At 36.9% G+C, this 144,179-nt stretch overlaps 4 long non-coding RNA genes and 1 other non-coding gene across 6 annotated transcripts in view; 2 read left to right on the plus strand and 3 right to left on the minus strand.

Moving 5' to 3' along the window:
• Positions 1-3,282: 3,282 nt before the first annotated feature.
• Positions 3,283-8,756, plus strand: LOC143655138 (uncharacterized). The gene is made up of 4 exons (XR_013162059.1): positions 3,283-3,368; positions 4,577-4,597; positions 5,106-5,184; positions 8,521-8,756. It is a non-coding gene; the product is annotated as an uncharacterized LOC143655138 (long non-coding RNA).
• LOC143656657 (small nucleolar RNA SNORA2/SNORA34 family) lies at positions 3,609-3,745 on the minus strand. Its single transcript, XR_013162563.1, has one exon. It is a non-coding gene; the product is annotated as a small nucleolar RNA SNORA2/SNORA34 family (small nucleolar RNA).
• A 43,740-nt stretch (positions 8,757-52,496) lies between the features above and the next one.
• LOC143655137 (uncharacterized) lies at positions 52,497-84,776 on the minus strand. The gene is made up of 3 exons (XR_013162058.1): positions 84,634-84,776; positions 55,272-55,367; positions 52,497-52,732 (listed from the first exon to the last, which is right to left on the minus strand). It is a non-coding gene; the product is annotated as an uncharacterized LOC143655137 (long non-coding RNA).
• Positions 84,777-142,365: 57,589 nt separating this feature from the next.
• LOC143655140 (uncharacterized) overlaps positions 142,366-144,179 on the plus strand; it is a 13,892-nt gene continuing 12,078 nt past the window's right edge. Inside the window, exons 1-2 of the long non-coding RNA XR_013162062.1 lie at positions 142,366-142,488; positions 143,453-143,563. This is a non-coding gene — a long non-coding RNA (uncharacterized LOC143655140). The remainder of the gene's footprint in view (positions 142,489-143,452; positions 143,564-144,179) is intronic.
• LOC143655139 (uncharacterized) overlaps positions 143,025-144,179 on the minus strand; it is a 17,782-nt gene continuing 16,627 nt past the window's right edge. Inside the window, exon 3 of one of the 2 annotated variants that reach the window (XR_013162061.1) lies at positions 143,025-143,126. This is a non-coding gene — a long non-coding RNA (uncharacterized LOC143655139). The remainder of the gene's footprint in view (positions 143,127-144,179) is intronic. The other variant, XR_013162060.1, reaches the window with a different exon arrangement.

Below are 144,179 nucleotides of genomic sequence, written 5' to 3' on the forward strand. Positions count from 1 at the left end.
TTATTATTAACTAAAGCCCTTCTTTCTTTTATTTTTTCCTAATGTACTCTTTTTCATGTTCCAGGATCCCATCCAGGGTACTATATTATATTCCGTCAGCTTGCTTTCCTAGGCTCCTCCTGACCATAACAGGTTCTCAGATTTTCTTAATTTTCAATGACCTTGACAGTTTTGAGGCATACTGGTCAGGTATTTTGCATAATATCCTTCAGTTGGGATCCATTTGATATTTTTCTTCTGATTAGACCAGATTATGGGATTTGATGAGAAAGACCAGAGTTAAAGTGCCATTGTCCTCATGCTCTATCAAGGGCACATATTAACCTGCGTCCTTGCTGTCACGTTTACCTTTGGTCATCTGGTTGATGAAGAACAGCTGCTGTTCTTCAGCTTCTCCATGTACTCCCTGTACTTTTTTTGTGCCCATTACCTTAACCAAATCAGGACTGTTCGTAGCTTCCTCAGATTTTCTGTCTTAGGTCTTATAATCTTCAATCCCTGTACCAGTTTCCCTCTCTCATATTTTCAAGATTTGATGTAAGTCTTTTTGTCCTTCCTTAGGGTCAAATATTTGTTTGTTATCCACTTGGCGATATGTCGATTGGGGGCTTCTTTTCTTTTGTTTACTATTTTCGTCAACGACTTGGGTTAGCTATGAGATGAAAAACCTTCATTTAAGAGTAATCAGGCCAAGGAGAGTGAAAATGAGTTTTAATGATTACTTTTATATATTCAGAGAACTCTACGACAAAAATAGCTTGATTTCGGGTGCACAGGTGGTTCAGTGGTAGAATGCTCACTTTCCATCCTGGAGACCTGGGTTCCATTCTTGGACCATGCTCCCCTCTCCCCCCAACACACACTAAGAGTAGTATGATTTCAACCTTCAGATATAATGCATGCTCATTGTTTAAAAAATAAGAAAACACAGAAAATTATAGAAAAAAAAGGAAACAAAAATCACCTGTAATTATAAAGAGACAATTATTACTATCAGAGGATTACCTTCAAATTTTTAAACATTTCTATATGTGAATATATTTATCTATGGCTCTACTTATCTTCATTTTTCTTTTGATATCTTGCAGTCATCTTAGTGTATAGCTTTCTATTTTGGTTATTTTACACTCAATATTTTATATGAAGGACTTCCTGCTGTTACTTAGTTTAAAAAAAATTATGAGGATTAATTATAATTTAACCATATTGCTAGTGTTAGGGATTTTAGTTAGAGAATTACTATTTTTCCCTCTCTCAACAATTTTGTGATGATATCTTTGATACATCTTTTAAGTAATATTTGACTACATTTGTAATTCTGTCCTAATTATAGTATCTATGTTAAGCTCATTAGAATTCATATTCTTGGAAGGTGGCTGGTTGTATGTTACCCAATCACAGAATTTACCATCTTCTTTTTTTGAAAACCAAGACAACCAGGCTGGTGTCTCTGAACGGAATGGAATCTAACATATTGTCCTTCCCACTTCTAGTGCAAGAATTTATGATTATGTGATTGTTGGCCACTTATAGATTTTTTTATGGGTTGCAATATTGTATGCACATATATGCAATTGTATGTATGTATTTGTATATATAATAAAGGAATGTAAATTCCTTAAATGTGGATAATACCAACTTAGACTAGGATTCTACAAGATTAATTAAAATTTAAATTCCCTTGATAAATTGGATAAATTATAAGGCTTGATGTTTCAATTGATATCTTCAGTATAACTCACTCAGGAAGAAATAAAAAGCATGGAGCACATTTATTGAGAAAAGTAAGTAGGTAATCTTATTTAATCTTGAATAGAAGCTGGTGTGATTCCTTCAGACAAATTCTATATAAATCTTATTGAATTAAGTCCTAGAATACAAGGAAAAGGAGTCAATAACACATGTTCATCATTTCAAATCAAGCTCTGAAAGGCAGGCATTAAACTATGATGTGATTCTCCCACTACACTTCATGTTGTTTGGGTCTTAACTGCTATTGTGGTGAGATTCGTTTTAATCCTATTATTGATCCAAGAAATTGAGAATTTGGACAGGATCCAGAAGAAATGAGGAAAAAAAATCATTAATAGGTTGACTGGGAACGTCTCTTTTCAATGGGATTATTGAGTTTGGAGCAGGCTGAGGAGAAACAATGTCAGTTTTTGGCTGTGTAGGTGAGACTATGGTATGATTAACTGTGTGTAACTGATATCAGCTTCCACTGAAAAAAAAAGGTAATTTTATGTAACTATGGATTTACTTTGGCCATTGAGAAGATATAGTAGGCTTAGAGACAAAGGCAATTTTTAAAAATCAACTCTAGGATACTTTGTAGCCAGGAGAAGGAAGGCTCACAGCTTGCAAGGCGTGGCACACTGAAATGGGGTGGAATTGCAGAGAAGAATAATGTGCAGACAGGAAGTGATCTCTGACTCTTCCAGGTCACCTGCATTTTAGTTGGCATCACAAATAATGAGGAAACTATCTGCCCTCTAAGTAGTAAGCCTGTCACCAATGAGCCTCACTCCACATTGCTCAGCCCTTTAGTTAGGGGGCTGTTGAATATGGGCCATTGTCCCCTCTGTTATTCTGTGTTGCTAACTGAGCCATCTGCTTCTCATAAGTGTATATTAGCAAGAATTGATTGGAGACTCTTTCCTTTATTTACAAAGATGGCATCTGTGAATTACAGCATAGGGCTTTCAGCTCACGTAGTATAAACACAAAATACGGAAGTCTGTGTATCACACTGATTTAGAAAGAAATTCTACTTTCCTACAGCATAACACGTTACTCCTTTGGAGTATGTTAAGCACTTGGGAGATCTATTTTTGGTCATTGAATCAATAATTCATTATTTGGAAAATTAATAACAAATTATATTACACTATAAATTCGAGTTGATGGGCTACACAGATTGGGAAATTGGGGTAGCTCTATTATTCATCTCTCCTTGGGAATCTAGAATGGAATGCTCTTTGGATAAAAGAATGGTGATACAAATGCAGATTTTCTTAGTTGTCAGGGCCCCACTTGGTCTGGTATTTAGCTCAAGGCAGGCGTAGCACTTCAGGGGATCTCACTGTTCTCTGACTGCAACAGGACACTTCCTCAGAGTCTATTCTTGGACTCGACTTCTGTTATTGTTTCTCCTTCAAATGGTCACTCCCTTAGTCTTCTGGAGTTCCACTGGCACTCGAGCCCATTTCTTTGGTAACCATTGACAGCATCTAGAATAGGAATTCTCTTAGAATTTCCAGGACAATCAGAGGTAACAGAGTAACCGCCAAAGAATTCCTATTTTGCTATTTTGTAATTTATCACATGTGGTTTGTGATATTTTGTTACGGGATATTTAAAATTGGGATGTAAGCATACTGGATTAACTTTCTCCGAATAAGTCCTGAATTAATAGAGAATTGGACTTCTAGGTCTGGGACAACATGTTTTTTGTTTGTTTGTTTTGGATGGAAAATCTTTCTACAGTGTTTAGTGGTGATAACTTTAAGTGCATTATAATTATAATGAAAAAGTCAAAGATCCTTATATTTTAGATTCCCAACTTTTAAATAAGCTACAAATAAATATTAGGTCACATTTGTCAGCAATGATGTTTCTTTCTAATGAATTGACCATAACATTTCCAAAGTTCTGCAGTGGCCAACAGACCATAAGAAGACATTTCTTTAGGCTCCTGCTTGAAACCAACAGCTCCATCAAACTGCTGGCCTTGGTTCAGGGCCAAATGGGGCAATATGTTTTAAAGACTGCTTTTCCACAGTTGTCTCTTGCACTCCATAGATCTTCCAGATAGGTAGGAAAGCTTCACAATATATAGTAAATTAGGAGAGTAACAGGTATTGGGTTAAAACATATCCTAATGACTCACTTACTTGAGGCCACATAATAATTGAGTCATTACTTTTAATAATTTCCCTTGGGAGTCTCTGGGAGTAACCAAATTTAGAATGATGTGCTGTCATACCACTTTTAAGAAACATTTTGTGTGCTTTTTTTTTGTTAATTGGTTAGCAATACCTCAGAGAATGTCATTTTTTTTTATCAATTTCATTGATCATTTTACTTCAAAAACAATGAAAGTGTATTTAAGAATTTCAGATAAGGTCTAAAACAAAAAATATATATTTGGGATTTAGAGCCACCAAGGATTTGTTTTAGGAACAAAACTCTTTCCATGGAGTTACGATGCGTATATTAAATTTGTTTGTCAAGTTACTGAGTTTAAAATATACCAAACTTTTCACAGAGTCTTCCAGACATTTGGTGTCAGAGAAAGCTTCATTTAAAGACAGCCAAATGTTGAAAATGGACACTCTAGTTATTTCCATAACCACCACTTAATGCTTCACTGCATAATTATGCTCAAATTGTTATAGGTTCCCTAGAGGAATTGATTCAGCCTGTACATCTTACTTCTGGATTTATTTCCCAAATTCCTACCAGCCATTGGGGTCTTAGATAATCATCTACTTATTTTATCATCCTCGCCATTGAATCATAACATTTGTGTTTTATTATTAAGGACTAATGGTGTTTTTTTTTTTTTTTTTCACAGAATTTTGGAGTTGCCAAGCAAGTACGTATAATTATTTTCTCTCTTTCCAGGAACTATGTGTGCAATCCAGATAAATTATCAACAGCTACATAGTAATGTTTTTATAACAACTTCATGGTCCAAATGAAAGGATCTGGCTGTAACTGTGATTTACTGAGACTGGTGTTAGAACCCTCACTTCCTTTCATTTACAATTTTTATAAAAAATACCTTGCTAAAATAGCAAATTATAACCTTGAACCATTCTATAATGAGCAGTGGCGTTGTTTATAGGGCAAGACTAAAAAATGATTGCACTGAAGTGCAATTGGATACCTTCTTATTTATGTGAAGTATTTATCACTGCTTAAAATTTGATTTTATCTCTGAGGTCAAGTGAGAAAATTAACCCTTAAAATCTTCTTTGAATCCAGGGCCATTTTGTCATGAAGTAGCTCTGAAACTTCAGGGCTTCTGCATGGTTTTTTTACTTTTTTAATCACCTCACTATGCAAATTGGTACCCAGTAACTCATGTTCTTGCTTCTCAGGGGAAAGGATCTGTGCAGATTTCCCATCTTGCATTCAGGAGTTGTGGCAAAGAATAAAATGAAAGGAAACACTTGAAAGGTCTGTATTCAAAACAGGGTATCTTCAGTTCCATGTCATTCATCCTATTCCAACTTCCCAGTTTTAAGAGCCGGTATTATTGTGAGTGAAGTTGTTGTGTCCAAATTCAGATCTTTCCTCTTAGCATCAGATTTCATTTCTTGTTTCCAACCAGAAATTATAGGAAGATGCATTTCTTTCTTTAGTTTTTAATACATTTTTTTAAATCTAAAAACGAAATGTTTCATTCAGTTATACACATCCTCTGGGCCAACCTCAAGTTGCACCTATTTCTTGACTATTTCATTCATCACTCTAGAATAGCATGCCCCCTTACTAAAATTGTACAATTTTTGTTGTTTTCGTTATGTATTTGAGATCCTGAATACTGGTAGCACTTTACTTTTGTTATCAATTCTTGAAAGTGTATTTGGAAATTGAGCTTTGAAAGTTGACTTTTCTGTTGAAAGGATAAGATGAGATTCTATTCCCAGAGCACCACATACATTACAAAATGGCCAATTATATCTTACTTTTTAGACATAATTCCAATGATATCTTCTCATATTTTCTTGGCTTTTTAATATTTTGTTATTTCCAGGTACAGCTGAACATATAGTTGATAAACTGAGACCCAATAAGCATCTGATTGGGCTGAGTATGCTTATTGGTATTTGCATTTGCTCAATTGCATGAAATATGACTGGTAAAAAACAATTTTACTTCTATTAACACACCAGTTTTGCATTCTTTTGGAAATATATTAGTAGACACCCCAGATGTAAATATTTCATCCTTGACTTATTAAAAATCAAATACAAATATTACTTATAGTTCATACATAATGTTGCTACAACTTTAAGACCTTTAAGCCCATTCATCCCCTCGTGCCCCCCTTTTTTTTGTATGCTGTGTGGTGGGGTCACATTTCATTATTTTTCCATGTGAGTATCTCATTATTGCAGCACCATTTGTTGAATTTTTGTTTGTTTGTTTTTTGGGAAGTACATGGACTGGGACTGGAACCCTGGTCTCCCGCATGGCGGGCGAGAATTCTACCACTGAACTACCCTTGCACTCCCCCACTCTTGTCTTTTGAATATTGTTGTTTAGTATTTTAGTTTGACATGTGTTTAACTAAAAAGACATTACAAGTATATTTTGTATGGTCAATATTCATTCAATGATTCTTTCTCCTCTGCCTTGTTATATTTTCAACTGGGATAAATTTCCATTTGCCTGAAGAATCATTCTTCATTTTCTTAATACATAATTTCTGGCAAGAAAAAGTTTCCCTTAGATTTGCATGTAAAAAATGTGTAATTTTATCCTCATTTTTGAAAAAATATCATTGCATGTAGAAGTTTTAGTTTGCGGTTATTTTCCTTTAGCAATTAGAAATGTTATTCTACTGTTTCTGGCTTTTAGCAAATCTGTCAAGAAAGCTGCTAGTCTTACAGTTGCTGCTTTAAAGGTAATGTGTCTTTTTCCTTTTGCACATTCTGGATTTCCTTTTGCCCTTGATATTCAGTAGCATTACCCTCATGTTCTGAAATGTTTTGTTTGTTTGTTTGTTTTCTGTTTTCCCTCCTTAGAGGTGATTTTTTTCCTCACTGGAGTTATTTGGGTTGAGGTCTTTTATCAGTTTTGGAAAATATTCAACCATTGTATTTTCAAATATTATTTCTGCCCCATTCTCTCTTCTATCTCCTTTTGGAGCTCCAATTATAAGTGTTTTATAGCCATCCAATTATTAGCCTTTGGGATGTGCCCATGTGTCTCTTTTCCTCATACAGTTTCCATTTCACCAATCCTGATGTCTGTAATCTGCTATTAAACTGATGTAATGTGTTTCTTACTTGAAGATAATTTTTAAACTACTCAATTATAGAATATCCATTTGGTTATTTTATAGATTCCAATTTTATATTGAAACTCTCTATCCTTCCATTTATTTTGTGTACCTTCTTTCCATGAACCTACCAACCAACTATGTTGAAGTGCTTGTGTGCTAACCCCAATATTATATCATCTATGGGAACTTTTTGATTGCTGTTGTTATTGTTTCTCTTCTTTTTCTGTGATGTTTCCTGCCTCATTTCATTTGTAATGATTTTTTAAAAAATAGATGCTTGGACTCATGCACTAAAGAGTCTTAGAATATTCTTTGATGTTATATTTCATCAGGGAGAGGGTTCAGTTTCCTGTGTTAAGCAGATAGGGTGAGGGTCTGACCTTCTCAATTAAAGAAGAGATTAAGCTGGGTCAACACGTGGTTGCAGGAAGAGCATGAGGTTTAGAAAGACTCGGTCTAATTATTGTATACTCCTGTTCTAGGCACGTGCCTCATAGGCTTTGTGTTATGAGTCTTTTGAATATCTATCTTCTCAGCCCTGAAAACCTGAAAGAATGCAGCTCAGCCTTTCAGAGTGTCTAGCCAAGCTCTTTAGCCTTCTGCCCCATGAGACATCAAATTTTATTTGAGAGATGGACCACTGATGTGCTTCAGGAAGGCAAAGTACCATAGAGTTTCCGAAAACCTCACTCTCCTTTTAGAAGGCTTGGCCCATCCAACCAGGCTCCACTCAGCACCAGAATTTTGAAGATGTTCTAATGAGTAAACTGGAAGTCCTTCAGCCCTGCATAACTGCTAAAAATTTCCAGATTTCTTTTTCTCATACTGGGCTAAACCCCATTGGAAATCTCTTCTAGGATCTACTCAATTTTATCCAGAAATAGAAGTTTTCATAACTCATTTTTAATCTCAGAAGAGTTTTGGAAGTTCCAACAAATTGTCTGAACATTTAAAGTTGTAACTTTCTTATTCTGGTGGTGTAGAGAGTATTTGTGATAATGAGAAAGGAGTAAAAGAAATATATATGAACTGATAAGATATGATTTCTACACTTGTGGAGGAAAAACTTTTCTTTCTTTCTGTCATGTAAGTAAAATATATAAATCACTAATTCCCTAATGATTCTTCAAGGTTAGAATTTACAATTTTTTTTACTATCAAATAGGATAATTTAGAATAGAATATTCAAGACTTAAGTTTCATGCCAAACTTGGATGATTTAATCAGTGTAATTTTGTTTTTCACCTTTTATCATATTAGTTTCTTTATTTTGGAGAAATAATACCTTAATTTTATGTTCCCTTGTGAAATATCCCACCATTATTTCTTGCTGTAGACCATAAACATAGATTAAATGAAGAAATCCCATACACATTAGACCAAAATTTGTGAAACAGTGGTTTGGGGAACCTGTAAGATATCAAAAAACCAAATTTACTGATATTGTTATTTACAATTGATTAATATGTCATTTTGTATATACTATGCTTCTTTTCTTTCAGATTACAGAATATTAATCACATTCAGGCATTATAGCCATGGTCTGCTGTATGAGAAGGTCTTCCAGACCTACTTAGGTACTGTCTCTACCCGTGACACCCTCCCTGCCCCTCCAAAGAGTAGCTTCAGGACTCTTCAGTGATGCTGGAAAATTTTCCTAGTAGCCCATTTCCTAGCAGCCTGGAAGGAAATAACAAGCAAAAAGGCATATGTCTGCCCCTTATTTTAAATAAAAATATTATAAGAGATGTAAGTAGAGAGATATTTATATATTTTTCTTAAGAAGCTTTCATATTCTCCAACTAAAAGTGTCACAAGGGAAAGAAATTTGGAAATAAAATACGTGGATGATTTTTACAAAGTGATACTGATTTATCATTGAAGTAAATAACACAGCTGACTCAACAACAGCAAAAGAGGACAGGAGGCCTCCCCTCTCTTCCATGTCTGATGCCTATACACATGCTCAGGCCCCAACTGCCGTAGCTAATCCTACTGCAGAAAACACCCAAATTCCCTCATGTGTAATCTGTACCTGGGTCCATCTCTGTGCCCACTTCTGGGTCCATTTTGAATCATTTTGAGTAGGGAGAGTTAGATAATTAATGTTTTCCTATTGCACATGTGGAGGTGGTATAGCACTGGGGTTTATAATACAAGACCTGAAGCCAGGTTGCCTGAGTTTCAAACCTGACTCCATCACCTTGTAGTTGTGTACTCTTGAACAAATTTGCTTATCATAACTCTTTGACCTCAGTTCCTCATCTGTAAAATAGTGATAAAAGTATTAGCCTCAAAGATTGTGATAATTTATTAATTGATATAGGCATAAAATTGGAAAGTAACTGGCAAATATTAGCTATATTAAAATTATAATATTTTACTATGAATAGTGTTTTATAATATGTGCACAATTTATTAAACATCATAGAATATATTATCATTTATACATTTTAGCTTGGCATCCAAGGCTGTCCCATGTATGATATGTGCTTATTCATAGTTGTTAATTATAATAAAATGTCCAATTCAAATTCCAACTCTTCTGAGTAGGAACATAGCTCAGGGTTCACATTTTAGAGACATTCTACCTGCATTGCAATCCTAACTCTAACATTAGTTGTTGTATGCTTTGGGGTTCAATGACCTTATCTACAAAATGATGAAAATAATAACTTTCTTATCATGTTGGTGTGAAGATTAAATATGATTACGACTATCCAGTGACTAGAATCCGATAGGTTCTCAACATTATCAGTACAATTTCATTATCATCATCACTATTTTGTTGTTGTTGTAGTACCTATTTTTAATTTGAGGGCACTGTTTTGCATTCCAATGAGATTATTCTACTACTTTCAAACTCTTTAAATCCTATTCATGTACTTCTCTAATGGCTTTAATATAGCCTGGAATTGTAGCTCTTTGGATATATGATTCATTGCTGACAATTCAACTTTAAGTTGTTTTAAGAAATTTTCTTGACCAGGGATTTTACTTCATTTTCTTCCCCTCTTCCTCCTCCTTCTCCTTCTTCTCCTTCCTTTTCCCATCCCCTTCTCCCATCCCCTTCTCCTTCTTTTTCTTCTTCTCCTCCTCCTTCCTCCTCCTCCTCCTCCTACTTCACCATCATTTGTGGTAGCTGATACATATGAATGAGAAGTGAAATAGTATTTTCTGTATCTGTTAAGAGTGCAAAATATCATAGCATGCAGCACAGAATTTTCAGCACCTGAGTTGATGTGCGGTTTACAGTTTTAGTGTCATAAATATTACTACATTAATTATCCAGGACCAATAAGAGATTTTCAAAGGTTGGCTTAATACTTAAATGATGTATTAATGCAAAATGAACGCCAAATGCCATCATAGCCTATAATAGAAAGGTCAGTTCTGCAGTAGTTCAAATAAAGAACGATAGAGAATTAAATCACCACAAGACACGTAATAATTTAGGTATGACAAAATCAACAGAATATTTGTCATAGTAGGTAATTCGTATCTGGGTTTTGAGTCGAGATTCATTTTCAGCAAAATAATGTAACCCATTAAATTAAGTTTTGTTAATTTTAATTTTATTCATTGTTCTATTTATTAGCTATTTAGAAAATTGTAGGCAAACTAATGAGTATAAGAATATATATTTATTTGTATAGCTTTTACATGTATAAATGTTTAAGTTATGTAATAATGAAATATTTTCACGCTGAGAATTCATGAGACTTGTTTCATTTTAAAAGGAGACTTTAACCTTATTCAAACGTATAGAAGTACCATATGACCCAAGTATTTATGCAGTAGAGCCCTATCTGGGCACAGCTTGTTAGTGCATAGATTTGGATATATATGCTTGCAGAAGCATCACAGCAACATACCAAAGCCCAACATATCAGAGTTAATCTGTGAAGCAGGCATCAATCCAGCTGGTACATTCTATTGCTGTAAGTACTTCACTCTATTTTTAGTAGTAATTTATTTGGCATTCAGATTGAGATCATTCATGGGAATAAAAAGTACAGACTCAAGTCCTGAGCTGCCTAATTCTTTTCCTAAGAGCCACCAGGTAAAGATCCATAATCTTGGGCCCAAGATTATTGGTAATTGCCTGTTTTCTCCCTCCCCTCATTTATATGCACTATCTCGAATAAACGATCACCTCTTTTTACCCCTGTCCCCCAAAATAAGTCTTTTAATAAATTCAATCATCTACCGATTCAAGCATCTTCAGTTCGAAAACAGCTAATTATGCCCTTTCCCATGGGTAAGAAAAATCTTTAAATTTAATTAAAAGACCTTAACTCCTTCACATTAGGGTTCCCTCCGAAAGGAATTTTTATAGGGTGACTCAAAGATCCAGGCTCGCTATTAAAATTGGCAGTAGCTGTTACTTGTTGTTTCTTCTCTAAAACAAATTTGTTGTTGTTGAAGCATATTTTGATCACTTTAATTCCATTGTCTTAATCATGTCTCTCCTTTCACTCTTTTTTTTTTTTTTTTTCACATGGGCAGGCACCAGGAATCAAATGCGGGTCGGGTCCCTGGCAGGGCAGGTGAAAGCTCTGCTACTGAGCCACTGTTGCCCGCCCTGCTTTCAATCTTACAAGCACGGATTAATCAAGAACACTTGCTTGCCAATGAAAAAAATATTTTCTATATTTTGCTCCAAGAAGCACCTTATATGTAGACTACCGTTTCTCACTCAAATTCTCTTTGACATATTGACCAATACATAAGGAAAGGTACCAGAAAAAAGGTCTTAGAAGAGGAAAAGGAAAATGTTAAGCACATCTGAGCCATGTAAGGTTCAAATGTTAGGGATGTTCTGACTTTTATGAGCGAAAACCACAAAATATAATTTTCTAATTCCCCTTTCTCAACTGGAAAAATTTGAATAGAGAGAGCTATCTTTGTTTAATGTCTTCCAGGAAAGCATGAAAGTTAAAGCAAACCATATGTTTTTTTCTTTTTCCTTTGTTTCTGTGAATTTTTCTTGTTTTTCCCTTGACTTAGAAAAAATCTTGTTTTTTATTAAAAATTGGACTTATTGGAAAGAGAAATTCAGATATTCAAAGAAAGGAAGCAATCAGAAAAGAAGCAATTGCATAATATCCTTAGGTGGTTTCCTTCCTCCTACTCATTCTTGCTCCTTCCCTCCTTTTCTCTCTCCATTCCCCACCCCCTTGTTTTTTCTGTCTCCCCTCCTTCCCTTTCTTTTATTCCCTTTCCTCCTCCTTTTCTATTTCCCACACTCTGCTACTGAGCCACCGTTGCCCACCCTGCTTTCACTCTTAAAAGCATGGATTGATCAAGAAAACTTGCTTGCCAATTAAAAAAAATATTTTCTATATTTTGCTCCAAGAAGCACCTTATATGGAGACTACTGTTTCTGACTCAAGTTCTCTTTGACATATTGACCAATACATAAGGAAAGGTACCAGAGAAAAGATCTTAAAAGAGGAAAAGGAAAATGTTAAGCACCACATCAGAGCCTTGTAAGGTTCAGACTTTGGGGATGTTCTGACTTTTATGAGAGAAAGCCACAAAATATATGTGAAAATATTTTCTTTCTTTGTTTTTTTTCTTTGGCCAAATACTTATAGAAGACAATAATGTGGGCACCACATTTACACCACAAGATGCCTCTGACAGGCCAAATAGACATCCATTTCCATTCTCTTCAAATCAGAGTCAGTGAAGGGTAATTAATGATGCTGATTGTTGTTGCTGATTCAACAACTAGGCACTGGGAAGAGGGCGCTCATTAAAAAATTTTGGACAGAAAAATGACATCAGGAAAGTGATCTCTCGGGATGATTTATCTGGCAGTGATGGACAGAAAGAATTGGAGTAGAGTAGGCTTGTTAAAAAATTTTCTATTTCTTAGGCAGAAGGTATTGAGGGCTTTGAATAGGTCAGCACAATGAAAATGGGGAGCACGTCTCACTGACAAGATGTTTAGGAAGGACAATTAAACAATAACAGATTGGGTGTAGAAGAGAAATAGAGGTAAACTAAAGATTACTTATAGCTTTCAAGCCTGAATAACTAAGAAAAATGTAAGTGTCATAAATGGAGGCTTAGTGGGAGGGCAGGAGGGTGAAAAGGGTAAATTCAGTTTTAGACATATTGCTATTCATATTTTGAAACTACTTCTAAGTAGTTTCTAATAGTCAAGTCAACTGGGAAGCTCTTTTTTAAATTTTTTAAATATATTCTTATTGTAAACAACAAATATACAAACATTTTGACATACAAACATTCTTGACATGATGACAATTAATGGCTCAGAATATCTTCACATAGTGGTTCATTCATCACCATGATCAGTTTTTTGAACATTTGCATTTCTCTAACAAAAGAAAGAAAAAAGAAAAAAGTCATACATGCCATATCCTTTACCCCTCTCTCTCATTGACCACTAGTATTATAGTCTACTCAATTTATTTTAACCTTTGTTCCCCATATTATTTACTTATTTCTTATCCATAGTTTTTACTCATCTGTCCATACTGTAGATAAAAGGAGCATCAGACACAATGTTTTCACAATCACACAGTCACATTGCAAAGCTATATCATTATAAAATCATCTTCAAGAAACTTGGCTACTGGAACACAGCTCTACAGTTTAAGGTGCTTTCCTCTAACCACTCTAATGCACTATAAACTAAAAAAGGGGATATCTAAATAATGTGTAAGAATAACTTCTAAGATAACATCTCGACTCTTTTGAAATGTCTCAGCCACTGATACTTTATTTCGTCTCATATCTCTCTTCTCCTTTTGTCTCATATCTCTCTTCTCCCTTTCAGTTGAGAAGGTTTTCTCAGTCCCTTGATGCTGAGTCTCAGCTTATTCTAGGATTTCTGTCCCACATTGCCAGGGAGGTTTATACCCCTGGGAGTCATGTCCTACACAGAGAGGGGGAGGGCAGTGAGTTCACTTACTGGTTGGCTGAGAGAGAGAGAGGCTACATCTGAGCAACAAGAGGTTCTCTGGGGGTGACTCAGGCCTAATTTAAATAGGCTTAGCATATCCTTTGTGGAGATAAGTTTCATAGGAACAAACCCCAAGACTGAGGGCTCAGCCTATTGATTTGGTGGTCCCAACTGCTTGTGAGAATATCAGGAATTCTCCAAATAGGGAAGTTGAATTTTTCTCCATTCCTCCGAGGGGACTTTGCAATTACTTCTTTATTCACTGTTCAAATCACTTTGCGATTTATCGGGGTATCACATTAACCTGGACAAACCAACAAAATCTCATGCCTCATTCAAGGTTCTATGTATTTATGGTGTTCAATTCAACTGTCCATATACATTAAATTAGGAAATACACTAGTCAAAATATAAATTTTGCACTAAATAAACATTTCTTGCTTTAGTCTCATACAGAAGTTGAAATTTTAAAATATGAATGACCATCTATTTTCAACACCCTGCAATACTGACATTCCTTTGTTCTTCCTCATGCAAAAACACTTTTAAATTTGTACATTTAGTCACTATCATTATGCACTCTAGGTATTCCTAAATTATACCACCTCAGTCTTTATTGTCAATCTTTCCTCTGGTTTCATTTGTACCCCCAACCCTTCTCCCTCTATCATTCTCATATTCAGCTTCATTCAGTGTACTTACATTATTGTGCTACAATCAGGTACTGTTGTGCTCTCTGTTTCTGAACTTTTACAATCTGTATCCCTTCAGCACCAATTACCCAATTTGCCCTCTGTTTCTATTTCCTAATAACCTGTGTTCTTATTTGAAATTCTCCAAGTTCATTCATTAATATTAGTTCATATCACTGAGACCATTCAGTTTTTGTCCTTTTGTTTCTGGCTAATTTCACTCAGCATAACATCCTTAACATGGACATCCTTAAGGTCCATCCACATTGTTACATGCTTCATGACTTTATTATGTCTTACAGCTGCATAAGATTCCATTGCACGTATCTACCACAGCTTGTTTAGCCACTCATCTGTTGATGGACATTTTGGCTGTTTCCATCTCTTGGTAGTTGTAAATAATGCTGTTATAAACATTGGTGTGAAAATGTCTGTTTGTGTCATTGCCCTTATGTCCTCTGAATAGATACCTGGCAATGGGATTGCTGGATCATATGGCAATTCTATACTTAGCTTCCTAAGGAACTGCCAAACTGCCTCCCACAGTGGTTGTACCATTTTACATTCCCACCAACAGTGGATAAGTGTGCCTCTTTCTCCACATCCCTTCCAGCACTTGTTGTTTTCTGTTTTTTTGATAATGGCCATTCTAGTGGGTACCAGATGATATCTCATTGTGTTTTGATTTGCATTTCTCTAACATCCAGGGAAGTTGAGCATCTTTTCATGTGCCTTTTAGCCATTTGTATTTCCTCTTCTGAGAAGTGTCTGTTTATGTGTTTTGCCCATTTTTTAAATTGGGTTGCTTGTCTTTTTGTTGTGGAGTTGACCAATCTCTTTATATATTCTGGATACTAGACCGTTATCTGATATATAGTTCCAAATATTATCTCCTGTTGTATAGGCTGCCTTTTTACTTTCTTGACAAAGTTCTTAGATGTACAAAAGTTTTTAATTTTGAGAAGTTCCCATTTATCTGTTTCTTTCTTTGATGCTCATACTTTCAATGTAAGACCTAGGAAACCATCTCCTATTACAAGTTTTATGAGATATTTCTCTACATTTTGTTCTAAAAGTTTTACCATCTTAGCTCTAATGTTTAGGTTTTTGATGCATTTTGAGTTAATTTTTGTATAAGGTGTGGGATATGGATCCTCTTTTATTCTTTTGCATATGAATATCTGGTTCTCCAGGCACCATTTATTGAAGAGACTGCTCTGTTAGGTGAGTTGGCCTTATCAAAGATCAATTGTCCATAGATGAAAGGGTCTATATCTGAACACTCTATTTGATTCCACTGGTCAGTTTATCTATCTTTATGCCAGTAATGTGCTTTTTGACCACTGTAGCTTTGTAATATGCCTTAAAGTCAGGTAGTTTGAGACCTCCAAATTCATTTTTACTTTCTTTTCTTTTGAGAAAAAATATCTTTAGCTATTTGGGGCACTGTGCCCTTCCAAATAAATTTGTTATTTGTTTTTCTATTGCAAAGTATGTTTTTGGGATTTTAATTGGTATTGCATTGAATCTATAAATCAATTTAGGTAGAATTGAAATCTTAACTATATTTAGTTAAGATCCACGAACATGGTATGCCCTTCCATTTATTTAGGTCTTCTGTGATTTCTTTTAGCAGTTTCTTATAGTTTTCTTTGAATAGGTATTTTATATCCTTAGTTAAATTTATTTCTAAATATTTTATTCTTTTGGTTGCAATTATAAATGGATTTTTTTTCTTGATTTCCTACTCAGATTGCTCATTACTTGTGTATAGAAACACTACAGATTTTGAGTGTTGGTCTTATACCCTGCCACTTTGCTGTACTCATTTATTAGCTCTAGTAGTTTTGCTATGGATTTTTCAGGGTTTTCAACATACTATTTTCATACTATTTTCAACCATACTATCTGCAAACAGTGAGAGTTCTACTTCTTTCTGATTTTGATACCTGGTATTTCTTTTGTCTAATTGCTCTGCCTAGAACATCCAATACAATGTTGAATAACAATGGTGACAGTGAATATATTGTCTTGTTCCTGATCTTAGGGGGAAAGCTTTCAGTCTTTCCCCATTGAAGAGATGTTAGTTGTGGGTTTTTCATATAATCCATTTATCGTATTGAGGAAGCTCCATTTTATTCCTATCCTTTGAAGTGTTTTTATCAAGAAAGGATGTTGAAGGGTACAAGGGTAATTCAATGATAGAATTCCCACCTGCCATGTGGGAGACCCAGGTTCAATTCCCAGCCCAGGCACACCCCTAAAAACAAACATGCAAACAAAGAAGAAAATAAGCAAAAAATTCAACAAATGGTGTTGCAATAATGAGATACTCACATGGAAAAAGAATGAAATGTGACCCCAGCCATACAATGTACAAAAAAAAAAAAAAGAAAGAAAGAAGGGATGTTGAATTTTGTCAAGTGCCTTTTCTGTATCAATTGAGATGATCATGTGGTTTTCCTGCTTTGATTTGTTGATGTGTTCTATTACATTAATTTATTTTCTTATGTTGAACCATCCTTGCATACCTGGAATAAATCCCACTTCATCATGGTGTATGATTTTTTTTTTAATGTGCTGCTGGATTTGATTTGCAAGAATTTTGTTGAGGATTTTTGCATCTATATTCATTAGAGAGTTTGGTCTGTCATTTTCTTTTCTTGTAGTATCTTTGTCTGGCTTTGGTATGAGGGTGATATTGATTTCATAGAATGAGTTAGGTAACCTTCCCTCCTCTTCAATTTTTTGAAGAGTTTGAGCAGGATTGGTACTAATTCTTTCTTGAATGCTTGGTAGAACTCACATGTGAAGCCATCTGGTCCTGGACTTTTCTTTTTAGGGAACTTATTGATGCCCAATTCAATTTCTTTGCTTGTAATTGGTTTGTTGAGCTCATCTATTTCTTTTCAAGACAATTTTGGTTGTTCATGCCTTCTAGGAAGTCGTCCATTTCATCTTTGTTGTCTAGTATATTAGCATAAAGTTGCTGTAGTATCCTCTCATTACCTCCTTTATTTCTGCAGGGTTAGTGGTATGCCTCCTCTTCCATTTCTGGTTTTATTTATTTGAATCCTCTTCTTTTTCTTTTTGTCAAATTTGCTAAGGGTCCAACAATTTTATTGATTTTCTCAAAGAAACAACTTCTGGTTTTGTTGATTTTCTTGATTGCTTTCAATTTCATTTGTTTCTGCTTTAATCTTCATTGTTTCTTTCATTTTGCTTGCCTTGGGATTAGTTTGCTGTTCTTTCTCTAGTTCTTCCAAGTGAACACTTAATTCCTTGATTTTTGCTCTTTCTTCTTTTTTGATATAGGTATTTAAGGTAATAAATTTCCCTCTTAGCACTGCCTTTGTTGCATCCCATAAATTTTGATATACCGCATTTTCATTTTTTTTTTCATTTGCCTCAAGTTATTTACTGATTTCTCTTGCAATTTTTTCCTTTACCCACTGGTTGTTTAAGAGTGTGTTGTAGAGCCTCCATATATTTGTTAATTTTCTGGCACTCTGCCTGTTATTGATTTCCGACTTCATTCCTTTATGATCTGAGAAAGTGTTTGGTATGATTTTAATCTTTTTATATTTATTGAGATGCTTCATGACTTAGTATATGGGTCTATCCTTGAGAATGATCCATGAGCACTTGAGAAAAAGGTGCATATTGCTGTTGTGGGATGTAGTGTTCTATAAATGTCCTTTAAGTCTAGTTCACTGATTGTATTATTCAAATTCTCTGTTTCTTTACCGATTCTTTGAATAAATGTTCTATCCATTGATGAGAGCGGGGAGTTGAAGTCTCCGACTATTAATGGTAGAGGTGTCTATTTCTCTTTTCAGTGTTTGTCTCATGTGTTTTGGAGCACTCTGTTTGGTGCATAAGTATTTATGATTGTTATATCTTCTTGTTGAATTGTTCCTTTTATTAATACATAGTGTCCTTCTTTGTCTCCTTTAATTGTTTTACATTTGAAGTCTAATTTGTTAGATGTAGTATAGCTACTCCTGATCTTTTCTGATTATTGTTTGTATGAAATATCTTTTCCCAACCTTTCACTTTCAACCTATGTTCATCTTGGGTCTGAAATGAGTCTCCTGTAGACAGCATATAGGTGGGTAACCGGGAAACTTTGAAGAACGTTGGAGAAATTAAGGAACCAACCACTTCTGTGAGTTGTTTCATAAACTCCCTGAACCTCCTGATACATTATTAATTAATTTACCTACATGGGTCCTACCATTTCATTCCTCAGTCTGGGTGTAATAGGAAAACAATAATTTTAGCAGGAGAAAATGGTATTTATATTATAATTCTGTATCTGTTTTATAAGGCAGGTAGAGCCAGAGCCTGGTAACTGGAGCATACTTTGCAAACTTAGATTTTATTAACTGAAGGCTTGAGGAAGCATATTTGGAGGAGAGAAATTCATGAGTAGGAAATGGTGAGTGCTATAGTGAGGCCAGGAGGAAGACAAGTGCATAGCACTGTGTTCAGGGGATCTTGGGAAGCTTTGGCAGCTATTGTTAGTAAACAGTATAAATACTAGCAGAAAGCTGAGCAGGTTTGGGAGTAGGCATAGGAATAGTGTAGTTAGGTTCAGGTACCAACTTGGCCAAATGATGGTACCCAGTTGTTCTGTTGCTGTGAACTTAAATAATCAGCATGTGAATTTTATCTATAGCTAATTATATCTGGGGTCGGCTAAGGGGAGTACCTTCTGCAATGAATGAAGCTTAAAAGGAGAAATCAGAAGAGAAACAGCTCAGCAGAGCTCAGCACAGCTCTGCACAATGAAGCTCAGAGCTCAGAGTCAGCTCAGACCCAGAAGTTTGGAGATGCAAAAGAAACTATCTCTGGGAAAGCTGTTTGAACCTGGAAGCTGTGAGAGAAGCCCAGCAGATGTCTCCATGTGCCTTCCCATGTGACGGCAGAACTCAGATGAAAGCTACCTGCCTTTCCTCTGAGGAACTTTTAAGTTTGCAACTAAATATATCCCCATATAAAAGCCAATCCATCATTAGTGTATTGCATTCTGGCAGCATTAGCAAACTAAAACAAATAACTAGTAATTAATTTTGAGAGAAATGCTGCAGATGTTTTGTAATTCAACTATCCCATTTATACTCCCATAACTCCTATGGAATTTAAATTAAACATTTATTTCTCATTACTCCAAATGGAGTAGATTATCTTTTTGTAAGTAAAAGGAAGTTGTGGTTATTAAATCCGTACCAGATACATGGTTTCTAAGTCTTTTCTCCCAAACTGTAGTTGTCTTGAAGATATTTATCCATATTTTCTTTTGTTGCTTGTGCTTTTGATATAATTAAGATGCTTCCCTATGTTTTCCTCTGGAAGATTTATAAATTTGGTTATTATATTTAGCTCTGTGATTCATTTTAAGTTAATTTTTGTGTATGGTGTGAGGAAGGAGTCCACCTTCATTCTTTTGCATGTGGATATTCAATTTTCCCAGCACCGATTGAGTTGACTTAGCACCCTTGTCAAAAATCACTTGACCATGATTTTTGATGTGAGGATTTATTTCTGAAACCTCAATTCAATTCCATTGTCTATATGTCTGTCCTTGTGCTGGTACCATCCTGTTTTTTTTACAGTAGCATCAAAGTAAGTTTTAAAATCAGTAAGTGTAACTCCTTCAACTTTTTTCTTTTACAAGATGGTTTTGGCAATAAATGGCCCCTTACCTTTCCACATAAATTTAGTAATTGGCTTTTCCATTTCTGCAAAGAAGCTGTTGGAATTTTGACTGGGATTACATTGAATCTGTAAATTGCTTTGGGTAAAACTGACATCCTGATGACATTTAGCCTTCCAAACTATGAAGATTGAATACTCCTCCATATTTAGGTCTTCTTTGATTTCTTCTAGCAATGTTTTGTAGTTTCCCATGTACAAGTCCTTCACATCCTTGCTAAAATTATTCCTGGGTATTTAATTCTTTTAGCTGCTATTGTAAATGGATTTTTTTCTTGATTTCCTTTTCATATTGTTCATTACTAGTGTGCAAAAGCACTACTGATTTTTGAATGTTGGTCTTGCAACCCATTACTTCGCTGAATTTGTTTTTATACCACTAGCAGCCTTGTTGTGGATTTTTCTTTTAGAATATTCTCTATATAGGATCATGTCGCAGTGGTAACTGGGCATCCCTGATCCTAGGGGGAAAGCTTTCAGTTTGTCATCAGTGGGTATGATGTTATCTGTGGGATTTTCATACATGTGCTTTATCATATTGAGCAAGTTTCCTATTTTCTGAGTGTGTTTTTAATCCAGAAGGGATGCTGCATTTTGTCAAATGCTTTTTCTGAATCAACTGAAATGATCATGTGGTTTTCCTTTTGTTGTATTAATTAATCAAAATTAATTGATTTTCTTTTGTTGAATCACTCACATATCTGGGATAAATCCCACTTTATCATGGTGTACAATTCTCTTTATGGCGTTGGATTCAGTTTGCTGGTATTTTGTTGAGGTCGTTTCATATATGTTCATAAAGGATACTGGTCTATAATTTCCTTTTCTTGAAGTGTCTTTATCTGGCTTTGGTATTAGGATGATGTGGGCTTTATAGAATGAGTTCAAAAGCATTCCTCCCTCTTCAGTTTGGGAGGGGGCAGTGTTTGGGCAGGATTGGTGTTAATTCTTCTGTTAAAGTTTGGTAGAATTTACCAGTGAAGCTATCTGGTCCTGGGTTTTTCTTTGTTGGAAGGTTTTTGATTTTTGTTCAATTGCTTTACTTGCTATTGGGCTGTTGAGATCTATTTCTTCTTAAGTCGGTGCAAATTACTTCTAGAAAATTGTCCATGTATGTTCATAGTATCCTCTTATAATTCTTTTTTTTCCCTCTGGGGTCATTAGTAATTCCCCCATTTATTTCTGATTTTAGTTATTTGTATCTTCTCTCTTTTTTACTCTATCAGTCTCACTAAATGTTTATGAATTTTATAGATCATACAAAGAACCAACTTTTGGCCTTGTTTATTCTCTTTATTGTTTACTGTTTATTTTCTATTCCATTTATCTCGATAATCTTTAGTTTGCTCTTCTTTTTCTAGATCCTTTAGTTATATGATTAGGTATCTGATTTGAAATCATTTGTCTTTTTAATGTAAGCATTTATAGCTTAAATTTCCTTCTCAACACTGTCTTCATAGCATCCCATGAGTTTTGATGTGTGTGTGTTTTTCATTTTCATTTGGTTCAAGATATTTCCTAATTTTGCATTCTGTTTCTTCGACCGATTGGTTGTTTAAGAGTGTGAGGTTTAATTTCCATACGTTAGTAAACTTTACAGTTCCTCTTCTATTATTGATATCTAGTTTCATTCTGTTGTTGTCAGAGAGCATGCATTTACAATTTCAATATTTTAAAATTTTTTGAGACTTGATTGGTAATCTTTTTATAATGTTCTCTTTGTTGTACTCCAATATACTTCCTCACCCATAGCCTATGTTCCTTCTACCTTCTTAAAGATAGAGTTCTTCAATTCTAAATTCAAGACTATCTATTCTTTATACTCAAGAGCAAGTCATGACTCCTCAGTAAGGTGTCTTAAGCCAGATTTTCCAGAAGCAACCCCTGAGACAAGCGTTCCTGAGGAATTGTTTTATTAGGAAATACTGTCAAGAAAAACTGGTTCCAGAGTGGAAAAGCAGTATAAGGAAGAGGAATAAGTAAAACAAGGGTTCAAACTTCAGTTTGATCCTGTGGAGGAGCTCGGGAATATAAATTACACCTTAAATTTGCCCTGCCTTGAATAAGGCATTCCTCCCCTGCTCCCACCAGCCTATTTTCACCTATAAAATTCTTTGTAGTTATTTTGTCTGCCACTCAGATAATGAACATGTGCTTCTTTTGGGAGTACCTCAGTGCCTAGCCTACTACCATGCACACAGAATGGAAAACACTTTTTCCCATGTAACCTTGGATCTCTAGATAGAATTTCCAACTGAGTCACCTTCTTGAGATTCCTCCCAATCTGAAGAACCAGTCAAAATCCTAGGAAGATTATTCCAGAATGAATATCAGCTCAGATGGGCTCCTGGACCTATTTCACTCCTAATCTGATCCTTATACTCATCCTCAGAGTCTATAAGGATACCTAGGGTTCAAGAGCGTAAGGCAATATATCTGTCAATCCAAGTGTAAAACCATGGGAATTGAGACTAATTTAGTCAGTTGATAATAAAGCACAAGGGACCCTTGGTGACTCCAAAATGCAGTTTGCCAGCATGGAACCCATTCAATTGTAATAGCTCTTCCAAGTAATGCAGTGGAAACTGGCTCAATAAGCTCATTTTAAAATGAAAAGTATAGCAGAAAATTGACTGTCAGCCATTTGAGAAGACAGTAGGACTTTTCCTTCTTTCATTTCTCTATTTTTCTTAGATGGATAGCAATTTAAGACATTTACATGTTGAATGAAGCCTAGGAAATTGCTTAACTAAAACATCTTTCAACCTGGACAGGCAAGAACAAAATGATGCCCATGATTTTTGGGATCTGAATCTAAAATGAATACATTGCACTTATGCATGTATTCCTTCCCTAACATGTCCATCTTTTTTGAGGGAGAAAAATAAGATTGGAGAGAAAAGTGTCTTGCTTATGTGTATAATCCAGCTCTTCCCTTTTGTCTATTTAGAACAAGCAATGTCTGCTGTCAAGATTAAAGCAGCAACTACAATCTCCTTTTGTGATTTGTGAGACAAAGGGATAATCATGAACAAAGTCAGGCATGGGCTGTTGACTGGAGGGCAAGAGAACCAGTTAGCATGCATCTGTAGTCTGACTTCTTTTATATTCCTTTCTACCTTGTCTTCTTACCTGGACCATTTCTGGTCTCCAGATTTTAAATACTGGCTTCTTAACATTTATCTAAATTTTTGGTTTGGAGTACTGGGGAAGGCCTGCTGGAGCCATTTGATATCCTGGATTAAATCTGCTTGGTTATAAATCATTAAATTTAAAAGACAAAGAAGCACATATTGTATATAAAGGTCAACTCTCAGTATTATGAAAAATCTCTGTCTACTTTCTTCTTGCTTTCTATTACAATTATGAAGCTTATTTTTTTAAGCTATTTTACCCTAAGAAATGTGAATATCTGAAGCAAGGGTTTTAGATTCCAAGTAAGCTTTCCACTGAACACTATACAATTCAGGATGGATAACTTTTCTTTAGTAATGGGAGTGTGCCTGAATAATTAATAAAATTTCCAAGGTTGGTTGCAGGAAGTCTTGGGCATCTCAAACATAATGGAAGCAACTATGGCAAACATCTTAGCACCAGGCAGGAAAATTAACCAAAGAGATGCCAAGTTTTCTTTTCTTAATACCAATATAATGTGAAATGGTTGAAAGATAAAATGACATTTTTCCTGTCACTTCTGTAAGGAATTATAATTATGTAGAAATATTTTAAAAATTATTAGTGTTTATTATAACATTATTTGGATCATACTAGTATCTTAATCCTGTTCAAGTTATGGAACATTAGTAATTATTTTAGTTAGTTGATTCTCATTGCTTTCATGGAAAATGTATTTCTTACCATAAATCACCTATTCGTTTATTCACACAACAAGCATTTATTGAGCATCTCCTGCCTTTCAGGCACAAAGTTATGTGCTGCAGATTCAGTGATAAGAGGCACTGTCCTTCGTCTCAAGTTGTTTACACTCTAGGAGGGTATGACAGTCAAGGCTCTTAGTTCCAAGCTATAGAAGATCTGTCATCTGAGCTGAGCAGGAAAAGAATTTCATTAAAGGACACTAAATTGCTCATGGAACATTCAGAGGGCAAAAGAATCAGATTCCCATCCCAATAGCCAAAATGATGTCCAAATTCACACCACCCTTAGAAGCATTGAGGCCATCAGCCTTGCAGACACAAACACTAAACCCTACAGTTTACCCTGAAAACACTACTATGGGACACTGGGGGCTGTCTATTTCACCTCTGCCACTGCCGTGCTAGCAAGCAACATAATCTCGCTGCAATTGCTGTCACCACCTGAAGGAGTTCTTCCCTTTCCTTTTGCGTTATCAGTCTTAGTTTTAAGGTTCAGGTGGATTTATCTGATGGGAGGTCTGGGTTATATGTCTTGACTGACTTTAAGAAAGGCTGAGTGACTTGTGGCATTTTTAGCTTCTGTTGTGGAACTCTCCAAATTTAAGCGTGGTATTGGCATACAGGGCAATCACTTCGGCAGATGTCCATTACTGTCCTTATTTTTGGTTACCCAGACATCGACATGGATTCTTCTTTTCTTACTTACAATGTGTGTGTCTATAAGGAAATGAGCTGACAACTTGTTTGGTCAGGAAATGATGTCAGTAAAACACAGACGTTACTTTGGTCTGTTTATGAATTTCCCAACATATGTATGTTTTATGCTACCAAGTGACAATGAATGAGTGCTCTTACAGCTGAGCACTGGGACCTGTGGCAGAGTGCAGTCTGATGCACGATGCCCATTCACACTATTCCCTCCCCTTTCATTTTGGGCATGTGCTCTCTCCTATAAGTGCTCATTGTGTGATACTGCCCAATCTTTGCCATTATTCTCCTGTCTCCATAAGTCTCCAACCCTTTCTTATCTATTCTCTTCTTTAAGAAAAAATAAAGTCCAAGAGTATCTGGGAAGTATTTCTTTATTTATTAGCAATCATAACATTTTTTTAAGAAAAAACTGGGTTAGAATAGTTAGAATGATTATGGTGCTTTTTAGGTTTCTGGTTAAAAATTTGCATAGATTTCGAGTCCCGATCTATTTTTTTCTGATGAGACAAAATTAATTATTTGTATATGAATTTGCAGAACATGAGGTTTTCAAGAGCGTGTAGATCTATTATAGCAAAAACACCTGAATTTTTTAAAGAACATTGTTTTCATTAACATGATGCAAAAATTTCTCTTACAATCACAAATGATCTTACCCCTTCCCTAAGAGCTGTAAAGTTTTTAACTTGCTGCTAGTCCCAAGCCTAGACCTCTGTGTTCCATCACAAGTCCATATATTGTAGCAGGCAGGCCTTTCCCTCTTTCTAGTTCAGCTGTGCTCTCTGTGGAAAATCCTCAAACCCCCTCTCCTGACCTTCACAAATGGGTAAAACTGCAGGCAAGCGAGATAAGACACATTCCTGGGATAGAAACCCCCTCCCCTAGCCTTCAGGGGCTGTTGAAGCTGCAAGTAGGCAAGATAAGACACTCTGGGGTGGGGGACCCCTCCCTTAATGGTTCAGCTTTGGGCCATTCTCAACTTAAATCGGCCAATTGTTTACCTTGTCTTTAACATGTCAAAGAGTCTATAAAAGCTAAGGTTGCCTTTTGTTCGGGGCTCAGACTTTCAGAGGTTACTCACTGAGCCCTATGGCCATAGCAAATAAAACCTGCTTCCCGAAACTACGGATCCTTAGTCTCAGCCTGTTCTAACTTCACGGAACATTCCTGGGGGCCTGAGGCCTCGTTCCTGGTTTTCACGCTACAATATAATGTGTGGAGTAGACTGGAAAGTTCACTACCGTCCAGCACAAGTATACAAGAGAGTGGAGAAAGGGAGATGAAAGAAGAAAAGAAATTAAACTCTATATACAACACAGAGCAAGAAAGGAACACGGGTAAGAATGTCTTTATCTCTGAAGCTCTTCCAGAGGCCATAATTGATAGCCATGGTTTCCTTCTTTTACCACAAAATCTGTGTTTCCTATTACTTTACCCACCACCTCTTGGTTGTCTGACCAAGCTGTTCTCACTAAAGGATCTGAGTGCTTTGTAGTTCTGCCTGTGTAGATTTACTACTGTCCTTCATTCAGTTTTACCATCAGAAAGAGAATTATAAGGGTTTCTCTAGGTCCTATTCATTCTCTTTCTTTTCCCATTTTGTAGCAGCAAACTTGTTTCCTTTTCATAACAGCTTCATGTGCTAATGGAAACATTGCTTCATTAGGGATTAAGAGCATTAAACTGATGTCACAGGCCAAAGGAAGCAATGTTTTTGAAGTAGATCACTAGGGGCAGTCCCACTTCTAACCCCTGGTTGCAAGATAAATATAACCTTGCCATAAAGAAATAGTACTACAATCAGGTAGTTGTTCAAAGAATGTGCTGCATTTGGAGGATAGCATCCAAAACTCTTGAGATGTTGTCTCTCAGTGGTGTGGTACCTGAGGCCATCCTATTGTTTCACATATCTATATGCCCTTAGGAAATGCAGTTTTAAGCCTGCAGTCCTACCTCCTTTCCTATGAAGTGTGAGTTTCTTGGTTAGAAGTAAGGTTTGTAGCACACTGCAATATTAAATAAAGCATATTTTTAATTTCTCAGAGGCTGATGCTGTTAAAAGCCTGGTAAGGAGGGAAAGCAAATGCATCCCAGTTAATATCTAATTACTTCCCTGTCCATGATGGTAGGGGTCCACCTTCAACCAGATGGCTAGCTCTGCTGAGATATGATCCCATATTAAGGGAGAGTGGTTCACCATTGGTTACTGCTAACGTCAGAGTGGTCACTCAACAGGGGAAATAGGTCAGTCTTGCTGAGTGAGGTTCATAAGGTTGAGTTCTTGCATAATCTTCATTCTTGACATCATGATCCTTTGTTTTGTGAGCCTGTTGAGCCTCTGGAAAGAGGCTGACCAACATTCACAAAGAGGGTCATTCTGTCCACCTGATTATTGAAAGCCTCATGTACCAAGGAGTTCTTCTGATGAATATTCATCTGGGACACCAAAGTTCTCCCATTTTGAGCCCATATCAAGAGTTCTATCCATGATATTTTACCAAATCTCCTACAAACTGTGCTTCCGATTTTGTTATTTCAGGATATCGCCTTCACTTGGGCGATATTTCCTTCGAGGGAAAATGGACAATTGAATATGCCACTCATGTTTCTGACTTACCAGGAAGATTAATTCATTTCTTAAGGAAAAACTCGTTGCCTCAGCTGTCAGCAGATAGGCTCCAGCTATCATCTCCTTCAGCTGCAAGAACCACCTTGCCCGAAGGCACAACTTTTTCAGGTCACCCCTTTCCTGGTGATGGATTGAGGTGGGCGTACGAGGACCTAGCCATTTCGGCCCCTTGCAGGATAGCTCTGATATTCTTCTGAGTTCCTCATGGTTGTACAAACCTTTGTTGGTCCTTCATCACCATTTGACTTCTTCATCTGCCCAATCCTTCTTTTTATCTCTTCCTTTCTCCGGTGCTAATTCCTAACAAATGTTTTGCAATCTAAATTTCATCTTAACACCTGGAGAACCTAACCTGTGATGCTGTCTATAAATAAAGCTGGAATGTCTTCCTTCTCAGTGAACTGGTCAAGGAAATGAGCCACAGGTCGGGATGAGGGAGGTTTGGCCATGTGGAAAGATTAGCTACACTGGAGTAAGCACTTCCTGTTCACACACATAGTTGTGCTTTTAAGACTTGTTTAAGCCAGATCTTCTATGTGCCACTTCCACTTCATGATGGGTATGTCTGACATTTTGGCTAGTTTATTAGATAAAACCGAGTTCATAGTGAATGGTTTAGATCACGCATTCACCCATCGACCTATAATCAGGCTGTTAGTCAAGAGCTGACTCTATCTAAAAATGACACTAGTAACTTTCCCATAAGGACCCTGCTTCACTTGCAAACCCTTTTAGACCTTTCCTGAATTTTCTTTTGAGTCTTGGCTTATGTTCCAGGCACATCCAAATCTTCCAGACACTGTGAGCACAGTTCATCAGCTCTGTAATAGAAAAGTGAGATCACTTTCCATTGTTTTAGTAAGTGAAGCATTTCCTAAACTTAGGAAATGACTCCAGATATACATGACAAATGTCCACTAGTAGGCTCTTATTACGATTACATTTCAGAACTGTACGATAGGCTTTGTAATGGAGCAAAACACAGCTAGTTAAGGGTGTCCATGTTGGTACTGGTGGATCATCTAAGCCAGTGTGGGGTAGGGGGTGACTCAGGGAGAGATCCTTGAAGGGAGTGGCATCCCAGATGGGATTTGTGGTATAAGTCTCAATATGGGGATGAAAAAGGGAGCAAGAACATTCCAAGTAGAGCCAGCAGCATTTGCCAAAGCAGTAAGGTAAGGGAGTAGACGGTACATTTACAGAACTTCAAATTTTGAAATCAGCCTTGCATCTCATCTAATTTGCAGGAATGTTAGCCTTTATGGGAAGAGTACAAATTGTGTAGATAGGGATTGCTTGGTATTAGTGGGAGAAGCTTCAGAAAGATGTCCAAGTGATGACAAGCTCTGGGATCTTTCCTGTAACTACTTGTTGAAGAGTGCTTTGAAAACTATTGGTTTTTTATTTCTTTGTTTTATGGATATGCTATATTATACAATAAAAAGGTAAAAAAAATACATTTTTGTTCTCTCCTAGCCCACTGCATGGAGAGAGAATTTGTGGCAATATTTTATAGATTTTACACAGGAGAAGGATATTTTATGAAGGAGAAAAAGAACTTGGAAGAACCCCCACATTGCCCTCTCTCAATCCTTGGGAAAACACCCTGGAAGAAGGTTCATTTGTGCATATACTATCTTCAGTTTGTCATAGCACTTGAGAATGTAGACTGTAGGTTCAATGGTCTCCATAGTATATTGCTTATGAAACCCTGAACAGGTTACTTAAGCTTTCTGAACTTCAGTTTCCTTGGAGAGAATGGAGAGAAAAAAAATCTCTAAATAATGAGATTATTGTAAGGATTAAGTAAAATCTGGCCTAAAAGTGCTCAGCGAAGAGTATATGAAAATGACTCCAAAATTAGCTATTATTATTTTATTATTATCACTTGAAATTTTGGTATGATACCTTATGAATATTGGAAAGTTTAAATTAGTATAATAAGATATTTGATTCTTTTTGGTTCTCTCTCTTCAGCACTTTTTACCATGATCTTGATTCTCTTCTTTCTCGTGGTACAGGATGGCTACATACCAACTTCCAAATTCATTTTCATTATTATAAAAAAAATCCATTCACTTATGCCATCAAATTATTAAATTTATGTATGTATTTAAATTTGCTACTCCAGAATGAAGGTTAATTTTCATAGCAGAGAAGAACCATTAGGGGATTTATGAATTTGCATTCTGTTTAGTTTTATTGACAAAAATAAAAATCACTGATTATTTATGTACTTAATTTATATTACTATCAGGGATACCAGGCATGTTTGTGTTGTTTTAGACTAAAAAAAAATAAGCATTTGTATTATCTAACCCATACTCCCTGTTTCTTACTGGGAATCAGGAGGCATGCTATATAAAAAATAGAGGATCAAGGCTTGTTTTCCAAAGTGTGTTTTGTAAACTCTTGCTGTTTAATAATTCTTATATGAAAATGCATTCCATGGTCAAAGGACTTCAAGAAGAAAAGGTTTGAATAAAGTTAAACAGGATTCTTTACTGGAAGAACTCTCAGGAATTTTGTCATGTACTTATATATTGCAGATTTCTAGATGGGCTAGAGTGGTGCTGTCCAGTAGAAATATAACATGAACCACATACATGCTTTTAAATTTTCTAGAGGGTACACATAAAAACAGAAAAAGAAAGAGGTGAAATTGAATGTCATAATATATTTTTCTTAACCCAATAGATCCCAGATATCATAATTTTATCAATAATCAATATACAACCATTGATAAAGCATTGCACTTTCCTTTTTTACCATAAGTATTGAAATCCAGTGTGTAATTTAAATTTGCACCACATTTTAATTTGGACTAGTTACATTTCAAGTGCTCAACTGCTATGTGTATCAAATAGCTACCACATTTGATAGTGCATTTGATAGGCTAGATTATGCAATATTACTTGAAGTAGTATTTTTCTGTGGCTTACTTTTCATTGGGGGCACTTTGAGTGGTTAAATTCCATGGAACACTTGCTGAAAAACACTGACTTAGGGAGGATACTAATGGAGATATCACCAGATACATAAGAAGGGTGAGGAGATGGAAAATGACATCCAGATATAGGATCTGAGCAAAGGTGAGGCCAGTGTGACTATTAACTTAGCATCACAAAGGCATCACATGTTGGTGGGTCCATTTCTATGCCAAAGCAGATTAATATTCAACTGGCTCATCGTGATGAGTTGGCAAAACCAAAGCAAAAGTGAAACACTAGCAAGACGTATATGGAACCCAGTGGTGTTCAGAGCAACAAATTCAGCAGTGCACCAAGTACAGCTTTGCAGGACAGACCCTGCTGCTCAAATAGAAGGACCCTTGGGCCCTCTGGCTATAGGAAAGGTGATGGTTCCTCTAAATTTAGCATTTTCTTAATCTCAGGGAATCCTGGAAGTGTTCAACTCTCAGAACTTCTTATATATTTTGAGTCATTCCTAGTTAGTTTAGGTGAAATCCAATGGATTACAATTGTTGGAAAGGGCTTCTGAGTTGATTCAACCCAAACAAGCTTGGTTTGAATCCATAAGGGTTTCTTTTCTTTCTATCTTGAAAAGTCATAGCCTCAGATGTTTCTTTCCCTCAGTGACTACCTCCTTGGCATTAAACTTTATTTGCCTGTTGTGAATAAGTTCATTGTTCACTTCCCCAAGCACCTAGATTAGTCATAGAGTTTTAGGACCAAAGAGGATCATGCATGAAGTTTGAAATTTTCATTGTTTCCACTCTAAATAGGAATTACAAGAGAACCTTATTCAGGGACCAGACCAGAGGCTTTGTCTGCTAAAACAGATTAATTTAGTAAGGCAAGAGAAAACAAAATCCTTTTCACAATATTTGCTCAGAGGATCCTGAATTTAAACCTCAAGAGAAGAGGAAGGTGGGCCAAGGTAAGAAGGAATGTAATTTGTATAATTGCAGTGCTATGGATGGAAACACCAATATCTCCAAATTTAATTATTCCTTTCATCTTGCCTTATTTCACTCTTGAAGATCAATATGCTTGTTCTCTTCTTAAGCAGCAACGATCTCCACAATATAAACACAAATTTAATCATGTGCTGCCATCCCAGTGTTTATACACTCTGTCAAAGACATAGCCTGTTATAATTATTTTCTCAATCATTTGCCACAAGAGAAACACTTCAGGCAACACTAAAACTTAACTTAATCACCAGAAACAATACCAATTCAACAAATAGATCTTATTAGTTGCCCATTTTAAAAAAGTATAAAGCTCATTTCCCAATACTTTCTTTTTCTGCTAAATTTCAAATTGTGTTTACATGCTGAAATGAGCTATTGCTTTATTTTATATAAACCATAAATGCAATAGTGCCATGAAGAGTCTCAGAAAAACTGATTCTCAATGCAGCATATGCAAATTTCTAAGTCATAATTCATTGGGGGGTAGTTTATTTCCTTCCACTCTCAAAAAGAAATGTATGCTAATATCAAACGTAGTTGTAAATGCAGACTGTAGAAGTGGTTAAAAATAAATAAAATGTAATTTCAGAATGCAGAACATTTATCAGAGAATTGGTGACTCAGATGACCTCCAAAACTCTTTCAGATGCAAGAGACTTTGAAATGAAACTAACATAAATTAAGTAAACAAATGTAGACTTGTGTGAGAAATCCCTGGCTTTCCAGCAGTAACCATATGAACCAGTGACGCCAGACATGTACCTGAAATCACACGTCTATCTGTTTTATTACAAGATCCTACAACCCAAATTTCTGGAAACTTTATAAAATAAAAGCATGATAGTCATTCAATCACATAAAATCATGTACAGGAATATTGCATTAATACAGATGTGTATGTTTGTGTGCAAGCTTGGGTATATGTGCATACATGTGGGATTTGTGTATGTCTTTTTCAAATAAATGTGACCTCTGTGTGTGTGTGTGTTTCAAACGTGATTTTGCTCTTTATAAGTTAAATATACTGGCTTAATACATGATTTGCTTAAAGTTGTTTTAAAGACAAAAGTAGGATTTATTAAACATTAAGTATTTTGATTTTTTATTTCTGGTTTAAAAATTGGAATTTAACCCCCAATTTTGGGGGTTGTTAACTCCACAAAGGATAGGCTAAGCCTACTTAAAATTAGGCCTAAGAGTCACCCCCAAGAGAACCTCTTCTGTTGCTCAGATGTGGCCTCTCTCTCTTTCTCAGCCAACACCACAAGCAAACTCACCACCCTCCCCTTCTCTATGTGGGACATGACTCCCAGGGGTGTGGACCTTCCTGGCAACGTGGGACAGAAATCCTACCTGGGACTCAGCATCAAGGGATTGAGAAAACCTTCTCGAACAAAAGGGGGAAGAGCGAAATGAGACAAAATAAAGTGTCATTGGCTGAGAGATTCCAAACAGAGTCGAGAGGTTATCCTGGAGGTTATTCTTATGCATTAAGTAGATATCACCTTTTTAGTTAAGGTGTAATGGAGAGGCTGAAAGGAACTGCCTGATAATATAGAGCTGTGTTTCAGTAGCCATTTTCTTGAAATGATTACATAATGATATAGCTTACACAATGTGACTGTGTGATTGTGAAAACCTTGTGTCTGATGCTCCTTTTATCTACCTTATCAACAGATGAGTAAAACATATGGAATAAAGATGAGTAATAGAGGGAACAAATGTTAAAATTAACTTAGTGGATTGAAATGCTAGTGATCAATGAAAGGGAGGGTTAAGGGGTATGGTATGTATGAAATTTTTTCTGTTTCCTTTTTATTTCTTTTTCCGAATTGATGCAAATGTTCGAAGAAATGATCATGATGATGAATATACAACTATGTGATGATATTGTGAATTACTGATTATATACGTAGAATGGAATGATTATATGGTAAGAATGTGTGTGTTTGTTATGTTTAAAAAATTTTTTAATTAATTAAAAAAAAAAGACCACATAGACTGGGGGGGGGCTCATCTCCACTAATCAAGTTTAATACCCAGAATTGATTGAGTCACACCTCAGTGGAGATAACCTCATCAAGTTTCCAACCTATAGTACTGAATAGGAATTAGAGGAAATGATTGTTCACACAAGATTGATTAGAATAAAACCATGGCATTTCTAAGGTACAAAAATCCTTTCAAACTGGCACAGTACAGATTGCTATCTGCCCCAAGTTTTAACATGATAATCTATAGAACAATACCAGGAAATATAGTGTGGTGGCTTGCAAAGATGTACCTCAGAAAAAAAATGTTCTTTATCTTAATCCATTACTGTTGTGAACTCATTTTAAATTGGACCTTTTGATGATATTACTTCAGTTAAGGTGTTGCCCAATTGAATCAGCATTATTATTCTATTATTGTAATTGAATAATAATGCTATTATTGGAGTCCTTTCTAAGAATAATGAAATTCATATGCTTAAAGAAAAGCCTGAGAAAGAACAGTCCCAAGAGGGACTGCCAATGCATTGCCATGTGACAGAAAATCCATGGGGCAGTGGCAGACAGCCTCAGAACACCATTGTCTTCTGGGAGAAAGCATCACGTTAATGACACCTTGATTTTGGAAATTGCGTAACCTCAAAACTGTGAGTCAATAAATTTCTAATGTTTCAAGAAAAAAAAAATTTTTGAAAAATTGGAATTTAAGAATATATATACAAATTCATGACAAAATCAGGTAAAATTCTATCAATTTCTTTCAAAGAAGTGAGGAAAGATTTCTGATTTAAATGACTTTAGGAGAAGCTTTATAGAGTAAATTTTACTCTTATGGCTTTTTTTTTATTAGCTATTTAAAACTCACAAAATGTAGAGAATAATAAAATAAATACCCTGTAGCTACTTCCTGGTAGGTTTAGTTAAATGTTACCATTTTGCCATATTAGCTTCTTTATAAAAAAAGGAAACATTACACATTTCCTAGAAAGCCCTATATACCCTTTTTACAAACCCATTTCCTTCTTTGCCTTCCCTCAGGTAAGCACCGCCGTGGAGTCTCATTCCCAGTCATGATTCTGTAGTTTTAATACTTAATCATGTTAAACACAGAACACATTCTTGACATGTTTTTAAACTTTATTGAAATGACATCCTACTGTAAATATCATGCCATATTTTTCTATGTTTGCCTAAAATCATATTTTTGAGGTTTGTTTGTATTGTTATATAGTTATTCTGATAGTGCTAATGAATTCATTTTAATTGCCATATAGTATTCACTGTTAAGAATATAATACACTTTTTTTTTATCCATTCTCAAATTGATGGACATTTGTTATTGCCAAGATGCTTTGCTCTTCTAATTGATCAAGCAATACTTATTTTTGTGCATGTCACCTTGAGCATATATGCAAGAAATACACTGTGAAAAAAGACTAGAAGTAGATTGTTGAGTTTGTGGGCTGGGTGACTTTGACTTTATTAGGTCATCAAATCACTTTCCAAAGTGTTTACATGATTTAAATTGTGGTACATGAAATTTTCTATTTTCCCATATCCTCCCCAAAACTGTTACTATTAGGCTTTTTTATTTAGTCAATGAGATAGATCTGAAAAGATAACTCATATTTTTTTGTTTTAATTTTTACTTTCCTGATTGCCAACACAGTTGAATCTTTTTCATAAGTGTGTTGGATATTCAACTTTTCTTTGTTATGAATTGCTCAGATCTTTTCTTATTGGGCTATGATTTTTCTTGTTAATTTGTAGGCACTCTTTATATTTTATCAACATATAAAGCCTTTTGTGACATGAGCTCCAAATATTTTCCCAGTTTATCATTTGACTTCATATTAGACTTAGGGCATCTTTTTAAACATTTTCTTCCTATTAAGTTTTGCTCTTTTCTTTATAATTCCTTGCCATCTGTTTTCTTTTTGTTGACTCTATTGGCACTTATCTCTAAATGCTTAAGATGAATTCTTAGTCCATTTATTTACAGCCTTACCTTTGTTTTCCTTTAAGTATTAGGCAAAGCTTTCTTCTGGAGAAGAAGATTCATCCAGTGCAGTAAACAGGCTCAAGTATGTAACTTTGCTTTTTTTTTTTTTAAAGAGAAGGGATCCTTTTGGAATACAATCACATAACATATGTGGCTACTTCGTCTGCCTAGGTGGTGGGGGCAGGTTTTGCACTATAGGATTTAACTATGTGTAAACTGGCATGTCCAGAATCATGAGCAATTGTTTCCAACTAAGAAGCTTCAGCAGCACTGCCTTTAGGTTGTCTTATAAACGAAGAAGTTAGAATTCTGTTTAATAAGGAGATCAGTGAGCCCCAGTCAGCAGAACAACTTCTAGAAACATGACATTGTGACTAGGGAATTAGCCTTAGATAACTGTCATCTTAATCCAATAACCTCTAATTATGCCTCCCAGTACATGTTATTGTCCTTGCAGAGCAAGCAAATAATTTTAACTGAAAACCTCTTATTTTTGTGAAAGGCAGAACTGTTTTAAATGTATATATCTAAATATATTATTTAATATAATATATATTTAATATATGAAATATGTATTATTTAACATAATATTTAATGTATTATATTAAATAATTATATATTTAAATACATATATTAAAATGATTTATATAACATTTCAAATCATTTCCATCTTGAAAACAATGATTTATTGGCCGGAAGTTGATATAAGCTGATTAGCTGATTTTACCAGGAAGAAATCAGATGGCTTTATTGACCAAACATTTTTTACTCTAACTAAAAATGATGTTGAAACTTGAGGTTTAGCAATAAAACCATTTGCTTTATGTATTTATTATCTACTTGCTTTCCAGTAAGTTTTTAGGTAATTTTCTTCAGTAACTTTAAAGTATTTTAGGATCCAAAACCTTTACCTAATAAGCCACAGAAAATTTTCTCCACATATTGAGCACTATCTTTACAGATTCATTCATTATTTAGTTGTTCCATTCAGTCTGGTTTACATTGATATGGTTTCCTGGGTTTTGAATCATTTTAATCTTTGGCATCCTTTTCTGTCTTGTATTCAAGGAAATGAGAAAAAAAAATGTAAAGCTGTTATGAGCAGAAAACAATTTCCTTTTTTAAGTGTACACACATGGATAACTCAAAGAATAAATCCATCCGCAGAACCTCCTGTGGAGAGAGCCGCTACAGCATGCCATGGCACCACAGAAATTTTCAGTAAATGATCACTTTTTTGCTTATACAGAACAAAGGGTCCAAAAGAGCAGGGGAAGAGATCCCCTCGCGGTCGTTCTCCCGGGGAGGCCAAACTGCTCTGCTCAGGGTCAGTGGATGGTGGCCCTACCCTGCCTCTGAGAATCCCGGCTTTAATTAGTGTTGTCACCAGTTCCCCAGTTTAAGGTCTGGTTGGGCCTTTGCTTTAGACTGAACATCTTCCCCAGATGGTGGAGTGGAAGCAGATTGAAATGTTGCTGCACAACAGAAGAGGAGGTAGGGGGAGGCGGGGACTGGGAGAAGCCCCTGAGTGCTGTGGGGCCCATACATAGTTTCTGAAGAAGCGATTGTGCATGTAAAACTACAATTCCAACATCCAGAAATATTTGTCTGTATCTTTCTTTCCTTTTTTTCCTTTCTTCCTTTTCTTTTAAGAACCTAGATGGGTACATTAGGTCAATGGTATTTGAAAATCAGTTTCTAGACTCAACCATACAAATGATGGGCCAATTTTCCATCATTAGATGCCTTAATAGTCCATCTTTTACAGCAAAAGTCCCGAGCTTTTTGCCCTTTAAAGCATGCAAATTGCAACAGTTATGCATGGATAATATTAGTGAAGGTTGAGTTTAGTGGTGTGCTTAAAATTGTTTAACAATTGATTTTCTGGACCAAAAAAAAAAGAAATGCCCCACATTTTAGCATTTGCTGATTTCTGTAGTTTAAATATTCCTGCCGATGCTGATTTCAAGCTAACAATGTGATGTCACTAAATGTGGAGTTGGGAAGAAATTCACGTTGGCAAACCATCATATAGTGTTTTCACATACAGATTCATTAGATGTAAATTACCTCAAGAGCATAGAAAATGTCATCAATTAAGAAGTAATGAGTTTTAAGTATTTATTACCTGTGCTTTAAGTTTAATTTGCCTAATTGTAGGTTTATATAATTAAATTTTTAGTAATGGCTGTCTAACAAATGGCTCTCACAATTGCTTAAAATTTAGTGACTGGCTTTCATGACTCACTTTCATGAAAGTTACTAAGTCACTAAGACTGGCTCTCATGAGCCAGTAGGAGACAGCTCCAGTGCTACACTGATTGGGTTTTCTTCAGTCTGTTTGATTTTAAGATGATTTTGTAATCAGTTCTTACATGAAACACAATAGTGGTGTCTCAGGGAAATCATTCCTTTAACTGTTAGATATATTCCCCATTTCTTTTGGAAAAATGGAAAAAAATAAACGATTATTTTTTGCTATCATTCCATTAATTTCCCATACTTCCTGGTCAATTTACAGTTGCATGAAAAATTAATTAATTATATTACTTAGAAGAGGAAAATTTCCCTGTCCCTGAATTTATATTCATGCTAAATCTTTGTTTGAAGCTAGCAAATTGCATCGTAATTAAATGGCAAAGTTAAAACTGAGATTAGAATGGTTTCATTGTTCTATTTTGGATTTTGAAAGACAAAGCAATATACAGTATCCCTTCCATGTCGTGGGGGTTAGGGGTGTGGTGCCCTTGTAATCTGGAAAATTGGTGGAAATTTTTTAACTTATTTTAATCAAAAAAAGAAATTATGTATATTTATGCTACTAAGAGATAAAATGTGTTGATAGTATATAATACTATACATATTTTTTATGCATTTCTTAGTTTCTAAACTTTTTCTGTTGTCTACTGGATTTCATGTGTCATTTGTGGTTTCCGCAAAACTCTCACAAAATTGCCATTTAATTTCTGCAATATATATACCTGCAATATATCAAAGCCATGATGGGAAATGTGATGACATGGAAGGGATAACTATAATAGGGAGAGGCAGGGCTTAGAAATCAAACTGCCTTGTATCCAAATCCTGACTCTACTATTCACTAGCCATGTTCACTGGAGCAGTTTAGTCTATCTCAGTTAAGTATTAGTTTATCCTCCTTAAAGTGGGACTATTCACCCCCATTTTTGAGGTTGTGTAAAGAAAAGTGGTACTGTATCTATTTGAAATATTGTATCTCAATTTTGAGAGGGCTGGACTGGCTTGTATTTCTCTCTTTTTCCAGATTTAATTTTGTATTCATTTATTTTCAAAGTGAAAAAGTAATATACAAACATGGTCAAATGAGATAAAATAAAAAAAATGTTTCCTTCCTGTCTTGCCCCCAGCCCCAGTCTCTCTCACCAGTGGAACACGTTCCTACCAATTTCTTCCAGTTTCTTATTCTCTTACAGAAACGACCAGTGTGCATCTATTCACATCTACATATGCATTAATGTTCAGCATCTTACCTTTTCACCTAACAATTTATCTTAGATACTGTTCCATTAAAGCACACATATTGCTACTTCATTCTTTTGCCTGGCTATATACAATGTCACTCTAGAGATGTGCCAAAATTCATTTTGACTGCCATTCTATTGATGAAAATTTAGTTTACAGTGGATTTTTTTTAAATGTTACTACTGTAAAATCTTTGTGCACATATTTATAGTTCAAATAGTTTCATTGAAGAGAAATTATTGGGCCAAGTGGTTATATGCACTAAACATTTTGGTAAAAAAGTTCAGAATTGAACTCTTAAGAGACTGCTCCAATTTGTTTCCTCACCTTCCTGAATATATATGACTTTTCTTTTCTTGCTCAATAAAAATATATCACTTTTCTTGGTGTATGAGATTTACAGTAATGACTCTTGCTTCTCATCCTGTTCCTTAGTATCAATCCATCCCTGACCTCCATCACAGAGCCCTGCTACCAAGGTAACGTTTGGCTATGGATATCTGTATCATGCATTATTTGGTAGTGTAAGAAATATGAAGAAAACTGGAGTTGATTTGTTTGCCTTTAGTAGCATATGTAGGATAGTGGGCAGCCAATAGCAGTTTCTGGAATATGCAGTCAGAAACTCCTGAGTTGGAACTCCATGTTTCAAATTCCTGTTCGGTCTCATTTTTCATGTGAACTCAATGGAGATACTTTACTTCTTTAAGTTTCCATTTCTTCATTTATGCCATGCAGACTTGCTGTGATAATTTAATGAGATAATTCAGATTAAGTGCTTAACATAGAGTCCAGCATATGGTAAGCACTTGGTAGATATTAGGTATCATTAGTAGGGCTTGATCGCTCTCATTGCAGAATTTAGAAGCGTGAGGGCAGATTTCACATCAAAAGATATAGGTGCTTGCCTTTGGAGTGAGAGCACTTGCTGGCAGATATACCTGAGAATGTTTAAGGGATCGCAGGGGACACAGGTAGAGTGTAATAATTCATTCAATTATTACATTTGCCTTAAAAACTGCCATGGGTATTGGAAATGGCCTTACTGGACCCAGCAATTAGCTTCTAGGTTTAAATGGTGTATCATTCAGCCAAATGATCATTTTTTTCTGTTTAATATAAAATAATGAAATGACTGAGTTTTTCATTTTTTAGTGGCTTACTTTGCCAAATTTTGGACATTTTCATGTAAGTATCTAAAGCAAAATAAGTTTATTACTTAAATTTATTACTTAAGTTTATTCAGTAATATTTATTAGTGAAATCAGAATATTAAACTACCTCCTCTGATGAAAAAGCCAATAGACTGGAAACAGGTTTAAATTCTCCAATATCAGGTACCCATACTTTTGGCATTAGTGCTGACATATCGACTCTGCTATATGGTTCCTGCCAAAGCAGGAGCTTCACAAATCCCAGTTTTTAATTGGATTTTTTTTTCCTTTTTGTAACAAACAACTCTCTATCTCTATATTAGGAGAAATGCTTCTTCCCTGCTGAGTGCTTAAAGGTTGAACTTCCAGGAAGGGAGGCAGATTTATTCCGGCTTCTTATTTTCACATATTGGATTGGTTTCTTTGTATTTACTGAGCATTCAAAATGTGAAAAGTTCTGAAAATTAAGACACCTTGTTTCTTGTCCTGGAGCTAATCATGAAAGGAAATGAGTTCATTTGAATTAATTAGCTATTCATTTATATTTAAAGGGAGGGCAACTGTGTGTCCTTTTTCAGGGAAAGTAAGTCAATGTATTTAACCTTACCATTATAATGTTTCATATCAAAGCTGGGCAGTCTCCCTGTGGTATACCTAGCTTAGAACTGTGCATCTTTCTGGTTGCTCCAGCATGACATGCATTAAATATGTACATTGTCCCATCAATTTTCAGGGAGCTCATCAGACTCTGAGAACCCAGGTCCTACTTACAGTTTTAGCTGCCATACTGTGTCTCCTTCTAGGCTGTTTAGAGCATGTTGTGAACAGTTATTGTTTCTAATGACTCGGATGACAGCGAATGTGGGAAGCAAGCCTAATATATTTACCAGGAGGATTTTGAGGAATTAGTTAGGAGGAGGAATTTGAGGAGAATATAAGATGTTTACTTGTGTTGGAAGCAGACCTGAATTACCCTTCCCTCACTTCTTTTTTAAACCTCTGTTCACTCTCTAGAGGTTCCCATTACCACACCATGACCAAGAGAATTTCTTTCATGAAAGCTGATAATATTTATTCAAAAATTAAATGTTTCAGAGTCCAAGGATCCTAACCCTCCAAAGGGAGAGTTGCATTCTAAGAAGTGTCTGGTACTACCTTTGAATTGGTATAATATGGCAGCAATACTTGAGGCTCAACTTCTGCTACTTTGTTATCTGTTCCATAGAGCAGTGCTGTTCTTCCTCTTAAAATCCAGGAGGTGTCATATGAGAACTGTCCTAGGGCAGCACCACACTAACGGCCTGACTAAATTTTCCAAGTGGTTTTGTGAGATAGTGAGAAGAGGGGATGGAGAATGAGGTTTTCTTAAAAAACTGCATTCTCCCCAATAGATACCCCCTAGTGCAGCTTCCACCATGTTTTTCGTTTGTACTTTCAATTTTATTACCTCTATCACCCCTTCTTCTTTGCCTGAAAACATGTTCAATTGACTTTCTAGCTACTGTTTTGTTTTGTTTTGTTTTGTACTTGTTTTCCTCGACCCATTTCTAGAATAAGTGGTCTACACTTCCTTCCTCCATCTCTCCTCACCCCGTCCACTTGCTCATTCCTCAGCCATGGCCCCCTGAACCCTGTTCTCACCACTGTCCAACTTAATCAATAGACAAATCCCACTGCCAGACTTAGCTCACTGATCTTTTAGAATCTCTGACCCAACAAGTCCCTAATTTTGACCTCTGTCCCCACTTACCATGGACGCTTCTCTTACCTGAGATACCAGTGAATTCTTTTTCAGTATGACTGATAAAGCCCTCTTTATTGTTGATCTCTTGGTGGTGTTGAGTGTGGCTTAACCCACCTTCCTTCCTGAAACACATTCCTCCCTTGTATTCTAAGATACAGCCCTCTTCTGGTTTTCTTTTTCCCCTCTCTGGCAAGAGTCTCCCAGTCTTCACTGTAACCTCTTTTTCCTTTACCTATTCATTACACACTGATATTGTTCAGGGGTTTATCTTAGAACCTCTGCTTTTTCCCTCCCGTGAGTGTATGCTGAAAGCTCATCTTCTTCCAAGGTTCCAGTTTTCATTTATATGGTAATGTCTTCCAAGTTTGTATCTCCAGAATTAATCTCTCTCATACACATCAAACAGTTATTTTACTGCCTACTGGGTATCTCCTTTGGATATAACCTTAAATTTAGCATCATAATATGAGACACTCTTCTACCCCTCATCAAGTGCGTGCTTCTACAGGCACGCACACACACGCACAACACACCCTCCCCAACTATGTTTGTGTTTCTTAGTGAATAGCACCCGGTGGTTGGTGGCCATGAAGAGACTCGATATCATTCCTTAGCACCCCACCATCTAATCCAGTCACCACACGTTCTTACCTCTATCTTTTGAGTCAATTCACCTTTCTCAGTGCACGTTGATAATATTCAAGACCACATCTCCCAACTCTCTCACTGTTCTCTCAGCTTGTCTCTCCTCTCTATCTCTACATTGCTACCAGAGGAATTTCACAAAATTCAAATCTAATAGTTCCTCAACTTAAAACCCATCAGAGGCTCTCTATGGTTCTCTGGATAGATTCCAAACTCCTTAATGTGATGCTCAAGGCTCAGAATAAATGGTCTTATCTTTCTAGCCTCCTCGCTTACTCTTTTTCATCTTGTGCTTTCTGCTCTAGTGCACTTTACTCTCAGGCTAAGCTTAACTTTCACACTGTATGGACATGCTCTTCCCAATTCGCCACCCCTATTCCACTGCCTTCTTAGGGGTCACTTTCTGCTAACATCCTTCCCTGACTCTCAAAGTCTGTGTTCTGTGTTTTGGCTCCTCCTGGAAGCCATACCATCCTGTGCTTCTCTGAGAGTTATCAGTTTGCAGGGGACTATCAGGTTTACCTGTCTGCAACCCTCCCTGGACTGTAAGCTCTCTGATATCAGAGACCATCTACCTTGTCTATGTTTGTACCCCTTTCTTCACACAATGCCCAGCACATCCACAATGTTCCTTCACAATGATTTGCCTTAGCCCTGGTCTACTTCCTGTAATTTCTCTGCCCGCTGAGCATCTATAACCAATTTCCAGCTAGTACCTTCAAATGCAATATACTCTCAAATGCAACTCACTTTCCTCCCACACTCTGGACTTTCTTTTCTCTCCATGGCAATACTATTATTCCGATCCCTTGGACTCTAAACATTGGCATCATCTTTGACTCTTCTTTCTCCCTGCCACCCACATCCAGAGAGTTGTCAAATCTGTAGATTCAACTTTTACAAATTCTCTCCAATCTTCCCCTTTTTTAAAAGTCCCACTTGCATATACTAATATAAAAGATGCATTACATTCTAACTGGATGCCTAAAATAGATAGTCTCATGGGTTTCAATCTCCAGTCTTCTTCCAATATATCCCACTATTAGATTAATTTCTGTAAAATATGGTTCCAATTATATCACTTCCTTGTTCAAAATAATCAGATTCCCTATTCCCTATTCACTTTAAAAAACAATACTTGGCCTGGGATTAATTGCCTTCATAATATAGCCCCAATTTGACTGCCCATTCTTATTTCTTACTGGTTTCCTGTTAGAATGTTATGCTTCAGTCAAGTCACACTGTTCCACCAACAAATTCTACACCCTCTCACCTTGTGTTCTAGTTTACTAGCTGCTGGAATGCAACACTCCAGAGACAGATTGACTTTTAATAAAAGGGGATTTATTTCATTAGTTCTTCAGAGGAAAGCCAACTAACTTTCAACTGAGGTTCTTTCTTACGTCAGAAGGCACAGGATGATCTCTTTAGGCCTTCTCTCCAGGCCTCTGGGTTCCAACAACTTTCCCTGGGGTGATTCCTTTCTGCATCTCCAAAGGCCTGGGCTGAACTGCGAGTACTGAGATGAGATATGCTGAGCTGCTTGGTTGTGCTACGTTGAGTTCTCTCATTTAAGTGCCAGCCAATTAAATCAAACATCATTCATTGCAGCAGGTACGCTTCTTAGCCGACTGCAGATGTAATGAGCAACAGATGAAGTTCATGTAACATTGGCTCATGTCCGCAGCAACAGAACTAGGTACCATAACCTGGCCACGTTCACAACTGAATCTAACTACCACACCTTGGAACATTTGCTCACCCTCTTTCCCATAAGTGGAAGTGAACACTTCTTCATCGGTTGAAATTCATACTCCCCCAGACATCAAGGTTTATAAGAGAGACCTTTCCTGATTTTACTTGATGAATGAGAGTTTTTAGCTTTTAACCCCCAGAGTTCTTTGCTTTTCTCATACAGTACTCATCAATACCATAAAGATACTTGTCCTTTATTATAGTTACATGATACTAACACTCTTTTACTCTTCCTGAAAATTCACTGAAGTTAGGAATGATAGCTTGCTTATTTTTCTTATCAATCCACAGCACCAGTCATAGCTCTTCTTTCATATGGTATATAAATGTATATTTTAAGTGGAAAATCTCAGAATACACTTTCTGTTACCATGAAGAAAAAGTAAATAAACATGCATCCCCCTACTCTCTTCGGTGCATATATTAACTCAGGAAACATACACTAACATGTATGTAACATACATGGCTATACTTTTATAGTTCCTTAGTATCTAAGGCATGCATGTCTAACTACTTCAACTCATAACCCATTTTTAACTAATCAAGACTAGAGACACTCTGGATCAGTTTCTTGCAGAGATGCAGAATAAATATTTGAGCTCCCACTTTTGCAGCGGAGGAAACTGCCTTTATATAGCTGTACACCATCAAAGGAGGTCTACCTAGGAAACGTCTGCATCTCTGTTTCCCAAAGTTTTTTGACAGACCAGCAGCCCCAAGGCTGTTTAAGAGAGCTGTGCCCTTCCCAGGTAGGATTCATGTGCACATTCCCAGGTTGAGTTGCCAGCCCCTCTGGGACTTGAGAATTAGTATGTTTGCTTTTAGCTTAAACAAAAGGGACTTTAAGACTGACTAGTTCCCCCGGGAGAACAAACACGGACATACTTAAGCCTTACCAGAGCACATTTGTAAGCTGAAAAGGACTGGGTAAATTCATCCTTTTCCTGTTTAGAGAAATGGGGAGCCCAGCTGGGACAGTTACTGAGTTCACAAAGAAACAGGCAAAATTTTGGCAAATCACTGGGAGACCTAGCAACAGGACCCACTTCCCCCACCCCTTTTCCCATCCATTTGAAATGCAGGTTGCCTCAGAGCAGCATGAAATCCCTGGGAACTTCTTGTGCCCTTTCAAAAAAATCAGCTCAATGAAGAGAGATGACTCAGTCTTCTTTGCCCACGGAAAGTCAGAGCCAACTCTGACTACTGGCAGTCTTGGCTTCACAAAAGGACAATTTACCCAGTTCCCCCCTCCAGCTCCAGTCTCCCTGCTGTGTCAAGTGGCATTAAAGAGGGTGTATAGGGGTACTTACTCTGTTTAAGCATCACTGCTTTTGTGGAAATACCTTTTTGATAGCCAGTATGTGGAAATGTGCCTTTTACAAATGGACACCTACTTTAATTGCTAAATAGAACAGCCCAATGTAAGAAAGAAGAGAACTCTTCTTTCACATTTAGTGAGCCTTTTTGCAAATGCAGCAGATCCAGCTCAGGCCAATTATGAATTGGTCCTGCTAACTCTCAGCGATTTAAGTCTGTTAAATTGGGAACTGCTTGCTTTCTTTGATTCAGTAGAAAGGATTTAAAAGTTGAATACACACACACATGCACATGTAAATTTGTTTGTTTGTTCTACCAAAATATGTCCAGTGACTATTTGTTATCAGTCTGCAAACCAGTCCTGAGTTGGCTTTGACCAAGAGTAGCTGATGGCAAAATGAGGCACAAAGATACGTTTCATTGCTTGATGGATGAGAGAAGCCACCCAGCCATGTTGTCTCATTTTTCTCAGAAGGTGGAGTGGCTGCACCTTTGCTCAAATGATATAAATCATAGGGTCAGAGGTTGGAGGTCATTAGTCTATAAAGCTTTATGACATGCAGCTGACAGTTATTTCTTCTGCATGGAGAAGCAAGAGAGAAAAACTGTCTTGCTCCCTATTGCATGTTCACTCTCTCTCAGTTTAATTTTCTTGTTTTTACATTCAATCCCCAAACATTGCTCGCTCAGTACTTCTATTACTTATTCTTCCCTATCTTATTCCTTTTTACAACTGTTTGCTTTAGCATCCTATTTACTTTTTTTCAGTCATACTGTTACTGTTTCATTTGTTTCGACCAGGTCTCTATCCTTCTCCAGCAACTTGCTGTTTGTGCACCTTGCTAATTGTAAGATTCTGCGTCTTTGAAGAAATGTTGAATTAAACTGTAGAGATTAACCCTTTCTATTCCTATCATATTTTCTATTATGAATTTTTTAAATCCCACATTTTAATTTTGATATTTCTACATTTTATTTTTGCTTTAGATCAAGGGACTGAAAGGGAACAATAGCCACACTATCTTTCTTTTTTCACATTTATTTCCAATTTATTGCTTTCTAATTTATTCAAAAATGTAAAAAGTTTAGATAAAAATTAGGTTAATAAAGCCCTTATAGATTTCTCAGCAAATTTAACAATAAAATAAACCTCAGTACATGCATACCTATGATTGATTTGGAAAGCCACATTTCTGAATATTAATAAAAGTATGCTCATTTCATCTGCTTAAACAATACAAAGAATAGAAATGATGTAAGGAGGAGAAGAGCAGAATTTAACAGACCTCCATCACAGAGCCAAAAAAATAAAGTCTGGAATGCAGTAAAGAAGCTCAAAGGCAGAGAGAATATTATAGAAGGAATTTGCGGCAAGTCATATGCCTCTTCCGTGTGCATCTGACCTGTCATAAACTGCCATTTTACTGCTCAGCTATGTTGCAAGTTTCTCAGAGGTAGTCCTGTGTCTCTTGTAGAGCTTCATCTCTATGGACTAGCACAATTCTTGACACATGAGTGCTCATTAAGTGTGCGTCCAATGAGTCGATCCCTGGATGAATCATCAAAGGCTTATGAGAACAGGGCTCAAATTGTGCGTAGGGGGGGGGTTCCTCTGTGCACACAGCTGTTGTCCTCTATCAGATTATCAGCAGTTTTAGTCTTCTTGTGATTCTTCAGGTGCATTGTGCTTCCTCATTCCAGGTTCCATGCAGTGTTTTTTCTGGCCATAGCAGTATCCTTTCCTCACTCACCTTCACCTATTGATTCTTTTTAGTGTTCAGCTTAGATGACCCCCCTCTGGGAGCTGGGGAAGGTGCGACATCATGGCACACATTCCACCCTACTGGAGTTGTGTGTTTGACTTGTCTGTATCTCGTACTAGACTAAAAGTTCACTGAGGATAAAAAAAAGTATCTTACGTATCTCTAGATTCCCAGTGTTGACCCAAATCATGCGACAGAGTCAACATGTTTGCTGAATAATAATAATTAATTATAATGAATGTGCAACAACAATAAAAATCAATGGGAAGCAGATGTTGGTGAGAAGGGATATACTATTGGCAAAAGCTGGACTGCCCACTGTAAAAAATGCAAATCATAATCCTATCAGGAAATTGCATTGATTTTGATTCTGCTGCTATCCTGTGTGGAAACCTGAATGGATATATATGCTGTTCTGGGAGAAGGAAGACAGGGGATGAGGTTGTTTTGTTTAGGGTGTTAGGTTGGGGTACAAATGACTAAAAGGCTCATGACAAATTATGTGTGTGGGCACTGTACTGGCTGTAAAGGAAAAACTCATTGTAGGTTGTTCCCCTCTGTTGCTGGACTTTATCCCTGCTGCTCTCTGGCATGTGCCTTCTCACCTGTTAGATCTGTATTGTTATTAGCAATACAAATAACTTATTAATTTCTACTTCCCCACCTTTCCTCACAGTGCCCCTCTTTTCTGTTTTCATGTTCCTCTTATTCCACATATGATTCTGACCCAACTTTCAAGGATCAATTCAACTTGCCTTGCCCCTAAATCAATCCAAAACTTCCAGACTAATCTAAGCCTGTCAGCCTCAGAATATCTGCATTATTGCCATGTACATTACTCATGCAATATAGGATGTAATTATGAATGATAGTTGACTATATTTTCTCCTACTTTATCACCCAGTTTGTCTCCCAACCAGACCATAAATTCCACCAGGAAAGGGATTACATTTTAGACTTTTTATATTCCTTCAAAGCATTTGGCCTTATAGCATGCTATTTACTCAATAAATATTTTGCTGATTAAGAAAACGAGTTTGCAGATAACTTTAAGCATACATATATATATTTATGAAATAATATTGTCCTAAGACAGCTTACAATTGCCCTCCCAAATAGTTGCCTGGGCTATAAAATTTGAGGCATCCAGAATTTACAATTCTCTGTGGAAACAGGTAAGTTGGTAGAGATATAGGTGTGATAGTTTGAATCTGTTATGCACCCCTGAAAAGCCATGTTATTCTAACCCATTCTTCTGGGTACAGACTAATTGTGGGTGGGATCTCTCAATTAGGTTGTTTCCATAGGAATATGACCCAGCCCATTCAAGGTAGGTGCTTTAGTTCGCTAAGGCTGCTGGAATGCAATACACCAGAGATGGATTGGCTTTTATAAAGGGGATTTATTTAGTTACAAATTTACAGTTCATGGGAGGAAAGGCAGCTGGCTTTCATCTGGGTTTCTCTGTCACATGGGAAGGAACACAGCAAGGTCTACTAGCCTTCTCTGCAAGCTTCTGGATTCAAAAGACTTTCCCTGGTGTGTTTGCTTTCTTGCTCTCCAAACGTCTGGATCTGTGTTTGCTCTGAACTCTGAGCTGAGGTGTGCTGAGCTATTTCTTGCTCTTTTGACTCCTTCTTTTAAGGCTCCAGCTAATTAAATTAAATGTCACTCATTGCTGAAGGCACTCTCCTTCACTGACCACAGATGTACTCAGCCATAGATGAAATTCACATGCTGATGATTTAAGTCACAGTAACAGAACAAGTGGGCACCATTTCACCTGGCCAAGTTGGCACCTGAATCTAACTACTACAATGTGTCTTAATCCTTTACTGGAGCCCTTTAAGAGCTCTGAGAAAAAATATGGCCCCCAGAGAAGATAAGAGAGGAAGAAACACCCAGAGACATTTTGGAGTCAGAGGGAGAAAGGCCCCAGAGACGCTGAGAAAGGACCCACAGATGTGGGTCCAAATTAAGACATCAAGAGGAAGACGCCTTGACTCAGAGAGAAGGCCACTGGAATCAGAAGCTGAGAGCAACAGAATCTAGGAGCAAAGGACTGGCAAATTCTGGCCACGTGCCTTCACATGAGACAGAGGAACCCCAGATGTCAGCAACCTTTCTTCAGAGTCAAGGTATCTTCCTCTTGATGTCTTAATTTGGACATTTTCATGGCCTTAAAACTCTAAATTTGTAACCTAATAAATCCTCTTTGAAAAAACCAATCCATTTCAGGTATGTTGCATTCTGACATCTTTAGCAAACTGAAACAATAGCTTTAGTTATAGACACAAATACAGAGATCTAGAAATAACTGTTACACTGTTCCATTGGGAAGAAATTCATATTCAATAAATTCTTATGTTTGCAAGCTTTTTTTCCCTATAGCTTCCTAAGAGAGGATAGTAAAAAGTTGTTTACTGCCCTTTGAATAATATACTACCACAAATGCTACTTCTGTTTTTCTCCTTTTTTGGTTAAACAACCTTATTCCTGTTAGGCATTTAAATGCCATGAACAGCTGCTCAAGAATATTATTTGGTAGTTGGGCATAATTTATAGTGATTATTTATGGAAGCGGATGAAAATAGAAGCATTCTGTATTTTTAAAGCTTTTCTTTCATATGTGACAGTCTTTATAAGGAGTCAGGATTAGAATGAATGGATAGATGAATGCAGCCTAATATTCTCATCTCAATCTTATCTGAAAAGGGGGTGGCATAGGAAACATCGGAATGGAAGTGAAAATGCACAAGATGCTATTTTAATATTAAGTCAGTCCTTTCTTATGCCAGATGGTGTGGAGGAAAGCTTTTGTTTTCCATGATGATGGGCATCTCTTCTTGATTTAGCCAACCACACACGTTTTCTCTCTTCTCAGCAGTTACAGATACAGCAGCCTCCTTTCATACGCTTCTAAGATGCAGTAGCTTTTTTGGCATTGCCAGACACTATGTGCCCTTACAGTTGGTTTTGATGAGGGGAAACCATGCTACTATTCGATTCTTCAAGGATTTGAGTAAGCATGTGTGCTATTACAACACTCTGTAATAGCACTCACCATGTTAAAATGCTATTTATCTATTTTCCTGTCCATCTGAAACTTATGCTATGTGCCCTTAGTACTTAGGAATCTTTTCTGATTTATTTTTCCATCCCAGAATCTAGCATGCTGCCTGACACATAACAGATGCCCAATAAATGTTGAATTCATGCACAAATGAAGATCAGAAAATTTAAATCTATGTAGACACTAAAAAAATTCTTTATATTTCCTGAAGTTAAATGAGACAGAGGGAATATTTATTATTAATAGGTGCCTATGCTGCATCTGGAACATGACAAATGTTACCTCATTTAATCATTCCAAGAACTCATGAGCTATTCTCTTATGAGCTATTCTCTTATTTGCTACCATTTGTTGGTTATTTACCTGTGCAATATATACTATACCCTCTCTTGTAAAGCATTTACGCATTTGATATTTTAATAAGCCCATGAAGCAGGTATTATGTTTCCCATTTTTAAAGCAAAGAAGTTGAGGTACAACAAGTGTATAATTTGGATTTGAACCCAGATCTATTTAACTCCAAAACTCAAAAGTTCCCTACTTTACCCTCATGACTATAAAAAAAAATGGTTGAGATAAATGAGCCATTTATCTCACTATAAATTATTCCCAACTACCAAATAATTTATTGAGTAGCTGTTCATGGCATTTAAATGCCTAAAAGGGATACCAGAATACTGCTGCTTTGTTTTTAGTCTTCGTTCCTCTAATACCTCTATCAACCACTTTCTCCCTGTGTATCTCATATCTAAATCAATTCTAAACAGAAAACCTTAATATTCCCTGCTAAATACAGAGAAACCCTATTGGCTATCTTATAGGCAGCTGGTCCTATGTTAAGCCTACAAGTATACAACTTGGGCTAGCAATTCTTGGTGCAGTTAATTGTAGCCAGATTCTTAACATTACATTTCAGAATGCTTGGCTGCTTTAGGCTAAGGATCTGATTTGGCAGCTTTTCCGAGAAAGGGTCTGTGGGTCTAGCAATTGTTCAGAATTTCATGACTGATGAGGTCTCATATAGAAGATGTTCCCCAAAGCAAGTATGTGATCCTCATCAGTAGGGTCATTTTAAGCACGGTTTTGCTTAAGCAGCATCAAATTCCAATAAGACCTACTGGGTTTATGTAGGGAGCCATTGTGGACTAGTTCGAATATACTTTTACATCCAAAATACCAATACAATGTTAGATGTAAGTAAAAATGTGCATATGTGTGTGCACACAAGCATGTGCTTGTGTGGTGTGTGGGCAGGGTGGGGAGTGGTATGAGAGAGTTGTGGGAGAAGGGTGGCAGACTGAACAGATCATATAATTTTGTTTTCGTACCGTAACAGACACGTCTTCGTATTGCTTCTCATGCAAGGCGTAAAAGCAGAGAAGGGGAGGCAACTGAATAAACAAAAGAGAAAGAGGTTGCCATGCTAATAAAACTGGGTCCTGAGAGGGAAGGAAACTTAGAGGTTAACTAATACAACTCCGTATGGAGAAGGCTATTTTCACTGGCATTGGTAAGAATCAACCATCCACAAAAGGCCAGTTTAGGAGATCATCAGTCTTCATTCTTCATCATTCACAAGGATGATACCAAGGCTGGCATACGTCTTGTGCACAGGTTGTGCATGGCATAATGGCACCCAACAAAAGGAGCAAATGGGGGCTGCCAGGTGTATACCCTATGTAAGGTGCAGTCTCCTAAAAGAAGGCACACCTTTTCCTAATTCATTCTAAGAATAGTGTTGACTTAGGGTATCCCAGGAGACAGGATTCCTCATTGATCCATGCTCTGTAAAGGACTGAACTGTGCCAACATTTGTGAACACCTGTTCTCTGAACCGTACTATAAAATATCACAGAACTAATTACAAGGGATTCTTTCTTTGGGGCTAAAAAGGGGATGCTATCTATCAATTCCATTTAAAGGGCAAAGTATTCCAGGCAATTCAAATTAAACTTTTCTATCGGCCTATTTTGTTGGGGTAACAGTAAATTATCAAGAGGAGACACATTTTTCAACAAAATTTATTGGATGAAACTTCCTCAGGGCTAACTTGCACCACATCTCCCTGAAAGATCTTAAAGGAATAAAACAAATTCCATATACTGCATTATGCATAGTATAGTCAAAAGCAGATTCACATGCTTTCTGTAGAAGGGAAAAATCTCATCGAAGCACCTGATGTTCCTTCTCCCCCAGGAGGAATGCTGTAGATGTTTCTGCAGGGGTTCAGCCACCAATTTGTGGTTTGGTGTGCCAGTAAAGCTGCCCTAGAATTGCATGGAAAATATAAATTGTCTGAGCTCCCTTCCAAATCAAATCATACTGAAAATGGCTCACATAGCTCTCCCCTCAACCATAAGATGTCCCCATTAGTGCCAATTAATGCTGAAACCCTGGCAGTCTGTATGCATGATTCATTAATGAGGAGCTTCGTTTACAGCCAAGAAAGCAAGGCGATAGAGCACCTGCAATAACTTCTTGCCTTCTCCACATAGATCTATATCCTGCTAACTGCTGACCTCTCACCTGGGCAAGCTTTCCTCCTTTTGGCCTAAGGCGGTGTGTGTTCAGGCAGCAGTGGACATCCCACCTAACATTCCACCTAACGTCTCAATCTCCATGCTTACTTAAGACTAAATGTCACTGTGACCCTAAGCCTCCCTTCTTAAATGAAATTTCTAATTCAATTAAGGATGTATGGAGGAGCAGAGACCTCTATTATGCTGTGATACATGCTTTTCTGCAAGGTACCCACTTCATCGGCACCATCTAAATCTGTCGAAGATCCTGCAAGTCTCATTACTAATATATCTTCAGTAATCAAACTGGCTCAGCTAATTTATAATCCTGCTCCATGTCAGAGATGTTGGTTTTCACAGTCTCTACATATAAATATTTAATGTTGCCTGAATATTCCATTGTTGTGACTCCAGATTCCATAGTGATCTTTTTATTTTTCTGCATGGGCAGGCACTGGGACTTGAACCTGGGTCTCTGACATGGCAGGTTAGAATTCTCCACTGAGCCACCATTGCGCCACCCTCCATAGTGATTTTTAAGATCAAAATAGCCAAGGTTAATTTTTTTTTCATTCCCAGCTTCTTCCTCCCTATTTTCCAAAATGGGGGTATAAATGAGAGGTGCCAGGCAATGCTGGGTGTCACTTGGTCTCCCACCTCTGCCTTAGTCAGAACAGTAGCAGCATCAGATTCTAAACAAAAATCTCTGGGTTTTAATTTTAATTAATTTCAAGAGGGAGATGGGCTGAAATGTACTTTTATACTTTCTACCAACAATATGTAAGTAACATTGAAGAGGAAGTGTTTAGGCTACTTAGGAGAATGAGTGATTTTGTTTTTCAAGCACCAATTAAGCCTTTTAGAAATAGTACATTCAATCAATATCCCAGCTGAGCCATTAACAAGCATGTGACCTTGGACCAGTCCCTATACTTCTACAAGCCTCAGTCTGCTCATCTACAAAATGAGAACATTGGATTAGATTTTCTCTTTAGATCCTAATAGCCCTAATGGACTACTATTCTCTGTGCTGATTGCAAATTACTGTGATCTGGCTGATAAAAACCAGTGGCCCGAAACACTCTTGGAATGAATGCTATAGATGTCCAGCTTCTTTCTCCTGCTTGAAGATGGAAGCAGCAGTCATTACCTCAGGCCTTGGGGGCTCCTTACTTGGACTCTGGCTTTCTCAATAGTTGAGATGCATTAATTGACTTGTCTTCTGAGCCTGAGTGCTGCTTCTGAATTGATTAGGGATCTTATATTTTCCTGGTGAGACTGAGCAGTGGCCAGATACTCATAAGTGTTACACTTAAACAAAAGAACACAGTTCTGTTCCCAGGGTGGGAGGTGGTTAGGGTGCAGGTGCCCCAAATTACAGGCCTACTTCAGCCTCTTGTACTTTTTTTTTTTCCTTTTTGGGGTAGAAATCCTACAAATTACCCAGGCAAATTATGCACTTCTGTCATGTTTCGAAAGTCTGAGTCACAATTTTATATATCTCAGAGAGTCAGGATGATGCCAAGTAAACTATATTAACTGTGCTGATATTAATTATGAACCATCAGCACCCACCATGGCCAAGGTTGCCCATGAAGCTCTAGCCTTTAAATTTGTAATAACTTGCCATTTATTTTAAATGAATATTAATACCTGGAAGAATTCAGTAACCGTAATGTTATTTATTTTTTATGTCTAGGTAGCCAGATGAAGAAAACATTAATAATACTGGCTTGTTCTTTTCAGAGAAAAGCAAAAGCCCACAGACTGCACGGACAGAAGTTTTGCAGGGATAACTGTGTCCTTAACAAACCCCCGTATTGCAAAGGATGATAGGACTTTGGCCTCTTTCCCTCAATGGCTATATCAGTGAAATAAGTGCCATAATTTCATTTCTTGTGGAAACTATTCAGATAACCCTTCATACAGAATTATAGCTTCTATTAAAAATGTGTATTCTTTCCCAAAGCCATTTTCCTCTCTTGTTTTAATATGAAAAAACTGAGAGTTCTATCTGCGCATTGGGAAAGAATTATTATCCCTGTCAAGCTCCTTAGGGGGCCTGATTAATATAAGAACTGCTTCCTTCTGACTAATGATGGTCCGGGCGGAGGAGCCTTCCCCAAACAATAGTGTAATTCAAGTCTTTTGTATCTGGTATGTTTTTGACAGATTGGTCAATAGCTCCTGCCGAAGAAAAGTATTCCTCTCAATTTCAATCACAAGAGAACCTCTACAGAAATTCTCAAGTCTGATAATTAGACTGAACTTTAAACGTCAGACTCACCTGGGGCACTCTTGTCTCCATGGACATGTTGACTTCTAAAGAGAAGGCTATACCGTGGAGTGTGGCGGACAGATGATAGCCAAAGGTCAGTGTGTCCTGTGTGTAGTACAAAGACAACCAGGTAAAAATCTTACACTTTATGATTATATGAGAAGGCAAACAATAATAAAAGCTAGCATGTATTGAACACTTAGCTTGCACCAGGTAATCTTCCAAGGGCTCTACATCCATTAACTAATTAATTCCTCACACCGATCTTAGATGGTAGTTACTATTACTACCATGTTAAGTTTATAAATGAGGAAACTGAGGCATGGAAAAGCCAGGTAACTTGCCCAATGTACACAGATATCAAGTAGCAAAGTCAGACTTTGAACCCGAGTCCACAATCTGATCTCCGCACTGTTACCTTGTGTAATAAGTGCACACTGTTGAAGGTAAGCAACACACAAAACAGTATAAGAAGGCAACAGGGATGATTTAGAATCCCACAACCTAGAAAACAGTCACTTTTAATATTTGGGTGTGTTTTAATCTATTTCTATTTTCTGTTTTTATATGAGTTTACAATTTTATATAATTCGTAGGACTATGATACGTACTTTGTTTTGTTTGCATTTTTCTATGTCATTATTTTTTAATGTGATTTGGTAAAGGCTGCTAATGCTCCATCATTTGGGTAATCTGACTTCATTCTTTCCTTCCCACATTGCAAACTTGTCTTGGAAGTCTTCGCTGACAACAAAGGGCAGTGAGGATTCACAGAAATACAGTGAGGGGCACAGAGGTGGCAAATATAAATTTTGTTCTGTTGTTTCTTGATGGTTTAATTTTATAAATTCCTTTTCTTTGATGGATATTTAATTCTAGTTGTGATTGTACCCAAATGGCTGGTGATAGATTTGGTACGGTAGAGCAAAAAATGCAGCTTTGGGGTGGCTTGAATTTAGCCATTTCCCTTTTAATTGGCTCAAAGAAACTTGCACTGAGAGAAAAGCGGGTCCCGCTAAGCCCTCAAGGTACGTATTTTAAAAATGGCCAAAGTCAGACCCCCAGGCCCTATTGCTATCAGTCACTCAACCCAGGTTATTCAGAAACGTGAGTACCAGTTCACTGGGAGAGCCTAGCAGAAGAAGGGTGACCTTTACAGTCCTGCCTGAGCAGTATTCTGCATTCTGCAGTCCTGAAATTGCTGGAAAATCGAGCATTCCATGACTGTGGCACCCTTTGGTGCCACCACGGTGCAGCTCAGGGCAATAACAACCCAGAAAATAACCTCCCAATGGTCCTGCCTTTCCACTGCAGAGTGGGGTCTTGAGCCAAGATCTCCTGATGCCCAGTTTTTACTTTTTCCAGTGCATAGGCTTAAAAAATTTTAGAATATTCTGGAATTTAAGTATTTATTAAATACCGAGTATATGCCTAGAACTGTACTATGGGGGAGTGGAAGAAGGATCCAAAATAGTATTGACCTTTATTTCAGCTTCTCCTTTTTCCTCATGGGGTCCAAATTCCTGAATGTCTGAGCTGTGTGATCTTGCCACCTCACTATACTGGGTATTCCCTATGCCTTCTGGAAAATAAGGCCCATTTAAAAGTGGGGGTATCATTTGAAAAATGGACATGACCTTTGATGACAGAACTCTGCTTAAAAACTCAAAAAGATAAAACTTGTATGCTATAATTTTTAAATACACAAGCTTACCTCCAGAGAAATACAGTAAGCTCATGTCACACACATACACACACACACATACACACACAAATATTCCTTCAAGCCATGCCTTTGTTTATCATTGAGGAGTTTCTGCATTGGGGAATCTTTTCTTATACAGCTAATCTTAATCTCAAATGCAGCAGTTTATCTATTTCTTCCTTTTAAGTCTTCAGTAAAATAAGAGAACAGCTGGTCCCAATCCTTTTTATGTCAATTTTTCACACACTGGGAGACTTAAAATGGCGAAATAGGTCAAGCCTCCTGATTATAGCATCAGACTTGAAACTCACATAACCTTGATTCTTTTAGCTCCCTACATGTGGGAAAGAGAATGGAGGTAATAACTAGTGTTTGGCAGAATTCCATATACTGCCCATAATTTTACTTTTTTGGCCCAAATTTGTCTCGATCATATTTTCTCTCTTCTTTAGTAAAATAGCTAGGGAAAATACACAGAAAAATCAGCAAAATTCCTTCTGATTGCAATTGGAGAAAACCCTAAAAGGAGATGAGAAAATCCTCTGAGTCTTCTTGTGTTTTATTAAAGAAAACTTGTGGCCCTTGAGATTCTAGAATTGTTAGCCCTTAGATAAATCATAAAGATCCAGGAGTTCTGACTTCTGGCAGTAGATTGGTGAGACCAATCCTCTCACAGATAATAAATCCAAATAGCACTTTTTAAAAAGCAGCTAGTTTAAGACCAGAGAGTGGACCAAAGCAGGCAGAAAATGGAGAAGAGACTCTTTTAAGAAAGATGAGCTGCAACTCATCTTGCTATCTCGGGCCTTTTTACCTAACATATATCAAGAACACAACTTCATATACTTGAGATGTCAGATGGTATAGTTTTTGGAGAAATCTTGAAAGAGAAGAGACTGCAGGGGATGTCAGCCTGAAAATAAGCATATAAAATAAATCTAAATTCCTGGCTGACTATTAAATTGTGCATGTACAGAGGAGACCTATGGGTGGGTGGTGGGGAGCAGTGGGTGGAGGCTGAAATTACTGAGTGGACAGTTCACCTGTTGTCAATGCAGAGGAGGCAAAGCTTGGCTGTCAAATTAATCACCTGCTAGAATAAAAATCTCTCAAGATAAATATATCCAAATCTAGAGTCTCTATAATGTACTGTTCATAATGCCTTATATGCAAATAAAAATCAAAAGCCATGTAAACCTAAAGGAAAAATGTGACCCTCACTTATGAAAAAAACTCAATAAATTGAAACAAACCCCAGATGTTGCAATGAGTAGACAAGGACTTTCTCATAACTATGCTTATGATCTTAAAGGGAAATGTGTGCATAAAAGATGAACAGATGGGGACTCTCAGCACAGAAACTGAAAAAAGAGCAAAATGGGAATTACAGATCTGAAAGTTACAATAGTTAAAATGAAAATTTTGCTAGAGGAGCTAAAGACCAGTTTTGAAATGGATGGCAGAAGAGTCAGTAAACTAAAAGACAGATCAATAGAAAATGTCCAGTCTGAAATCAGAAAAAAGAGAGGCAAAACAGACTGGAGCAGATGATCAGAGATCTGTGGGACAAAACCAAGAAGCCTAACACACATAATTTGAATCAGAAGGTGAGACGAGAGAATGGGGTAGAACAACGACAACAAAACGTATTGAGAAAATAATGGCCCCAAATTTGGCAAATTTGGTAAAAGACATAAATTTATAGGTCTAAGAAGCTCATGAACAACATGTAGTATAAATACAAAAAAAAATCACACATACGTGCATCCTAATCAAATTTTTGAAATCAAGAACTAAGGAGAAGATCTTGAAAGTAACCAGAGGTAAAAGAATCATTGACTACAAGGGAAAGCAATTCAAATGAAGGTAATTTTGCACCAGTCAAAATGGAAGACAGAAACAATTGAATATATTAAAGTACTTAAAGAGAGAAAGAAAAACCTGTCAAACCAGACTTATAAATAAGAAAAGTGAAGCTTCAAAAATGAAAGTGAAATAAAGAGATTTTAGATGAGAACTGAGAGAATTTATTCTCAAAAGTCTTGTATTACAAGAAATGCTGAAGAAAGCTATTTAGCTAAAAGAAAATGACACCAGATTGTAAGTAGGATCTATCAGAAAGAATAAATATTGCCATAAATTATAGATATGTGGATAAATATAACTATATTTATATATGTGTGTGTATATCTATATCCTTGTATCTATTTATATACATGTTTCTTTAAAAGACATATAACAGTTGAAAGCAAAAATTACAACACTGTATTGTGGAGTTTATAATATGTGTACATATATATTGCAGTATATGATTGTACATAATGGCAATAATAGCACAAAATATGGGAGGAGGGCAGTAAATGGAATCACACTTGCAAGCTTCTAGTATTTTATGTAATGTAGTTCAAGAATCACTCTAAGTTGCATATTATAATCCACAGAGAAACCTATAAAAATAATCGAAGGGGGATAGCTAAAAAGGCAATGGCTGAATAAAATGGAATATTATATATATTTTTAATAATCTAAAAAAACAGAAAAGGGAAAATAGGAGAACAAACACTGATGATACAAATAAGAAATATATAGCACAGCTGTTAATCTAAATCCAATCACACCATTAATCATATTAAATATAAATATAATAAACAGAACAACTAAAAGGTAGCAACTGTGAAATGGAATACAAGATCCAGTCATGTGTTACCTATAAGAGACACTTTTTAAAAATAAAAAATAAAAAACAGATAAGTTGAAATTAAAAGGATAGAAAAAGATATGCCATGCTGGAAAGGCTGTATTTATGTCAGACAAAATAGGTTTTTTTAAAGACTAAGTTCAAAATGGGCAATTAAAAATGATAAAAGGGATAATAAATTAGGAAGTTATAGAAATTATAGGCTTCTTTGCTTCTGACAATAAGAGAGTTTCTATATACATGAAGGGAACTGAGAACACTGAGAAACCAAGAGAATAAATATATTAAATAGATTAAAGTAAAATCATTTTTGGATATTTCAGCATCCTTCCCTCAATAATTGATATATAGCAATTAGAGCAAAAAATCAGTAAGGATGTGAAAAAGATATGGAACATCTAAATGACACTATCAACCATCTCTACCCAATTGACAATAATAGAAAATTACACTTTACAACTAGAGAATGCATATTCAAGGGCAGATGAAATAATTGCCAAGATAGACCACTTATGTTGGCTATAAAGCAAGTTCATTAAATTTCAAAGACTGAAATCATAGAAAAACCATTCTCTGACCACAATGAAATTGAATTATAAGTCAGTAATTCTAATAATTGTTTGTTAGCTGGAAAATTCCCAAATATTTGGAAATTAACCAGTATGGTTGAAACTAACCATAAAGCAAAGAATGAAATCATAAGGGAAAGATAAAATAATCTGAACTGAATTATAATAAAATTAAAATATATCAAAATGAGACAGCTAAAGGTGGATATGTAGAGGGAGAGTTTTTCTTTTTGCTTTGAATATTTGCATGGGAAAGAAAAAAGAATTAAGAGAAGCTATCACAGTTGCCTATTTAGGAAGCTATAAAAAGACAATCAAGGTAAATCTAAAATAAGTAGAAGAAAGGAAACAATAAAAGTGATAACAGGTATAATCAAAAATGGAAAATAGAGGGCAGGCCACAGTGGCTCAGCAGGCAGAGTTTTCACCTGCTGTGCTGGAGACCCAGGTTTGATTCCTGGTGCCTGCCCATGCAAAACAAAACAAAGCAAAACAATTAAAAATGAAAACAGAGAAAATTAACAAAGCAGGAAATTAGTTCTTTGGAAGTATTAATAAAATTGATAAACACCTGACAAACTGACGTAATAAACCAAATAAAATACCTAAATTTACCAATATCAGGAATGAAAAATAGGATAGTACAAAATCTATGAAATTCTAAGGAAAATGAGGGAATATTAAGAAATCTTTATGCCAGTAAACTTGACAACATAGATGATGAACAGATTCCTTGAAAAACACAATTCACTATAAGGACTCAAGAAGAAATAAAAATCTGAGTAGACTTAGATACCAAAAAAGGCATTTGCTATTTGGAAAATTCCCTGCAAAGAAAACTCTAGGCCTGGATGACTTCACTATTGAATTATTTCAGACATTTATTGAAGAATGATTCCAATCCTAAACAAATTCTTTCAGATAAGAGAGGAAGAGAAAATATTTCCAAACTCATTTGATATGAGATTAACACCACTGTGAAGCAAAACCTTTTGAAGACATGATGGGGAAAGAAAATTATATAGAAATATCCACCAAAAAAATTGTGCAAAACTGCTTAAAATAATAGCAAATCAAATGCAATAATGTCTAAAAAAATGATAATGCATCAGGGCCAAGTGATATTTAACCAAGTAATTAAAGATGGTTTTGGTATTTAAAAATCAATCGATGGGGGCTGTACAAGGGTAGTTCAGTGGTAGAATTGCTGCCTGCCATGCAGGGATCTGGGTTCAATTCCCAGCCCATGCACTTCCTAAAAACAAACAAACAAACAAGGAAACAAAAATAAAGAAGAACAAAAATTTAAAAAATGGTGCTGCAATAACGGTATACTAAAATGGAAAAAGAATGAAATGTGACCTCCACCACAGAGCATACAAAAAAGAGTTGGTCAATGAATTCCCCTATGTTCTAGTTTGTTAGCTGCTGGAATGCAATATGCCAGAAACGTAATGGCTTTTAAAAAGGAGAATTTAATAAGTTGCTAGTTTACAGTTCTAAGGCCAAGAAAATGTCCCAAATAAAACAAGTCTATAGAAATGTCCATTCAAAGGCATCCAGAAAAAGATACCTTGGTTCAAGAAGGCCGATGAAGTTCAGGGTTTCTCAAGTGAGAAGACCACATGGCAAACACAGTCACAGTTTCTCTCTTGGCTGGAAGGGCACATGGCCTGCTAGCCATGTGTCATCTGCTAGCTTCTTCTCCTGGCTTCCTGTTTCATGAAGCTCCCCGGGAGGCATTTTCCTTCTTTATCTCCAAGGGTCATTGGCTGTAGACTCTCTGATTCTTGGTGCTGCAGCATTCTCTGCTCTCTCCGACTCTCTCATCCTCCAAAATGTTTCCTTTTTTATCAAGACACACCCAAATGGGTGGAGACACATCTCTCCTAATCCAGTTTAACAACCACTATTGACTGGGTTACTCCAGGGAGATAATCTAATTACAGATTCAAACATACAGTATTGAATAGGGATTATTCTGCCATAACAAAATGGGATTTTGATTAAAACATGGCTTTTCTAGGGTCCATACATTCTTTCAAACCAGCACACCCTATATTGTTAGAATACAAGAGAAAAGAACATATGATCTATTAAATGTTATTCTTTCCATTGATAATATCAAAACATACGCCCAAATAAAAAAAATCCATTTATGATTAAAAAAAAAAACCTCTTAGCAAACTAAGAATAGAAAAGACTTCTTCATCCTGATGAAGGGCCTCTATAAAAAAGTCTATAGCTCATATGTTTCTCCTAAGATTGAGACTCATGCAATGGAATCTGCTCCTGCCACTCTATTCAGCATTGTATTAGAACACCTAGCTATTGCAGTAAGGGAGCAATAGAATTTAGAAACTTAAAGAATGGAATTGGAGAAGTTAGATTATTCTTATTCAGAGGCAACATGATTGTTTTTGTAGGAAGATTGTTTTATAGGAACAACAACATTTCTCATACTAGTAAGTGACATTTAGAAGATCTTAGGATAAAAGACCATTACGTACAAATGTGTTGTAGTTCTGTATTCTAGGAGCAAACAGTTGGAAAAGAAAAATGTGAACATTTCTTTTAAAGTTGTATCAACATATCCATAAAATACATAAGAATACATTTTTGAAGCTCATGCAAAAGCCTCTATTTTTAAAATCATACAACATTGCTGAGAGAAAATAAAGTAGCATAAACAAATGGAAAGATGCATTATATTTATGGCTTGAAATACCCAATATTTTAAAAAATATCTTTATTGAGAAATCTTCATACACATACAGTCCATCCATAGTATATAATCAATGGCTCACAATATCATCACACAGTTAGTTGTGTATTCATCACCATGATCATTTTTAGAATCTTTGCATTACTCCAGAAAAAGAAAAAAAAAAAAAAAAGAAAAACTCATACATCCCTTACTCCTTACCCTTGCCTCTCATTGACCACTAGTATTCCAATCTACCCAACTATTTTTTTACCCTTTATCCCCTCTATTATTTATTTATTTTTAATCCTTATTTCCAATATTGTTAAGGTCCCCATTTTCACCACATTAATGTATAGCTAAATTTTAAGTGGCATTTTTATGGAAATTGACAAGTTATACTAAAATTTATGTGGATATGCAAAGGACATAGATTTGCCAAAATAATCTTGAAAAAAAAGCTGGAGAACTTAATCTGCCAGACTTCAAAAATTACTCTACATTATATTTATCAATGTGGTTTCGGTCTAAAAAAAAAGACAAATTGATCAATGGAACAGCATAGAGAGTTCAAAATGGCCTCACACTTATATGGCCAAGCAATTTTCAATATAGATACCAAGTCATTTCAGTGAGGAAAGAATATTCTTCACAACAGAAGTTGATGGAACAACTGAATAGCTATATGGAGCAAAAGAACTTCAACCTCCATCTTAGACCATATGCAAACATAGATAATAGAATTCTACATAAAAACAAAATCTAAAAAGCTTTCAGAAAGCAGCATAAGAGATTATTTCCATCAATATTAAAAACATTAAGAAGATAACTAAGCAAGCTACAGTTTTGGAAAAAAGTATTCAAAATGCATATTTACAAAACCTATATCTGACAAAGTGCTTAAATCCAGAATATATTCAGAATCTCTGTAACTCGTTAATAAAACTAAAATTAACCCCATAAAAATATGGGCAGTAAACCTGTACAGACACTTCACAAATTAAGCTATACAAGTGGCCAATAAACACATGAAAAAGTACTCAGCATGATTAGACACCAGGAAAATGCAAATTAAAATGATAAATCACCAAATACTCAGTAAAAATGGCCAAAGTTTAAAACACTAACACTGATAATGAAGGGATGTGGAGCAACTGAACTCATATACAATTTGTAAAATTGTATACCTTCTTTGAAAAAAAATGTTTGGCAATTTCTTTTAAACTGTTCACTCTTTGACCCAATATTCCACTTCTAGGTATTTTGAAAAAAGGAAACATATATCCACGCAAAGACCTGGGCAAGAATGTTGATGGCAGCTTTAATCACAATATATAAAAACTGAAAAAAAAATCAAATGTTCCCCTGTAACATTTTGGATAAACAGTCTATTCTATAGACATACAACAGAATTTTATTCAACAATAATAGTGGATGATCTATAGTTTAACTGACAACATGGGTGACTATTACAAATAATGCGCAAAATGAAAGAAACCAGACACAAACATATTGTGAAATGATTATATTTATGTAAAGTTTTAGAACAGACAAAATTTTTCTAACATAAAATTCTAATGTAAAATAGTTGCTGGGCTGGGAAGAGTGGATTTTGCAAGAAAGGGACACAATAAAACTTCCTAGGAAGGGCACAGCTCCCTATATTGTGATACAGGTATAGAGTGTGGGTTACCCAGTTGTATCTATTTTTTAGAATTGTTCAGCCAATATTTGTATATTTTACTATATGTGAAATTTACGTCAACAAAAAAGAAATTGAAGTACTACTACCACTAATAATAATCTAGTGGTAGATAGAGAATGGTGAAAGGTATAGAGAAAACAAGAATGGCAGAAGGTTGATAATTGTAGAATCTGAATGATAGAACATGGAGGTTCAGTATACTAATTTGATTGCTTTTCTAAGTTTGAAATTTTCTACAATAAAAAGTTAAAAATAATTGTTATGCAATACAAATAGTAAAATGACAATTATTGAAAAATGGGATTATCTAATAATCCACTCTAGTCAGTTAAGGCTTAAACCCTTATTAGATTTTATCTAAAAATTTAAATCCAACCACACACACAAAGAAGACTTTAAATTTACTTTAATAATCAATTGGAAAAAATCAATAAGAAGATGACCCAATTAAATGTTGGCAAAAATCTGAACAGACACGTCACTAAAATATCCAGATGGGAGATAAGCAAACAGAAAGATGTTCAACATCATTATCCATTAGGACAATGCAAGTTAAAACTACAATGAGATGTTGCTAAGCACCCATTAGAATGGCTAAAGTTAAAATGATTGACAGTACTAAATGTTGGCAAGGACTTGGAAGAACTGAAGGAAGTATAGACTCAAACATATACTTACCAAACTATCCAACAGTTCCACTCCTAGGTATTTACCAAAGGGGAATAAAAACATGTCCACACAAAGACATACACAGGAATGTCTAGAGCAATTTATTTCAAAAATAATAAAAAAAGTGAGAAACATCCCAAATATTTCATGGCTGGTGAGCAGAATAACAAATTTGGGTATATCCATACCATGGAGGATACTAAATGTAATTCAGCAATAAAGAGGAACAGACTGCTGATTTGACAACATGGCTAAAACTCAGTAGCATTATGCTAAGTGAAATAAGCAAGGAAAGTATTGCATATCATTTAATTCCTTTTCTATGAAATTCTAGGAATAGCAGAAATACGGTGGTTAGAAAGCAAATCAGTGGTTGCCAGGGATCGGAGGGTGGGAGAAGGCAGCTGACTGCACAATGGCATATGAAAACTTTTTAGGATGTTAGAAATGTTATATATCATGCCTGATAGAAGTTATATAATTGCATACCTTTGACAAGACTCATGAAATTGGGCACTTTGAAAGTACAAATTTTGCAAAAGTTAAATTAAAAAAAATGATTGGGAATGTGGTCCTACATAACACAGAATCTATCTTCAATGGGAAGTTTAATTTTCTTCTTGGTATTGTTTGTGATAAAATGGCAAGTATGATCACAGAAAATGCAGAGGCACAAAACTCATTAAACATGAAGGTGCAGAACAGAAACGGGCTTATACTTTGGCGCAGACACTAAAAGGCTAAGGAAACATCTAAGTTTGTTTAGACTCAGGCCTATGACTCATTCATAGACAAAAGTTCTCCCAGTGAAATTAATACACTATGTAGCTTTAAATACCCAGTTCCCAGCTCAGTTCTATGTAAAGAGTAACTTGTTACAGGATATCCTACTTACTGACCATACTCTATGGTCACAAGTACATCTCCAAAAAGTTGTTTCACAGTGTCCTTTCAGTCTTATGTTCTGAGTCAGAGGAGAGAGAACTCATTTTTTGACATTTGAAGTAGAGAAAAATAGGCACTGAAAATAATTTGTCTACATCAAGAGATAAATGGAACTACAAAGGCAATTATTTGACTAGTGGTGGTATCAACCTATCCACAACATTTTTTGGTCAATTGTTTTAAGAATAAAAAGTTCAAAATATATCTTGGTATTGCCTCCTTACAAATTTAGAATGTCAGTAATCTCCCTGACATCTTTAAGTTCCTCATTGTCCTTTCTGGTACCTCAGGTTGTAGGACACAAAGGAGACAATGGGCATTACTTGGGTTTGAGTAGAGGCTCACATAGAGAAAACTGGCAATTCTGAGGCTTCTGACGATTTCCTAACACTGTTTGCAGTCACTTATGAAGGTCTGGCAGCAGTGCAGGAAAGATCTGACAGAGAGGATCCAGGGCGTGCCTGCTTCTAAACTCAATGCCAAAAGTCACCGTTCTCCGGCTCCTTCTCAGAGCTGTGTCTAGCAACAGGTATTTCTAGAAACAAGACTGTCTATGTGCATGAGGTGAGGGTATTGAAGGGAGGGAAAGGGACAATGGGAAGACAATGCATTCATATCTTCCGTATAGTACTTGGCTGAGTCTATCTACCATATTTATTAGGTCTGACTCTTAGCCAAATGGCAGAAATCAGTGGGTAGAACAGAAAGGGCTTGGTGACATGATCAGGTATGACAATCAAGCAGAGAATTCTTGCTCCAGAAACTGAGTGCTAGGTAACACCATTCATATTGCTAGAAAAACAGGAAAAGTGGATATTGTGTTGAGATAACTGGAAGGATAAGCCATGTAAGAGATACATGTGCAAATTCAACAAGACTCTTAAACCATGGTGCAAATATAGTTATCCCATTGTTATTTCTTTCTATATACTGTCATGCCTTTTTTGAATAGCTTCCTCAATTCCTCAATGTATTTAAACTTAGCTTCTTTTAGTTCTTGGAATACTCCTTGCTCTTTCTCACCTCTGTTATTGTGCATATGCTGTTCTTTCTTGAATGTTCAAATGTTCTTCCTTTCTGTCTAGGCCTCTTTCCTTGACTAACTCTGTTTACCACCCCTTACCCCCAAGTTCTAAACTTTGCCATCATTTCCTCTTGGAAGCCTTCCTTGCACCATCCCCAACCTCCCCAAGCTCAAATTAGGTTCTCTTTGATGTATTTCTACTTCCTTTGTCATATTGCTTATCACCAGCATAAAAATTGGACCCTTAATTGTCTGTCTTCACCAAAAGAGTATAAACTCTACTAAGAGAGAAGAAATGCCCTGCCAATATTTAAGTTAAAAGATAATACTAAAGGTGGTGTGATGGTGGCTCAGTGGCAGAATTCTCACCTGCCATGCTGGAGACCTGGGTTTGATTCCCTGATCCTACCCATGCAAAAAAAAAGATAAATAAAATAAAATTGAATACTTTTAAATTGCCTAGAAAATTTAGGCAAAAGATAAACAAACTACAAAGACACCCCAATTTTCATTCTTTGTGTTTGTTATAATTTATACTTTCAACCTTCTATCAATTTATGTACTAATTATATAATGCATATGTGTGTATGTGTGGTGAGAGAGACAGACAAGAGAGAAATACTATAAAAAGCAGTGAACTAAGAACAAAGAAACAGAGCTCTCAATGCAATTCTATCTTTGAATAACAGTATGGCTTAAAAGTGACATTTAAATATTCTAGGCTTAAATTTTATTACCTGTACTAAGAAGAGGTAGGAAAAGAAAAGTTTTATACACGTACAGATATAAGATTCTGTGACTCTGTGAAAAATAGACAACCAAGAAGAACCTAAGGCTTATTAGTTGTCAAATGTAAACAGGGATGATTAGAAGCCAGGTAAAAATTATGTTGATATTAAAAAATATGTGAGTAGAAATTGGGCGGGCCGCGGTGGCTCAGCGGGCAAGAGTGCTTGCCTGCCATGCCGGAGGACCCCGGTTCGATTCCCGGCCCCAGCCCATGTAAAAAACAAACAAACAAACAAAATATAATAAAAACAAGAAAATGTTTAAAGATGTTTCCCTTTCTTCCTCCCTTCCTTCCTTCCATCCTTCCTTCCTTCTCTCTGTCTTTCCTTCCCTTCCTTCCTCTCTCTTAAAAAAAAAAAAAAAAATGTGAGTAGAAATGAATTTCAAATTTCTGTCAAAAAAACACTATTTGAAATGCCAGGAGTTTTTGAAAAATAACAATTTTATATCTCCATTCTTCAATTTTGACTTTTCATATTGCAAATATTTAGCTAAGCTTACCAGTAGACGTATTCATCAAGATGCCAGAAGTTCACATCACACAGAATGAATCAAGAGCAGCTAGTTGGCATTGGTAAAGAATTTCTACTAATATTTAATATAGATGAGGGACAAAATGGAGATTGTAGACACAAATCTAGTACTTGGATACCTGCAAAGATAAATTGCTAATAGGGCAGTACATCATTTTCAAATAAATGTATGGTATTTAACCAAGAGCAGAGAAGTAGAAATCATTTTACCTGTTTGGAAAACCAAAGAATTACAGACCTGTAGAGATCATCTGATCCAAAGAGTCTGATCTTGAAATACCCCAACTAAGTGCTATCCCATTACTCTTGAGTGTCTTTGGGGAGGCAATCTCACGGAAACAACACATTCTGTCTTTGGACAATTCCATCTATTTGGAAAGGGCTTTCTTTTATTACATTCACTGAAGCATCCATTCACTGGTTCTAGTTCTGCAACTAGAATCAAGCATAACATGTCAAATCTCTTTCACATGACAGCCTTGAGTTACTATTGCAAGTCTAGAATGAATTTCAAGTTTTTTTTTATAATTTCTGTGCAACAGAAAGTAAACTTAATATGACAATCCAAACCTTTTTGAGCTAGTTCTGAGTAGAGGTTTATTTTTTATTCACCAAATTACAGTTTAGCTTAAATTCAGATTCACGTTGTTTCTAAACTAAAGCTATGCCCTCTTTAAGGTATCACAGTACCTTTTTGCCTCTTTTCTTTAGTCTTACATCAGTCACCACAGTCTAATTGCTCCTATGCTTACTTCTTGGCACTTGAGAGGTGGGCGGTCAGTTTGTGTGACATTTGACACTTAATGCTTGCTGAGTTCCCTCTTTTATAAAAATAATTTTATACATTGCGCTGTTATATGCAGCCAGCTCTAGCATGCTGAGGAGTGGGATGGCTGTGAAGATAGAGAGAGCTGAAGTCACTTCTGTTTTGTTCTCTGACAAAAGTGTGCTATAATAAAGGATTAAGAAAATAGCAACAACAAAACAATGCATTCGTTGGAATAAGACCAGACCTAATTTTGTAACATAGCCTAGAAAGTTACTATCTATATAGCCTTCATTAAATGAATTAATTTTACTCAGCCCTAGGGTCTTCATCTATTAAATGGAAACAATATCGACTTTAAGTCTTGTTGTGATAATTAAATGAGCACTTAGCGCACTTCATCTAGTAAAATGCTTGGCTATTGTATCTCCTGTTCCAAACCTAGCATGTAGTTAGAAAGTTTATCTCTTAGCTCTTCATGGCTTCCTCTGACCCCTATACCCTCCCATATAGTATTGCAGCTCAGGACACTCTTAATTCCAAATTTAAGTTAGTTGGCATTTTCTACTCTGAGTTCTTAACTTCCCCAGTTGGCTAATTCTGAAATGGGAGCTCCTCAGCAGTGTGGAAAGCATTAGCCATAAGCTGATCTGTCTTATTCTGATTTCTCATAATATTTAAGTTGCTGGTGATACATAAATTGATGAGGCATCAACATTGCCAGGATCCTGTTTGTAGGTCCCTGAATAACAGACTGCTTTGCTTCTGAGGGTCCCCTTGGGTTTGCTTTGGGTGAAAGAGACGTGCGGCTATTTCCCTGTGTACCAAGGGGAAGGAAACAGATAGAATACTGCTTATTTTGTGTTAAGAATTGTGCCAGGTCTGTGTCTCATGAAAAACTCTTGAGATATTCATATATCCATTCATTCATGTATTCATTAAAAAAGGTTTAAGTTGTATACTGTTGCTATTTGGAATGATAGAAATGTTTTGGTAATAGATGGTGTTGATGGTAGCACAACACTGTGAATATAATTAACAGTGCTGAAATATATATATCTGAATCTAGTTAAAAGGGGAAATGCTAGGTTGTATATATGGTACTAGAATTTAAAAAAATTAAAAATAAATCCATGGAACTGGCCAACGCAGTGAGCCCTAGGTTAAACAATGAACTATAGTTAATAGTACGATTATATAAATGTGCTTCATCAATTTATAACAAATGTGCCATACTAATTCAAGGTGTTAATAATAGGGTATTATATAGGAAGCCTGTTTTTTATGAATGACCCTTCTTAAACTCACAAATTCTCTACTTAAAAAAAAAAAAAAACTATCGCAAACTATCTTTGGGCCAAGTATTATGTAGCAGACATAGTCTCTGTAAAGAAGTTTCCCTGTATTGGAAATGTGCAGCAAAATATGTAAAATATATTAAAATAATGCAGAAAGAGGAATTTCTACTCCCTGGGGTTGGAAGAGAAAGCTTGCTAGAGGAAATGACATATGAACTGAGGTTTAAGGCGAATAGATTTCAGAAGAAAAAACAGTTCAAGCCTAGGGGGCACAGGTGTGAAAATACAGGAGGGCTGACTTAGCGTGACTTGTTACAGACACATCCATATTTTGATATTGCAGAAGTTAAACATGTAAAAGAGGATTGAGACAATAGCTCAAGGTCAAAAGAGGATGTTATGGAAAATAAGACCACATAAGTAGAATTTAAACTAGAGTTATGTTGCATACTAATTAAGGAAGCCTGAAATTCTCACCAACTAGTGACTGAGCTACTATCCCAATTCAATTCCTTTGCACATCAAAATCACCACCTTTCTTTTTTTCATATGGGTATAACTGAAAACCCATTTAAAAATTGACTTGGGTCATCGAGTGGTGAGATTTTGTGACATACAAATGATGGGGGTATAATTTGTGATAAGGAGGGGAGAGGAATTCCTGGGGAAAATAAAGAGAAAGAAAAGCCGTCTCTAGAAGGCTTTTCCTAAAGGGTGGTGAAAACCTAGATGTGGAGATGGCAAAGGATTTTCCAGGTTAACATTAAGACATTCTAATTCTGATGAGGCCAAATACTCTCTCCTTTGATAGGAATTTATGTAGGATAAAATTCTGTCTAAGGTAGATGAGTTGACCTTTTTTATCAGGAACCTGGACTTACATGTGATATACTTTATGTGGAGCTAATGAAGAATTTTAAGCATGGAGTCATGATCTCATTTGCATTTTATAAATATTACCTTGATCACAATGCAGAAGACGAATTTGTGGGGGATGAGGCAAGAGGCAGATAAATTAGTTAGAATTCTATTGCAATTTTCCTGGGGAGAGATAATGAGGGATTAAACTAAGAATATCCATTGGGAATACAAAGGAGATGATGAGGTTATCTAATAAAAACCTATGGCAAATGGCCAACCTAAGGAAGAAAATTAAGATGCATTCTGTCTAAAGTGGAAACAAGCCATGGGTATCTACTATCACTGCTACTTTGCAATATAGCACAGAGAAGAGATAAGACAGAATATGGTTATTTAGAGATGATGCAATAAAATATATTTTAGGAATGTAAAAGCACTTACAAACTATTAAAGCTAAAGTGAGAGTTCAGCAATAGGTTGGATACAAGATCATATATAAAAATCAACGTAAAAAAGTTCAATGAATTGTACCCAATAATAACCAGGTATAACAGTGCAAATAGCACTTAAAATAGTAATGCTTTAAAATAGCAAAAAGTGCACACACTGAGAAAGAAATCCTAAAATGTTTACAAATTAGCCTGCCAAAGCATGCAAACAAATCAGAACCTTTACTAAAAAACACAACATAAGTTCAAGATAAATAGACAGGAATAGTATATCCTAGGTAGAATAGCATAACTCCTCCTCCCCCCAAAAACCTATAAATTCAATTGAATAATTTTGAAAATAAGAGGAATTTTAAATAAAATTTAAGAAAGGAATTCTAAAATTTATAAGGAAGAACAAAGGACTATGAAGGGCTACAACTTTTAAATATTTTTTAGAAAAGCAAAAATGTTGGACTAGTCCTATCAGGTACTGGAACAAATAACAAAACCATAGCAATTTTAAAAGCTTCTGAACTCATGTGGGAATAACCAGATATATCAATGAATCCAAAGAAAGAATCCCAAAAAAGACCCACCTACTTATGAAAACCTGGTAGAAATTAGAAATGGCATCACACTATGAATAAACTCCAAGAGATGAAACCAGAAGGAATTAGAGTGAAGAAGAAAACTATAGGCCAAAATGCTCCCAGAAGCAGAGTGCTGGAAAAGTGAGAGTGATACCCATGATGTAGTACCCCAGAGGAGAAGGAGGTCCAGGGCACAGAGCAAGCTGATTGCTTGGAGATGTTACAGGAGCAGCCAGACACTCAATCCTTCCACACCCCCCAACCCACCCTCCTTCCTACTTCCCATCCTCAGCCAAGCAGCAAACTATTCTTCAATAGTGAAGGCAAGATGAAGACATTTTTGGATATACAAGGCCTCAAAAGTTTACCACCCACAGATCTCTCTGAAAGAATGACTTCATAACTCCAGGATGATGAAGTGTGATGCAAAAAACAAGAATGAGAAAAAAAGTTGCCAAAATCTGTTTAATTTAATTAAGGAATGACTTAAACCATGAAACAAAAATGTCAGATGATGTAAACACAGTAGGAGATAGAGGGAAAAGGAGGCAGAGGAGAAAGAACTGGAAGTATGCTAAAGCTCTTGCCTTGAGAGGTAGGAAGGTACAATTACTAATGAATTCTGAAAGCTGTTAGAAAAATCTAAGTTGTAAGGACTCTGGTTGATTCCCAGTACTGATTTCCAGTGTGCAATTTCCATGTCTCCTCCCCCTCCATGTCCAGTCTCAGCCCTTCCCTTTCCTTCTGTGCAACCCAGGAAGCTGACCTGTATAGATTGTAACAACAGACAACTTTCCTCTGTGATATGGTTGGGTTCAGCCAAGTGGGAACAGGGAGATGAATCTGGAAAAAGGGAAGAGAGTGAATTTGGAATATTTGATCCCCATTTCCTCACTGTGGGACTGCTTTGCATTGGCTGTGGTCATTGGCCAAGACCACATTTCCACTCAGGGATGGTCTTCACACAGCTGCCTCCTTGTTTTCTCTTCCTGCCCTCCCTTTCTGGACACCTATCACTAAATCCAGAATACCATACCATCCTTTGTGGTTACTGTTAGGCTAAACCTCCTGTGAAGTTACTGACCCTTAGCAAACATTCCAAGAAACCCTACACCCATAGCTTCCAGGAAGCCCCTTGCAGAACCAAACCTGCCCCAGCTCACAGGGCAGCCCCATGATTGTCCTTGCATCTCCTCTCTGTCAGTAGTGTTCCTGTGATAGCTCCCCTTATCCAACCTCTGCCCTCCAGTAGTTACAGCCCTGGCAGCTATAAGCTTGTGCTAACTCTCCACTTAGTCTGCAATTTCTTGCTCCCAAGCTAGACATTGAAAATCTCCCACCTCCCTTTCTCTGCCTGCCAAACTATATAAACTGTACCCTTTCCCCTGTTCAGGGCTGTCACCAACTTAAGCTTAACCTGCCCGCACAGACCTCGCAATAAAGCTCCTTTGATCGAGTTTTGGTCTCTTCTCCTCCCTCCCAGACGAGAAACCTATCAGTTACCCTATGCTCTGTCTGCACCTAAGCAAAATGTTCTTTCATTAAACTCTTCTGCTAGGATCCTAACAAATATTCCTTCCCCAGATGAGTAGTTGTAGCCACCAAGGAAATTCCATACTTCTTGCCTGTCACTGGGTCAATAAATATTTATTGACATATAACTCAATTCTGGCCAGAGAAATGGGACAGAGAGTCTGCTGATTAACTTCCACGGAAAAGTTTATCCACTGTTATGGATTGACATGTGTCCCCACAAAGAATATATTCAAGTCCTAATCCTTGGTCTCATGATCTTATTTGAAAGTAGGGTCTTTGGAGATGTTGTTAAGATGAGGCCAAATTGTATTAGTTGGGCTCTACTGCAATATGTAAGGTGTCCTCATAAGGAGAGGATATTTGGATATATAGAGAGAGGACAGCCATGGGACAGAAGCAGGTATTGAGTTAGTATTGTGCAAATCAGGGACAAGGCTTCAAGCCTCCTGGAATGTTATATGGAAACAGAACAAACTGGGGCCGAGGCTCTGAAGTTTCAGGAAGTAGGTTTTATTGTCTATGGCCATAGGGCCCAGCCAAGTAGCCTCTGAAAGTCTGAGCCCCGAACAAAAGGTTAACATCAGTTTTTATAGCCAGGATGATATGCCATGTCAAAGACAAGGCAAACGATTAGCTGGTTTAAATTGGGAAGGGCATGAAGCTGGGTTTATAGAAGTGGATGAGTGGTTAGTGGGGGAGGGAGCTTCACAGGGACTTCTCTTATCCTGCCTGTTGACTGTCTTTGGGCCCTGGGAAATTTTTCAACAGGGAATGGCTCAAATAAACTGCAACAGGAAGTGGCTTTTAACAAAAGGGTTGCCTGCAACATTAGGCCCCAAACCGAAGAATGCCATGGATTGCCTGCCAGAGGAAGCATGGCCTTGCTGTCACATTGATTCAGACTTCTAGCCTCTAGAATTGTACGACAATACATTCTTGCTGTTTTAAGCCATTCAGTTTATGATACTTTGTTAAGGCAGTCCCCATAAAGAATAATCAGGTAAAGATGATTTCTCCTTTTCCTAGAACATTGTCATGTTTGAATGTGGAGCCTGAAATTTCTACCTTGTTATAGCTTGTGGGTGAAGTTACCCCCAATGATTTGGTTAGTCTTGAAGAGTGAGGAAGAAGAGAATTAAGTGAAGACCAGACTCTAGAGAACTGCAACACCCAACAGATGGCATAGAAAAGAAGAATCCGATAAGATGACTGAGAAATACCAATGCAAAAGGCAGGAGATGAGCCTGAGGAAAGGAGACTTACAGAAATTAAGACAAAGAACTTCAAGAAAAAGGGCCTGGACATGCTGCTGATGGACTGGTCATGTAAGGCCTGAGAAGAGGCCATGCAATTTTTATTTTTTAAGCAAAAGCGAGGTCAGTGAAGATGTGGGGCTGAACCCCAGTTGTTTAAGTTTGAGGAGTGCAAAAGAAGTTGAAATATGTTTGTAGAACATAAGGGGAGACTGAGGACATTTTCAGTTTGCCAGTGATACAGAATGATGAACAGGAAGGAAGCAAAGTTTAGTTCTTTTTTTTTTTTTTTAATAAGGAGATAATTCAAGAGGAGAGAAATTTTTGTGTAGATAGAAGTTACAGCTTCAAAAGAAGAGGGTTTGATCAGTATAAAACTTTAATCAGTTAAAAAAATTAAGCTCTTTTGCATAGAAGATTGGTTTTAATCTAGTCTACCTTATGTATTTGAACATTATACACATGCCTCCTACTCACTCATGCACACACACACACATGTGCACACACTCACATGCACACATTGTATTAGCACAGCAATCTTCGTATCCTTTAAGTATATCACTTCCCCTTAGGGCTCCTATACTCTAAATCATCCTGATCATATGGAAATCATCAGGGCTGCCTGTGGTCCTGGCTGCTGCTTGAGTTATAGGGAAAAAAATTTACTCACTGTGGGAAAAAGCAGGAGTTCTGATCAGAGTCCATTAGGTGTACCTACTTGGGCAAGATGCTCCAACTTATGATGACAGTTCTGGCTGCGAGCCATTATACACTAAAGCCTGCAACCCAGATGTTGCAGCAAAGTCAGTGGGGTTTGGGGCTTGGAGAGAGGCATATTAGAACAGGGATTTCTTCAGGGTGGATGCTCAGAAGAGGGTCTAGAAAATGTACTGTCAGAAGGGAGAGCAGGAACCCTTTTCTTTCTTCTTCTAAAACCTTTATTAAAGTCACAGATATTAAGAAAAGAACCGAAGCTTTCCTAACTCATTTTTCACTACATGGGATTAATTTCCTCCCCCATACTCACCCCTCCTACATTTCCTTCCTATTTCATGTTAATGCGATTCTAATCTTGCTTCCCCTCCACTCTGTCTACATTCTTTCTCGGCTTCAGTGATGAGTCTCTGGCACTTAGGTTAATTTTTCTCTTTATTTTAATCATTTCTGTTTTCTCATCCTGACCTTTCCTTCATTTCTAATTGACACCCCCAAACTTCTACGAGAAAATTAAGTCACCTCCATCCATTTCATAGGACCAAAACGTGAATTGCTCAGCTACAAATTCTCCATCTCATTTTCTCAAATAACGGAGCCCATAGAGATTAGCCAAAAGGAGCAAAACATGGGAGACTCATTTGTCCATGGTGTTTAGACATTTAGCATACAACGACATCACGCTTTCCTTGTTTCCTAAGGGCAGGAGATGGTTCACTGATGTGATTTTTAAGATAACAGAAACTTGCAGCTTCTCAAGCTCAAATATTTAAAAGAAATATTTTTAATGGAAGTCTTTAAGAAAGACTGTAATGAACTTTCTAAATAGCAGTCTCAGTGTGTTAGGCTGGAAGGCATGGTCTGCACTCATTTTATCTAAATTAATTTGTCAACTCTGCCAGCCTCCCCAGGTGACAAGCTGTGCAATTTTGGTAAGTAACTTAACATCTCCGAGACTAAGTATTTTCATTATAAAATGAAAGCATTAACCCAATGATACATTTTTAAGTTCTTTTCTAGTTCTGATATTTTGTACTTCACATTTAAATTTTAATTTTAAATGCTTATGTTTTTATGAACATCCTTTACTATTATAGTGCATTTAAAAAGTACAGTATATTGACTAAATGCAAGAAAAAATTGATGTAGGAATGAAAGAACACATGGCTCTACATTATATGGAACCAACATGCTACCCTGTATAAAAACTTGTCTTTACCTTGGTAATTTTACACCTTCACATTCAGCAATTGGTTGCATCTTTATATAACTCTCAAGCCCACATTTAACAGCCCTTTTCTCTCTTTGGGTATGTGATTTTTATCCCACTATGAGATGGAAGTCAAATCACTGTAAAGCTCCATGTAAAGTAAGAGTTAATGAGTTCTGTATAAGGAACTAACTTACTGTCTTATGAGTAATATGATTTTATATCATCCATTTGGTGCCAATTTTGCTAATTTACTTACTCTCAAAATATTTCAGATAATTGAAATTGGCAAATGAGTAAAATATTATTGCTTTATCATATTACAACACATCTACACATAAGTAGGCTAATACAACCTGACCAGTTTCCTTTTGGTTTCATTTTAAATAGACGGTATTTATTCAGTTTCAAAAAATACGTATAATGTTTCTAAAAGGATGAACATCCTAGCCATAAAATATCATATCTGTTAATCATATATTACATCTTAATCCCCTCATGATAGAACAAGAATAATATGGGCTCAAGAGAAAGATAAAAATTGTATTGACTCTCAGACATAGTGTTCCCAAAACGGATTGTCCTGAAGGGTTCCTGGGCTTCCAAGCCCTCACCTGTGAGGTGGGGGTGAGAACACCCATCTCCTAGGACTGCTAGGTAGATATATTAATTACTTCATTTGCCAAGACATGCCAGACTATCTGGAGCATATTAATATCTTCTCATTTTCACTTACAATCTATCAGAGCTATTTTGACCACCTTGAAATTACATGCAGAAAGCAATTTAATATATTTTTGAAGGCCATAAAAAGTTTATGAAAACGAGCATGCCACACGCAATGGAAAATTCATTTCATGCAGAATTGGAAGTGAGAGGCTTTCTAGCCAACGTGAATGTAATCAAATCCCAGAAAATCTAAACCAACTCATAAACCAGCATCACCTCAGACATAAGGAAAGCAGTGCAGTGTTGCTGGATAAACTCAGATGCAGAATCAGATCTGGATTTGAACATGAGCCAGACTACAAGTTGTGTGGCTTTGGACACGTTGCTTAATCTTTTTGTGTCTTAGTTTCCTCATGTATAATATAGATATTTGTATGTTGTTGTCTCTACCTCACTGGTTTATTGTAAGAGTAAATGCAGATGAGATTAGACAGAGTTTTATAAATTAAAAAGTGCTACAAAATGTTAAGCTGTTATTAGCACAATTACATTCTACTTCGATCAGCCAGTGTATTTTCTGAATGCTTAGTCTTAATAGTAATTTGTATGCCCTACTCTTAAACAATTTTCTGACCAACTTAAAAGGATTTTCATATATTTTAACTTTAAAAAATTATATGACTGCTCTGTGATACACACCTGGAACTATATTATACAGAGTGGAGGGTTCAAAATAATACAGGAGATAGGATGCTCTCATGGAATTTAAAACATAGAGGGAAAAATAAAATAAGCTTAAAACAGAAATTAAGCTTGAACTCATGGTTTCTCTCCTCACTTCCAATCCTGAAAAAGAACTTGATTTGGCACAAGGACCACCTAGAACCATAAATGATGCACCATTGGGTTTTCAAATAGATCCTGACTCTGGAGGACAGAGCTGGGAAGGGCTTAAAGTTTTCTTCAGGGTTCATTCTTTGCTTTTGTTCTCTCTGGACTAAATAATATAGTATGCCCATGCACCCAGACATCAGAGAATTATCTTTTTGGATATTTCCCTAATTCTGAAAGATCAAGAGGAAATCAGATGAGACAAAGAGGAAAAAGGCTGTATAGTGAATGACTTAAGTAACTTCTGCTCATCAGGGACAGTACATCTTAGTGGTTAAAAAAGCATGGTTTAAGGGTGCAAGGGTAGTTCAGAGGTTGAATTCTCGGCTGCCATGCTGGAGACCCGGGTTCGATTCCTGGCTCATGCACTTCCCCAAAACAAAAAACAAACAAACAAAAATTCAACAAATGGTGCTGCAATAATGGGACACTCATATGGAAAAATAATGAAATGTGACCCCACCATACAGCATACAAAAGTAAAAAAAAGCATGGCTTAGAACGAGAGATGTCTAAGTTTCACCGACCATATAAGAGATCTTGAAGAAATACTTTACAGCTCTTAGCTTCAGTTTCCAAATGAGGGTCATGTTATGTGTACTCATCATAAGGTGGTTGTATTAGATGAGGTAACATATAAAACATTTGACTGACATTTTAAACTTTCTATGAATGACAGATGTTATTTTTTTGGCCATTGCATAGGCAAATCTGGAAGGGATAAATAGAAATTTCTTGGGCCCATTGAAAAGGTGACATGGACTAGATCAACTGAGTCAACCATTATTCTAGGCCTTAAACTAAAAATCTTAGACTCTAGAGACCCCCACATTACACAGGCCAGTTTTAATGAATGACTTTGGGCATACATCATTCCTTATTTTTGACAGAGTACTTTTGGATACATTGCTATTATTTTTACTTTAATTAATTATCTTTTAAAGAAATCATGAATATTATGTTTTAATATCTAGAAATTCTTTTTATATATTACATTTATTTATTCATTAAATAATGTTGCTGTGTGCACTGTTGAGCTTGTGGAGCATATTTAGAATAGCTGTTTCAATGCTCTTTTCTACTAAAGTTATTATTTCTACTATTCGGGTCTTCTATATTGATTTTTTTTTTCCTGCTTTGGGCCATATATTATGCTTCCTTGCCTGCCTTGTAACTTTTTATTGGATAGCACACATAAATTATAAATATACATTATTTAACTTTTAAATGCAGGGGTACAAGGGTTGTTCAGTGGTAGAAATTCTTGCCTGCCATGTGGGAGACCCAGGTTTGATTTCCAACCTTTGTATTTACCCTGCACCAACCCCCCCCCCCCAAAAAAAAGAAAGGAAAATAAAATTAAACAGGATAGTCACATGGAAGAAGAATGAAATATGATCTCCATCATACAGCATATGAAAAATATATAGACATTATTGGATGCTAGATTTTATTTTATGTCTTTTATAGTGTTTCACTATATTCTTGCACAGCTATTTGGAATCAGTTAGATCATTCCTTGACTTGATTTTAAGGTCTCTTAGGCAGTTTCAGTGCCATCTTTTTTTTTTTTTTTTAGGGCAAATTTAGTAGTACTATTCAGGTGACATTTTTTTGAGGACTCTGCCTGATGCCCCTTGTATTACATGGTCTTTTCATTCTGGATTCAGAAAAATGATTTATTGCTAGCCTTCTGCAAGCTCTGAAATTGCCTGGCTTACTGCTTTTTGATGGTTCTTTCCAAGGTGCCAGGTGATTTCCTCTCGTGAATGTGCATATCAATAGTCAGTCAGAGTTCCAAAGGGTCCTCTCTTTCGACCCTCCAGAATCTTTTTGTGCCGCTCCCAACTCCCCAGTACCCTGTCTCTCAAATTTTAGCCTCATTGACCTTCTCAAACTCCAATCTGTGTTTCCTCAGCTAGAAATATTGTCGGGCTCTCTTTGGGGTCCCCTGCTCATTGGTCAGAGTTCTCCAAAGAAACTGAACCAAGAGAGATATATTATAGAAATTGTCCCACATGACCATGTGGATTGGCAAGGCTGAATTCTACAGGGCAGGCTGGAAGTAAAGAATTTTCATGAAGGTTTCAATTAATTCTCCAGAAGAAGCTGGCTGGCTCAAATAGAGACACATTCTTCTTCTTGACTGCTGAAACTAATCAGTTCTCCCTGTAAGTCCTCCAACTGACTAGATGAATCTTCTCTCACTGCTAAAGGCAGTGTTCTTTGTTGATTATAGATGCAATCAGCCCTAGATGCAGTCAACTAGCTAATGAATTAAAGCCACAAAATACCCTCACAAGTAACAATCAGGCTAGTTCTTGCTAGATCTGGTCAAGAACTGGATGCCATAACCTGGCTCAGTGGACACATGAACTTAACCCTCACTCCTTCCATGCACATGTGACCTAGAAACTGCCTGTAGATAGAAAATTGGGCAGTTTTGGGACTCCTCTTATTTGCTTCTATTCTCTCAAGGATCCCAGTCCTGTGCTGCCTCTTGTACAATGTTTGAAAACTGTTATTTCATATATATTTATCTACTTTTCTGTTGTTTAAGTCAGTCAGGAAGGTCAGTCCATTCCCTGTTAACTCCATTATGGCTAGAAACAGAAGTCCACAATTCTCCCTTTACTCTTTGTTCTAGTTTGCTAGCTGCTAGAATGCAATACACCAGAAAAAGAATGGCTTTTAAAAAGGGGAATTTAATAAGTTGAAAGATTACAGTTCTAAGGCTGTGAAAAATGTCCAGATTAAAACAAGATTATAGAAATGTTCAATGTAAGGCATCCAGGGAAAGATACCTTGGTTCAAGAAGACCAATGACATTCAGGGTTTCTCTCTCAACTGGAAAGGAGTTGAAAGATTACAGTTCTAAGGCTGTGAAAAATGTCCAGATTAAAACAAGATTATAGAAATGTTCAATGTAAGGCATCCAGGGAAAGATACCTTGGTTCAAGAAGGCCGATGACATTCAGGGTTTCTCTCTCAACCGGAAAGGCACATGGTGAACATGGCAACATCTGTTAGCTTTCTCTCCAGGCTTCTTGTTTCATGAAGCTCCCCCAGGGGCATTTTCCTTTTCCATCTCCAAAGGTCTCTGACTGTGCAGGCCCTCTTGGTTCTCATGGCTGTCTTGCTCTCTTCAAAATGTTTCGTCTTTTAAAGGATTCCAGGAAACTAATTAAGACCCACCTGGAATGGGTGGAGTCACATCTCCTTCTAATCAAAGGTTAATACCCAGTTGGGTGAGCTGCATCTCAATGGACATAATCTAATCAAGTTTCCAACCTACAATACTGAATAAGGATTAAAAGAAACAACTGCCTCCATGAGATGGGTCAGGATTAAAACATGGCTTTTCTTTCAAACTAGCACACTCTCGAATGATTGATTAGATGTTTTCTTTAGCCTTTTTGTATATAATGCTTCATGAACTTCTTGCTGTTGAGATATTTACTTTATATGTGATTTTTAAATAGGTAATTTATTTCTCGCTCTTTTTTTTGTTGTTGTTCCCCAACTGAAAGTGAGAGGTAAGGGAGCTTATTGATAAAGTGCATATAGGTAGGAGCTCAACCATCCTGGTTTGCCTGAGACTGACCCTGTTTTAACACTGTAGATCCATGAGACTGACCCTGTTTTAACACTGTAGATCCATGTCCATTAGAAGTCCTCAGTCCTGGGCAAATTGGGACTGTCGAGAACCCTACAATATAGGCCAACCTCTCAGGGAAAAGAATATGGTAGAGAAGGACGCAAAGCAAATTTAGAAGGACAAACAGGTGTTCAATACAGGTAGCCTTAGTAATCTTTTTATAACTATTTTACAGTTTACTTATTTTCTCTTCACTTGGGTATTATCTGTCCTTTAATTTTACCTTTGGATGCAGTCAACTAGCTAATGAATTAAAGCCACAAAATACCCTCACAAGTAACAATCAGGCTAGTTCTTGCTAGATCTGGACAATCCTACAGCTAGGCTGTAGGATTTCATAGTCCTAGGAAAAAAATGTTATTTTTTAACTTGTATATCCATGTACCATATGGATAGCATGCATTTGTACTCCAAACCCATTTGAGGTTAGGCTCATGATATGAAATTATTTAGGAAAACTTTTGCTGCTGTTGTTCTAGTCAGAGCCTAAGTAGAGAGAATTAATATTTTGTCCCCTTCTGGACTTTTTCTGATCTCTACTTTTTCTAGATTATTTGAACATTATTTGGGGGTCCTAATTTCATATCACTTCCTCACAAAACCCCAAGATCTTATCTTATCCTCATGGTAAGATTAAAATGCCAGTCTTAGGTAACCTTGTATGTCAGCAATTAATGCCAGTGGCGATAACAAATGGCCCCAACATCTCAGAGGCTTACCAAAACAGACATTTATTTATTGTCTGTGTATTATCTGATATTGAGTAACTCTCTTGGGAACTTTCCTCAAAGCATTTAGGTGGAGATTCACACATCTACCATCTCTTGGTTTCTACATTTCTACATTTTCCTTTGCTCCCAGCTCCACAGATCAAGGAGAGAAAGCTCATGAAAAAATGCATAGCATATTCTAGTGGCAGTCACTGCTACCCACATTTCCTTGGCTGGAACTCAGTTACATGGCCAATGTAACTGCAAGGGATGTTGGGAAATGTAGAGGAACACATAAATGTGGATGCGCACTGCACTCTCTATCGTAACTCGACAGAAAATCAGTGCAAGGCAACCTCAGAGTAACTCATGGGCTGAGTGGTTTAATTTCCAGTTCTCCTCTTTCCGTTTTGTTCTTGTGAGCTCAGCTAAGCATCTTTGGGGACATTTTGCTCTTGGAAAATTTTTGGGTTGAATGGTGCAGAGAAAAGAAGTCTACATTTGTCATTCTAAATGCTGCTGTTTATAGAAGATATCATCTGAATAATTGAAAAACATCAGTCCATAACACAGTGGCTGGCATGCAGCTGATGACCTGCAAATGCCTGCTAAATTGCAAATAGTAAAACCTAGGGTCTGCAAAAATCTCTATACAGATCAAGAATGTGTGAGTTGCAAAGCCTGACAAAGAACTCCTGAGCCATGACTGGAATATCTAGCATGCTATGACAAATGAAACTATCCCCTCCCTCACCCTGTAAAGGTTAGGCCAGAATGCCATCAGTGATAGAGGAAGCTTACATTTTCTTAATGTTTGTAACTTCATAACATGATGGTATGAGTGAAGGAGCTTTGTCTTACTCTTCTTGCCTAGCATTATATGAATGTAGTTTTAGTGCATATGCATCGTTGATTCCCCTGAATTGCCTTCATTTGAGAGTTAGTGCACTTAAAGCTTGGTGCTCTGTGTCCAGATTGCAAGAAGCTATGATTCCCTTCTCACTGGTCATTATATTTTTAAGCAGGCAGATGTCATATTTCCCACCTGGTCTTTCCCAGCAGTTTACTCCATCTAAAGATTTATAAAGGGTACAAGTCTGGGAGTCAGTAAGGGGTGGGCATATAAACCTACTCTGCACCTCTGCACTCCTGTTTGCATTCACTGACTTTGTAGTCAGTGCCTATGTGCCTGGAGAAACAGGTTGGATGACAGCACCTGGAGAACAGCTTTGCTTTTCACTTTAATTTCATTTCCTGGTGTCTTGGCAGATGAGTGCATCTTCCCTCTGCTGTTGGCAGGTGTCATTAGCCACGTTCAACTGTGTTTTCCCTGTAATTTACTTCTTCTGCTTTTCTTGAAGTAAATGTCATTCATGGTTTATGTAGCTTCCATCAGTCTACAGTATATAAAATATAACCCTAAGTCCTGAACTTTTGACTTACCTGTGGATATGGTAAGGAGCTGATTAAAGGGACCATATCCCAGTACTAGGGGCAAAGCTTGGGAATAGCCTTGAACAAGTCCATTAACAACTTTTGGCCTCAGCTTCTTTGTTGGTACAATGCACATGTGAACCTAAATCATCCCTTCATCTGCAACATTCTAGAATTCCTGCTCTTGTTGATGCGTCTATTACTAATTTGCATTTCTTTGTGAGTTGTTTGGGGCTTTTCCTTACATATATACTTAAATATTGCTCTGGGCCAATAATAAACATTTCATATATATATATATATATATATATATATATATATATATATATATATATATATATATATATATATATATATATATATATATATATATACACACACACACATACATAAATACAAATGCATATATATACAAACACAACACATGAACACACACACACACACACACACACACACACACACACACACACATATACAAAAGACTTAACCTGACTGGAAAAATATCATCCCCAAAAATCCAATTTCAACTTTTTGCCTCAACAATTACATCAAACAAAAAAGGACTAATTAAATGATTCTTTCTCTCTGTTTTCATTTCAATATTACTAGCTCTGTTTTTATCTACTTAGTGACTCTGTGTATTTTCAATGACAACAAAAATACTACTAAACAAAGATCAACCCACTACAGCTACTAATCAGCTTCCATAAGTATACAGTGCAGACCCCTCAACATAATTCTCAGGAATAAGTTCAACCATATATATATATGTGCATTAGGTTTTAAAATGTGGATGCATCATTATAAATTGATATTCAATTGCAGAGGGTAGAAATTGCAATAAGAAAGCATAGTCCAGCATCCAAAATGAATTTAGAAATAACTCAAATATTTTCTTGACATTCTCAAAACTAATAGAGTCTCCAAACACATAGTTTATGGCCACGTTAATGAACCTATCCCTTCCTCTCCTGAGTTCTCCAACTCCATAAAACTTTCTAGATACTCTCCCTCCCCAAATGCAAAAGCCCTCTTAAAAGGCCTTCTCACTTCTCATCTCTTCACTCCTTTGCAACATTTTCTCTGTTGCAGAGGCTCTTCTTACTTTTCTCAGCTCCCTGGGAAATGTAGTATGTCTTCTGTTCTTAAAAATGTCTTCTCCTTTTCCTAACTGTCCAACCCTGTCTAGTTCTTGGGTAAAAGGGAAAAGGCGGGGAGACAGGCAGTGAATATTCACCTCTTTGCCATATTTATTTCTGATGATATTTGCAAATGACTATGAAAGGGCAGGAATGATAATTCAAGGAATTCTTAGTGAAAAAGTGCAAAGTATGTGGCTCAGCTCATTATCTGGAGTCCAGAAAAGACACAGAGGAAAGAAGAGGATAAATCTCTAAGTAACAAACCTGTCTCTTGCTCATATTGAGTTTATAAAAATGCAGCAGGCCACACACCCATGGAATATCAAGTTGGGAACACCGCCCTCACCATCATTTTTATTGCCCTACACAAATACTAAAATTCATGGGCTAGTTCCAAAATAATGGGATAATATTTAAATGCCCAATTTGGGCAATAATTGCTCCAAAGAGGCTATTCTGAACAAATTCTTAATGAAGTAGTGAATGCTAGGTAGGTAATCCAATATTTCTTTTCATTTCTTTAAGTTTCAACTTTCTCAGGAGGAGCTTGAGTAATAGGACAGATTTCTGATCAAGTTTATGCCTGTCCAGCCTTGGTGTTAGCGTGTAAATTATTGGATTGTCTAGATTGGTCTCCCAACCTTGTAACTCTTTTTGAGACAGAAGGCATTCTGCATTGCTTAAGAACCATTTGGCTACTAACACTGAACTGTGAAGGCTTGTTTTTATATATAAAATACCTTGAGAGATGCAGTTGATTGTATAATCTTGGTGGCTTCTGCCATGAGAGCTGGCATCTCTGTGACTAATCTGACCACTCCTTCATGTTTTCACATCACGACCACAAGATGGCTGCTGGAGCCTTAGCTTTAGGTTTGCCTACAAAGCAGGGAGAAGGGGGAAGTGCAAAAAGGGTTATGCCAGGAACTCCAGGAACTGTGTTCCCTTTTGTTAGAAAAACAGAAGCAAAAATCTTTCTCAAAAACTCTGCATTTCCCAGCAGACATGTCATTGTCTAGGACTGGATCCCAGGCCCATCCTTAACTCAGTGAAGTTGGGGAAGGAGAGAAGGTGAATGATTTGTGAGCTCTAACCTGGGACCATGAAAACTGCTGCTCTGATCTGATCTGGCATGCCTCTTTCAAGGAAGGTGAACGGCTCTGGAGGAGGTGACCCATTGGATGTGCTACATCTCTCGAGGAAATGGAGGAGCTCTTAAGAAACTTATTTACAAAGTAAACGGCGAGCTAAGATTTTGGAAATATTTACTGGTAAGTGCTGTTCAAAGAGTATTTTTTAATATATGAAAGTGGGAGGGGAAAGATGAAAAGAAAACAAAAGCAAAGGAGTCTGTGGAACAGATAATGGAACTGAGAAACTTCCTGGTGGGACTGAAGTTCAAATTTTATTTCTTGGTGGAATTCATCATCCATTGTATATTATATTTCACTTCTATGGAATTATTCATCCATTCCACCTTGATGTCTATAAATATTACATTTTAATCTGGCTTCCTTAGCACAGGCATCACCCAGAGTGTTAGGCAGTGAGTGGCTACTGGTTTTTCCCTCTTTAGTTTCATAAAAATAAAAGAAGGGCTGAATGTATGACCCTCTAAAAACTCAAAGTGATGCATGACAAAATTACGAAGTCACCATTTTGGAGGTGGAAATTTTTTTCTCTCGGTGAAGATATAGCTTTTCTGGAATGCTGAGAAACAAGAGTTAGGGTGTATCCATAAATGCTTGAGAACTGGACCTACTTTCACACATCAGCTGGAGATGGGGCCTTGCTGCCTTCAAAGCTGGAGAACAGCAAGAGCCTGATGTTTTAAAACATCCCTTTGATTGTCATGAATAAACGTATTATGTAACCTCTTCTAGGTGGAAATGTAAACCCCAAGTATAAAAGCAGTGGTGTAACAAGAATAGAGCTTTTCAGTTCCAGTAAGATCCCACTTCATGTGGATGGTGACACTGGAGCCTCGGCCCACCACTGGGGACTCTGGAGTTAAAGAAAGCTCTGCTGAAATATGTTGTTTCTCCTTCAACCCTGTCTGCTACCTTACGTCCATTAAAATATGGTACCTGTGGGAAATTAAGTGGCAAAATAAATCTGACATTAGGGTAGACATAGGTATAGGATTCTTTCCCACCCACCAGCCCAGAGAAATGCAGGTTTCAGAATTGAGACTGATGAACTGGAAAGCAAGGATCCTGATCTCGCTTCCAAGTGCTGAGTCTTCCAGTGATGGTACTGGAGGATTGTTTGGAGCAGGACCATGCTAATAAGGAGCAAGTTGCTATTCTTGGAGGCATGCCAGGAGACATCCATTGACGAATATGATCTGCCATGCCGGCCTCAGCCAGTATATGAAATGAGTCCTAAGGAAAGATAAAAAGTGAGGAAACCTGGGAAGCATCAGCTGGGTTTTGTCATTGGAAGGCACCGTTCGCAATCATCTGTGAGAATTCTGTTAAAAATTATATGCCTTATTACCTTGTTGGAGCATTCGGAGAAATCTGTTTGGGAAACCTGGAGCTGAAGACAGAACTGAAATGACATGGCCCTGTACCCCAAAAGGAAGGCCTATGGAGGAAAGCTGCAGGAGTGATTTCTTTAGGATCTTGACTGTAGCAAAGGTGGATGACGTAGAGAAAGAACAGTTATTGAATTCCAGCAAAGCCATCCTGTCTTTCCAGTGTGGTTTCCTCCTGCTAATAAATGAGCAGCCTGACTCTATATGAATGGCTTTAGCACTCACATAGCTGTGAATCTGGAGCAGAAATAACTAGGAAGAATCCAAGAAATGTGGGTTTTAACCAAGGGGATGCCAGAAGCCTGTGGGAATAACATAAGATCAGGGGCCTAACCAAGCAGAAAGCAGCAATCTTTATTATAAAGCAAGAAGCAAGCAAATTGAAAGGCATGAGCTCTATCAACCAGTTATAGATCCAGCAGGAAAAGAAGCTGCACAGAAGGATGCCATGTGGAAAATGTTCGGTGTGCTTCTTAAGGAAACACGAAGCAGAGAGCATGGTGCAGAGCTAACATCCCACAGGCTAATTCCTGCTGTCAGGTTAGGATGCCTTGATTTGTAGTGATTGCCAAAGACATGAGAGTGGCTGACGTTCATCCCAATCCCACTTCTGCATTTCAAACATAGCTATCCTTGCAGCTTCACTGACAGTAAATACTTAGATTGCTGGTATGTTCTGAGTCCACTGCAATTGGAGTCCAGGCTGAACTGAGGATCTGAAATTTACTATTGAATATGATGACTTATCAGATCTCCTTTGCATTTTACTCTTCTCTTATAGAATATGCTCAGGCCCAAGTGAAAGACAGTGGTACAAAGGAAAGCCTTTAAATGCTGCATAATTTTGCAAGTGGCCAATGTTTTATTTGCAGGGAAGCACAGGCTAGGTTGTTTGACTAAAGCTAAACATTTTATCTCAGTGTCAATAACAAAACAAAAACTCTAGGCATCAGTTCTGTCTGTGTCTGTGCATTCCAAAAGAGCATTTTCTGAAAGCAAACAGCCCAAACATAAGCATCAGTGCGTATATCGCATGTTGGATACAAGGAACAGATCCCCAGGTCTTAGTTGGATGGCTTCACGTGGCCTCACTGTGGTCAAACCCGGCTTCAATGCACATTCTATGGTGAGGCATGGCAGGAAGGAGGTCCCTCTGGGCACTGTTCTGCAAAAATGTGGCTCTCTGTCTTGATTCGAATTTTCTTTTTAATTAAAATATTATTTTGAAAAACAACAGTACCTAAAACAAATGAGTACAGAATTGCTCTAGTGGAAGTGGGGGCCTGGCAGGGCTCAGCCTGCTCAACACTTTCCTTATTTCTTTCCTTCCCTTCTTCCCAACCAGCCGGTGACTTCCACAGGGCCCCGGAGGGGAGCTCTGAGGAGCACTGCTATATGCGGCATGCTTACCGGGTGCCCACTTATGAACAAGAATGGGCACTGCAAATATTTTGTTCCACACTGTTTGGTTAACTCTCTTCATAAATACCTGGAGGAGTGCTTTTATCATTGGTTTTCACTAAACAGCAAAAAAAAATGCTAATATGAATTAATAATTCACATTATAGTGTATACTAAGTGCAGTTTACATAAAGCCAACTTAAGCATAAATATATTCAGCAAGTTACAAGGACCACTCAAAAATATCTCTATTGTTAAAAATCAAGAATTAAAAGTGCCATAGCAAACATTCCATAGACTATTGCATTTAGTCTTTGTAGTCACTCTCTAGGGTATGTATTATAACCTTTCTTTTACAAATGAGGAAATAAATTAACACATGATTTATGCACTACCAAATGAGGAAATTTAAAGATATTATGTTTTCCAGTATCACAAGGCAAAGCAAGTGAAGGATCTACGGTTTGAATGTAAATCGAATAGAAAAATCAGTTTTTTTTTTTTTAAACGATATAATGAATCCTCATAGTGTATAGGAGAAACCCTTATTCTGGCGAGGCTGGAAAGTGTCCCTGAGATCCAAAAAGGTTTCTGTTGATCAGGGGACGTCTGAGTGCCGATTCTGTTTTACTAACCATAGATGTCCTCAGGTTCTCTTTATGCAGCAGCTGTTCAAAAGTCAACCTTTAATTTCAGAATCTTCTCCCTCGGCTGTCTAGAACTCACCTTTATTTCTTATTGTGTTCACATAACATATAACAGTGATGGAAAGGGATTTTAGGAGACATGACTCTGTTCATGATTCTTTCAAACCAGAGTGCTCCATGCAAATATTGTCTACCTAGGAATGCTTATTTTTCAGTTTTATGGAATTTATCATCTTCCTAGTTAAGGTACTATAGGCATCAACCAGGCAAAAGGAAGATGCGTCCCTTGTACTAAAATGTGATCTTCTTCCTGCCATTTCCAATGTTCTAGCTACAGTAGCTTAGGGTAAGGAGTACCTGTTTAGCAACTTCTGCCCACTCTCTGTTACTTAAGGATGGATCCAGATTTTTGTGGTGCTTGATGCTCATACAGTTTCATGAGTCCCCTTTAACAAATGCAATAAAAACTGTCTTCCATTTGCACAACATGAATGCATTGCTAAGGCCTCTTCCAGGTCTTAGGAAGAATCCCACGAAAAGGAGTGTCTGGGAAGCTTAAGCTTCATAGCTTTGTGATGTAGTTAACCTGAGCTTAGGTTGGGTAATGCTGATCTTCTGAAAGGACAGAGGAAAAAGAACATGGCATAGGAATAAGATCTGTTGCAGAACCAGACCCAACTTGAGAATCTCCTAGAAGACTGGGAGGGAGAGGGTCAAGGGGAAGGGAGAGAAAGCCCCTGGGAAGGCATTGCCCAGACTCCAGCATGGTACCTGACCTCTTGCAGGCAATTTTATAAAATTGGCCAAACGAACGAGCACAGAGGATTTCCTTGACAAGTCTCATAGGTAGGGCTCTTCTACCTATGAGCTGGTGAGTTAATTCTGCTTTGGTGAAAAAAATGCAGACTTTAGATTAAATCATTTTTTAAAAACTCCTTATTTCTCTATTCAAAATAAGAGGTGAGGATATTGACTCTATGATCATTCTCTGTACCTGGACCCCCAGATTGATCATCCTCTTCACTCCAGAGCATGCAAGTTTGGGATAGAAATGTAGCCATGCCAAATCCACATGCTGTCAACAAGCCAGTACACGGGGCGTGGTGAGCCGTGAGTGCAACACTCCCAGAAAAGGTGGACTATGTCTGCACTTTAAAGATACTGTAGGGTCCAATTTTTTCACAGTATGTTTTCAAGGCCAAAATCTAAGAAGGTGAAAGTGGAAAGAAGAGAAGGAATAAAAGCAACATTTGAAAGTCAACAAGCTCCAGATCATTTTTAATCAAAATTATTTCAGTCACTGTCACTCCCCCTGAGCAGCCTTTTCTGCCATGCGGCACCAGGCCAATGCAGTCAGGTTTCTGACAGTTTTCTTCATCAATCCAGGAAATAGAAAGCACGCCATTTGCACCATCTGCCACACAGGTGTCAGTCATTGAAAGGCAGCTAGGAAGCTGGGAAAGCATGTTGGAATGCCATTTGTGAAAGTAGTGAAATCTGGGCTGGGAAAGAGGCAATGAGCTTACTGTGCATGAGAAAGAAAAGAAACTTCTTAAAATGAGCACAGAGGAAGAAAATAATATGTTAAATCAGAGGAAAATGTTTATTGTCTCTCAATTAATTGGTATGATTGCTGCTTTTGGAAGTCATAATAAAAGAATTTCTCAGGAATTTTGTAATGACTGATCTCTATGGCTGATTAACGGTAATAATGGCTGTAATAATATTTGCACCTCCCTCCTTCTTTTAGAGTGGGAACATAGTGGAAGAAATTCCTGTACCAAAGAGCATCCTGATTCTGACCTCATCTCAGCTTCTGATGAAAAACCTTACCTGTGTTCACCATCCTGATACAATTTTTTGAACTTTTTTGTTGTATAGTATAACATATATACAAAGCAAAGAAATAAAAAAGCAATAGTTTTCAAAGCACACTTCAACAAGTAGTTTCAGGACAGATCCTAGAGTTCGTCATGGGCTACCATACGATCCTCTCAGATTTTTCCTTCTAGCTGCTCCAGACTATAGGAGGCTAGAAGGCTTAATACTTTTTTATCATCACAATCAACTTTTTTCTTTCTTTTCTGTAAAAAATAACATATATACAATAACATATATACAAAAAAGCAATAAACTTCAAAGCACAGCACCACAATTAGCTGTAGGACATATTTCAGAATTTGACATGGGTTGCAATTCCACAATTTTAGGTTTTTACTTCTAGTTGCTCTAAGATACTGGAGACTAAAAAAGATATCAATGTAATAATTCAGCAATCATATTCATTTGTTAAATCCTATCTTCTCTGTATAAATCCACCATCACTTTTGATCTTTCTACCCTTCTCTTTTAGGGATGTTTGGGCTATGGCCATTCTAACTTTTTCATGTTGGAAGAGTCTGTCAACAATATGGGGTAGGGAGAGGGAACTATCTGATGTTCTGGAGAGGCTGGGCCCTCTAGGTTTCAGGACTTACATCCTGATACAATTTTGATCATTATTTGTTTCTGTGACTGAAATCACAAGAATGCACCCTTCCCACAGCATTCCGGCAGCTGAGGCTCCTTGTGAGGTGCCATTTTATGTGCCACAAAATGAAACGGTCTTACTTCTCAACTTGGAACTCTTAGTAAGGACCACTGAGAAGTTTTACAGCAAGGTGGCACCCAATTACACAACAGAAGTTACTGATTGGTCCTCTTGTGTGTAGTGCTTACCATGCCCCGTAGGGGATGCAGTTGTATCGGTCTTTGATACTCATGTTATCTTCAGCATTGGCACAAGACAAAAGCACCAGGTAGGTGTGTTTGTTAGCAAGCTGCCAGAATGTGATATGCCAAGAACTGGAATAGCTCTTTTTTTTTTTTTTTTTTTTACACGGGCAGACACCGGGAAACGAACCCGGGTCTCCAGCATTACAGGTGAGAACTCTGCCTGCTGAGCCACCGTGGCCCACCTTGGAATGGCTTTTAAAAAGGGGAATTTAATAAATTGCAAGTTTATAGTTCTAAGGAAGTGAAAGTGTCCAAATTAAGACACCAACAACAAGAGGTTACCTTCACTCAAGAAAAGCCGATGGGTCAGGAACACTTCTCTCAGCTGGGTAGTCACATGGCCAGCATCTGCTGGACTCTTGCTCCTGGGCTCCATTGCTTTCAGTCTCTGTCCATGTGGAAGTTCCTCGCTTTGCTTCTCTGGGGCTGGCTTTTATCTCTTGGTTTCTCTTGACTCTCTCCAGGTTCTGGCTTGCTTAACATCTCAGGGCAATGTCTGCTGGACCCAAGCATCTCCAAACATCAGTGTCTGTTCTCCATGTGTCCACCTCTCTGTCAGCTCTGCTGTGAAGTTTCTGTCAGCTCTGAAGCTTCTGTCATTTCCGTCAGCTCTGAAGTTTCTCTACAAAATGTTTCCTCTTTTAAAGGATTCCAGCAGACTAATCAAGACCCACCTGGAATGGCTGGAGTCACATCTCCATGTAATCAAAAGATCACACCCACAATTGGGCATGTCACATCTCCATGGAAATAGTCTAATCGAAACTTTCCAACCTACAGTATTGAATCAGGACTGATAAAACCTGCTGCTCCTACAAGATTGGATCAGAATTAAAACTTGGCTTTTCTGGGATACATAATACTTTCAAACTGGCACGGTCTGTAAAGTTTTCCTTTAGTCATTTCCTTAAATGAGTCCTTTAATGATTTCCTTAAAATCATTTCATCTTTTTTAGTGCTATTTCTGTTTTTAATGGAGTATCCTTTTCTTCTCCTCCTCTAGCCTTTACCCGTCTTTTTTACCCCCTCTCCCTCCCTGCCCCCCACTCCAGGCAAATTGCTTACTTTTTGGTTATTCTGAAAAAAACATTACATTTGGTTTGTGAGAGCTATTAAGGATCTGGGGCTATGTTTCTCAAACTTGAGTAATATGTGTCCCTCTTTAAAGCGTAAAAACATAATTCTGGATCTGGAGTATTAACTTAAATGATTTTTATTATAATGTTACTTAACATGTATGAACATAAAGCTAGGTATAAGATCTATCTGCTTATAGCTGTTATATAAGAATACAAACAAAACAAAATTATATATTCAGCACAAAGAAAACTACAAAACCAAAAGAAATCAAAGTAACATTAATTGAATGTGATTGATAAACCTGTTTTGCCAAAATAAAATTGACTCACATTGTGAATATTTTACTAAGTGCTATAGCTCAAATTCTTTTGACTTTGGCATGCATGTGACTATTGTATACTCTGTGGTAACTAAACAGGTGTATACAGGAGGGAGGTAGGACAGCTGTCATTTTGACATTAAGGCATGCCAACATCAGGGCAGCCAGATAGGCTAGCCAACACATTAAAAGTTAAAATTGTAATTTTATGGATCGCTTGGGCCCAGCATGAACATACCCACAAACTTGAAGGTAGACAGTTAAAGCGCTAACAGTGCTCACTTTTAAAATGGGCATTTGGGTGATCCAGTATATGCTTATATTGCTTTTTGATTGTCATAAGACTGAAAGCAAATTTTAATGATCTTTTAGAAAATTCCTGGGCATTTATGGACCAGATGTGAACCAGTGACTTAAGATATTCCTTAAAAATGTTGCTGCTTTAAGTTATATATTAATGAAGAGCACCGGGTCTCTCTAGCCAATCATTATCCCCCCTTGGATGTTTCACACCTACAACTCAGCTCATTGTCTTTCTCCTAAAGCTTACCTCTTCAATCATTGCCTGCCTTCCTTCATCAGCTTCCACCAGTATGATGCCAGTAGCCTAGGCATTCCTCCTCCATGTCTTTTATCCATTCAGCCAAACTCAGTCTCCATGTCTTTTCCAAATAAAATTTATATAACTGACTTTGTTCACTTAACATGTTTACTGAAATCTATTGTGTGTCAGGTGCTGTTCTAGGGGCTGGAAATAGCAGTGAAATAAAAACAGATAAATTACATGCCCTAATAAATTACATGCAGATTGTATAAATAATAAATGAGTAAAAGTTAATAGAGAATATAATACCAGGTGTTAAATGCATTATTAAAAAAATAAAGCAGAATAAAAAGAAAGAGTGATGCCGTGATTATTTGAAATTGGGAGGGAGGGAGTGATGACAAAAGGCCTTCCTGAAAGGTAATGTCTGAGCAGTGATGAAGAGATGCATCTAGCTGTCTGGAGAAGGGAATTATAGGCAGTGAGAATAGTGAGCACAATGGCCTAGAGCGGGAAGTAATTAAGCCCTTCTAGGATGTTGGTGGAAGACTGCCAGTCAGCTTGGACTGAAGTTAGTAAGGAAAATGATGGTTAAGACATCAGTTCAAATAGGTAATCAAGAGTTAATGATTGATATCATTATAATAATATTGAAACCTATTGTAGGTGTAATAGGAAGCCTTTAGAAAGTTTTAAGCAAGGGAGTAACATGATCTGATTTACATATTCAAAATATCACTTTATCACTCTGGATTTGATTTTTCTCTACCTCAAATTTCTCTGTTTTAATAACTTAGTATTTAACTTTTACCTGGAATAATGCAGTGAGAACTCTTCTTGCCACCAATGTTAGCCCATCCCCTCCCTCTGTTTCACCTCGATAAAGGTTATTGATGCTCCAGGTTGCTGTCAGAATGATCTTTCTAAAACATGTATCTGATCATGCTGGTGTTCCTGTTAAAGCACTTCACTCACTCTTCATTTTCTAGTGAAACCTCTCCAAGCAGTTTGATTTCCTATTGATAAAAAGTGACCATTTATACAATGAATGTACATTTATACTTTTCTAAATTATATGTATAGGGTACTCTTTTAATTTGTAAAATCTGCTGGAATGCACACCAGAAATGGATGGGCTTTCATAAAGGGAATTTACTTAGTTACAAATTTCCTCCTTTCCTTGGAGGAAAGGCAGCTGGCTTTCATTTGGGTTCCTCTGTCAAACGGGCAGGAACATGGTGATACCTGCTGGCCTTCCCTCCTGGTTTCTGGGTTTGAACAGCTTTCTCCAGGGTGTTTCCTTTCTGCATTTCCAAACGTCTGGGTCTATGTCAGCTCTGAGCACTGAACTGAGCTGTGCTGAGCTGCTTCTCTCTTTTCTGACTTTTTCTTTTAAGGTTATAGTTGATTAAATTAAACGTCCTTCCTTGCAGAAAATATTTCCCTTAGCCAATCGCAGATGTAATCAGCCATAGATGAAATTCATATGCTGATGATTTAAGTCCACAGCAGCAAAACAACTGGGCACCATCACCTGGCAAGTTGACACTTGAATCTAACTATCACAGATACGTTGGTAATATCTTCTATATATTCTAAAATTATGCTAAGTAAGTTAAAATTGAATGATAAAGATGAAATAAATGTTATTTAAATATTTTAGCATTATTTTTATTTTACTTAAAATGTAGCTTCAAAAACTATTTTGCTCTCAAAATATTTTTGAAGTATATAATATTTTTGTGAGAGCACAGTGCTTTGAGATGCCTCATCTTTGAAAATTTTGTGGGAATATTTTATGATAGAATAATTCAAAGTCTGATTTAAAATTGAGTTTATTTTGACACTTAGGTTTGAAAGATGAATACTCTGATTTGATAAACACAGCCAGCAATGCCCATTTTCTCTTCAGATCTGTGCAATATTTCTGAAGAATTGTTTTTTCAACTAAAACAGACATAAAAACTGTTGGCCAATTTTGTGATGGTTTTTTGGTTTAAATTCAGCTAGCAAATGTCCTTTATCCCTTATGTTAACTTGCTCAAGTAAACAAATTGGAAGACACTGCCTTTTTATATTTTTAGCAAATGGTTCAAATCTCATAGAATCTTTTTGTTAGGTAGAATTTTAAACTCACAAAATTTACATAATTTTGGCAAAGAAAATTATCATACTAATTGCAAACCTTTCTAAGTACATGTTTCAAAATGTTCTGATCATTGCATAACTTTCTTGGGCATGATCATTATACTTTACAGCATTTAAAATATATATGTTCTATTTTTGTGGTATAGTTTTCATACCACACTCTTTTTAGGCATTCAGTTCAATGAGTTCTGACAAATGTGGTGTAACAACCACAAAAATCTACATTTAGAACATTTCTAACACCATTCAAAATTTCCTTCATTTCCTTTATCACCAATCCTCTCCCATATCCAGACATAGCAAGCACCGAGGTTATTTCTTTTCCTATAATTTTGCTTTTTCTAGAATATCATATAAATGGAATCATAGTCTGTAGATGTCATATCTGACTTTCATTTAGCACATTACATTTGACATTAATCTAAGTCATGGCATGTGTAAGAATTTCATTCACTTTTAATAATAATGTTCCATTGTATGGATTTATATTCATTTATCCATTCACAGTTGAAGGGTGTGTTAGTTAGATTCAGTTGTCAACTTGGCCAGGTGAGCATGCCTAATCTTGTTGCTGCGGACATAAGCCAACGGTACGTGAACCTCATCTGTTGCCAATTACATCTGCAGTCGGCTAGGAGGCGTGTCTGCTGCATTGAGTGACTTTGACTTAATTGGCTAGTGCTTAAATGAGAGATCGCAACATAGCACAGTCTAGCAGCTTGGCATTCCTCATCTCAGCACTTGCAGCTCAGCCTGGGCCCTTGGAGATGGAGAAAGAAATCACCCCGGGGAAAGTTGTTGGAACCCAGGGGCCTGGAGAGAAGACCAGCAGAGACCATCCTGTGCCTTCCACGTAAGAAAGAACCTCAGTGGAAAGTTAGCTGCCTTTCCTCTGAAGAACCAACAAAATAAATCCCCTTTTATTAAAAGCCAATCCGTCTCTGGTGTGTTGCATTCTGGCAGCTAGCAAACCAGAACAAAGGGCATGTGGGTTGTTTACAGTTTATGGACTTTATGGACAAAGCTGCTATAAACATTCACCAGCAAGGTTTTGTGTTCTTATCCCTATGATAAAAACCTACAAGTGGGATTGCTGAGTTCTACTGTAAGAGTGTGTTTAACTTTGTAGCGGAAACCTAGCAAACCATTTTCAAAAGTTGTTGTACCAATTTTTATGACCTCTAGAAACATGAAAGAGTTTTAATTGTTACACATTCTGGCAAGCACTTTTTAAGGTCTTTTTTGTTTGTTTGTTTTTGTAATTTCAGCCATTCTACTAACATGTATTAAAATTTTATTGTAATTCTAATTTATAATTCACTAACCACTAATGATGCTGAGCATCTTTTTTTATGTACTTTTTTGTCATCTGTATATCTCCTTTGGTTAAGTAGTCTGTTTAAATCTTTTGCCCATTTTTTAAAAACTCAAATTATTTGCCTTCTCACTGAGTTGCAAAAGTCCTCTATATAATCTTGATACAAGCCTTTATCAGGTGTGTGACTTGCAAAAATTATCTCCAAGTCTGAGGATTTTTTTCTTTTTTAATTTTTTTTTGACATGGGCAGGCTCTGGGAATTGAACCCACATCTCTGGCTCGGCAAGAATTCTGCCACTGAGTCACCGTTGCCTGCCCAGATTTTTGTTTTTACTTTCTTAACAGCATCTTTCAAAGAGAAAAGGGTTTTAAAGTGCGTGATTTCCAATGGTCAGTGTTTGCTTTTATAATTTATATTTTTAGTGTCCTGAGAAATATTTCAGTAATCCTTTGTACTAGTTTGAAGCTATTATGTACCCTAGAAAAGCCATGTTCTATTAATCCTAATCCAATCTTTTAGGGGCAGACCTATTATTTAAGGTAGAACCTCTTGATTAGGTTGTTTCAATGGAGATGTGACTCCCAAATGTGCTTACAACCTTTGATTAAATTATATTTCCATGGATGTGCAATGTGAGGTAGGTTTTAATTAGTTTATTGGAGTCCTTTCAAAGGGGAAACATTTTGAAGAAAGCTCAGGCAGACATTTGGAGATGCTTGGAATGCTGACAGAGATGCTTGGATAGTTGATACAGAGAGCAGACACTTAGACACAGACATCTGGAGATGCAGAGCCCAGCAAATGTCACTATATGCCTTCCTATGACATGCTAAGTAATGCAGTACCTGGAGAGAGCTTCTCTGATACAGAGAAGCTAAGTGAGGGCCCATAGACACTTGGAGAGGAAGCCACTGGAATAGTAACTTAGAACAATGAACTGGGAGCAAGGTCTTCACATGCCAGCCATGAGCATTTCCATGTGACAGACATTGACCTTTCTTCTGAGTCAAGGTGTCTTTCTCTGGATGTCTTAGTGTATTAGCCAGGGTTCTGTAAGGAAACAGAATCAGCAGGAGGTATCTGCAAATATAAAAAAAAATGTCTCACTTAACTGTGGGGATGTAGAGTTTAAGGTCTGTAGGGCAGAGTGCAAGCTGGCAGCTCCAATGAAGGTCCTCAATGAACTCTCAGGACAGACTGGCTGGCTGAAGCAGGAAGAGTGATTTTCTCTTCTGAATTCTCCTTAAAAGCCTTCTGGTGATCTGATTGAGTGTCACTCATTGCAGAAGATGCTCCCCTTAGCTGATTGCATTGGATGCAGCCGATATGGTCATGATGTAAGTCCATGTAATGTCTTCATAACAACAGACAGGCCAGCCCTTGCCCAACCAGACGACTGGGCACCACCACCTAGCCAGGATGACACATGAACCTGACCGTGACACTCAATATGGACATTTTTGAGGCCTTAGAACTATAAACTTGTAACTTAATAAATCCCCTTTGTAAAAGACAATCCATTTCTGATATATTGCATTCCAGAAACTTTAGCATGCTAAAACACCCAAGGTCATAACTATTCTCCTGTATTTTCTTCTAGAAGTTTTGCAGCTTTAGGTTTTACATTTAGGCCTTTAATCCATTTTGAGCTTAATTTTTTACATGAGGTATGGGTCAAGGTACATTTTTGGAATATGAATACTCTATAATTCCCAGATAATTTGTTGAAAGAGCCTTGAAACTTTGTCAAAATCAATTATGTATATGCATGAGTCTATTCATAAGCTATTCTGTTTCATGGATATCAATAGATATTCTTCCACCAATACCCTATTGTCCTAAGTATTGAAGCTTTAGTATCAGACTTGAAATGAGGAAGTATGAGATTTTCAGCTTTTTTCTTCTTTTTCAAACTTATTTTGGCTATTCAAGCTCCTGTGTTTTAAATATAGAGTTTACATCTAATTATCAGTTTTAATGAAAACCCTTCTGTGAATTTTACTGCAATTGAAGATGAATCTCTAGTCAAATTGAGAAATAATTACATCTTAACTATGTTGATTTTTCTGATTCATGAACATGGTATACCTCTTTCTATTTACATCTTCTATAATTTCTCTATTATTTTGTAGTCTTCAGCATAAGAATCACACATATTTAATTAGTTTACATCTGAAATATTTCAAATTTTCTGATGCAGTGTTAAACAGTATTATTTTCATTTCAATAAACAATTTCTTATTGCTATTATATGGAAATACAAATGATTTTTGTATAATGACTGTATCATACAGGATTGCTAATATCACTAATTAGTTCTAGTCACCTGAAAATAAAAGCAAATTTTTTCTGCCTTTCTAGAGGATGTGCCTCTGATTTCCTTTTCTTCCCTTAATGCACTGATGGAGAATGTTAGTGGAATATCAAATTAGAAGTAATAAGGGCAAACATTCTTTACTTAGTCATGATTTTAGGGAGAAAAGATTTAGTCTTTTACCTTTTACATCTTAGTGTAGAATTTTTGATGACTTTCTTATCAAGCTAAGGAACTTTCCTTCTTATCTGATACTCTGGCTCCTCTACCATTGATGTTACACCTCTGCTTTGTGTTTGTGCAGAATCTGGGCTCAAGAACTTTCCCTACTTCTTTCCCATAGGCAGATGGGATTTGTTTCTACCTTTTTTCCTAGAGGTTGTAGATCTTTGTGTGGTTTCTTGGATTAAAAAGAATGGTTTTCTACTTTCCCCCAAGGCAGATGGGTTTGGTTTTTACCCCTTCCTCAGTGGCCGGCAAATATGAGGGTTTGTTGCTTCTCTTCCAGAATCTGCAGGTTTCTGCCCCACATTATTAAAAAGCTATTTCCAATGATTCTATTACATTTGAAGTTCTTATTTTTTCATTTCTAAAAATAATCCCAGAATTTTTTAAAGCTGCCATTCAAGGTATCACTCCATTGGTGATTGTTTATAACTGATTGTCCCACCAAACATCATGAATTATTATTATTAAATAAAAATTATTGTTGAGACAATATCTCCTCTAGTTCATGTTTTTTTTTGTACCAAAAAGAATAGTTATTTATCTATGTAATTATTCAAAGAGATTGTTGTGCACACCAAGGCTACGATTAGTTAGAAACATAAGCAATTTATTGCAACTCTGAAATAAACCCTGCTCACTGCATAATCTATCCCAACTTTTATTTTTCTTCAGACCTTTGGCAATATTTTCAATGAAATTCCCCAATATGTTTGCTTATGAGGTTTGTTTATAGAGTTGCTTATATTTTAGTGTATTTCCATGTTGATTGTAGGTTGTTATTTAAACTATTTTTATTATATTAGGAAGAACACATATTTACCCCAATGATATATGGCTTTTGGATTGATTTGTTGTGTTGTTTTTTTTTTTTGGTATTAAATAAGAAACCATAAAATCAGCTTCCAAATATTTATCACTTTTATTTTTAAATTTTGAAATAATCATAGACTCACAGGAAATTGCCAAAATAGTAGAGAGGTCCCATGTAACATTAATCCAATTTTTCCCAAATGTATCATCTTATATAATATCAAAACCAGGAAATGAACATTGGTACAAACTATGGACCTTATTCATTATTAAATTTTAGCTAACTTTGTAAATACTGGAGTAATTTTTTTTTAATGACCTAAATGTTAGTTAAAAAATAACTGAGGCATGTATAATGTTCTGGTTGCTTAGTTTTTAAATATATTACTGTCTATCATGATGCCTTCATACTATCCATTAGCTAATCAACAGGGGGAAAATATGCATTTGGAGAAAGATTCTTCATTTATAGTAATTGATATAAATTCATGTTTCAATTTTTATAATTAATAAATTATAAATTATAAAATTTAACCTTATTAATAATTTTATGTTTTTAGGGTGACGTCTTGCTCAGTCTGATTAGATGACCTTCTTTATTGGAGATATGGCTGACAGCTTTCCTAGAATTAGACTATATGTTAGTTCTCGTCTCTTATTATTTTATACAAACGCATGCATCATTATTATTATCTTAAACATAGTTTGTCTGAAGTAATATTTTTTCTTTGGAGGAATATTTTTTAGCCACTTTTTTATGGGTATTTAATTAAAACTAGAAATTTTGCAGTGAATATACTTATTTAAGCTTACTTAAACTCTTCACTCAGAATTACCTCATATAGTTATGACACCTAACATATGACCATCTAATATACAGATTTTAAAAGTATGGTTTGCAGGGTAGGCCACAGTGGCTCAGCAGTTCAGGTGTTCTGAACTCATTCTTGCCTGCCATGCCAGAGACCTGGGTGCGATTCCTGGTGCCTGCCCATGCAAAAAATAAAAAATAAAAAACAAAAAACAGCTACAGCTTGCAGTTTAAATACTTAGTGGATCATCTTATTTCCCATTGGAGATTATGAATTCCACTTAAAAGCACTGTCTTACAGAACATATAACCTTCATTGTCTCTTCCTTCATTTCTAGTCTCCTTACCTTATGTTTTATAAACTCACAATACCAAATTGCTGTTAACTAATTATATACACCTTGGTATTTCTTAGTTCCCCACCTTTACAAATACTTTTCTATCCATCTGAAGTTCCCTTCCTTTGGGCATGGAGAACTCCTACTCTTTCCTTGAAAGTCCAGTTCAGATGCCCTTTCCTCCAGAGATTTCCCCTTTACTTTCTTTGTATTACAAATTTGTTCTAAGTGTATCTGTTGCTTTTCTGATCTCACTAGATTCTAGTTAATTTTATTATAGTTCCGTGTGATGGTTAGGTTCATATGTCAACCTGGCCAGGTGTTTGGTGCCCGGTTTTCTGGTCAAGCAAGCACTGGCCTATCTGTTGTATGAGGACATTTCATAAACTTAAAGCATGAGGGTGTTGGTTGGATCCACGGCTGATGACATCTGCATTTGGCTAAGAGGAGTGTCTTCTGCAATGAGTGACACTTAATCTAATTACCTGAAGCTTTAAAGGAGAATTCAGAAGAGAGAATGTTTTCTTTCCACTTCAGCCATCCAACCTCTCCTGGGGAGTTCATTGAGGACTTTCGTTAGAGCTGCCAGCTCGCAGACTGCCATGAGAGATTTTGGATTCTCATGGCCCCCTGGTTGCATGAGACATTTTTATAAATCTCGTATTTACGGGTATCTACTGTTGGTTCTGTTTCTTTAGAGAACCCTTAATAATACATTCCACTACTCATTACCGAGTAGGAACTATGTCTTATTCTCTCATTCAGTATCTATTTTGGGTTGAATTTATTTTAGACTTGACATTTTCTCAAAAACAATGTTTTCCTTTATAGATTCCTGACCAGTGGAAGCCATCAGAAGAAATAAGATGATGGTGGGGATCAGAATATTTGCCATTTCAGTTTTTTAACAATGGAGATTAAAAACTGATGCAGCTGGAGGTAATATACTTGTTAAAAAAAAGAAAAAGGACAAATGTCTCAGAAAATTCAGTCATGTTACTAATATTGAAAGGATTTTGAGTACAATAAGCATCATTTCCCCATAAGATATGGGTTATTGTGTCTGTTGTGAATTAAATGGTCTATTATTTTCTGATTGATAAGGGTACAGTGACTATCTCCTAGGCATTTTTGGCCCTACCTCCAGATCCCCCAGAAACCCTAGACTGTATTGTAGCCTTCAAGATTGTAGATTATATTGTATGGGGGAAGGATATGTAGCACGTTGAATTATATACCCAACAAAGACATGATCTGTTTTAGTTTGCTAAACTGTGGGAATACAATATACCAGAAATGGAACAGCTTTTTAAAAGGGGAATTTATTAAGTTACTAGTTTACAGTTCTAAGGCCATGAAAATGTCCAAAGGCCGATGAGTTCAGAACACCTCTGTCATCCGGAAAGGCACATGGCAATGTTTGCTAGCTTTCTCTCCTGGCTTCTCATTTCATAAAGATTCCCCCAAGGGTGATCCCCTTCTGCATCTCCAAAGGTCTCTGGCTATGTGGGCTCCCTTAGCACTAAAGCTTTTTCCAAAATGGTTCCCTCTTAAAGGGTTCCAGTAAGCAACCACCTTGAATAGCTGGAGACACATCTCTATGGAAACCATCTCATCAAAAGTTGTTACCCACAATTAAGTGGTTCTCATCTCCATGGATGCAATAAAAAAGATCCCACCCAGCAATATTGAATGAGGATTAAAGAACATGACTTTGCTCTGGTACATAATAGCTTTAAACCAGCACATGATATTAATTTATATTAAATTAATATGTGTTCCTGAAGATGTGAATTCATTTTTAAATAGGACTCTTTGAAGATGTTATCATCAGTTAAGTTCTGGACTCACTTGTGAATAGAATCTTCTAATATACTATCTAGGTGTGGCCAAATTGAGTGAGAGTGGGGCCTTAATTTGTATGATTGAATGCCTTATCAAGAGAGGAAATCGGGATGCAGTCAGAGGAGCCAGCACCCAGAAATCGGTGGAAATTGGAAGAACGGACACCAGGAGAGCATGAGAGAGTACCTTGTAAGGTAGGTAGAGATACAAGTCATGGAACCCAGGGATCACGGTATGTACCAGAACGTTACAGACTTTGCAGAGAATCCATAGTCTTGCCAACACGTTGATTTTGGACTTGTGGCCTCTAGAACCATGAGACCATCATTCCTGTTGTTTAAGCCAACCGTAGGTGTGGTGTTTGCCATAGCATCCTGGTAAAGTAAGAGAGGGGGAAGGTGTGCTTCAAATTAGACTTTAACAACCAGGCTTTCTGTGCTTGTGTCAGTTAGGAGATAAACAACCGTTTCTCCTTTCCTTACCCTCTGGAAGAGCCCATACTCTTCTTCAGGCAAAGGGGAACAAAGCTGCTTTGGGTTGTCTTCTTCCCCTCTGAGATTTGCTTCATAAAGGAACCATTCTGGCTGTATGGCAGAACTAAAATTCCCCCAGTGCAGATTTCTGAGTGTTTACTATCCATTTGTTGTAATTTCACTCAAATGCCAAATCACTTGTTAAGTTCTATGAATATCTGTTATGACTTTACTGCTTTTGATTTATAAAGCATGCCTGTGATGCTCATAGGAGAGACAACATCTCTTGTATCCCAGGAACAAAAGAGCACAGTCTCGTGCAGTGGAAAATTAGAGCAAGAAGGCATAAATCAGACCACCAGTCAACTGGGGAGTTAAGGCAGATGACACCCCACTTTGTTTGTCCTCAGATAACCAGATAACCTAGCCCAGACTTGGAAAAAAAATGGAGGAGATAAAACAGGGAAGACAGATATATATATATATATATATATATATATATATATTTTGTATAGCCCCTAGCACAAAAGCACTGAAGCTGGCTCTTGTCAAATTGTGAAAGTCAGCCATGCACATCTGTTCCCAACTCTCCCTCAAAAACATCATGTTAGTCTGAAATCTGCCATGGTGAGAGTACTTACACCACAGCGACTGGAAATGCTAATACAAATCAGGGCTTTTTTCCCCTTAAGATCTGGCTTTTGATTGTTTGCCAGCTTTCCATTAGGAAAAAATTGAATTCAGATGCCTGAAAACGTGTATCCAGCACCAAGGGGTCTATAAAAAGGGCTTTCTTTCTTATGCTGTTGTATGAACTTTATATATTATTTATTACTACCTGTGTAATAGGTTGTACCTTCACCACACTTAGTACTAATAAAAGTCAGGGTTCTGACAGGGAAAACAGGTTTAGGGTATAGTGAAGCAAAAACAAAAAAGGGATAGTGTTAATAAGAATGGTGAGCCCTTTCTACTATTCAGAGAGGAGAGGTGGCTATTAAAGCATTTGGAAGCAGAGCAGCTTCCATTGGAGGAAGGAATGCAAGCAATCTAAGGATCCTCTGGGAAGGAGACAGAAGTTTCCCCTGACAACCTGCTCATGCTCCTCATTGACCAAACTCAATTCAAGCAGAGGGCAATGGAGCCCATTAACATATTTCATAGAGGTCAGACTTACAGAGCACAAAGCAGGGTGGAATAGCCTGGAGGTGTGAATGGATGATCTCCTGTACTGTACCCACGGGCATTGTTTTTGTGGCTCTCTTTTCTGACTAAGTGTGTGTGGGGGGTGGGTGTGTATAGCAGGTGAGATGCCAGGCCATAGCGAATTGCTTTTGATCATTTATTTATTACAAAGAAGCCACTGACAATAAGCTATAGCTTGCCCTATTGAGGGGCTAAGCAAACGTTGGTAGTGGGATTCCCTGTGTTCAAGAACTCATTTCACCCATTACTTCTGCTTTCCATAAATCAGCAGGACAAGTGGCTCTACTGGGTGAAGTGAACATAAGACATGAGTGTTTTCTTCTTCAAGGAACCGTCCACATTAGGTGGTTGATGGGATAAATTGTTGTTGTACATTTCTAACTGGGACTCTTCCATACCCATTCTCCATTTTGTGGTGACCTCTTCTCAGTGATACGCTGAGGTTGAGTTCCACCAATTTATAAGAGCCATTTGTATGCTTCCTTTATCAACTTCAGTTCAGCAACATTATTTTGGTAGCTTGAAATCAGCCAAGGAATGAAAATTTGCACCATGGACACCAGCATGCACTACAAAGCAGATTTTGTTTTCTTCCTTAGAATGTTCAGTTTTGAACGTTTTGCAGCATATCACTGCCTCTACTATGGAAACTCTCTGAATACATTACCGAGGAGATTCTAGGACACAGAATTTTTGCTTAGGTTACAGACTTGAGGTACTGCCCTTACTGTTTAATTTTTCTCTCACCGTTTGATTTCCAATTTCCCAAACAATTCTCAACTTAAAAAATCCCCCTCCTCCTACCCAGAGAATCATGTGTCCAATAGAGTATCAAGGAGTTTACAGCTGCCCTATTAGCTTATAAAAATTCTAAAGCAGCCTACAAATGCTCTTTTTGGTATTCATTCAGCTTAATTAAATATTCACAACTGACCCATTTATTTTATTGCACAAAGCAACTCAGTTTACTTACTCAACGGTAGTTGGGAGGGGAACTTTTTTTTTATTATTGTCATATCCTACTGGGATATGTACCAATACTCTACCTCAGTCAAAATGAGCAACCATGATGTGTGGGAGGCTGTGTGTGCTGGGTGCTGGCGAGCGTGGAGAGAGGATTTAACAGCATGGTGGATAACCTGCGGTGTTTATGAACAAAAGACATTAGTATTTGTAAGCTTTCATCTTCAAAAATGGCTATTTATATTCATAGATAGGTGTGTCTAGTGCCGTGGGGGTGCAGAACAGATTGCTTTCAGATGTGGAATTAGTGAGGGTGGTGCATGAGAGCCAGTCTTGCCTCAAAGAGCTTATAAACACTGATCAAAGCCAAAGATCATTTGTGCTGACTCTTCTCTGTTTGCTGTGCAAGAACTATTCTCCTCTCCTTCCTACACTGCTTTTCACCCTGAGTGACGGACTCGGCAGACTGCACACCCAGATCTTGTGCCTTCCATGCTCTTCTATAGGTTTACTTAGTGGAAGGTGCCAACAGAAGATCAGAGGAAGAAGAGGAAATAAACCATTTTAGCAGTAACTGTGTTTCTCTACTGATGGTTATGGCTGTAACCAATTCCCATAACATTTTCCCTACCCCACCACCTTTATCTCTTCAGGTTGGAAGGCTTCACAGCTTCGTTCTGTTGCTAGACCTTGGATGCATCACCAAACCCTTTCAGTTTCCTTTGCTATGCACATTCCCTTATGGGGAAAAAAAAATCCTTCATTTGACATTCTTTAATTACTGCCTATGAACATACCATCAATCTCCTTTCAAGATTAGGGTAAGAGGGTGGGCCATGGTGGCTCAGCAGGCAAGAATGCTTGCCTGCCATGCCAGAGGACCCGGGCTCAATTCCCGGTGCCTGCCCATGTTAAAAAAAAAAAAAAAAGAAAAAGATATTAAGGTAAGATTTTTTTTTCCTTTGGTGGTGTGACTTTACTGTACAGCCAGCCCAAACTAAATTGCAGGTATCTGATTGGTTCCCATATGTCCCTAAACAAAAGGCTGGTTGGGGTTTGGTCTGGGTGGTCTTAGTTTCTCAAGGAGTAAGGTCACTCCTTTTGGTTTACCAAGCTATTCTAATTTCACATTTTCTACTTTTTTTCATTCCAAAGACTTTCAGCTCATGACTTTCTTTTTCTGTTTACTGCACCTCAAATCCATGCCCATCCTTTTTACTGTCAGCCCTAAATACAACAGTTTATTCCTTGTACCTCCATTAAGTAGGGTGATTTCTTTTACTTTGGGAAGATTTCTGCGATTGAAAATAATCACGTTAGTGTACAAAATATTTTAAAGGGTTTAGAAATATTATTATGGCAGCCTGTAAATGTCTCCACTATTTCATTTCCAGAATATAGAAAGGTTACCAGCAAATCTGGCAGAGAACAGTCTATTACCAATCCAAACACTAGCAGTTTCACATCCGTTATGTTTAAAAATTTTGAACTGATGTATTCATTCCAGGGCAGCAGAAGAAAGAAATATCCGGCTAGGAGATCTATTTTCACAACAATATTTAAAATGGTTTCAATAGTCATCATTTCACACTCACTAAATCTCTTGTGACTTTTTGCTTCCAGGAAATCCATTACTGACAAACTAAGGAGAACATCTAAAACGACCTGTAAAATACAATACACTTTGGCAGGCAGGGAGTCTGAAGCTCACCAGAGAATGCAATTATCAAAATTTCTCCAAATTCATGCAATGAATAATTGTGTCACCATCTTGATAATTCATATTTATTATTACCCCAAAGCGAGAGTCAGTCTTCTATCTTGTATCTAATTTGAAAATCTAGCCTCCGGAGGAACGTATCCCTCATAAGAAAATGATGAACACACAACCATGAATACAAAATCCCCACAAAAAAAACTAAATGCAAAAATCAAGTAAACATGTAAAATGTAGTACCATCACTAATAATGAAATGATTCAAAATAAAATAGTGAGATCATTTTTTCCCTTTTGAATTGGAAAAATATTTTAAATAATAATAATAAATGTTATGGGAAAATAATAGTATTTACTTTGCTAACTAATGTCTTTGAAATCATACTGCTTGGTTTTGATTCCCAATTCCATTTCTAACTAGCTGAGTAACCTGGGACATTTAACTTACTCTGGGTGTGCTACAGATTTGTTTAATTTTATGTTTTAATCTGTAAAATGGAGATAATTATAATATGCCTCACAGAGTTTTTGAGCAGATTTAAAGTAAAACTTCTGCAAAGCAGTTAGAACCTGGCCTATTACATGATAAAGACCTAGGAATTTTCACTTGTTATTATTTTACAGGTTATTTGCATGTGATTTAATTACATGATTAATTACATGCTGTGTTCAAATACTGATTAATAATCATTCATCACCTATGATAAAAAATGATGACCTAGAATGAGGAAGGCAATAAATTGACCATCAAACATTTCCATATAAATATATGGAATAGTACACACACATATATATGTAATTTCCTGATGTAATGAGAGGTTAAATTGATGGAAACCTTCTACAGGGAAGTTTACCTGTAGGCATATAAAGACTTAAAATGCTCACTTTCTTTAATTCAGTAAATCCATCTCTAAACATTTTCCCTAAGAAAATTATCACAGAGACATACAAAGATTTCCAAGGATGTCCAGTTCAGTATTATTTATAGAAAATAATTATAAATAGTTTCTAAAATGGTAATAATGAAGCTATTTAAAGAATATTATGTAATAAATAATACTTTTATATATTATGTGATGTCGTGGAAACATAATATGCGAAAAAATATTTGTGTGGTTGGATCCTAATGTTTTCTTTAACATGTAAATTTTATATATATGCACAAAATTTTATATGTATTCTTAAAAAATCTGAAACTACCTGAATGGAGATTCACCAAGTTTATGATTTTGAATGGTGTTATTTTATGGCAGGCAATTTTGTTGACTTCTTTCTATGTTTGTGTTTTCTAAGGTTTTTATTATGAGCATTAATTAGTTTCAAAATTAGGAAAAATATCTGATGAAAGTCTCCTTAAAGTGTTTAAAATGTAATTAACAGATGTTCAAGCTACAGAAGTCTTTGATATCTCCTGTTCATCTTTCTATTCCTGACAACTACATGCTCAATTAGCCATCATTTGAAACTTTATACACAATTGATGACACCTGGCACCGATTTAATAGCCAAGCATAGCCATAACTCATTTCTATTTTCAAAGTACTTAATAACTAATATTTATTTACCATTTATTGAGGATATACTATTTGCTAGACATAATTATTTTGCACACGTCTACTTTAATCTTTACAGTTGTACTACGAATTATGTACAATTTTCTCTATTTTACGGGAGAAAAGGAATTTTGACTTGCTCACCACTGCACAAATCACAAGACTGAACTTGATTCCAAATCAGCCTTCAGAGACTTACCATTTAACACTTGTATATTGCCTCTCAGTGAAGTCCTCATGCATAACTGACTTTTCTTCTTTGCTCTCCCTATTGGGATGAAGGAAAAAACTATTCTGAAGTATAAGATTTGTTGATGTCTGCAAAATTAGTGTGAAATAAATTGAAATGTAACGACTGGTTAATACATAAATTAGGCAACCACACTAAAGTTCAGATTTGTTGTAGACATTTTGCTAAAGGCAATAAATTCACAAAAAAATAAAAAGAACTTAATCAAGTGGAGCACATGTTTTGTAAGTCAGGGTATGATTTTTATAGAAAAAAATTAGTTTTTAGCTGCTACATATGGAAATGAATCTCTTAACAATAGAAATGTTTTTTGTTTTGTTTTGTCTTCAGCATCATGATTTTGGTAACTGAAGAGGATTTTTTCCCCCTATTTTATCATACTGGTGCTCATACGATATTTGTAATTATTTTCAGCTTTTCAATTATAGGTCTCAATTTGTTAACTGGACATCATATTTTCATGTAGAAAAATTGTGCTGAGGTAGGAACTAATTCTCTTCCTGCTTCTCTCACTCATTCTCTCAAGGGCCCACCAAAAGATGATAAGAGGTGGGTACCATCTCCTCATTTGTGTAATGAGAACATATTTTAGTTTCAAACATGCCTTTTAATTGTATCATTCTATAATTCCAGGGTGGTAGAAAATCACAGCTATATGGTAAGTATTAGTGGTATAACTATGTATTTTGAGTTCTTTCCTAATCTTATCAATTCTTCAAGTCCTAGCCAGAGCATCACCTCTTTTATGAAGTGTTCCTCAATTATCACACTGTCTCAACTCATAGGCAATACATTAATTACATGTTTCCTTTAATCATTGTTGAATAATTTCCAACATATGGAAGACTTTATCTTAAAATAAAACCAGTTGGGCAGAGATAGGTTTCTGACCCATAATTGTATGTACTTTTTGGGTTAAAATCACAGCACTGGCCTCACAGGTAATGCTTACCACTGTCCTACTGAATGCACAGTAAGTTTGAATTAGCAAGTAAATTCAGAATTTTCAACATGAGGACATTCCTTTCATCAAATGAGGTTCCTTAGATTGTGCCCCAGGTCCTCTCTCTGCCTGCTGCTGTTTGACCATTGCCATCATCACCATCATCATCCATCGTGTTCATGATCAATAAAGGCTACTGAGTCCTTCTGGAACGAAGGGCATCAGCCTAAACTCTGTTCTCACATGAGATGGGAAACAGCTGGCTATCATTCTCCTTTCATATGTCTGAAGACTCTTTGTAGAGTCTAAGCTGATGAACTTGAAAAGAGCCTCAAGTATTGGACAAGGTCAGTTGCTATTAAAGAGGGAATGAGAGGAATAACGAGAATGGTGTTCTAGAAGAGGAGGGAATGTGTGTATTTCTAGCTTGCCACACGTCTCTCTACCCAGTGTAATGCAGCAGGCAAGCACAGAGGATAGTATATCAGTCTGTTGGTGCACATCATTTGTCTTGGTTCCTCTAATGTCTGCAGAGACAGGGACACCCCTGTAAGTATGCAGAGCTTGTCCCGGGGCAAGCAATACCCACATGTACCATGTGCACTTTTGTTCTTGTCAGTTAATGTAGCTGAGAACAGTTGTACTGCAGGACTGCAATTTTGCTGGTACTCTTGGCGGTTGAAATTAAAATCTAATCCCTAGGGGATGCAAGGTTAGTTCAGTGGTAGAATTCTTGCCTGCCATGCAGGAGACCCGGGTTTGACTCCTGGCCCATGCACTTCAAAAACAAACAAACAAGCAAACAAACAAATGAAAAACCAAACAAACAAAAAATTAAACAAATGGTGCTGCAATAATGGGATACTCACATGGAAAAAGAATGAAATGTGATCCCTGTCATGTGGCATCAAAAAAAAAAAAATTAAATCCCTGAATAGGGCTTTAAAGATGATAGATGGTTGTCCTCCTTCTCCAAAGAGGTGGATGATAAACTTAGCAAACTTTGTTAGCAATCATCGCTTACATTCAAAAACTCTTCTAGAACCTGAAGTATAGACCTGGTGTGAGTACAATTTTTGACATGAGACTTGGATAAAAATTTACAGACTGGCCTGAAAAATATGCACTTGACTTCCACACCCAACTATATAATTCTGGGAATAATCACTGTGTCCTCACTCCTACATCAATTCGCAAATAGATAGCTGTTTCTAGAAGATGGCGTCTTAAAGCTAAAGGCCAGTGTGAATAAAACTCCAAATTTGGCCACCATCCTCCTCCGCAGGGAAGGGTAAACATGCAACTTCGGGTTTTAAAATCACCTCTTTTTTAGTTTCTTTACTGAATGTCTGAGCTACCTATGTATTGACATGGTCAGTTCTTTCTATGTCTCCTTTTATTTGATTCGAGTACATTGCTCTTGTGCTGGTCTGAATCTATGGTGGACCCCAGAAAAGCCATGCCCTTTAATCCTCATTCAATATTGCTAACTGGGAGCATTTTGATTGTTTCCGTGGAGATGTGACCCATCCAATTGTGGGTGGTAACTTTTGATTAGATGATTTCCATGGAGGTGTGTCTCCACCCACTGAAGGTGGAGTTGCTTGCTGGAATCCTTTAAAAGAGGAAACATTTTGGAGAGAGTCCCTTTTTGGTAGAGCCATGAGAAAGCCAGCAGATGCTGCCATGTTTGCCATGTGCCCTTCCAGATGAGAAACATTGAATGCCGTCGGCCTTCTTCAACCAAGGTATCTTTCCCCGGATGCCTTAAATTGGACATTTCTATAGACTTGTTTTAATTGGGACATTTTCTCGGCCTTAGAACTGTAAACTAGCAACTTATTAAATTCCCCTTGTTAAAAGCCATTCCATTTCTGGTATATTGCATCCTGGCAGTTAGCAAACTAGAACAGCTCTTGATGTATGAATCTTTTAAAATTTCTCTTTTTAGGCCAAGAAATTGAATTAAATTTATCTGAAAGATGGAAGCTGAGGCCCATAAGACCAGCAACAATCACTAAAAAATAATGAGAAGCATGTAAAAATATCCTTATTTGATGAGGATCTCAAATCAAATCTTGTACACAGAGATTTAAATTTATTACTTTTTGACAGCTGGTTGCTCCTCTTTGTCTAATCCCTTTGGTCAGCCACTGAAATAAAGGCATAAGTAAATACCCTTTGTCCAGAATACTGATGCTGAAGCCAAGAGACAAATCCCACAATCCCTACTCATAACCAATGCTATCTCTAGTCGCTACTCATGCCTCCTTCAACCAGGACTGGAGTCACTGAACAGGGGCAGTGTGTATGCAGGCCAGATTTCCAGGGACAATTCCAATTTCAGAGAGTTTCTCTTATTGTGTCTTATTAGCATATTTATGCAGTTTACAGCATGCAACCTGATTCAGGTATTGGGAAAGTAAGAGACCCTTCATGGTGAGTATTAGTCAATTATAATATGTATATTCACATTTACATATATACACACACATATTATATATATACATACATATGTATGTACAGTTGTCTAATCTAAACTGATTCCAGAAGAGCAGTTTGCCATAAAACATGATGGACCTACAAGTCTAAATTGGAAATTTTAGCAATTTCCCGGGCAGCCTTGAGATGGATGGAGTTTCAATGTGACCATTCACCATCTATGCTCTATTTTTTATTACTGAATACAGACCTTGATCTTCAGAAGTATGGCCTTGAGGCCTTCAGTCACCAAGATAGAGTTGTAATCCTTCTCCAGGATTTCCTTGCTCATTCATCAGTGTTATGTTCTAGTTTTGAGATTCCTAAGAAAAGAGAGATTTGATAGATGCCACATACCCTACTCTTTCCTCTTCTGTGTTCGCTTGGTATTGAGTACACCTCTCTCCACCATATTACAAGTTGGAGAAGCACCACTGCTGACATATTGCTTACATTTTTCAAATTTCACTGGAAAAGGAAAACTATGGTCAAATCAAAAGCCAAATAAGCATTAGCTACCACTAATGGATGGTGTTAGTGTTCACTTAAAAATTGAATTTGAGAAGAAATTCTTGGAACATAGCTGTCAGTAGAGCAGCTTCTGTGATTGTGCATGTATCCATCTCCCCAGTCAGGCTGTAGTTGGAAGTCAGAGGTGATATTTTATTCATCTTTGTAGGCTTCATGTATATAACAGTGTCTGTGTGGGATAGTTGGCTCTCAATAAAATATATTTTGGACTGAAAAGAATAAGTTACAGTTAATAATTTCGAGAAACTTGTATTTCAATAATGTTTTCTTTGTCTTTCCCTCTCAGAACATTTTCTACTCTCTACAGAATATGGTCAGATTTTAGCTGCAACATTTTTGAAAGCATAGAAAGTTGTCTCATTGTTCCCAGTGATTTCTCTTAATTTTTTTTTGATTAAAAAGTAATACTATTTCTTTGTTAAGAAAAATGGAAGATGTACAAAGTAGAGAATAAAACACACCAAGAAACCTTCCTTTCAGCTACAAATCTTAATTCTTCAGTATATTTTCTAGCAACCTTTTCCCTGGAAGAAATATGTTATACAGTCTGTGTTCTACTTTTTCCACTTATTATTATGTCTACAGCAAAATTTAATCCTTCCCCATCCTCCATCCCAGGCTAAGACTTTTTATTTTGAGAATGTGTCATGTTCCTCTGTGGTATAATATGGTTTAAAGCGTTTTCTTTAAAATTTCCATTAAAAACATTCTAAACGATGTTCTTTGTTAGTCAGTACAAGAATCTATATGAGGAGGCAATCAATAAAATGTGCAGCCTGCAACAACAGCAACCCTATTTACATTTCAAGTAAGTATTGTAAGAGGCTTATGCAGAGGAAGTTCTTGGCCTGGGAAAGAAAGTTTTCTTAACTTTACATTTTGAATATTACTGATCCAACTCCTCATCTCTAGTAACAAACTCTTAAGGAAAGGTTTAATACAGGTGCTGTATCTAATTATCCATCACACATTGTGACTTGTGTGGTTTTTTTATCTTTGAATTTCTGTAGCAAAACTTCTTTCATTGTTAGTACAGACTTCTGATATGTACTTGTAACTTTAATAAAGTTTTTAGCAAACTTCTTGAGCCCCCATTACACCCTATCAGCAGGAAGTCCATTATATTCCTCTTTATGCATCCTTCCCAGTCCCAAAAATCATTCAAGAACTCATGAAGATTTCTATAATCTCAAGAATGGCATGCCTTTTCAAGATACTAAACAGAGAGAGAACCTGGATTGTGATGCTTCTGTTATTGCAGTTATTTTGACACTGGATGGAGCCTTGTGTGCAATCATAGATGTGCTTCCACAGGCTCTGGATTCTCCCCAGACAGCAGTGGTGCCCCAAAGAGTGCACCAAGGTTCTTCATTCACATAAATGTGGCCAGCCACTGTTCACGCCAGGATAGCTAAGTGTAAGGAGCTACCAGGAAGACATATATGTGTGTGTGTGTGTGTGTATATATATATATATATATGGAGAGAGAGAGAGAGCACCTACTCTTCATAATGAAACTTAAGCCCTTATCTAAAGCCCATTCTCCAGCTTAAATTCGCCTTTCTCACGTGTTATTTTATTCAGAAATTTATTTCTTTCATCATAAGCCTCTGATCCACCCCAGAAGTACATCCTAAATTTCTATCTTGGGACATATAGCTTACCATACCCCGGTAACCTCTAATCTACTTTCTGTCTTTGCAGATTTGCTTTTTCTGGATGTCTCATATAAGCAACAGCTCCTATGTTGAAAATTAATTGGCCATAGAAGTGTGGTCTATTTCTGGACCTTTAATTCTATTCTATTGGTCGACTTGTCTTCCCTTATGCCAAAACCAAAGTGTTTTGATTGCTGCAGTTTTGTAGTAAGTGTGAATCTTCCAACTTTGTTCTTTTTCTTTTGGCTATTTGGGGCCCCTTGCTATTCCATATGAATTTGAAGATTAGCTTTTCCATTTCTGCAAAAAGGGCTGCTGGACTTTTGATAATGATTGCTTTGAATGTGATGATTGCTCTGAGTAGTACTGACATCTTGACAACATTAAGTCTTCCAATAGATGAACATGAGATATCTTGCATTTTCTATAATTCGTATGAATAGAATCATACAGTAGGTACTCTTTTTTTCCCCCTGGTTTCTTTCACTCTCAGTAATTATTTTGTAATACATCCATGCTATTGAGCATATCAATACCTCATTTCTTTTTATTATTGGATATTATTCCAACCTATGAGTATACCACATTTTTCTTAATCAGTTCACATACTGATGGATACTTGGGGTTTTCCAGTTCTTAGCTATGACAAATAAAGCTGCTTTGAAAATTCTGTTGAAAGTCATTTCTGGATATACGCTTTCATTTCTCTTGGATAAATACCTACAAGTGGACCGATCAGATCATACGATAGATGTATGTTTAACTTTTTACAAAACTACCAAACTATTTTCCAATGTGGTTATACCGCTTTACATTCATTCCCACCAGCAATATGAGGGTATGAGAGCTCCAGTTTCTACACACCCTCTCCCATAGTTGGTATGGCTTGTCTTTAATTTTAGACATTCTAATAGTAGGTAGTAGGATCATACTGTGGTCTTAATTTCCATTCCTGTCATGATTAACTATGGTGAGCACCTTTTCATGTATTTATTTCCCATCTGTATATCTTGTTTTGGGAAGAATCTTTTCAAAATTTGCCCAATTTGTTATATTATTATAGCATTCCTTGTATTATCATGCTATATTATATTATATTTTTGTATATTCTTATTATTGAGTTCTGGATACATGTCTTTCATTAAATAAGTGATAGGCAAATATTTTCTCCCAGGCCTGTGACATGTCTTTTCATTTCTTTCTTTCTCTTTCAAAGAAAGTAGGTTCTTAATTTTGATAAAGTCCAATTTTTATTTTTTTTTTATGGACTGTGCTTTTGGTGTTGTTTCTAATTAATCTTTGTCTAACTAATGATTAAAAAGAATATTTCTAATGTTATCTTCTAGAGGTTTTATGTTTAGGGATAATATCCTTTTTTTTTTTCCTTTCGTTTTTCTTTTTCTGGCATGGGCAGGCACCAAGAATCGAACCTGGGTGTTTGGCATGGCAGGCAAGAACTCTGCCTGCTGAGCCACTGTGGCCTGCCTGGCTAATATCCATTTTGAATACATTCTGTGTATGGTGCAAAATATGGATCTAAGTTACATGTTTTTTGCGTATGGATATCCAGTTGTTCCATTGCCATTTAATGAAATGACTGTCCTTTCTTCACTGAATTGTCTTTCAACCTTTGGGGAAAATTATTTGGTATATATATATATATATATATGTATGTATATATGGAATACATATACATGTAAATATATAGATATATATATGCATAAACGTATGTGCTTATGTTTTATGTATGTATGTATGCTTCTGGATTCCTTTTCTATTCAATTGAAGTACTGTCTATCTTTTCCCAATACCAAACTGTACTGTTTAAGAATTTTGTTGACGCCCTTGTTGAAAATCAATTGACTATAAATGTAAGGGCACTTCATTTCTGGTTTCTCAATCTTCCATCGATCTAAATGTCTATCCTTGTGCCAGTGCCACTGTATGGGTCTTGATTACTGAAGCTTTGTAGTAAGTTTGAAATTGGGATGTACATATCCACCAAATTTGTTCATCTATTTAAGATTGTTCTATTACTATGGGAAACTTGTAATTCCATATCAATTTTTAGATTCAGCATATCCATTCCTGCAAAAAGGTAGCTGAGAACCATAAAGATTACATGGAATTTATAGATCATTCACATAGTATTGCCATCTTAACAATATTAAGTTTTCCTATCATGAACATAGGATGTCTTTCCATTTATTTAGATATTCTTTGGCTTATTTCAGTAATGTTTTGTGGTTTTCAGTGTGCAAATCTTGCATTTCTTTTGTCAAATCTATTCATAATTGTGGTGGTATGGAGCTATGCACTCCAGGAAAAAATGTTCTTAAACACAATCCATTCCTGCAGGTGTGTGCCCATTGTAAGTATGACCTTTTGATAAGATTACTTCAGTTAAGGTGTGGCCCAATTCAATCAGGATGGGTCTTAATCCTATTGCTGGAGTCCTTTATAAGCAGAATGAAATTCATACAGAGCGAGAGAAAGTGACTGGAATCAAGAAGTGAAGATCAATGGGACCCAGAAAAGAAGAGAGATGCCAAGAAGGCACTGGTGTGTAACAGAGAAGCCCAGGACCAAGCAAGGATCGCTGGCAGCTAGCCCCAGGATGCCCCAGTCTTTGGGGAGAAATTAGTGCCTTGATTTGGACTTTTTCCTGGTTTCAAAACAATGAGCCACTAAATTACTATTGTTTAAGCCAACCTATTGCATGGTATTTGTTTGAGCAGCCAAAGAAATTAAAACAGTAATGTTTTATTCTTGATGTGATTGTGAGTAGAATTGTTTCCTTATTGTTATTTTTGGATCTCATTGCAAATGTATAGAAACACAACTTAAAAAGAAATTGATCTTGCATTCTAGAACCTGCTGAACTTTTATTAGTTCTAATAGTTTTTTAGTGAATCCCGTAGTAGTTTTGATCAGTAAGTATATTTCTTTGGAGATATTGTGCTTTTCGGATCTCTTTCTGCCCTCCTATCAGAGGGAGGAGAAGTGAAGTACCACCTAATTTCAAGATTAGAAAGGATACTTCAAGGGCATCAAAATATAATTTGAAAGAGTTAACTGTCACATAACTATACTGTGACCATGTGTCAATAATTTGCTTTCTTATGAGTAAGCCAGCCTGATGACAACTCTAGTTCAAAGGAAAATCAAGAAACTGATCATCAATACACATACACACATAGGCACGTAGTTTTCTTCACAAGGAAAACAAATGCCAGAATCAGATCACAAAGAGAGATGCAAAATTGGTTAAGGTCCTTATGATAGTTTGAAGGAGAACAGACCACATATCTCAAAAGGGTTACCATTCCTCTTTCCCTAACGGAAGCACAAGGGGGATTTTACACAGTCCGCACAGTGAGAACCGGGTTGGGGGGGGGGGGGCGGGGGGGCGGGCTCCTGCTGGGGTCTCGATTTATCTGAGAGTCAGTATTCCTACAGGTACCAGCTTTGTTCCAGAGCTACTTTTCCGGGTCAGATGTCATTCTTTTCGTCTCTCTCCTGTTTTGGAGGTGTTGGTTTACACTGTGACCTCAACTCTCTGATGGGTCTAAGAAGAGGAGCGGTGTTTCAGCTTCTTCTACATTTTTTCTCATTGTTAGGTTAGGAGAGGCAGTTTCCATGCTCCTTACATGTTAGCCTGGAAAGTAAAGTTTCCAAAGACGATTTTTTTAAAATTGTATGCTGTATGGTGGGACACACATTTCATTCTTTTTCCATGTGAGTATCCCATTATTGCCACACCATTTGTTGAACTTTTATTTGTTTGTTTGTTTTTGTTAGTTTGTTTGAGAATTCAGGCTTCCCACATGGGAGGTGAGAATTCTACCATTGAACAGCCTCACATTCCTCCCAAAGAGGATTTTTAAAAACCACATAATGATAAAGCAAAAGGGATTAAGCATAAAGTTCTTGAAACTAAGGAGAAGGGATAAGAAAACCCTAGGAAAACATTTAAGCACGTGGGACTGATTAGGAATGTCTGCTCCTTATGCAATCAAATGCTTTTAAAAAGATGGGGCATAAATCTCTGAATCTGACATATATTTTATTTTAAAATTTTCTAATTCTTATTTATTGGAATTGAGTCAGGTAATCAAATGTCAATCTGTAAAAAAGACTTCAGGTTTAGTGTTAAGTCCCACAAAAATCATATAAGAAAAATAAAACATTATTAAACATCCCGAATGGTAGAACTATGTTATGTATTCACAATAGTGTCTGCATTTTGTTTAAGGGTATTTGGCACACAGCCAACCTAATTCTTTAAAACTGGAATGTCAACTGCCCTTGTTTTCCTGGCATATTTCTTCTATTTTTCTTTCCTTTTTGCTACAGTTTTTCTTTGTTCATTTGCCTATCTCAAGTGGGATAATGAAGATGATGAAGCCACTTATCTCTCATGTTCATAAGCTATGTATTAGAATTTTGTGATAAAATTGTCTTCTTTCATGTTTAAATATTACCTCTTTTGATCAGAATGTTCTTCTTCTGGGATTAGACAATTGATCAAATTTGTTGAACATTGGCATTGTGCAAATACAATGCTAAGAACTGTTCGAGTTATAGGGAAGGCTAAGAATAAAAGTAACATATGATAATAGTTAAATAAGTAAGCCGATTATTAGTTATATGGACCTTCGGATAATAAGGAGCAACTGATTTAGTCTGGGCAGTCAGGAAGAGTTTTCAAACTTCAGAAAGCAATTACCCAGAGGAGGAGAAGGCATGCAGGTGGGGAACATCTCAGGAAAACCAAGGCAAACAGAAACCCAAGGTATTTTTCAGTAGCAGTAAGGAGAACATTTGACTGAAGCAGATGCTCTAGAAGGAAAGCACTGAGATATAAGACCAGAAAGGTAGATTTGGGCCAATGAGAAGGCAGAGCAGGGATGCAGACAGATGCTTTTCTAATCATAGATCTACCACCAGTAATATGGAAATATTCATTTTCTCATCTGTAATATGGAAATAACAACAATGCCTATCTCAGAGTGTCTGTAACTATTAGATGCAAGACTCATATCATGGGTGCTTAGCACCTATCAGGGGATCATAAAGTATGGGTTCTTATTATCTTACTATTAGCCACATTGAGGGGTCTGGGCATTGTTGGGTCACCATTAAAAGGTCTTCATTAAAAAGAGGAAATATCACTCATCTGGGAAACAACACCATCACCCTGTCCAGAGAAAAGATGCCTCTTCCAGTATTCCCCTTATGCAGCCTTCCCTATGCAATTTAAAGGCAGTCCAACAACTCAGATTTGAACTGACTTCCTTTTACTCAGCCACATCATTCCATCATAGTCTACATAGGCAGTAATTTGAAAGTCTGGAATATATGTGATGCTTCTCTTAAATAAAATTTTACTTTTCAGTAAGTAAAAAGAAAAATTATCCATTTGAACACTTTTGGGGGGCTTATTTTGGTTAGAGATGCTATACAGTATTGTAGCAGAATTGTGACTTTTGATTTTAGATAGAACTGGGTTTGAGTCCCAGCCTTACAATCTGTTCTAGTTTGCTAGCTACCAGAATGCAATATACCAGAAACAGAATGGCTTTTAAAAAGGACTAATTTAATAAGTTGCAAGTTTATAGCTCTAAGGCTGTGAATATGTCCCAATTAAAGCAAGTCTATGAAAATGTCCAAATTAAGGCACCAACAAGAGGTTACCTTCACTCAAGAAAGGCCGATGAAGTTCAGGGTTTCTCTCTCAATTGGAAAGACTCATGGAGAACATGGCGATATCTGCTAGCTTTCTCACCAGGCTTCTTGTTTCACGAAGCTCCCTTACAGGCACTTTTCTTTTTCATCTCCAAAGGTCTCTGGCTGCATGGGCTCTGCCGTGGCTCTGATGCTCTGTCATTCTGAAGCTTTCTCCAAAATGCTTCTTCTCTTAAAGGATCCCAGTAAACTAATCAAGATCCATCTGGAATGGGTGGAGCCACATCTCCCTCTAATCCAAGGTTAATACCCACAACTGGGTGAGTCACATCTCCGTGGAGATAACCTAATCAAGTTTCCAACCTACAGTGCTGAATAGGGATTAGAAGAAACGGCTGCTCCCACAGGATTGGTTCACTATTAAAATATAGCTTTTCTAGGTACATAAATCCTTTCAAACCTGCACACTACCTTTTCTCTATATGATATTGAGCAAGATATTTAATCCCTTGGAGCCTCAATTTCCTTATCAGAAAAATAAGGATGATACCCATTTTAAATGGAATGTCCTACATTACCCTATTTTTAATGAGAATTAGATGGGATGTAAATATTCCATGCCTGGCAGGGAAAAGGCATTCAACCTTTTGAAAAGAGTTTGTAATTCTCAAGCGTTGTTATAAACCAGTGAAAAGTCAGTTTTTCCTTCTAAACTTGACACGGAAGTTTGGATTTGAATCTCAAACTCAAATGATTTCCCATTAAGTCCACTGTGCTGAGCTCTGCTCCTGGGACCACTGCAGGGTCATTTGTTTTCCTCAGAACTCTGAGCTGCTTGACAGGAGCAAGAGACCCTCAGGTTCTAAAAAACATTCATTACTCCCCTGTTTCAGGTCATGATTCAAAGGGTCGAAATGGTTCTGAAAACCTCCAAGTAATTTAGGCTTTGGTATAGAAACACTATTTTCAAAAGTCAGCTGGTTGGAATTTCCAAGCTCTGGAGGCATGCCCTTTTATTGGAGAGATGTGTGTGAACCTGGATGCTGGGGTGCTGTGAAAACTTGAGAAAAGTAAGGTCCTTTAGAAAGAGATTTATGGAATAGAAGTTTGCTGAAGACTCTGGTGTCCTTGTCAGAACTCAGCAAGGAAGAGGTGGACACCAAGTCCCAGCACAAGGAGGACAAACAAGAACTGGCTCTGACATTGTCAAAAAAGGAGGTAGAGTCCAAAGGCAATGATGAGAGGGAGAGATCAGCTGATGAGTTGACAAACGGCAAAAGAACCTTTAGAGCAGCGCAGAGTAATCCATACTGACACATTCTATGTCTGAGGACTAAAAATTCAACAATAAAACTAATGTTCTACAAACCAAGGGACCTACATTAAATGCACTCAGAAAAAAAAATGAAGTTTTCCATAATGTATGGAAAACGTTGGTCAAAACAAGCTGGGCAAACAGGTTACATTTATCATTGTATAGTGTTTAGTAGAGTGCTAGGCAAGTCTAGCACTATATATGTGAGTGAGTCTAATAAATCTGCATTATTATATACCTGAAGATGGACCAGAAGCATTTATTCATCAGCTCTGCCACTCACCATTGGAGTTGCATTAACTCCCTGTATTCCAAGTTGCAAATGCCTGCTTGATTAGTGGCTTCTCCAAAGACTACAGAACAAGAGAAGTTCAGGAAACAAAGTGAAAGATCCCTCGAGGCAAGAAACTATCATCACAAAGTTAGATTCTGAAATCAGAGGTGAGACTGTGAGAATATTAATCTGAGCACCAAAGTATCCAATGCAGCCATAGCTAACAGTTTAATGGAAAAGCAGACATTCAAAACACATAAGTACATTTATAATGACCAATTTCAATAAAGGTTAAAAGAGAAAATAAATAGATTTTATGAGAAAGAAACTAGTAGGGAGGGAACCCTAATTTTGATGAAGGGGGTCAGAAAAAGACCACAATGAAAAATTGTCCTATACTGTAAGGTAAAATTCTAGTCATGATAGAGGCACTTTAAGAGATCTTCCAGTTTATAGTCTACAAGACTATAAGAGGAAACAGTATGAGGAAGCGTAAGAACCTGTTTCTACTTACAAGGATGGATATAGAATGCCCCTAAATTATGCCTGGCAGTTTTGAATGAGACCTTAACACAAATTAGCCCCCTTAATGCCTGTTACAGTATCAAACTATTCTATCATTCTTCCTTTCCCTTCAGTCCTGCATAACACTACAGGTATATTATTTTTCAAAAGCTACTTAATTGTATTGCAATTAATTGCTCCAAATCTTCTTATGTAGGGTGATGTGTTGCCATACCTTCTCAGTGACTATTCCTAGAGATATTAATAGATTATCTTGGTTCATGACTAGAAAAAACTCAACATCTTCCCAGAAAACTAGACTCCTTTTATTCCTTCCCAACAAGCTAAGAAAAGGAACACTTGTCCTCAGTCTTGGCAAGGACTATGACTAATTTTCAATTTTGTTTTTGCTTTTGGAAAGGCCCAATATCTGGTATTCCAAAACCATTTACCCTATTATTTGAAATATGGTTTTGCTTCAATTAAATTCAAATGGTTGCTTAATAAAAGTCATTTGAGGTCCAAGCCAAATTTTGAAGATTTAGATTTTTACATCTTTCCATGGAAAGCTTTTTAAAGAAAATTATGTTCTGCCAGAAATAAATGGAACTGGATTTCAGAATAGGAGTGGCATTTGGCTTATCAGGGGCTAACGTTTGGTGGGGCAAAGAAACCCAAACTAACTGCCCTTGATTAATAGCTTTAGGAACTGGCAACCTCTTTTAAACTTAAAGTAAATGGAAAAGATTCTTAAGTAGTGAGAGTAGATGTTGATTTTAGCAAAGCCAAAAGCTTGGTTTTAGATAAACAAGCTAGAGACTGCACTCAGTTTCCAAGTTTATTTTCTTTTAACAGGTGAAAGACTTTAGTTCCAGCCAATTGGCTTGTTTCTTGTGCCCTGAGGAAGAACAGATGGATGAAATAGTCTGAAGGTGTTCCAAGTCTGAGGAGAAAACAGGCCTTGAAATAGATCACTTAGTTAGACCTCTCATTATTTTAAATACTACTCAGCATAGAATGGCACAACATGGATAATAAAGTATTATGTTCCCAAAGGTAACTTCTTGAAAGGCTAGCTTGGCAGCTTTTGTTTCACCTGTAAACTTCAATTCAACATTACAGCAAGTAGAGTCTGGCATACAGCTGTGAGAGACCCTGTATTTGTTAACATTGAGAGGCACGTTTTAAAGGGACAGTTGTCCTTTCTTTCCATAATATTTTAGCAAAGGTCAGAATCATTTACAATCCCCAAAATGTGCAAGCAAGTAACTTTCACCTGTTAAAAGAAAATAAACTTGGAAACTGAGTGCAGTCTCTAGCTTGTTTATCTAAAACCAAGCTTTTGGCTTTGCTAAAATCAACATCTACTCTCACTACTTAAGAATCTTTTCCATTTACTTTAAGTTTAAAAGAGGTTGCCAGTTCCCAAAGCTATTAATCAAGGGCAGTTAGTTTGGGTTTCTTTGCCCCACCAAACGTTAGCCCCTGATAAGCCAAATGCCACTCCTATTCTGAAATCCAGTTCCATTTATTATGCAAGGCAAGGAATGTCCTTCCTCCTGTTGACTGGTGAGCCTGAGAAAATCCAAAGCACAGGACAATCACGAAATTATAGGAAACCTTTCCTCTCAGTGTCATTCCACCTGAGGTCCTAGTCCATCTCTTCCCTGCCCATTTCCAAATATTTATCTCGATATTCGGATGATGATGTGCCTTTGATTCTCCAAACATGGAGGTATCCTTTTAGATTTTGTTACCCAGAGTTATTTGAAGAGAGTAGTTGTTAATTATTTAACCTACTCCAGCAATATATTTTGCTAACATATGAGCCTGAAGGAGAGTCTCGTTATTTTTTAGATTTATGTATTTCTAAAACACATGTGCAGAAATAAAACCTGTAATTAAAGTGGAAGGCTAATAAAGTTGAGAAGCTACCTCAATTGTAAATAGATTTGTTTGGCTTAAAAAGCACAGACCTCTTCGGATTAGACACTATTGAGATTATCCTTGGCATCTTAAAAGAAGTAGCTGGGTCAGGATTTAGGGACTGAGACAAGCATAATTATCTGGAGTTCAAGTGCATTGATATTATTTTTATTAGGTTAAACTAAGGTGGCTCACAGGCTTGCATTCTATAAAGAGAGCAGTTTCTGGATCATAAGGATGCTATGGGGTTCCAGATTAGCTATAAGCAGATCCGCTGAGACCTTAACTTTCTGCCAATGAATAGAATTTCTGTTTTTAACTACTTCCTTATCTTGTCTTATTTCAATAATATTTTTGGTCACACTGTAAACTGCTTTGCTCTTCTGTCTTTTCATCACACCTTATGGGCAAAACCTTATTCCCCAGGCAGAATGCACTCTACTGTCTCTGTTTATGTACCTGAGTAGCCAAGTACTGCACAGCCCAACTGTGATGGATTGAATTGTATACCCCAGTTTGGACATCTTCTTGGTCTTGGTCCATATTCTGGTGTGTGTGGACCCCACTGAAAAGAAATCCCTTCAAGATGTTACTTCAGTTACGATGTGGCCCAGTGAATCAGGTTGGACTTTAATCTGGATTATTGGAGTCCTTTATAAGCAAGGTAAAAATCAGACACAAAGAGGCCATAGGGGACAGCCAGAAGCTGGAAGTCAGTAGAACCCACAAAAAGAAGATGTACATCGCAATGTGACACAAAAGCCAAGGAGCTCCAAAGAGTGTCAGTTTTCCAGAAGTATTGACCCCAAGAAGAAGCAAGACCTCAGTATTTGAAACTATGAACCAATAAATTGTTAAGCCAATCCATTTTGTTTTAGCAACCAGGAGACTGAAACACCAACCTATTGATATTATTATAAATTAGAATCCACAAGTCTCAAATGAGCCATCAAAGTTATTTAGTAATCCTACATGATTCTCCTGTCCCCTGCTCTCTCAAAGCCCCACAGTCACACGTCTGACACACACATAAACTTTTTTGTGCCTCATTTGTAAAATGCAACTAATAACAGTTCCTATTTCTGATTCATTGGAAAGTCTAAATTAATTGTTATACAAATTGCTCTTGGAACAATTCCCAGCCAAAATTAAGGGCTGCATATATTTTACCATGATGATGATGATAGACAATTGTCTACATTTTTATTGAAGTTTAAATCACCCAAATCTTAGGGGTGAATCTATGATATACCCCAACAAACAATCCAGGGGCATGATTGCAGTGAACTGCCCCACTATTTATCTAACTTTATAGACCCTTTTGGTCTACAGAGAAAATATTGACACTTTTTCCTTTTTTAATAATCCCCAAATTTTTATCCAACCCATCATGTAGCCTATCATCATGATGTGGTAAGCACAAACTCTCTCTTCAACCCTCTCTCCTTCCCCATACTTCAGATATATAATCCTATTTTCACTTCTTTAAACATGCCAATCTTTCACAAATACAGTATCTTCTGTCCATAGTTCCCTGCTCTACCTGTTCAAATCTGGTTTGGTTAATACCTACATCTCTTCACTTCTACTGAGTGCCATCTCTGTCCTAGTAGGCCAAATAACTATTATTTCTCCCCTTAGAAATGTGTTGCTTTTGTCCGTTTAAGACTATTATCAGCTTAAGTAAGCATTTGTTGGCATGATAAAACATTAAATTATTTTCTATCTTCTACACTGCAAGATTCATGAGACACACAATAGTGTTGGATTTTGATCACAGTTATATACAAAAGCCTATCCAGAGTTATTGGTGCCTAATTGAAGTTCAAATATAATTTTCCAGGACAGAAATGAAGGACTTGTTTGGAATAAGAAAATGGAAAGCCTTGTACACATCAGGGGAACAAGCAAATAAATGACATGTACAAAACAATAGAGAAAATGTAGAAAAATAGTAGAGAAAGTCAATGAAACCAATATATATTTTTTGAAAAGGTCAACAAAATTGAAGTATCTCTAGCAAGATTGACCATGAATTGGGAATGAAAGAAGGGACATTATTACCAACCTTGCAGAAATAAGAAGAATTACAAGGGAATATTTACGTTATATGCTAAACAGCACAATTCCATTTATGTGAAATGTCTAGAAAAGGCAAATCCATAGTAACAGAATGAAGATTAATGGTTAGAGGGATGCTGGTAACAGGAATAAGGAATGGGAGGTAAATGCTAATGGATATGGGCTTTCATTTGGGGTTGATGAAAATGTTCTAAAATTTATTGTGATTATAGTTGCACAAATTATCTTGTAAATATACTAAAACACACCAACTTTTACCTAAGAAATAAACTCACGGGACATGGCTCACATTTTGCCTCAAGTCAAATTAAAATTTTTTTTTTTTAGTTTTTGAGGGATAAAAATAAATTGAGTATTAAACTAAAGAAACTGTGGGGGAATGACATTTTCATGTGGAAATTATGAAGAAAGAATAAATAATTAAAAATCTGCTGGGTTTGAAAAACAAGAAAAGGTGATACACCATGGGCAAGTGGGATTTATCCCAAGAATGCAAGGTAGGTTTAACATCCCCAAATCAATGAATGTAATGTACCATATCAGTAGAATAGAGGGCAAAACACATTCATCATTTCAGTAATGCGGAAATAGCATTTGACAAAATTCAACGCTATACAGTGATAAAAACACTGAGCACCTAGGAATAAAAGGGAACTTTCTGAAATGAACAAAGGGAGTCTACAAAAAAATCTACAACTAACACCATCCTTAATGGTGAAAGACTGAATATTTTGATCCCAGCATCACAAATAAGAGAAGAATATCTTTGAATAGAGGTGATGACCTCTATTCAATATTATAGTAGAATTCTAGCCAGGATATTAGGTAATAAAATAAAACATAGCACAACTAGATTGAATAGAAAGTAAAATTATGCTACTTTTCAGAGAGCATAGTCCTACTTATAGGAAATCACACTCTAGCCTCTATTTGTGAAGTTGATAAAAAAGGTTCAGGATTCCTGGAACAGAATGTAGATGATTTCCTTTGAAGCTCAGCATAAGGAAGATTTGTCTCTCACTCATGTTTGCTGCCCTGATACACTATCTTACTGGTACCTTAGTCAATTTGAGACTCCAAAAGTCATCCTCTGTCATTTTGTTTTACTGCTATTAAGTTGAAGAACAAGTTGACCGAAAGAGTAACTACAAAGCTGAGTACCTTTGGCCTTTGATTCACTTAGAGGAAACCAAGTTTTCACATTTGCAACACATTTTAATTTGTTTAATATATTTTTTTCTCAGTGTGCACTCGGTCAGCAATGTTCTCTGAACTTCATATTTTCACAACATTGAGGTCTCGAATCTTATGAAAGATACTAACATGGATCAGGCTGTGAATTTGAGAACAGTCTATTATTAAAAAGGAGCAAGAATGAGGCAGAATGAAAAAGGTATAGATGAGAAAGCGTGAACTCATCTGAGTTGTAGTCTTCTTATAAATAGAACCATAATTTTGTCTAAAGTGAATTTGCAGAACATTAGAGTTTTCAGTATAAAACCTATATTCACAAATATATTCTGAAAACCTTTATAAATGATCGATGGGGAATCATTGCCTGTTTGGGTTATGTGAATTTCTGTACAATGCACTACTCCCTACCTTACTTTAGTGTGAACCATGGAGACATTAAAATTCTTATTAATGCACATGACTTTAAAACTTGAAAAGAAAATCCATGCAAGACATTTTATTTAAAACAGCTGCTGAACAGAGTAGAAGTATTTGCAGTTATTGTCCAAATGGAATGGACAAGAACTACAGTTCGGGATTTTCCTTGCTCACTGCTTTTCACTTTCAGATTAGGACTTTGGAAAATGATAAGGTGAGTACAGGCAAACCAAAATGTTCGAGATCTTTACTGACTTCCTAGAATCATGAGATGATGTCAACTTAACAATGAGGGGATTTCTACAAAGTTGCAGACTTCTTTAAATGGAAAAACATTTACCAATTATGAATGTTAGGATACCAAGATGATTGATTATGATCATAGTGCTGTATTTTCTAGGGAACGACTAAATAGAAAATGGTCCCCCCATAGTACCATTTTATGTTCAGACCCTGCCATCTTTGAAATGTTGAAAATGCAGGTTATATGAAGACTCTAAAAGAGAATTCACTGTGCCAGAATTGACAGAGGGCAGCAGAAAACTTACAAGCTGTCCTTGGTCGATTCAAAAAGTAATTAATTGCAGCTGCTGTTTTGCAGCAAGCTGGGGAAATGTCACCAAATACAGAAAACTACAAAAAGAATGACAAGGCCTTCCTGTAATTTTCCCTGCCTAAACAGAAATGAGATGACTGCATTGTGACTGCTGTAGGTAATGAGACTTTGTAAGATTATTATAAATAGGGCACATAATTAGCGTTCTACAGTTCAGTAAGCATTTTGTGTTGTTTCTGTGAATTTGGAGTAGCCCCAATGGCTTGACAACACATTCACTCTTGCTACACGAGGCAAACGTCTTGTCTGCAGACTCTCCTTCAAAATGCACTACTCTGTCAATTATTTGTGAAGATGAATTTAGAAAATAATCAAAACATTAACTACAATGAGGGGAATTAACAGTGAGTGAGTGGCTACAATGCATTGGGCAAAGTGCCATTCACTCTACAAAGCCTACGTAACATGTATTATCTCATTTAATCTGCACAAAGCAGCTATTGACATTTTCTTTCATAGAAGAGAAACCGAAGTCTGGGGAGCTAAACTTGGCTAATATCCATAGATAAGTGACATTTGGACCTAGGTCTATCTAATTTAAAATCCTGGTTCTCTGAATTATGCTGCCTTATTTTCCAAAGATCCTCTAATGTTGTAAAATTATATTGTGGATTCTTAAATTTGTGCTTCTCTTTGGAGTCATGTTTGCTATACATTTTAGCGAAAAATGTTCCAGAAGGGCAAGTGCATTCTATGAAGAGACAGATGAAGGCAGCAGTTACAAAGGAAAAAACATGAAAACATGTAGAAATTACTAATGGATGAGAGTCAGCCACTATCCATCACTCTGTGTTTGCAAAGGTGAACTCATAAATATCCAAAAGTTTTAATTTATTTTTTGGTAAGGATTAAAAATAGGGGAATTGAAATGGAAAATGAGTACCTCTGATTTTAAAATGAAAAGAAGGTACCATCACCCTAGAAGAATGTCAGTAAAGCCAAAGGAATACATATATCTTTTCACCTAGAGATAAAACGGGATTCTAGCTCTCGAATTATATCCTGGACAAAGGCATCTTGAAAACTACGGTGTGAACTAGGAGTTATATAACTGGGTACTCATAGGAAAGGAAATCATAGAAAAATTGAACCTTAGTCACCTGGCAAAGCCTAGCTACAAGAGAGGCTTGGAAATGGAGCCTTTTGTTGACTAGCTGCATGCTCAGCTAAGACTCTGGGAGGAGGATCTGAATATTTGTGAATGATCAGCAATATCTGCCACATTCACTATGGGACAGGAAAAATGCAGTTGGCTGAGTCTGAAGAAACCTCACGGTCCAATGTTTAAGTTGGGGATGACCCTCTCTCTTTGAACTACTTCCCCTTTTTCTGGATACCTCTCCTTTTTGTTGTTTCTATTCTTGGAAGATTGCAAAGCAGAGAAGAGGGATATATAGTCGTTAAGTATTCAAGGCGGGGATTTGGTGTTGAACTCCCATCATTCCTCTTTCTACTTGTCCAGAGTTGATGGACAAGAAACCTACATACCCCAAAATCAATCACCTAATTGGAAATAAAGGCTCAGCCTTACTCATTGCCAGCAATGCATCTTTTACAAACAACTGTAGGGCTTTTCTGTTATTTTCTTCTTCATAAAGTCTAAGCCTGAAAGGCAAAGAAGACTGCCTTGTTCATCTCCATTTTGGGGGGCCTGTTTTGCTAACTCTGAACCTACATACCATACAAGTCACACAGACGCAAATGGGTGGTGTACTTCCCCCTTCTTCCCCAACCTGAGACAGAACTGAAAGTGTGTAGGGGGTGGTGAATCCCACCCCTGATATGCCTACCACATGAGTTCCAGATGCAGAAGAGAGAATACTGCATTTGGTTTAAAGGACTGAAATCAACCAAAAGTCCAGTAATGGCTACGTGATTTTTAAGTTACATTCAGTATCTTAGCTTTGACCAATCCATTCAACTTTTATTCCCTTTGGAGAAGTAGTAAAAGATAGAGTGAGAAGGAGTGGTAAAGGCAAATTTTACCTCCTCTTCAAGTTGAAGCATAAAAAGAGGAATAGAAAGTAACATTAATTACTAGTGGTACAAGTGTAGCTCAGTGTTAGAATTCTCACCTGTCATGCTGGAGTCTGGGGTTTGATTCCCAGAGCCTGCACATACCAAAAAAAAAAAAAAAATTAGTTACTGTGGAAGGAAGTACAAAAAAAGGGAGCCATGAATCCAAAGGCTTCCTAAAAAAGGTAATTGTGTTAGGGTTCTCTAGAGAAACAGAACCGACAGGAGAGATCTGTAAGTATGAGATTTATAAAGGTGTCTCATGCAACCGGGGGAATGGAACAGTCCAAAATCCATAGAGCAGTCTGTGAAGCTGGCAGCTCCATAGTGTCTCTCTCGATGAACTCCACTGGAGAGGCTCACTGGCTGAAGAAGCAGGGAAAAAATATTTCTTCTTCCATTGATTGCATTATCTCATTAGTGGGAGACATGTTCAGTTGATTGCAGATGTAATCAGCTACGGATGCAATCAACTGACTGATGACTTAATACCCCAGCTTTCTGGTTTATCAACCAGTCATGAAATATCCTTGCAGAAACAGTCAGACCAGTGCTCACCTGACCAGACAACTGAGCCTCATCATTTGACCACCAGCACCTAACATTAAATCAAAAGAGAATTGTTTAAAACCAAAGGATGCAGGATAAAGTAAAATAGACAGATCCAGTTACGTTCTATAGCTCAAGTAAACAAGACAAAAAGGTGGAAATATACAACCACATCTTCTGTTCTCAGACATGGGTGGAAGAGAAGTTTTAAGGTGGCAAACAGACCACCTAAAACCTGGATATCCAGAACTTATTGGATGGGTGTGTTGTTTTTTATGAGGGGTGAAAAGACCCTGTTCCTGGCTAGACAGTGGTTAGTGCTCTTGTGGTCTCCTAGGCTGGAGAGAGGCTATTGCTCCCCCAAGTATATGCCAAATGACGTGGAGGTGTTGGTGCTTCCCCTTAAGGATTGCTTCTGGAGCTCCGCAAAGGGCCAGACTCTTTCCTCTTATTTGTATCTTGGTACTCAGATGATGCCACTTGAATTAAAGAGAAACTAAAGTGGAGTTTTCTGGATTCTGAGAATCCATAAAGGGGCTCCTGTAGGTCGATCGATCCCTGAAAGTAGAGCAAATGTGAGGCATATGTGTGATTGTAAGCCTCAGTTTTCCCGTGAGTAAAGTGGAAATAATAACAGTATTCAAATTGTTGGGCTATTATAAATGTGAATTAGCTTTGTGAATGCCATGTACTTAACACAGTCTACTAAGATGTAAGGGTTAAATGCATCATTGAAACTGTTGTTATGGATTTGATTTGTAAGAAAATATGCTAGATTCTGGGGGATAAAACAACACTTAACATATGTTTCATCTGTAAAGATATTCCCTGTAATAAAGGGAGATGACATGAAAAGAAATTAGAACCATAGAGCACACTTGTTCTGTAATAGACATCTTCACAGGCTATGTAACTGGTCATAAGAGGTTTATAAAGAAATTCAAAAGTGTGGCCTGATATTACTCAACAAGAAAGAGGAAAATGGTTACAAATTTCACCTATCTCAAACCAGACGCTGGCACAATTCAGGTCTCCACCCCACCCCTACTCTGATGCCAGCTGCTGAGCTATATCACATCTTTATGTTCATAGCTTATCTCCATCCCCAGCCAGCTTTTGAGGTGTAAATGACATTTACACTAGGTGGTGTTTATAATAATGAATAATGTATGTTAAAACCTGGTAGGTGTTAATTACATTTTTCTGATCACTTGAAATAGACTTAGTCAAACTGAGATCTCTGAATGACAAAGAAATACTTAGGACTGGATAGGATTCTCTTGGTTAGAAATGCTCTCCGTGCCTTTCAGTGGATTGGATGAAGGCCCAGCTGGGGGCTAAGTAAGCTGAGCAAGTGAGAACTAGGTTGGAGGTACAAGAAAGAAAGTATGGGGAATAGGAGAAGTTTCTGTTCACCAGCTTAAAAGGGAAATCACTTAGTATTGAAAAGAATGTGTTGACATGCCAAGGATCCTTTCCTTCTTAATAAGTATCTGATAAAACCTCTTGACTAGCAGTTTCAACTTGCTAGTGAGATTAATGGAAAGCAGAATTTGTGGAGATAGGGCACAGAATAACATGACAATTGTAAACTTGACAACTGCAATTTTTTTTTTTTTTTTTTTTTTTTTTGCATGTGCAGGCACCGGGAATTGAACCTGGATCTCCAGCATGCCAGGCAAGAACTCTGCCTGCTGAGCCACCATGGCCTACCCCAACAACTGCATTGAATTTATACCTGTATACAATGAATAGGATGCCTTTTATCATAGGAGTCAGTGTAACTAAATAAATGACCTGGCACATATATATTTGCCAAGTGCATGAAAGAAAGAATGAGAAATCGATAGGTTCCTGGTAATTCCCAGAAAGCTAATACTTTCAATAACTTGGATATGTATGCAGTGTTGTCTATATTAACACACACTCCTGTTCTTTCCCAGCTGTAGATGCTTTCTAATTTCTCATCACTGCTGGGACTGGCTTCCCACCTTAATTGTTCTAAGGACTGTGTGCTGAGGTTCACAGGCATTCCTATTTCCTCCAACATTTGTGTTTCTTCCACTGTCCCTTTCCTACATCCCTGAAAACAGGACATGTTCAGTGATATGAAATGTGTTGTCTGACAATGTAATCAACAGAGCAGAACCTGTTTCAATATGCCCTGAGACCTATGTTTCATATTCATAAAAGTAGTTATTACTTTGGGTGCAACTAGCTTACCAAGCCTCTTGACTTTCATTAATTGCATCTCTCAGCTACATTGGATAGGAAAGAACTACTGCTTTATGAGTTTTCTCATTTCCCCAATCCTGCAATGTTTTGGACTCTGAATGGAGCAAAAAAGCAATTCACAAAAACGACGGTTGTAGTCTGTCTCATACAATTAAATTCCTAGAATCACCTCCAGAAGGTGATGCTTTGAGGGAAAGGAGGATATATTGGTCATAAATGTCGTTGCTATTTGTTGAACTTGGAGTTTGATTTGGAGATGTAATTTGACGAAGTAAACAGAGTTGGACTGGAGTTAAGAGACCAAGGTTATTTCCTGAGTATTCCTGCTGACTTCCTGGGACACTTCAGTTAGACATACCATGCTTTTCTGTCCTACTGTTTCTTAACATGCACATGCCAGTAGCTGTGCCTGTTCTCCTGGCAGGTGAATGCTTATAATTTATTATTACATGTATAAAGCAAGTTATTACTATAAAAACTCTAAATTCCAAGCAGGCTGGCTTCATAGAATGCATAAGCTATATGGTCACACAGAGTCAAGGCTTGGTTTAATATTTTGTTGTCACCATTTTGAAATTCTTAATAATCTTTGAATAAGGGGGTCTCATATTTTCATTTTGAACTAGGCCCTACCATTTATGTAGCTGGTTCTGAATATAGCACGTACTATAGTAAATAAGAAAACTAGATATAGATATATAGATACAATCTCCACACTGTAAGTTCTTTTTTTTAACTTTGTAAATTAAAAATCCATCCTATGTTTTTAAGAAGAATTTATTTTTTATTCTTACCTCATAAAAGTGCTCAATATTAGCTAGTTTATGATAGTACTGACTGGAGTAATTTCTTCTTGATTGTATAAGGTACAGATATCATTAACTTTTGGGAGACTACTAAAATCCTCAGGGACAAATGAACTTAAGAGTTTTTGAAGAAACTCCCTAGGTCCAGGTAATACATTTTGCCTTTATGACTTTTGAAAAGATTAATTTTTAGGTAGAAATTTTCCTCTATCACTTAAAGTCCTTGCATAGTAGACAGCTGTCAAAAAGAATCCTAGATACAAGGTAACCCGGCAACACACGGCAGAGTGCCAGCCACTGCTGTATCTGTCATTATAAGCTATAATTAATCAATTCTTCTGCAAATATCTTATTGAGTATGTTGAGTCAGTGACATCCGCCATAGATTTGAATGAGCAAGTAAAGATAACTATGATTAGCCAGTTTACTTATTTAGACACATTTACAATAAAGCCATCCATATTACATTTCTCCTCATGTTTTCTTTCCCCCTACATATACAGAATTACTAAGTCAGAAATTATTTTGCAAGTGTTGGGACATTTTGCTGTTTTATGGGGGAGGGGGATTAAGGAAGGGGAGAGGCTGTTATTTACCCAAATTCATACGCACACTATTTACATTTGAACCACTCACAAATGGCACAGTATTGGATCCCGAATTTGGGGTTACCAGCCTTTGCTTATCTAATTGGTCAGTCGCAAGTTCATGATTTTGAGATATTGTTTGGAAGAAAACCCCCTCTGATATTATATATGTGCTGTCACTATATTCCTTTTATCATATAAAAAATGCAGGTTTGTCACAGGTACTTAAAGTTTTCTTAGAAATATATGGTAAACAGATTATTTAAAATATGTTTTAAGTTCTATGATAGCAAAAGTATAGAAGGGCTATCTACTCTGAACTGGAGGAATCAGGAAGGAAACTATATTTAAACTAAGACTTAAATGATATTAGTAGCCAGCTTGAACCCATAGTTTAACTTTAAAGCTAACTTGGAAGCAACGGTCTGGACTAAAGAGAATGGATAAGTGGAGGATATATGATGAAAACTGTGGTCTGTTTTAAGAAATTTAAGAAAAAAGGAGAACTTGAGTCTAAGGAGAGACCTAACCTTCAAGAGAAAAAGAAATAGAAGAATATTAGTTCATGGGAGAGTCAAGATCAGTGGACTACAGATGTGCCATCTGAAGATGAGAAGCCAAATTTGGTATACCAGATGGTTCTGGGCAATGTTTCCTTAAGATAATGCTATGTCCGAGTTTGGTGAGGATGTAGACTCTGTCTTTTTCATTGCCGTATCACAATGTATATAGGCAATGTTATCTAGAATGAGCTCCCTGAATCCTGTGTTGAGAATTTGAATGAATTGTCTAGTCCCAGTGTAAGTAAAAGAAAAAGTTGGAGCCACATGTGTCCGAGGCAGACAATACTGAAACCTTTACTACCAAACTGTATACCTACAAATAGACATCCAGGGTGAATTCTTTACAACTTTACTGAGATACTTTGTGCACATAGATGAAGGTTATGTTTCTTTTCTAGCTGGAGAGAAAGGAGAGAAGAGGCCCATCACAGCTTATGAATGGATTGAAATGTTTCAAGCCACTTAGAGTTCTTACTTTAATTTTTTAAAAAGACTTAGCATGCGTTTCTGAATTTAAAATATAATTTTTAACTGTTTCCTCTTTATGTCATTATTTTAATATCTTTTCTCCATCAACTGGCAGAGTTTGTGGTTTACAAGGAGGCCAAGGACTTCTTCCCAAAGATAATCTAGAAACACTTTTCTCTTGAATAATTAAAGCAATGAAAACTAATAGCAAATGAACAGCTTCCCGAAATTTTTTTGTCCAGGTCATTTGGAGGACAGAAAACCAGCTCTAGGAAATAATAAATTCACTATTAATGGATTTTTGGTAAAATTATGGATTATTGACAAATACCCTGTACATTTCCATTTGCTCTTCTTATATTTATAAATTTTTAAAATGCCTAATTCTAAACTCTGAAATAGTTCATTTATGGATGTGATTTTAACTTTAGAGAAACAAATGATATGAACGAGAAGCTATTTATTTAGCTGAAGACAGAATGTTGATAAAAAGCAGTGACATGCATCATGTGAGAAGCCATTAAAATTAGATCAATTAAAGCCATGCCTTGAAGGAATAATGGAATTCAACCAAAATTATTTTTAGTAAAAATAATATAAAAGCTCAATTTAATTAGTTTCAAAAAATATTTTAAGCATTGGCTTTTAAAAAAATTTTAAGTTATTTATTTACCATGGAGAAAAAGATTAATTAATGGTTGATTCTTCAGACAGAATAAAATCTATTGGTTCAGGGAATATATTTTAAGTACTATGAAAGAGTGTGAGATGGAATCCTTATTTTAAGGTGATTGTAATGGGTTGCAAATTGCCCTCCTTAAAAAACATATTCAAACCTAATCCCTGGTCCCATGAAGGTGACCTTATTTCTAACAGTCTTTGAAAATGTGGCTAGTTAAGATGAGGCCAAACTGAATTGGGGCAAGGGGGGCCCTACTTCAATATAACTGGTGTCCTTATTAGGAGAGGAGATTTGGACATAGATACAGATAGACACAGGAGAGACAATCTATGACAACTGAGGCACAGCTTGGAGTTTGCTGCCATAAGTCAAGCAACACTTGATTGTCAGCAAACCTCCAGAACCTAAGAGGAGACAGGGAAGAATTCTTCCCTATAGACATTAAAGGAAGCATGGCCTTGCTTGATTTCAGACTTCTAGACTCCAGAACTCAGAGAATAAATTTTGGTTATTTTAAGCTGCTCAATTTGTGGCACTTTGCTATGGCAACCCTAAAAAATTAATGAAGTGATTAAATGAGGCATTTCACTTATTTGATCAACAATACTGTTTGTAGTATAGGGCATTCATTTTATTCCCGGGCATCTTTTTGTTGGGCTTATTCAGGGATAACTATTCCATGGCCTTTAGTTTCTTCTGCCAACCAGTCTCACAAAGGTTTATATTTTTTCACAGTGACACTCAAGAAGGGTCATGTAGGCCATTTTCAGACACAGAGAGGAAAAGACAGAAACACATTTAAAAAAATGAGTATGTGACAATGGAAGCAGAGATTGTAGTTAGATTGCCATAATTCAAGGAAAGCTTAAGGTCAATAAAGGTGGGATGAGGCAAGGAAGGATTCCTCCTCCTGAGCCTTCAGAGAGGGCATCGCCCTTCTAACACCTTGGTTTCGAACTTCTAGCCTCCAGAATTAAGAGAAGATAAATTTCCTTTAAGTCAACCAGTTTGTGGTACTCTATTACAACAGCCCTAGGAAATTAATACCACTCTGAAAGACCTCATTATTCCTATGGCTTGCTTATTTATTTATTTATTTTTCATTGGCAGGCACCAGGATTCAGGCAAGAATTCTACCTGCTGAGCCTCCATCACACAGCCCAACTTGGTTGTTTTTTAAGATCCTCAAGAACATGAATTCTGGGGTCCACATCTCAGCCACAGTGTCTGCTAGGAGTTTAAATTTAACCTTGGCTGGAGTGTCCAGCCCTACACTCTCAGTTAATTTTCATATTCATCTGTGCTACATGGATCATTTTCACTACCTTTAAGGATTTCTGAAAATAAGAAAAACAACCTGTGGTAGATTAAAGCTGGCTATAAATTCCTTGCTACTCCTCCAATTAAGGTGTGAAGTCAAACCCAATCCTTTTGAAATCTGGATTGGCCTAATTGACTTATAAACCCATGAAATACATGAAAAATGACCCCCTAGAATTCCGTCATTGAAGCCTTGCATCTTCTGCCTGGAACTCTTGGAACATGTACACTTGGATCCCTGAGTCTCCATATAAGAAGTCAGACTTCTCACCAAGATTCCAAGCTGCTATGACAAATACCACACACTGGTTGGCTTAAGCAACAGAAAATTTTTGGCTTATAGTTTAGGAGGCTAAAAGTCCCAAATTAAGGTCTTGAAAGCCATGCTTTCTCCCTGAAGTCTGTAGCATTCTGCTAATGACTTGCTGCAACCCTTATGGTTCCTTGGTTGCATCTATGCCTTCTGTCACATGGTAACTACTCCCCTCCTTGTGTGTACTCTTCTGGCTTCCTCTGATATCTGGCTTCTGGGATCCTCCTTGTGGCTTTTCCTGACTTTTGGCTTTCAGTTTTTTCTCCTTATAAGGCCACCAGTAAGAATGGATTAAGACCCACTCTGATTCAGTTGGCCAAGTCTTAATTAAAAATAACATTTTTAATAGGTCTTTTATTACATTGGATTTACCCCCACACACACACAGGAATACATATTAAGACTAAGAAAATATCTGCTGTTGGAGAATTTAAATCAATTACCACAGTTCACCTCTGGTTAAATACCTAGCTTCTGCTATCAGGTTATCTATACACACTGACTTTAGGCTGCTCAGTTCTATGGAAACAGCTTACAAAGTCAACGGCCAATTATGCTCAAAGATGCTATTAACACCCTCCTATGTATTCCTTATTACCTTAATGGAGTGTCTTATGGTCTTCCCTAGGAATATGGTCAAGTCATAGTTTTTATAGTCCCATAAAGTTGCATTTACAACTCCCTAAGCATTCTAAACCATTGTTCAAACTAAGCCAACTTTGTTCCAGAAGCTGTATTTCATTTTATGTAGGCCACTGACTTGTCTAACATTCCAGCAACTTGTTTGGATAGGCTCTCAATGTCCTTGGCAGAACATTGAACACTGAGTCAGTGGAGAATGTTCTCATATTTGTATGTTCTTCCTTTTTCAGTCCTGAATTCTGCACCCACTGCTCAGTTCCATGGATCTGTAAGCTAGTATTTCCTAGAGCAGTTTGTACTGGACCCTGACCCTGGTTAATAACTTGTGTCTCATGATGGTTGGTGAGAGCAGAACTTAGAAAAGAAATGCATTATCTTGCAGCTCTCTCAGGTGGAGCCTTTGCAGATTTTTCCAGGTATGGAGAGGACACTCTCTTCTGGAAAGGGGTAGAGGGAAGATTCTGCCAGTGCAGAAGTTTTTTCACAGTGGGGGAATTCACGATGCTCAGAAACTTGTTCACCCAAATGGATCCATCTCATGTTTCAGGGTCCGACTCTATTCCTATTAAGGACCTATTAAGGCTATGCAATTCAGTTTCTGTTGTATCTATGCAACCCTTTCAATAAAGTGCCCTGGATTTTCAACCCAATTAAACCTACAGATGCAGCAGATGTATATTTCTTTCAATCCATCAAGGATGCTAGTTCTCTCAGCCTGTCTTGAGTTGTAGTTAACTAATATTATCAAGGGCTCCAATACAGTTAACTGTCATGTTCTCTTATCAAGGGCTCCAATACAGTTAACTATGGCCAGCTGCCTTAGTTTTCTAAAACTGCTGAAATGCCATATACCAGAAATGGGCTGGTTTCTAACAATGGGAATTTATTAGTTTATGAGCTCACAGTTCTGAGACCACAAACATGCTCAAATCTAGGCACCATCAAAATGATACCTTTTTCTTAAAGAAAGATTGCCAATGATCTGGGAATTCTTTGTTGTATGGTAAGGCATGTGGCAGCATCTGCTGGTTTCTTCTTTCTCTTCTGGGTTTCGTTGCTTCCAGCTTCTGGCTTCAGTGGCTTCCTCTCTATTTCTGGTAGTTTTCTTTATGTGTTCAGTGTGTTCTCTCTCAGCTTCTGTTCTGTTTCTATGAATTTCATCCAGTAAGAGAATAAAGACCCACCTCAGGCATACTTCATCTGAAATAACCTAATCAAATTCTCCAATCACAATAGATCTATATCCATGGAGATGGATTAGCTTTAAGAACATGACCTTCTGTGGTACATACAGCCTCAAGCAATAATACCAACCAGTACCATAAGCCTTAAAATTTCCACTATTTCTTTATACACTTCAATGCCATAGCTATCTGGTAATCCAATGCTTCACATGCATCCCATCTCCAAGTACTACAGATGAAAGTCTTAGTAATTGTGATGACATTGTATTTCAGGGATTGTGACAATCCTGTGTAACACCAGCAAGAGAGTCCTTTTTACCTTCTGACCAATGCATAATTCATATCTATAATGCTATCCTGTTGGTCTGCTTTCTTAGTCCATTTTTAGTAATTATTTTCTTACTGTATTTCATTGAAGGCACAGTTTGAAACAAAAGCTTCAATACAGGTAATTCATTTGGGAATTTGATCCCAGGGTGTAAGAGTGCAAGATAGAAGGAGTAAAATAAGGAAGAAGGGAAGGGAATATACAGCTAAATGATCAAATTGGTCACTGCATTGGCAAAGTTACAAAAATACCAAGGAACCTGCACAGTAGACTTCTGTACTTTAGGGCTGATTATCTAGTGAGTAAAAGGTAAAAGCATTTATCCATTGGCCACCATCCCCCACTGGTAAATGGAGGACCTATAGCATTAAATTTCTTGCAATTTTGAATTGTGGAAATATTAGTGACAATCAGGTCGCCATGGTCCAAGAGTAAAAGCTGTATAGTTTCACCAGCATGAACCTGGTCAAAGCCTGAGGTGTACCGGTTACTCCAGCAATGATCAAATCATATTTAATATAAGACAAAGAAGCATTTGAGGTTGGGGACAAGAGGTATACAGTGCACTGGGGCCCAAATTATTTAAGGGTTTATCTCTCAAGCAAAAATCTTTAGTTTTATGTAGATCATAATGAGTATGGAATTTTACGGTTATTAGGGATCTTTGCTCCTTCTATCTTTTAGCTCCACAATCCTTATTTCTGGTTTGTTCCTGTAGAATTAATCAATGGTCTAAGATGTATGCTGGACCTTTCAGGCTGAAAGAAAGAAGAAAAACAATGTGGTGACATACCTGGGCTGGCTAAATCAGTTCATTTTAAAGACCTTTCTTAGTAAGCCTACACAATGTCTATTGCTTATATTTTTCTGGGCCACCTTGAGACAAAGCTAAAAATATCTAGTGTTTTTAATTTCCCTTTGTGGTTTATCGTAAACAGAAATAAATTAGACATATTTCCATAAATGATAAGATAACTACAATTTCTTGCCAAAATACCCAAACACTTTCTGAGGACAGAAATGCTAGAATGGATTTATGAGTTATAATGATGACTTACTCCTCATCCTCATTCTCTTTCTGCAGAGGACCCAGGTGGTATTCTCTTCACCAAATTGTTGAGAAATACTTGTTGAAAGATGCAAGGACATGCTTGGGAAGAAATATAGCGGCTATTCTCTGTACTAAGAGATGCTGGTAAGAAGAAATGATGAAGTTGGAATTGACTCCTGGGTTTCTATTGTTGTTACAAAAAAGACCTCAGCATGGAGACCTTTGGCCCAGGCTACTTGATTAGGAGGTCTCTTGGACTAAGATAATTGGACAGCCCCTTTATAAATTCACTTTCTATATATTTTTGAATAGCCCCAGAACTGATAAATAGGGACCTGAGTAGAGCCACCATGATAGAAAATCTCGAATCCTAGCTCCATTTCCATATCTGATTCAGCTCACAGATTCTTTTGTGAGTGTATAAATTTTCCATCAATTCTACTTATTTGAGCCTTAGTCATAGTGCCTCAAACTTTTGTATTATTAACTCATATTTGTACTTAACTTTGATACACTTCTTATCACTCAAACTCATCTGCAATTGTCTTCAAGCAGGAACCATGTTTTATGCTTCTTCACATTTCCCAAAGTGTCTAGCACAACAATGAACATGTGCTATTCATCTGGAATTGATTTATTAAATTTGTCTAGACAGGAAATGGCTATTAATTTTTGCCAACATCACCTATAATCAGAAATCCCTTCTCTAACTTCTGGACAATATCTTGAGAAGGTGATGATATCTGTTTTTTCATTCACC

This window comes from Tamandua tetradactyla, chromosome 14 (genome assembly GCF_023851605.1).
Source record: "Tamandua tetradactyla isolate mTamTet1 chromosome 14, mTamTet1.pri, whole genome shotgun sequence".
In the NCBI taxonomy this organism is placed as follows: domain Eukaryota; kingdom Metazoa; phylum Chordata; class Mammalia; order Pilosa; family Myrmecophagidae; genus Tamandua; species Tamandua tetradactyla.